Source organism: Eublepharis macularius, chromosome 3, assembly GCF_028583425.1.
Source record: "Eublepharis macularius isolate TG4126 chromosome 3, MPM_Emac_v1.0, whole genome shotgun sequence".
NCBI classification, from domain to species: Eukaryota; Metazoa; Chordata; class Lepidosauria; order Squamata; family Eublepharidae; genus Eublepharis; species Eublepharis macularius.
In genome coordinates, this window is record NC_072792.1 from 186,991,713 (window position 1) to 187,115,532 (window position 123,820).

A 123,820-nucleotide genomic window follows, 5' to 3' on the forward strand; every position below is an offset into this window, starting at 1 on the left:
TGAAGACACAACTCCACCCGCCCCCTGCCCAACACAAGCTTCCTGGCAGCAGGCTCTGAGATGCACAGGAGGGGGCAGAAGAGGCGGCACCCCCAGCTCAGCTCTCAACAGGCACCTGGGGGTGGGGGGGAAATCAAGCCAGCTGCAGAGAGTGGGACAGGAGGGGAGGCAAAGCTTATGATCACTTCCAGCCAATGATCAGTTCCTTCCCTCTTCCCCATAGTTAGGGCAGTAAACTCCAGTTCTGGGAATTCCTGGAGATTTGGGGGTGAAGCCTGGGGAGGGCAAGGTTTGGGGAGGGGAGGGACCTCGGCAGGGTATAATGCCACAAAGTCTCCTGTACAAAGCAGCCATTTCCCCCAGGAGAGATGATCTCAGCAGTCTGGAGATCAGTTGCAATTCTGGGAGATCTTCAGGCCGCCCTATCCCTGGTTGCAGAACATCGTGAGCGGGGAAGGCCCAGCCCTCCGGCTGACCAGGAACGCCCTGATGGGCTGCTGCTATGGAGGGCCCCTGGCAGTCAAGGGCAGTTGGGTCCCTGCAGGACTGGCCCACTTGCCCCACCCCGATTCCAAGCAGCTCTGCCAGCACAGCAGGGGGTCGCCTGGTTCCGCTGGCTCCAGGGCAGTTTTTATCTCCCAGTCCACACCTGACTTGAGTTCCCAGGTGCCTGCTTGGAGCCGAGGGGTGCCAGGTGCCTATATCCCCCGGGGAAACCTGGCACTCACCTCACGCCTACCAAGTGGTCAGTTTTGCATGCGTGCTTCTGGCGCTTGTGTGATGATGTCACTTCTGGGAAGTGACATCATGATGCCAGCCGTGGGAACACTCTCGCATCAGCACAGTCCCCAAACAATGCGCAGGAGCACTCCCACGGCCGGTGCCACGACGTCCCTTCCAGAAGTGACGTTGTCGAAGTGCTCACGCTGTGCGTGTTCCCAGAGTGCCGGCCAGTGGCCAGTGGCCAGTGGCCGGCACTCTCCAGTAGCCCAAAACCTCTGCTGGGAGATTGCACGCCACCGGTGGACACCTGGGATTCCTACTGGACCTAGGAACTGCAAATGGGGAACTGGGAGCCAAGTCCGTCCTTGTGCAGCACCCCAGGGTGGGAAAGAAGCTCTATTCATGTTATTAGCTTGTTGGCAGAGGAAAGCTCTTCCCACCCCCTGCCCTTCCAAGTTCCATTTTCTCTTTCTTTTCTCCTTCTTTCTGTGCCTGTGCCAAGCAACTGGAGCCCCCTTGCCCCCACCAGCTCCCTTCTCTCCTGACCAGCCTGGCTGCATGATGGGGCCTTCCAACTCCGGCTCAGCCCAGCCAAGGGGGCACGGGGGAGCAGACGCAGCAGGGACCTCTTGCGGGCAGGGCAGGGGCACACGGTACTGTGTCTTCTGCACACCAGCACCCTGCTGGACTGCCTGCCCTGCTTCTCTCCAGCCTTGGAGGAAAGTTTAACATAAAAGGTGAGGGGAGATGGCTGTGTTGGAGGCAGGAATCCTGCCCCAGTGCTGGAACTCAGAGCCTTCCAAATGAAATCAGTCAGCAGTGGGTTCAGAGCAAAGCAAGGGAAGAAGCTCTTCTGGAGGCAAGACACATACTGTTGACTTGCGGTACTCCCTGCTTCAAGATACAGCGGTGACTATGTAGGGTTTCAAAAGGGTTCAGCCTCTCCAGTATGAATGTGGCTGTCAGTGGTGAAGAAAACGGCCCCTGGAGCTTCCCTACGCAGAAGCAGTGTGCCTTGCTTATTTATTGTTGGGAACCAAGAAAGAGGGGGCAACACCACATTGCTCCACTTCTGAAATGTGCTCCCCGCCTTGAATGGGGTTCAGTTGACCCTTGCAAAAACAGCGAAGAGCCAACACTTGACGCAGCGTTGCTGCTGGAGAAGCAAGTTAATGAAGATGCAAAAAAATACTTTCTTCCAACTTAGCTTAGCCTGGAAGGTGGCTCCTTAACTTGGCCGATCTGGCCCTGTGGATCCATGCTACAGTAAGATCAAGGCTAGACTACTGTAATGCACACAACATGGGTCTGCCCTTGAAGACAACTCAGAAACTTCAGTTGTTGCAGAATGCCACAGCTTGGTTGCTGTCTGGAACTAGGCAGAGTATGCATGCCACACCCCTTCTGCATTCACTCCATTGGCTACCTTATCAGTTACCACCTTCAAGATTCTAGTTGTCACATGGTGGTGAGTGCCCTCAAGCCATAGGTGACTTATGGTGACCCCTAGTGGAGTTTTCATGGCAAGAGACTAACAGAGATGGCTTGTCATTGCCTGCCTCTGCAACCCTGGGTCTTTGTTGGAGATCTCCCATCCAATTACTAACCAAGGCCAACCCTGTTTAGCTTCTGAGATCTGACGAGGTCAGGCTCACCTGAGCTATCCAGGTACGGGCAATTGTTATATACAAAGCCCTTAATGGCCTTGAACCCACACATCTGCAGGACTTACTCTCCCCTTTTATGCTCTGCTGCATCAGCTTAGTTCATTTGAAAAAAGGGTTGCTAAAGCTTCCACCCTACAAACGGGTACGGGCAGGTGCCCAAACCAGAGTTCTCTGTTGTGGGTCACTCCTTGTGTAGTGCCCTGCTTGTGGAAGTAAGGAAGGCTTCTCCGCTTGTGACATTCTGCAAGCTGTATAAAACAGAATTCTACAAAGGGCATCTTTACAAAAAGAACACAATTGTAAAGGGAACGGTTGCTTACTGCACTGTTTTCTACTTCTGTAATTTTGTTTTTTTGCGTTGTTACACCTCCTGTCCGATACTTGTGTTTTTGCAGTCTTCCTAACTTTTGTAATTCTGGTCCTGTTCCTGCTGTTTATTGGGCATCTGGTGCTATTGGACTGCCCTGCTTTACACAATGTAATCCTTGAGTCTCAGGGAGAATGGAGACCTGGATATAAAATAAATAAGCTTCCCCACAGCAGGCTGGCTGGGCAAGAGGATCTTTCGGTCTGGCCCGAAAGCTCATACCCTGGAAATCTAGTTGATCTTTAAGGTGCTCCTGAACCTCGATTGACTCCTTACCGATGAGGGGCACGTTCTCCGAGGGGGGCATGCTCTCGGCCACCAGCAGCTGGAAGACGGTCAGAGCCAGCAGGACTGTCACACCCAGGGACACCTTCTCGCCCGAGTCCGCCGGGAGATAGAAGCCCAGCGGGGCGAGGAAGGAGATCATGATGCAGGGAAGAAGGAGGTTGAAGATGTAAAAGGAGGCCCGCCGCTGGAGCACGAGCGTGTAGGTGATGTCGGGGTACGGCTCAGAGCAGCAGCCGTAAACGATGACATTCCTCCGGGCGGGCATCCCCAGCACCTCCCACTCCACGTTCTCCACGAAGTCCGTCAGGTCGCCCGTGTCCTGCTTGTTGAGGAGGTCGATTTGGTTGCCGTTGTACGTCCAGGAGCCAAAGGTCAGGCGGCACTGCTGCCCGTCAAAGGGGAAGTAGGAGACGTCCACCTTGCAGGAGCTCTTGGTGATGGCTGGGGAGTCCCACATGATCTGCCCGTCATGGCGGATCACCACGTTGGTCTCCATGGAGCCAGAAAACTGCTCGTCTGCACTAAGAGGCAAGGAGAGGACCGGATTAGGACAGAGCAAACGGACTGCGCCAGAGAGGACACAAGAGGGCCAGGCCAGACAGTGTCCCTGGATCTCTTGGCTGCTGCAGCCTCTGAAGCCACCTTTCCTCCTCATAATATGCATAATGCACAGGGACATTGGGAAACATGGCAACTAGAAGTGGGGGGACCAGGAGCCCCTTCGAGCAGCATGGATGCGGCACTGAGAAGTGAACAGGCAGGAGGTGGAGGGAAAGGGCTGGCCAGAGTGGCTGAGTAGGCCTGATGGGATCATTGGGTCATATAACAACAACAACAACAACAACAACAACAACAACAACAACTGTATTTACATAGACTATTTCTAGACTGATTAGTATCCCACTCAGAGGTTGAACAAAGTCAGTGTTATCATTATCTCCACAATACAGCTGGAGAGCTGGGCAGAGAGGAGTGGCTTGCCCAAGGCTATCTGCTGAGCTCACAGCAGGAGCGGTATTCGAACCAGCAGTGTGCTGCTTTGCATCTCAACCACTTAACCACTATGCTACGCCAGCTCTCTACAGATGAAATGAGTTTTACTGTCCCGAACCCTTGTCTCATAACGGTATGGAAGACTGAACAAGATTGGCCTGAGGAATTTGCTTTAGTTTTCAGATCTACAAAACGTATAATTTTAGGCCATTTCCACACACCCTTAAAGGGACGGCCCACACAACAAATGCCGGCAGCTTTTCCTCATGAATCCAGATGTCTCCATTTGTAAAACGGTTGCGGGCTGTTTGGCTTCCGTTTTTTCGGCACCTTTTTTTAGGAACGCACATTCTGCGGTCCTAGAAAAGAAGGTGCCCAAAAAACAGAAGCCAAACGGCCCACATCTGTTTTGCAAAAGGAGACGTCACCAATGTTCCAGTTGTGTGCTGTCCCTTTAAGGGTGTGTGGAAACGGCCTTACTCTTTCAGCAATATTCTTACTGTTATATCCCTGAAGGAGATAATTTTGGATAGATGGCAAGATAGATGCCCAGAAAATTCTCCGAGCAAATTGAACTCATCTTACACAGCTCTGCCAGGGAGGCTCGCTGGGAGGGTGACCTTGGGCCAGTCACACACACTCCGCCTAACCAACCTCACAGGGACTGTTGTGAGGATAAAACTGAGGGGAAGAGAACTATGTAAGCTGCTTTGGATCTCCATAAGAGAGAAAGGCCAGCTATAAATGCAGGAAGTAAATAAGCAAAGGCCTTTCCCAGCCCGTCCTCACAGTGAGCTCGCTGTGCTTTCTGCTGCCAATTTACCCTTCCCGGGGGCGGCGCAAGGGTTTTCGGCACTCGTGGCTGGCCGGCCGGGCGCCCCCCCCCGCACGCATGCAAGCGCACACGTGCACCGGCCTGCGTGATGACATCACGCATGACATCATCACGGGAGCGTGCGCGCACCGCCGCCGGCTCGATCGCTGCGGCGGGTGGCTGTGACTGTGTGCAGGTGGCCTCCGAGCTCTCCCTCTCGGTTGCCTGCGCCACTGCAGACGCTTGCCTGCAGTGGCTGCGCCCGGCTGGGGGCGTGTGCAGGCAGCGGTGGCGCGGGGCGGGAGGGATAGGAGGCTGCAGCTCTGTGGCGTGCGCTCCCGCCCCCCGCCCCTCCTCCAGCGCTCCCTCCAGCACCCCGCGCCTGAGGCCACCACCTGCCTGGCCTCAATGGGTGCTCTGGCCCTGACCCTTCCAAACAGAACCCGTCAAAATATAAAAGCTTCCTCGAGAGCAGCATCTGGCAGCAACAGAGTGCAATGCATGGCCCAAGAGACATAGCCAAGGTCTCTTGCAGGGCCACAGAGGGAGCCCAGGTGTGGCCTCAATCCCCCTACAGCAGCTAAGCCCTTGCCACCTTCTTCCCACGGCTCGGTCACATCCAGGGCTTTTCTCCAGCTGGAACGCGGTGGAACGGAGTTCCAGCACCTCTTGAAAATGGTCACATGGCTGGTGGCCCCGCCCCCTGATCTCCAGACAGAGGGGAGTTGAGATTGCCCTCTGTGCTGCTGGAGATCAGGGGCCGGGGCCACCAGCCACGTGACCATTTTTGCTGAGAGCGATTTAAACTTTTAAAACTCCCCCCTTGTTCCAGCTGACCCAAAGTGACGTGTCATTGTGCGCTCCTGAGTTCCACCACCTCTTTTCCCAGAAGAAAAGCCCTGGTCACATCTCATTCATATTCAGATGGTGCTAGAGCTGGCAAGGGGTCCTGCGGCCCAGCTTCTTCCACCAGCATCCTATCTTGGGCCAACCTTTGCTACCTAAGCAAGGTCTTACTGCATCAGACCAAGGGTCATGAGGCCCATAACGCCCCTGACCTCTGGGAAGCCCCCACACAAAGTCTGAAGGCAACAATTCTCTCCTGGTCTTTATTCCCAGCATTTGGCACTCCGGTATACTGCCTCTCAGCCTGGAGGTTCCATTCGGCTTTCACAGGCCTCCCCGGATGAATTTCCCAGCCCTTTTATAAAGCCATCTAAACTCCCGGGGCAACTGGATGCCAAGCAGCACCCTGTCTGGGGAAACCCACTTGTTGTACAGGACAATGTCTGGCCTCCAGACGTAGCTGCTCGGTATCCGGATGGAGTCAATGCCGTCGTACGCCTCCTTATCCCAGGCGAGGTAGGCATCGACCCAGACCTGCCGGATCCACAGGTAAGCGGTCAAGATTTGGTTCCTCTCATCCTGGAAAATACAAGAGAGTCACTCAGAGGGGCAGCCAAGACGGACGTTGTTCTTTGCTGCTAGCTCTGGGGTGGCATGCGGCAGCCGTCACTACAGTTTCCCCTGCCCCAAACAGAAGGAAATGGCCAACTTACTAGGTGATCTCCCCTTCCTAGTACTAACCGGCACTGTTCCTGCTTAGCTTCCGAGATCTGACTAGCAGGGCCATCCAGGTCAGGGCAAGGTAACCTACAGGCAGGTAGAATTAAGGCAAAGCACCCAGAAAAGACTCAAACCTGCTACACTTCAAAAAGCCTCTACATTCTTCTTCCTGGGAATGGGTCCAAGATGGAGGATCTTGACACAGCCTGCCCGGCCTGGCCCTCACCATTTACATGCCTTGACACAGACAGCCCAAGCCAACATATTTACGGGCTGAGCCTGGACGTTCCTTTCTTGGACCAGTCATAATGTGGGGTATCGGTTCAATGCTTCCCTCCAAGCTGACCAAGCCCTTCAAATGTCTGGTTTACAGAGGTTAAGTGTGGCAATGGGAGAGGTCAGTAAACCCATTAAGGGCCACTCAACAGCTAAGTCAAGTGGAGAGACTGGGTCTAAGAGCCAAGCTACAAGTGACGCCTGACCCAGGATGGACACTTGCCAGCTTCCCTCAAGTTTTGATGGGAAATGTAGGCGTCCTGGTCTTGCAGCTGTAATGGAGAGCCAAGCTGTAAAACCAGGACGCCTACATTTCCCATCAAAACTTGAGGGAAGCTGGCAAGTGTCCATCCTGGGTCAGGCGTCACTTGTAGCTTGGCTCTCAGATGCAGTTTCCCGACTCATCAGTCACTGGTGACCTCCCCCCCCCCCCCCCGTTCCTGAAATGTTCCTTGGGATCTAATTTCCCAATTCTATCAGCTAAGCCAGCCTTGCTCTAAAAGCATATTTCTCCTTCCCCAACAAATACTACCAAGAGAGAACGTGGACTTTGCATGAAGACGGCCCCAGGTACAAGCCCCGGCAGCTTCCATTGAAAAGGGCCTCCAGGAGCAGGTGAGGGGAAAACACAGAGCCAAATGGACTGCGGGCCTGACTCAGCCTGCGTGTGTCCATAGGCTGTGCCTTCTGGCCTGGAACTTGCCCAGTGGCTGAAATACCCAGACTCAGGTGCTTGGCCCTGAGGTGCTTGAACAAGAATGAGTTGGTATGGCCCTTGAGCGGCAGTGCACCTTAATGGGAAGAGGCTCGGGCCAGGAAATACTTCGCTCAGGTCACCAGGCAGCCGAGGGTCTCTTTCTCTCCCTCCCTCTCTCAGCCAGGAGGGCGGTTAGATAATGCAATTTTATGCATGCTTTTCTGAGCTCCTTGGGGGAAAGGCAAATGGGACACTTAAATAACAATGTATTAAGCTGTGATAACGTTTTTCCTGGGAGGAATTACCTGGGGGTGGCCCGGGTGGAGAAAAACAGTTCGGTTGGTTTAATGACTATAGGCAAGAGAGAAATGCGTATCGCAAACTCATTAACTGGCCAATGGCCATGGCCGGCTCAGGCCCCTCCTGCGATAGACGGACAAAACCAGGCTGCCGTAGAGGCAGGGCTTTTTTTCAGCGGGAACGCGGTGGAACGGAGTTCCGGCACCTCTTGAAAATGGTCACGTGGCTGGTGGCCCCACCCCCAGCAGCGCGGAGGGCAATCTCAACTCCCCTCTGCCTGGAGATCAGGGGGCGGGGCCACCAGCCATGTGACCATTTTCGCCAAGGGCGATTTAAACTTTAAAAAACTCCCCCCTTGTTCCAGCTGACCCAAAGTGACATCACTGTGCGGTCCTGAGTTCCACCACTGAGCTCCACCACCTCTTTTCCCAGAATTTTATTTGCCGCATTGTTATCCCTTGTTATCCTATTGATTCTGACTCTCTATTCCCTGTCCTTTAACCAGGGCTTTTTTTCAGCGGGAACGCGGGGGAACAGAGTTCCGGCACCTCTTGAAAATGGTCACATGGCTGGTGGCCCCGCCCCCTGATCTCCAGACAGGGGGGAGTTGAGATTGCCCTCCGCGCTGCTTGATCTCACCTGTCTGGAGATCAGGGGGCGGAGCCACCAGCCATGTGACCATTTTCTCCGAAGGCAACCCACTGAGTTCCACCACCTCTTTTCCCAGAAAAAAAGTCCTGCATAGAGGAATGTTGTTATGGTTACTAAAATAATGGCGTGCTTTGAAAGCCTAAAAGGAACTATCTAAAGTACTAAAACACTTACTAGCCTTTTCAACATCCTCTCTCCCTTAATCAATGTATGATTTTTATTTTTTGTTAATTGATTTCTCACATGGGTCACTGGGGACATACATGCTAGCGGGGTTAGGGGGGGGGAGATTCAACACATTCTATACAGTTTGGTGTCGTGGTTAAGGGTGGCAGGACTCTAATCTGGAGAGCCGGGTTTGATTCCCCACTCCTGTGCTTGAAGCCAGCTGGGTGACCTTGGGGCAGTCACAGCTCTCTCAGAGCTCTCTCAGCCCCACCCACCTCACAGGGGAGTTGTTGTGGGGCATAATAACAACACACTTTGTAAACCGCTCTGAGTGGGCCTTAAGTTGTCCTGAAGGGCGGAATATAAATCAACTGTTGTTGTTGTTGTTATTCTGTGGCAGCAACTGCTGTGCTTTTGCTGCATAATGCAGAAAGCAAAGGGTCGCCAGCCTCCAGGCGGTGAGCAAAAATACAAGAGGCACTGCAAACCAAAATCCTCGGTGGTGCAACCACAACTGGAAGCAAATACTAAATCAATCATACAATCCAAATATATATATTTATAAATATGTTTCAAAGAGCAAACGTGACCTGTGTTCTTAATAAATACTTAGAAACACCACTCAGGAGAATACATTTTTTTCCCTTTTTTCTTTCTTTACTTTTAGGTGGAGCTGCTAAGATGGACGAAGGAGCCAAAGAGCCGCCCTGCCCACCAAGCGGCCAGCTATATCATCCAACTTGTTTCATGACAAGCTCTTCATTAGGGGCCAAGCATTTAGTTCCACCACAGTAAATAACATTTCCAATCACTGTCAAACTTGATCCAAACCCATTCTCTCGGCGTACCGCAAGACACAACAGGTAAGCAATCCAACCATTCTCCTGAATGGTTGGATTACTTACCTGTCGAATTGGCTTCCCTCTAGACGCCTGTCTTTGGCTTTACCATCTGGAAGAAAGACGAAACGGACATTTAAAGATAAATTCTCCAGGACTGTAACATTTAAAGGGACTGTTACATATCCTTATATGTGGCTGACACCTATATGTATTTATATTCCTGTATTATTTATTGTCTTCCAATGATGTAATCAGGTTTTTAAGGTATTTCTAAGTATTTATTAAGAGCACAGGTCACTTTTGCACTTTGAAATATATTTATAAAATAACTATATTTGGTTTGTACGATTGATTTAGTGTTAGCCTCCAAGTGGTGGCTGGAGATCTCCTGGAATTACAATTGATCTCCAGGTGACAAAGATCAGTTCCCCTGGAGAAAATGGCTGCTTTGCGGGGCGGAGTCTATGGTATTATACCTCACTGAGGCCCCTCCCCAAACCCAACTCTTTCCAGGCTCCATCCCCCAAATCTCCAGGAATTTCCCAACCTGGACCTGGCAACCGTATCCTTCCTGTCCAAGTGGCAAAGCTGGCAGCAAAGCTGTCTTGAGCACTCCCAGGTTTAGGACTATGGTAAAAACAACCCTGCAGCCCTTGTTTCGCCTCAGCGAATGAGGAATTTATACCACCAGCATTGGTATTATGTTGCTAGACATCAACGAGGAGCTCACCTCTTTTCAGCCTTTATCCTGCTCAACCCCCCTTTCTTGTTTCTCCTTAACAACTTTTTCAGGAATTCCCCATTTAACTGCAAGGATATCTTGTCCGAGGGAGGGGCGAAACCTTGCGGCACCTTCTGCCCGCTCCCTCCCCTATGCCCACCCCTGGGCATCCTCACCATGTCAATGATCTGGGAGAGGGTGACTTGGAGAGTGACGTTGAGAGCTCGGTCCGTGTCTTCCACTGGCCGCAGAGCGCTGGAATAGTTGGCAAACAAGTCTTTGAGCAGCTTGTAGGCAAACTTGCCCTGAGCCCCTGAGCAGTCTGGCAAGGACAGGAGAGAGAAAAGCAGGGTCACAGGATGGACACACACACACACCCCACCATGGAAAGAGCGGCTGGCACTTGGCTCACATTAGTACAGGGCCAGGGCCAGACTGGGGCATCAAAGTAACCTGGAACAAGCTGAGCCAGGTGGCCCCTCGGGCGGCTCCACTGGGCCCCTGGAGCATTTTCTGCGCTTGAGGGCAGGGCGGGGGTGGAATGGCACGCAGGAGCTCAAGGCCGCTTCCGTGGTGAGCAGGGGTGGTCTGTGTCCTGCATCTTAAGGCACCCCCTGGCCCCAGCTTCCCCAAATGCGAGAGGCTACGCCAGGCTGACCTTGTGCCAGTCCTGATTCACTCACGTCTGTTGTCTTACGGCACTGCCCTGGGAGACGCTCAGCTGAGACGTGTGAACGGTCACTACTGAAGAGGGGCTGTTGAGTAGAGTTAGGTGGGTTGGGAAATGCCTGCAGATTTGGGGGTGGAGCCTGGAGAAGAGAGGGGGAGGGGCCTCAGCAGGGTCCTCCCACCCTCCATTTTCTCCGGGGGGGGGGGAAGTGATCTCTGGGGCCTGGAGATCAGTTGTAATTCTGGGTATCTCCACCAGGGTCCACCAGGAGGTTGGCAACCAGGACTTTTTTCAGCTGGAATGCTGTGGAATGGAGTTCCGGCACCTCTTGAAAATGGTCACATGGCCGGTGGCCCCGCCCCCTGATCTCCAGACAGGGGGGAGTTTAGATTGCCCTCTGTGCCAAGTGGCGCAGAGGGCAATCTCAACTTCCCTCTGCCTGGAGATCAGGGGGCGGAGCCACCGGCCATGTGACCATTTTCACGGAGGGCGATTTAAACTTTAAAAAACTCCCCCCTTGTTCCAGCTGACCCGAAGTGACATCATTGTGCGGTCTTGAGTTCCACCACCTCTTTTCCCAGATGAAAAGTCCTGTTGGCAACGCTACGTGTTGAGTGAAACCAATGCTCCATGCCTGCAATTATTCTCTGGCAGGTGTTTCACATCTGTATCCAAGATGTGCTATTGATGCCACAGTCATTAGTGGGTGAAGTGGCCAGTGCGCAGGGGTAGACTGGCCATTATGGTCACAGGGACTTCTCCCACTCGGGGTGGGCCAGCACAGTAGAGAGAAGGGCAGTGCCTGGGCAAGCCCTTCATTGTGGGACAGCAGGCGGGCTCTTCCTCCCTCCCTTCCTCCTTTGGGGGGCCCAGGGCAGGGAAAGGGGTCCTTTTGCAGGGCCAGTTCTTCCTCCCAGCCTGCCCCTGCCTGTTGTGTGAAGAAAGATCCCAAAGACTCCCTGCATTGTCCTCAGTCCCCCGTCCAGCAGGTCAGCCCCGACACAGGGAGAAGAATTTGATTTGGTTGCCCAGTAAATGAGAGCAGGAGGCTGGTAGAGCTTGGCTGAAGTGCTTCTCTCTCTAATTAAGACCGCGGTGCTGTTCCTCCATAGCAACACTGCAAGATCGTTGTGCAGATGGGGCGGGAAGGCTGAGAGCACAACGTGGCCATAGAGAGTCTGTCGCAGAGGAGGAGTCTGACTGCGGGTCCCGCTGCCTACCCGCTGAATCCCCCTGGCTCTCTCTTTTATGCCCCAGTCTCCTCCTCCATGGCGGAGGGGAGCTGCACGATACGTCCTTTCCTCGGCTTGAAAGTTTAATGACGGGTGTCCCGTTTCACTGGCAGGCGTTTCTATTGACATCTTGCAAGGTTCGCTTACAGATCAAGACACACCATTTCCAATTACTAACCAGGTGCATTTCCAAAGAACGTCTACTTTGCCTTGCACGGCCGATTGAATTGCAATTTAGCTGATGGCGGTTTCTTGCCATTCCAAAATGCCAGCGCAGGGGCCGAGTTTCTCTGGAGCATGCGAAGACCTCACTGGGCTCCCTCCCCCCCCTTTTAAAAGAATGCCACCACCAGCCACAAAGGGAGATGCAGGGAGATGGGAGGAAAGGGTTCTACCAGCTTCCCAAAGTGGGAGGTCAGACAAGAAACCACAATCAACCGCTTGGGACTCGTCGGATCAAAACGGGAGACTGGAACAGCCCAGTTTGCCAGCAAAGGCCCTTCAAGCAGGCTTTGACAGGCATTTCCTTGCAGAGCTGGTCTCACCACAGGGGCAGACGGGCACAAGCAAAGACATTTGGCCAAGCTAAGCCAACTGGCCCCTGTGGTACTTGGCAGAGCCGCTCGGTTCACTCCAGTAAGCCAGTATGTGGTATCTTCTCTGCAGCCCGGGTCTCGGCCGAACGAACTCTGCCCCTCTGCCGGCACTCCAGGGGTTGCTTGGCTCAGCTTGCTCCAAGAAGCCAGAACAACTTTCCCAGTAAGCGGAAGGGCCAGGACACCCCCCCCCCACCCCCTCTGCTACTGAAGAGAATGCAAAAGGGCTTCCTACCTGGCACCCAGAAGATTAACTCCAGGAAAGTCACCGAAAGTAGGACAGAACAAGTGTAGCGACTCGGAGGCATTATCACCCTTGCCAAGATAAATCCAAGGTGGGGCGGGATCTCTTCAGAGCAACTGAAAGGAGGCTTTTGAGCTATCGGAGGACATCTCAGCCTCTGGCTTCATGTGCCATGCTAGCGAGGCAAATGCAGGCAGACTCTGAGTGCCTGACCAGGTTGCCCACAGCTGCCGAAGTCAGGAAAGCTGCTCAGCTCGTCCTTCTGCGTGCAGCAGGTCCAGCGGGTGTGTAACTCAGCCCGTCTCTTCTCTGGCAGCCACTGACGGATTTCCCTTACCTGGCCTGGGAAAACATAGCAAGCCAGCAAGCCGGAGGGAAAGGGCTGAAGAGCAGTCTGCTCAGAATTCCAGAATCCTAAAACATTTCTGTTGAGACCTTCCAAGGAAGAGCTGGAATGAGCAGTCACCCTAGTAGGCTGGATTATACCAAAATGGATGAGTGTGGGAAGCTCCAGGGAGCTGAAGCAAGGTGCAGAATAGAATAGAATATTATTTCTTACAAAATTTGTAACCCACCTTTCTGCCCCCATAAGAGCCACCAAGGCCGCTAACAAATTAAAAACATACATAATAAAATCTCATCTTAAAAACCACGAAAACCAACAAAAAATGCATCAGAAAAACAATTTAAACCAGAGCTAAATCCAGAGGAGTTAGCCGTGTTAGTCTGTAGTAGCAAAATCAAAAAGAGTCCAGTAGCACCTTTAAGACTAACCAATTTTATTATAGCATAAGCTTTCGAGAATCAAGTTCTCTTCATCAGATGCCTGATCAAAACTGGGCAGATACAGAAGAGGAGGGGGAAAGAGAGAGAAAGAGAGGAAAGAGGGGGGCATAAATCACAAGAGGACAGAATGCAATTAGCATGGAGGCTATCAAAACATTCCTTTGCTTGGAAATGTAAACATCTCCTTTTGGTGTGCAGTCAGTTTGCCGTATTAGTTTGTAGCAGTGAAGATATCCAATTCCTATGTAGTATAAGCCTTCGGTAACCACAGCTCTCCCTGCCAGCTGCATCTGACAAAGAGACCTGTGGTCCCCGAAAGCCCACACCAGGCGTCACTGGGCTCCCCCAGATCACGCCTCTATAAAGAGAATCTGTTACCTGTGATAATGTGATAACCATTCATAGTCTCTATTCAGTCCCAGCTTGACAGAGTCAAATTTGCATATGAATTCCAATTCAGCAGCCTCCCGTTGGATTTTGTTTTTGAAAGGTTTCTGTTGAACCGCAGCGACCAGAGCTAAGATACGCATACAAAAAAGCATCAGTGCGACGGGTGGGAGCAAGTTCCAGGAGTTTGCTCCCTCTCGTAGATCGCTGGGTGATCGGCGAACAAGGGGGCGAATCCCTGGGAGTTTACCCGCCACTGACGGGCACCTGGGAACCTTAGGCACCCCCAAGACAGTTGCAGCCAGCTTGGCACCTCCTCACAACTGGAACACACTTTGCCACTATGGCTGCTATTTTATACTTTAGTTGAATGGGCCGCACTCCTGGAGAGGTCCATTTTGTTCACAAGTTAGGTTGGGCACAGTTGCTCTGCTGGGTGAGCCTAAAGTCCCCCTTGTCCAACAGCCTTATAACACTTGCCCCAGGAAGCCCACCAGCCTCCAAGTGGGGAGGGGTTAGTGTTGCACTAGGATCTAGGCCTCCCCGGGGGCTGATTACCTCTTACAAAAAAGCCAAGTTCTGCCTTATCTTTGTAGCTGTGGGTCTGCTCCACCCTGTTGCCTTTATTTACAGTTCCTAGTGCCCAACTGCTTTGCCCATGGTTTTCACAGGTACGGAGCATAATGATTAGATAGGATCAGGGCTTTTTTTCAGCTGGAACGCGGTGGAACGGAGTTCTGGCACCTCTTGAAAATGGTCACGTGGCCGGTGGCCCCGCCCCCTGATCTCCAGGCAGAGGAGAGTGTAGATTTCTCCAGGGCCGAGGAGGGCAATCTACACTCCCCTCTGCCTGGAGATCAGGGGGCAGGGCCACCAGCCATGTGAACATTTTCACCAAGAGAGATTTAAAGTTTGAAAAACTCCCCGCTTGTTCCAGCTGACCCAAAGTGACGTCATTGTGCGGCCCTGCATGTGGGTAACAGGGGCACCAACTCCCACCAGGAGTTGCCCCCTGTGCTGGCAACCCACTGAGTTCCACCACCTTTCCCCCCAGAAAAAAAGCCCTGGATAGGGTTTTTATTTGACTGATTGCTGCCTTTGAAAAACCTTGTTGTCAGTAGAAAACAACAACAGACCATCTTTGAACCAGTTTCCGCTTCTTTTTTTAAAAAAGCTCAAGTACACCCAACTTTTCTAAATCTGCATCTTCATTAAAAGGTAATATTGTGCTTAGAAGGAGAATTATATGGCTGTTGCTTTAAGATTATCATAAGTACTCAGCTGAAATTTAGGAAAGATCCTTGTTCTCCATAAAACAAAAACAAACAGTGAAATAGCTTTTTTGACGTAGAAAAGAAAGGCATTCATGACTGTTTAAGAAAGAAGTTTGTGTTTCTTTGTTTACAGAGATGCGTGAATTCTTTCTGCTCTCTTACAGGGAGAGAAAGTAAACATGAATTTGTGAAAAACACCTGATTTTTTTGTAATGTGTAGTTAGGATCTCAGGTTCAAATCTCCCTTTGCCATGATTGCCAGCTGGGTGACCTTGGGCCAGTCCCACACACTCAGCCTTACCTACCTCACAGGGTTGTTCTGAGGATAAATTGGAGGAAAGGGGAACAAGGTGAGCCACTTTGGGTTTTCATTGTGAAGAAAGAAAGAAAGAAAGAAAGAAAGAAGAAGAAAGAAAGAAAGAAAGAAAGAAAGAAAGAAAGAAAGAAAGAAAGAAAGATTCCCTTGTTTGTTGACTTCAGCAATTGACATTCAGAGGTATACTGCCAGTGAACATAGAGACTCTATTTAGCCATTCTGGCTAACAAACCAATACACAACCTTGTGTCAGTCCTAGGGTGTCCATCCCTGGCAATAAGACCCGCCAAGCCCCTCACAGCAAGCAGGCAGGTGAGTTGGTTGAAGAAACTTTATTTAGAGATCTATTCAGTTCAGGTATGCACTCATAGGTAGAAGTTGGCAGAAGTGATCAATAGGACTACTGATTATAGGGGAACGTTATCCCACCCCTTTGCATTCAGGTGCGAAACCGAAAAAGTTACATGGGAACAAAGCAGTTTAGTCTAGACAAAGTACTGAGTGGAATCATTCCCTCCTGTGAAAAGATACATTTCAGTACGCAGCTGCAGCTTCGGCCCAAAGCCACTCAGAACTGAAAAAACATATTTCTTAGAGATAACAAAGAGGCCACTTGCTCCTCTAGAAATTAGTATTAGCAATCTAGACACTTTCAGATGAATTATATAAAATGCCTAAGATACAGTATTGAACTGAACTTTGGCATTATAGCAGTATGAGTTTAAGATGTAGTGTAAGATGCACAACACAATGACATGGATGCTTATATCACTCTCAGTATAAAATGTAGAATACAACAATGGCATGGATGCCTGCAGAACACAATAATGGCATATGACACAACAATGGCATGGATGCTGGCATACATGACACCCTGGGTGCTGTTTTAAGCAGTTTACACTTCATGTTTATTGTTCATGTGCCTGTGGATATATGCTTTATGCAATCTTCCTGAGGCCCCTTCTCAGGGGAATGGCACGACAGAAACATTTAAAATAAAACATTCCTTTAAAAACGCGTGGATCTGTGCTCCTTGAAATCGGCTAATCCCATCTTTAAAGCCATCTGACGTACTGGCTCCGCCACGGACGAGCTCCATACAGTGTGGTCATGATTCCCAGAGTCCGACCTCTCCTCCAGAGCTCTGAACCCATCTTTGGGATTTTGGCCTCCTGCAAATCCAAGTGATTGTATATAAATGCAGTTGTTATTTTTGTTGTTGTTATTATTACCAGATAATCAGAGCCCCTGGAACTCCCCTGCATGGGCTGAGCCAATCTCAGCTTAAGAGAGAGAGCAAAGACTTTTTCCTCAGGCAAGGAACTGCAGCTCAGAGTCAGAGCGCCGGCTTAGATAGGATTTTTATTTGGCTTTTAGTTAGGATTTGGGGTTAGGCTAAGGAAGGGAAAATGGTCTTCATGAGGCAAACAAGCACCCTGTGAAGAGCTGGTCAAATCTGACTTCTGTGTACAGGTCTTATGAACAGTTCAAGCAGCAGCCAAGGGCCTTAACAATAATCCTGTCAGTTGGGGAAATCAGTTCCAGTGAACCTGGAAGTGCTGAGGGAATCTATCGGGGAAAAAAGGAATCAAATCTCACCTCAGAGTTCGTGTTTATTAACTGGGACTCAGTTTCAACGTGAAATACCAGAGAGTCCAGTAGCACCTTTAAGACTAACCAACTTTATTGTAGCATAAGCTTTTGAGAACCACAGCTCTCTTCGTCAGATGCATCATTAGAAGAGAGCTGTGGTTCTCGAAAGCTTATGCTGCAATAGAGTTGCATTTGACGAAGAGAGCTGTGGTTCTCAAAAGCTTATCTTACTATATAATTGAGTAAGCGTGTTTCAGACAACTCACTTTATACCGTGATGCACCACCAGAGGGTGATGCCACAGAAGAAAGCCCAGGTAACTCACCATATCACGCCAGAAAACATGCCGTGCTGCGAAGCCCAGGCTGGGAACAGGAGCAGAGCAGGTGACAATGTCCTCCCCGCGCCTTAACCCGGTTGGTATTACGTGTGGAGCAGGTGGCAATGCCCACCACCACCTTAACCCAGCTGATATTAGGAGCAGAGCAGGTGGCAATGCCCACCCCCCTTCAGCCAGCTGGTATTAGGAGTGGAACAGGTGGCAATGCCTACCACCAACTTAACCCAGCTGGTATTAGCAGCGTAGCAGGTGGCAATGCCCACCCCCCACATTAACCCAGCTGATATTAGGAGTGGAGCAGGTGGCAATACCGGCCCCCCCTCAGCCAGCTGGGATCAGGAGCAAAGCAGATGGCAATGCTCACTCTCCACCTTAATCCAGCCAGTATTAGAAGTGGAGCAGGTGGCAATGCCCACCTCCCGCCTTACCACAGCCAGTAATAGGAGTGGCGCAGGAGGCAATGCCCGCCCCCCTTCAGCCAGCTGGTATTAGGAGTAGAGCAGGTGGCAATTCCTGCCCCCCAGCTTAACCCAGCTGGTATTAGGAGCGTAACGGGTGGCAATGCCCACTCCCTCCTTAACCCAGGTGAAATTAGGTGAAACTGAAGTTTCTGAGTGTGAAACAAAAAATCCACTTCCAAACGATAGCTAAAGTGCATTGAATGTGCATTATCCAATGTGTGCGGAATCAGTCTTATTTTGATTACTAGCCTGTTGTGGGAAAAAATACAATGGGCTCTAGAAAGGGGAGAGTGGGCAGGCAAGTGTTCCCACCCTCCTCCATCACTGATCTCGGCTGGTGAAGGAGGGAGGTGAACATTGCCACCTGCTCCGCACCGGATCTCAGCAACATGAAGGGGTGGTGGGCTTTGCTACCTGCTGCATTTCTGATCCCAGCTGGGTGAAGGGAAAATGGGCATTGCCGGGTTAAGGCACGAGGAGGACATTGCCACCTGCTCTGCTCCTGTTCCTGGCCTGGCCTTCCCACCATGGCATGTTTTCTGGAGTGATATGGTGAGTTACCTAGGCTTTCCTCTGCAGCATCGCCCTCTGGTGGTGCACCAGGGTATAAAATGAGTTGTCTGAAACACGCATACTCAATTATATAGTGAGAAGGTAGAGAAAGAAGTATTTTTCTCCCTTTCTCACAATACAAGAACTTGTGGGCACTCAATTAAATTGCTGAGCAGTCGGGTTAGAATGGATAAAAAGTACTTCTTCACCCAAAGAGTGATTAACGCAAGGAATTCACTGCCTCAGGAGGTGGTGGCAGCTTCAAGCATAGACAGCTTCAAGAGGGGATTGGATCAACATATGGAGCAGAGGTCTTTCAGTGGCTGTTAGCCGCAAGGTATAGATGGAACTCTCTGTCTAGGGCAGTGATGCTCTGTATTCTTGGTGTTTGGGGGGGGGAATCAGTGGGAGGGCTTCTAGTGTCCCCCACTGGCAGACCTCCTGATGACACCTGGTTTTTTGGCCACTGTGTGACAGAGTGTTGGACTGGATGGGCCATTCGCCTGATCCAACATGGCTTCTCTTATGTTCTTATGAAAGACTAAAGCATTGTGCCTTTTAATTAAGAGTTTTGCACTTCTTGTCCTGAAAAGCATATGGATCTTCATCTGCTCTTGTAGAAAATGCCAACAGTTGCCATTCAATATGTTGGGACTTTACCGCTACATTTGTTTTGCTTATCCAGTGCTGGAAGCTGAATGGCTTTCAAGGCCGCTTCGTTCTTAACAGTAAAACTACTTTCAAATTGAACAACTAAAAGTGTCCTGATGAAATCCTCAGATAGGTGCACGAATTAAGCTGTCAGTGTAATTGTGAGGATACTTTTCCTGGGAGTAAGCACCACTGAAAAGTCCTGTTTTGAATTGCTCCTTAAATAGCAAAACAAAACATTTGAGCATGGGCAGGATCTGCTGTGGAATTTTTTTTAAAAAGCTCTATGCACACCTCCCCCCCCCCCACACACACCATCACACCCTCTGCTCTTTAAAACTGCCATCATGAACAGAATTCTTTGTGGTTAATTGCCTGCTGAGTCAGGAAAAAAATGACAGAGGCCTGAGACCCAACATTTAAATTAATTCTAAGCACACACTTAGGGTGTGTGCTTAGGGTGAGGGGGGGGGGGGAAATCCAGAACTTGGCAGTAGTTTCCGGTAGCACCAAATTTAGAGATTCTCTAAAGACTTTCTTGCAAGGCAGCCCTGCCAATTCCAGGGCTCTGTTGAAAGCTGGCAAAGTCTTCCCTTCTTGAAGGGCTTTATTTCAGATTCCATGGGAAGAAATTTCAGGTGAGTAGCTATGGTGGTTTTTTTTAATACATAATTTTATTTAAAAGAAAGACTGTAAAGTAAGTGCATAATAAGGTGGGGAGCCATGTTGGCCTGGAGCAGAAGAGCAAGATTCAAGTCCAGTAGGACTTTAAAGACAAAGATTTCCAAGGCATGAGCTTTCAAAGAGTCGAGTTCCCCTCGTCAGATACAAGTAGGAATGGAGATCCCCGAGCCCTTAATCCCAGTCAGAAGGCAGGAGGGGTGTTGCAAAGGAGTCCGGATGGAGTGGTGCAATGCAAATTGTAATCAGCTTGCTAAGAGCAAGGGGAGGAACAGAGAAAATTGACATCTGTAGAGAGAGAGGAATCCTGTGTCCTTCATGGCAAGGAGGAGATTGATTAAGTCTAAGGTGCGGGGTATGCAAATATCCCCTTAAAAAGGCTGTTAGTCCACTGAACTGTTTCCCCAGGATGATGAGCGCTTTGCACCCAGCAGTTCCGGAGTTGCACGATGTTTCCGGGGCATACACGCTGAAGACAGAAAGCTTCCCAAAAGTGGCCTCTCCCTCTAGTCCAGACGAGTTCGTCCACTGTTCTCCCGTGGGGAAAAACTCTACTCAGCTGAACTCTGTGCAGCAGACTTGCGTCCCAGCAAATGGGGTATCCCTCCATTAGAGGTGGCCAGGCGTAGACAGCCTAGGAGAGAAAAACAGCTGGGCAAAGCAGCCCTCTCCTGGAAGGCCGCCCTTCACCAAAGGGAAGGGTGCGGCACGCATCCAGCCAGGAGTTCAGAAGTCGAACAGGGACACACCTGGAGGAGCAGGTGCACATGCCCTGGGAGGGAATATGTGTGTAAATATATATATGTTAGCGGCTTTAATGTTTACTGATGGGTGCAAGATAGGACAGAAGAGAAATTAAATGCAGGCCAAGAGAGGAAGCAGAGCCTGACAATAATCAGCTCCAGGCTTGCCACCAGGGGGCAGCAGTCTGGCCATATACACTTTGGCAGGTTGATTCAGCTGTAGGGTTTTTTTTTTCTTTTTCTTTTTAAGACAGGGAGGAAAAAAGAGAGAGGCGACCAGGAAAATGCTATAAACATTTTATTTTTCTTAGAAAGTATTTCCAGAAAACAGACAAGAAAATAATCTGGATCATTTATTTATAGTCTTAATAAAAACCTTTACATAAGCTTCATGCGCAACCCGCTTTGCTGACACTCAACACGCTCATCTACTCCCCCACAGCAGTCCCAGTTCATGGTGCGGGGAGGGCTGCAGCCCCCTCGCATCGGAGCTGGCGTGGCTGGCTCACTCAGATTCAGGCTTCGAGGCATACAAAACAGGACTTGGAAGGTTTTCTGCTCCTTCCCCGTTCACCCCCCTCTTGTCACAACGTCCCTTTTTCGCAGCTAATAAAACCACGCTGCAAGGAGACCCACCACCAAGAACTGGGCAGGCTGGGCCCCAGCATTTGCCAAGCTACCTGCCAGGCACCTCCCTTTAAAAATGCCACCCCCCCAAAGCCTTCTCTTGAGGGAGGAAGGAGGCCCCCCCCCCGTCTCAAAAGTAGAAGGCTCCAGCACTGCAGCTCCCTCCAAGCACCCTGAGGCCGCTTTGTCCCCCTCACCCAGAAGAGGCCTCCGTGTGCTGGCTGCGTCTCCAGCTGGGCCTGGGCGTGCTGCACTCAGAGGCAAGGCCCTCCTCCCTCCCGAGGACCAAGTGGCCCAGCCCAGCTCTGGCCGGCCCTGTAAGGCACGCGCGTGCCGGAGAAGCTCCCTCGCTGACCTCCCAGCCTCTAGGATATACTTTAAGCCCCGCCACCTCCACCTGCTGTCAAAACGTGCCCTCTGATGAAAGCTCTGCCAAAGGTGGCACCTGGCCGCCCGCCCGCCCACCGGCTTCCCTCGTCACTTCGGAGATTCTGACATGAGGCCGGACGACCGCCCAGCAGACTGCAGCGGCAGAAGAGGCTTTATTAACACTAGCGAGCACAGAGGGAGGCGAGGGGCTTGGGAACAGCCCCCCCCCCCCCACATACACACACACACCCCTGCAGATCCAGGTCTTTACGCTCCAATTCTGTGGTTCCAAGTGGGAGCCAGCTGAGAGGCAGCTTCACCGCCCCCGGGGGCCGAAAGGAGTCCTGCGCGGCCAGTGAAGGTGCTGCTGTAAAGGGGGTGCGAGTTCAGCCTTCGAAAGCAGGGCCCAGAGGAGGAGGAGGAGGAGGAGGAGGAGGAGGAGGAGGAGGAGGCTGTTCAGCGAGGATCAGTCCTTCCAGAGGCAGGCCCGCCTCACTGAACCACAGTCAATTCCCGCAGGTAGGACTGCGTGAGACCCCGGAGCTCCTCCAAGGCGTAGTCCTCAGGCATAGGGAGCTGGCCGATGTGGGGGGCAAGCAAGCGCAATGGCACTCTCTGGATGTCGGGGATGGCGTCCGAGGCAGAGTCCGGAGGGTGCTGCAGGCTCAACACCACGCGCAGGATGTTAGCGAGGCTCTTGGCCATTTCTGGGGGGGGGGGGAGAAGGAGAGAAAATTCGACAGTCAGCAACACAATACCCTACGTCTTTGTACTCCTGCCCAGGCTACCGGCAAGCTGAAGCAAATCCCTACTTATGCACAGAACTGAGGGCTGCAGTAAGGAGAGGCTTAAGCACTTCAGGGCAGGCGGGGGTTTCTGTTTGGACAGGTCCTTGGGGCAGAACTTACAGAGCTGGGCAACAATTTCAGAGACGCCTCTACTAAGGCCTGGGGGGCACAGGGACCCTCCTGTCCAGAGAGCGTTCCGGGCTGACCTTAAGAGCGCAGAGACTCCTGTTCATCTTGTTCAGCTCCAAACGGCCCACAAGGCCTACAGCCAGGCCCAGCGTCCTCCCTGGCGTGTTCCCGAAGCAAAGCAGGGCCGTGCGCTCCACCTTACCTGACTGAGCCAGTCTGTCCTTGGCGCTGCAGCACTGGACCTGCTGCACCCTCTCGCACAGGGACACCACTCTGGTGTGCAAATCCTCCAGCTCGTATCCAGAGCAATCCAGCTGCAAACAAGCCCAGGAGCGGGAAATCACCACTGCCCGGGATGAGCCTCCTCCACCTTCCCTTGGGAGTCACAGCAGCTCCATCGGAACACCCCCGTGAGCCACCAGCCTGCTACACTGATGCAGCCCCATACGTATATGTATATGTATATGTACGTACGCACGCACGCACGCACTGCTATCCCTCTCCTCCTCTCCCAGCACCTCTCTCTAGCTTCAACTTTTGAGAATGGGACAGACTTTATTGCTCAGCTGAGATGAGCAGGACAGCTTCCTCTCTCTCCTTATTCCCTTCTTTCAGGGGGGGGGGGGGAGACATTGCTTGTTCTGCCGAGGTCCCTGAAGGCTCCCCCAGCCCACTTACCCGCACACCTGCCCCACCTCTACTCCCAGGAGGAATGTGCCCGGGGTGTGTTTCTCCTCCTGAAGCTGCCGCTCAGCACAGCAATACCTGCTGAATCCTGCTAAGCATCTCGATGACTCTGATGTAGTCCAAGAAAACCAGCCCGGCAGTCTCCCAGTCCTGGATCAGTCGGCTGCGCTGCGGGGCAGACATGTCTTCCAGGAACCCCTTTAGGTAAGTGTAGTTTTCATTGATAATGGCATCTGAAAGAGACGGCACGGCTTTACTGAACTGGCACATCTGGTACAGAGCGGTCAAGCCTGTGAACAGCCACTCTTAATAAGGCAGACTCAGGTTTTAAAGGGAGCGCATGGAGATGCTGGAAGCAGCAGCAATGCCAGACAGGGGCCACCTGATGCTCTGGAACTCCCCTACCTCACCCCAGGATGAAAGATGCACGAGGGGAAGGCTATTCCAGCCTTCGAAAGGGGCCACAAGCCACAAACAAGGGGAGAGTGCAGGCGTGACACAGCCCAGGGCACGTAACCTGCACTTCTTACCTGCCGCCAAGTGCTTGACAACCAGTCTGTGACACTGGTTCCAGTGCCCGGCTCTGGACAAGTACAGGGCCTCTTTGTGCTTGTCCCGCTGCATTCTGGCCCTCACAGCCTTGGCTTCGTAGATCCACTCTGGCGGCACACACAGCCGCTCCATGAGGAAAGCCTCCTTGGCCCAGGACTCGGGCGTCTCCAGGAGCAGGCAGTGACGGTTCAAGAGCTCACGCACGGCCCTCTCGCGCGTGCTAGTGGGGGACACAGTGGGACACAAATGACACATTAGTCATAAGGTTCCATGTCTACTGGAGGCTCTGCCCACTCACATCCACACTATTCCAAATGCTGCATTAGTTGTAGTGTGTAGGGATGTGGTTCTTAGTCCTGGCTACTGAACAACGACGACATGCAATTGATACACCGCCCTTCAGGACAACTTAACACCCACTCAGAGCAGTTTACAAAGTATGCCATTATTATCCCCTCAACAAAACACCCTGTGAGGTAGGTGGGGCTGAGAGAGCTCTGAGAGAGCTGTGACTAGCCCAAGGCCATCCAGCTGGCTTCAAGTGGAGGAGTGGGGACTCAAACCTGGCTCTCCAGGCTAGAGTCCCACCGCTCTTAACCACGACACCAAACTGGCTCTCTGAGCGCCCCCCTTCCCCCCCGGAGTTCCTGGGCAGCATCTGCAAAAGGGCGCACTCAGAGTCCCCTGCGGCCCCCTGTTTCCAGCTCCCCTCTAGACACAGGGCAGTGGGCCCCAACCCAGGAGGCACGCAGGAAGCCTTGAGACTAGCCTGGCATCTCCAAGGGGCTCGGGGAACGGGGAGAGGGTGGTCCTGGACCCGAGACCTTGGAAGCTGCTCATCCAGCTAGAGGGACCATCGGGCTAAGCCCCCAGAAGGCAGCTCCCAGTGCTCAGACCGGTCCTGGCCCTTCAAGTAAGACCCTCCCTTCTTCCCCCCTCCCTGCTCCTATCAAAAGAAGGAAGTCTCAACAATTCAGTAAACATTTTTCACACTGGCAGAGCCGAGTACTCAGCATCATATGGGGACAACGCCACTCTCAAGTACGAGTGGCAGAGAAGGCCTGCTAGAAAACAGACTCCCTGCTTTAGAGAAGATGCCTGTAAGAGGGGCCGGGGGGGGGAGAAGAGCCTTATGCTCGAGCCACTGCAAAGCACTGAACTGCGCTGCAGGACGCCAGACTTACTGCGCGTGAGGCGTGTGAAGAAGTACAAAGACAGCCCATTCCCACAGCCCCTCTCGCTCCAGCTGGGCTGCATAGCTGGCGTTCAGCACGCCCTGGCACTGCTCCGACAGGTGGGTGTAATTTAAGGCACGCAGCACTTCCCACAGGTGCCAACTGAGGCGGTAGTCTAAGGGATCGGCAGTGATACTCCTAGGGTCCAGCAATTCATGGAGATCGTAACACCTGCAAAGGAAGCCACGTCAGAGCTCAGTGCGCTGGCCAGGCGTGCGGGGGGGGGGGCACAGCCTCTCAAGTGCCTGGAAGTTCCGCCCCACACAGTAAAGCAGGAGGGAAACGTTCCTTCTCTGGGGAAACTTGCAAGATTGCCCCAGCACAAGATGAAATCCATGTTATGCATTAGTCATCTGCCTTTGGTGATGATGTGGGGAAAACCACCGTGGGTGTGAATTAGGGACCGAATTGTGCCACTCGTTAAATAGAAGGCTTGCAGCATAACCTGCATTTAACCATTTGAAAAGGTTACCTGTCACTGTATAGCTTTAACAGGTGAAAGCACACGTCCTGCAGGGAGTGCTGAGAATCACCTTCCTCAGCCACGTGGCCCGAACCTTCCAGATACGGAGGCAACGGAGAACAAGCATATTTATCACACGCGGAGGAGTCCTGGGGGAACAAAACAATCAAGGAATGAAACGCAGCAGAAGGCAAGGAAGATCCTGTTGAAAAGAACGGAGATTGTATCAGCAGTCGGCAGGCACCCACAGTTGTCCCTCGGAACAACGGCTTTTACAACTTGAGACCGATAGCAAGGACTCGTGGGATACGAAACCTCCAGAGGACCAAGAGAGGGGAGGAAAGGAATGCCTCCCAGTACTTTAAAACATCCTTTACGCTTGGGGCAGAACCTTAAGATTCAATATGGCTTAAAAGCCCCACCCAGAGCACCTGGGTTCCTGGACCCCTGGGGCTTATGAGAACAACACTTTGTACTCCGTTCCACATTGGGGCTACCTGGCCAAATTAATCCTTTTTTTGACAAAGGGCAACCGGTTTGGGCCAGATTCCCTTCTTGTCATGCTAGAGCAGAGCCGTTAAAACGGCAGGACTGTCCTGTAAAAATTCTCTGATTGGTGGAAACAGTCTCTGACATCAGAGATGGAGCTTTGTTTGGGATTGGTTAGATTTTCTAGTCAATCTCACCAAGGAGGCTGGCTTAAGTTAGACTCCATTGCCCATAAACATCTGGGAGCTCTGGACTTTTCTTTGTCCCCACTCGGAGGCCCCAAGAGACCAGTGGGCTGGGGGTTAAGGACTCCTCTATTATCTTGGTATTACAAGGAACTCTGAACATGGCAGAGCAAATAGACCTGAAAACAATAATGAAGACTCCCTTGACAGAATTTGAACAGATCCTACATTCATACACGTCACAGAAAAAAGGAATGATTTCTATACTTTATACCATCTTACTAAATACGCTGAATAAAAAACAAATATCCTGTCAAACCTGTTGGGCCAAAGATTGTACCGTAGATCAATCTATAATGACGTGGAAAAAGATATGGTCCTCAGACATATTTAAATCAAATGTTATTCAAACCAGGATACAAACATTTAAGATCAACCACAGGTGGTATCTTACACCACAGAGACTCTCCCATATCTCTTCATCAGCATCCCCACTTTGTTGGAAAAAATGTGGAGACATAGGCACGTTTGCCCACTGTTGGTGGGAATGCAAATTTGTAAAAAAAATTCTGGGAAAAAGTCATTGAAACAACCAGGGAAATCACAGGGTATGAAGTGCCTCTAGACCCAAAAATTATTTTTCTAAGCCAATGGGACGAGTTTGCCATCCCAAAGATCAGGAGAGAACTAATAGCGACACTCTTTGTGGTAGCAAAGAATGCAATAGCACTAGAATGGAAAAAAGAAAGGGTACCCTCAGTTGACTCCTGGTTTGAAAAAATTTGGAATCATTTTATAGTGGAAAAAACTCACAATGACCTCATTGTAGCAGAACAGTTCCCTACGAACTCTAATTTTATGGAAAAATGGCTACCTTTCTTTGCAGAATATCCAACCCAAATCAAAAATATCTCAAGCAATAACCTAATCTGGAAACTTTATTCTGTAATTTCAAAATATGACAAACTGTACTGCCTTGATTCCTCTTTCTATATCGATGTCACCACTATACTGGAAGAGTTGTAATAACATTTGTTCCAAATGTTTATATTGTTGTTAAACTATTGTTAATAGTTTATATTGTTGACTTTTGTATATTATGTGTTCATATTCAATAAAATGAAAATTAAAAAAAAACCAAGGAACTCTGCATATGCTCTGAGGATCCTTCTACTACAAGGTAAAGTGTGCTTAGCTGAGTTAGCTCAGCATTACTGTTTTATTTGATAGACTGTGTGCTATTCCCTGGATTTTGTCTTTTGTCCACCTCCCTACCCCCTTTTGAATCCACCCACCCCTTTCTCCCTCTTCCCCCCCCTTATAATAAACCTTCTTTCTATAAAGGAGTTTTGGCTTCCTTGGTACAATCCATTTCTCTGACTCTCTTCCCTACTGGCCAGACCGTCTGGGCGCTACCTAGTTTGCTCTAAGGTAGTTCTTCAGGGTTTCCGCCCTGTTACTTGGTTATCTTGCTAGGGCTGAGCTAGAAGAGCTGCTTTCCAGCAGACCAGTCCACCTGTTCTCAAGAGGTACCTGAGTGGTGGCAAGCAGCTACCAGAGTACTTTCTAGGGGAACCTGGGTCTAAGGCTGTTCCCAGCAAGGAAAGCCACTTCCCGTCCCCTTTCCTAACCGTAACAATGCTTCCCAACGCACATCACCACCATAGGCAAGGTTCAGCCCTTAGTCCTGCAAGACATCCCCTCGCCAGCCGAGAACGTGGGAAGCCGGTCTTGCAGGCACCAGGCCTCAGAGCCAGGGCAAAGTCAGGTGAGGCTGAGACAAGCAGCCTTTGAGGCTTGCGCCGTTTCCACCAGCGATGCCCTGCCTTTCAGCTTTGCGGAATCATCTCCCCCCACCCCCCCTTCATTTCTGCCTCCTGCCTTTCTCCCCCCCAGTGGGCACCCACAGCGGCTTCCTTCGTTCTCCTCTCCTCCACTTTGTCCTCGTAACGACCTTGTCAGGTAGGTTAGGCTGCGAGTACAGGACCAGCCCAAGGCCATCCAGGGCGTTTCCTGGGTCGCCCACTCCCCAGCCCAGCACTCTCGGCTTTACATCACGCGGGCTCTCAGCATTTCCACACTTCTGAAACAACACAGAGAGCTGAGAACCAGTCTTTAACTATTAATTCTGATCCCCGAAGCACGCAAGAAACTGCATTCTAGCACTGTCTCTGAAAGTGCCTACTCCAGAGGAAGGCCAGACCGTGACAGTCCACCTGAACGCAGGTGGGCGGCTTCGTTTCCATACAAAGAGCATCCCAAGGCAGCTGCCTGGAACACCGCCGCCTTTCTGTGAAGCAGCAACAGGCAGAACAACACCGGTTCTACTGCCTGGGCTCCAGGCCGGCATTCTGACTACCTGCACAGCTGCACCTCCCGCTTACCTGGAATGCCGCTTCGTACAGACCGAGGGCCTGGGAAAGAGGTGCTGTGGAGGGAAGCAGGTACCAGAGGTGAATGCCAAGAGCACGCTTCCAGTCCAGCTGGGAACAGACGTTGATGCTCCTCTTCTCTGACAAATGCCACACCTACAGAAAGAGTACGAGAGCTGAGGCACAGCTGACTGGTACTAAGGGGGGGCGGGCGGGGGAGTCTTCCACTGGGAGGCTGCAAAAGCCCGCTCAGCGCAGTCAGATACTGCCCCAGGGGCTGAGCCCAACCAGAGTTTAGGCTACGGGTGCTGGGAAGAAACAGAAGCCTCCTAGGGGCACGAGGGAGACACACACGACAACACCACTCCCTGGTCTCGTGTCTGCCACTTACCGGCTTGCCAGCTAGCAGGGCAAATATGCGCAGCCTCTCCTCCTGGATGAAGCCGTCTGCCTGCAGCTGGTGCCAGTCCGCCAACTGCATGGCCAGGAGTTCCCGAACCTCTTGGCTGCCAACCAGCTGAGAGAGGAGCAGCGCCAGCCTGTGATCCCCTAGAACAGAAAGGCACATGGGTCGGGTTCGGCACCCTGCGGCCAAAGGGCCATCGCCTTCCTCACAGGTCGACCTGCCAACTGAGCTCAGAGGGGGCACCCTGAGGGTAGCTGGGCAGGGAGCAGAACCACAGCCGACTCTGCAGCACCAAATCTGCGGACTGCCCCAGACACACGGATTCATCCGGCCCGTTCTCTGTCTGCCTTTAGTAGTTACCAGGCGAAGACTTTACTGTTTCATTCCACTTTTGACTGAGCTACTGCCACATTACGATTGTGACCTTGTTTTCCTGAAGGTTACTTCGGCCACTCTTGTCCCGTTCTGGCCTTTGCTCCCTTATCTATCTATCAATCCATCCTATCCGTGTTCCTGATGTTAAAATTCATTTTTTATTAAAAGTTACAAGAGCTGCCAGTTTTATTTAATAGTGGTTTGTCTTAAATATATTTTGTGATACTTTAATATGTTTGCAAGCTTTGAGCCTGTAAGACAGAGCTCTTCCGCCAGGCATATGGCTAACGCTGTGGGCCTCCCTGCTGGCCACCAAGAGGTAGCCGTGCCCCTACAAAGGGTATCTACCCCCTAGCCTTTGCCATATATTTCTGGAGGTGGTTGGGTGGTGGTTGCTGGTGGAACCTGCTGCCATATGTTTTTCAAAACCTGCTGCTGTATCGCTTGTTGTGTGTGTTCTTTTTAAAAATATTTAAGATGTTTTATTGGTTTTAAAGGTATTTGTATTTTATATTATTGTATTAACTGGAATCCGCCCTGAGCCTGTGGATGCAGGGAGGGCGGAATACAAATCGAACTAACTAACTAACTAACTAAATAAAAGTGGAACATAAATATTTTCCACCCTCCACCCAGGGCAGCCCTTGTCTCAGGAGTTCCCAGAAACAGATGGCAGCTCCTGTGAAACACGCAGCCTCCTGACAAGGAGATCCCTGACCCAGTCATTCATCTCTTTCATCATCCACTCAGGGGGGTCCCAAGGGCAAAACCTTCTTGCCCAAAAGTCCTGCCTGGAGGAAGGCGACCCCTGAAGCAGGCTCAAAGAAAAAGCCCCCTCACTGCAACTTAAAGCGACTCCGCCACCCCACTGATTTCCAGGGCAAGGTGAGAAGGAACCCTCCTTACCAGACTGCTGGGCCAGCCCGCAGGCTTCACTGATCCGCTTTCCAGTAAGGTAGCTGAAGACCGCCTCGGCAGGGCTGTCGTGCTGGCTGAGAGAGACTTCATCCTCTATTCGCTCAGAAGCCGCCTGCGAGAGCCACTGGGAAAAGGCCTTCCGGCGTTCCAGAGCCACGATGTACTCGGTGGGCTCATCCAAGTGGGCCTCCAACTCCTTCAAGTGCCCCCAAAGTGCCTCGCACAAGGTCCACACCAAGCACCAATGCTTTACCACAGCTGGGAAGAGAACGTCACGTGACCAGTGAAGAGGCGCTTCCAGGGTGCCGGGGCAGACCCCCGGCCTCTGCTAGGAAGAGCCTGGCCGCTACCAGTCCTGCAAGGCTAGCATTGCCCTAGGGCCTCCCTGCCGTACGGCTGCCCACTGCTCTTGCTGGCATGAAGGCACCTTTCTGCCAGGCCCCTGCCTTTCACTCGCTCACGGCCAGCTGCAGTTTACGTAGTTTGGGCCCAACGTTCCTGACGAACAGCCAACTCCTTCTGAGCCCACCCGACCAGGGCAGTTGTCTCTGGAGGCCCTGCTTTGGGTGCTCCCTCTTGCTGAGTCTAGACAGGTGGAGACCCGGGAGAGGGGCTTCTTGGTTGTGGCACCCAGACTCTGGAGCTTCCCCGTCTGCTGCCGTCTTGCACCGGCAGGTGAAGACTTTTTTTTGTTTAGGCGGGTGTTGCCTCAGCGAGCCCTCCTTCTGGCCCTGTGTTTTAACACTTGCAAAAATTTTCATTGTTGCGTCGTTGTATGTTTTTTTAAGCTCTGGCTTTCTTTTAATGACACACCTTGGATGATTTTAGCGGTTTTATAATGGGAAGTTAGTGTGCCTGTTTAATTTGTAAGCTGCTTCGGTGGCCCTTAGGAGGGCAGAAAGGCAGGATATAAATTTTGTTAAATAAAAAAAATCTTGGGGGGGGCAACTGGCCAGAGCGCTGCCCCACTTTCCAATGGTAGGGATAAAGGGGCCTCTGGTTTATCAGATGAAGCAGGCTCTTGCCTCTATTAAAACAGGTGATGCCGCAGCCTTCTGACTGGTGAGCCAGCGTTAACAGCCAGCCAGCAGGCCCTGCTCTAAACAGCTGCAACTGCATAGCCAGTCAAGCTCTCTGGGCAATGCCTTGCTGCACACACACACACACACCCAATTCTGCCACAAGGCCAGCTCTCCCTGGAAGAGGCCGACTGAAGCTCACTGGTCTGGGTAAAGAAGGGAACCTACTGGGAAGTACCCCATGACAGGCCGTTTTGCCCCCAGCCCTCCAGAGACAGGAGCTCTTCCCGTCAGTGCTCACCTTCCGTTTCCTCTGGGTCTCCAGACGCCTCCCTGGCACATCCGGCGTATTCATGGATGGCCGTTACTCCGGGATTGGGGGTCAGTAGAGGACACGGCTCGTCCATGTGGACAGTGCTATGCTTCAGCTTGATCTCCAATGGAACGAGGTACAAGCGCTGGTCGCCATCTGCTGTCTTTCCTTCCAAACTCAACTTCTCTATGTGAACTTTGAAGGGGGACTCTGAGAGCCTGTTTAACGCACCAAGAATACAGAATGTGGGGGGTGAAAAGCTGGTCTGCTGACAGTTGTAGCAAGGGGAACTATGTAGGACCCATTTCTGCTTTTGTATGCAATTAGAAAACTCAGCCTCATGCATAGACTGGGGGAGCGGCAGTGATGTGTGCAGCGACCTGCACTTATTTTGTAGAGCTGGCAAGAATCCCTCGTTAGAATCTAAACCTGCTTCTCTCCATGCACTCCCACAGCCTTTTCCCACCCTGCAACTGTGTTCCAAGAGAGGAGGCTCAACATACAGAGGAACAGATTACAAAGGAACAGGACACCAGATAGCGGACTATAGGCAGGGACAGGGCACGCTGTTTTCCTCCCTGCCTCGTGGCAACCAGTACAAATTTTGCTCTGCATCTGCTGCATGGGCCGTCCAGGATCAGATCCCGATATCCAATCAACGGATTCCAAATCGAATGCAAGATTTAGGCCTCTCAGCCCCGGACTTACTGCTTAGGAGCAACGGGCGCTGGCAGGAACCCATACTCCATGGACACATCAGGGTTGTCTGCCAGATCGCTGGAACTGCTCAGCTGCTCTCCGCTGTGGGCAAGAGTCCAGTTGGGTCCCCAGCCAGCACGGAAGGAGCGCCCCATGAAGAGCGCCATGTCCATTAGCAGCTTTCCTTTCCCATAGGCAACAGATTTTTCCAGGGGTACCAGGCCAGGCTGCCTGCGGATACCCACTACTTTCAATGGTATGTCGGGTGCCGAGCTGGGTACTGTGAAAGCAGAAGCTAGTGGAGAAAGCGTGGGCCAGGGCGGCACAGGTGGGGCGACACTGAGCAAGGAAGTCCTTCGACTGCGGCCCTCTTGGAGGGAAGTAGCTGGAAGGAGGAAGGAGCCACTCGAGAGCCTCGACTGTAGCAGCCCGCCAACTAAAGGAGATGGAGAAGGAAAGGGGGGCTCTCATTACAGAGGCAACTTCAAAGACTCAAGAGGCACAAGAAAGATACACTCTGCGCTGCCAGGGATCATGACCGAAGGAACCAATTCGCTAGTCTTACTGGCAAATTGTTCTAGGAGCACAAGCTGACCAAGCGTTACAGATTTTATTTAATGCTAACAACCCAACGCAGAATTCTCATTGTTACAGCTGTGGAGAAACAACTGAGAGCAGGCTGGCAAGTACGAGAAAGGGCCTAAAGGTGGAGCTGGAACTTGTGGATCTGTTCCACTAACAGCAGAATGGCAAAGAGTCCAGGAGCACCTTCAAGACTAACCAGCTTTACTGTAGCATAAGCTTTCGAGAACCACAGATGCACGCATCTGATGAAGAGAGCTGTGGTTCTCGAAAGCTCATGCTACAGTAAAGCTGGTTAGTCTTGAAGGTGCTCCTGGACTCTTTGCCCTTTTGCTACTACTACAGACTAACACGGCCAACTCCTCTGCAACGAGAGCTTCTCTCCAGCACTCTTGCATCGCTGGAAGGCTTCTTGCACCAGAGGAGAACGCCACCATGAACGGAACGGATCCACAGGAATCAGACCTTGGTCTCTAGGGGGCGGGGGGGGGGGGGGAGGAGCGTGAGGAAGGTAGACTGTATGTAAAAACAAATTTTATTTATTTTATCTATAACATTTATTAGCTGCTTTTCTACCTTGCAGAGACCCAAGGCGACTTACAATATAAATAAAACAACAATCATAAAATGAATAAAAACAGTTTAAAAACGCTGTTTAGGACTGAAATAAAGGGGACTTTCCGCATTACGCAGAACTTCCACGGGTCTCCAGTTGGCATCCCTGAACTTGCATGAACAGCCACACCGTTCTTCACAACAGAACACCAAGACTTTGCACACAACGCAACCGAATAAAGCATGCAAGTTGCCTCGTTCCCGTGTTTTACATAACACAAAATTCAGCTCTGCTAGCAACCGGTACTACTTCCAGGGCAGAGCTGCAGGCATCGGGCTAGCCAGCGTTTCCCTCCCCCTCAGCCAATTCCCCCCTTTCCGTCAGCCCCCATCCCACACGGCTTTCATCCATACAGATCCCATCGTCTCCAGCACAGCCTTTCGGTGGTCTTCCCTTTTTCACTACAAGTATGCACACATCCCCTGGTTAATCAACATGACCACCTGCTGAACACGGGAGCTACCGCCACTGCAAAACCAGGTGCCTCCAGGTGCATGACGGCTCATTCCCTTTATTCAGACAACACTGAGGGATGAACGGGTGGGTCAAGCAGTCAACCACAGCGGCAGAAGCAGCCTACGTGCTTCTCTTAAGCACAAAAGCGTTAATGCTCAGGGCTATTATCTCTCTCAGGACTGCCCCAATTAAGCGCTGCAATATTTGTAGATTAAAGGAATTAGTTGCTGCAGCAGGACAGCTGGGCAAGAAATCAACTGGCAAATAGCCAGTCTAAATCAGATGAGTCCCCAACAATCCACTCCCAGCACAACTGCCATTTACTACTTCGATAAGAGCACAGACGTTAAGAATTCTCACTGTACCTGCGGGGCGGCTTCTCTGCCCTCGTGACAAAGAGGAGATTGGAAGTCTAGGAGAACAGATCGCTTGGGGGCTGTCCACGGGGGTAAGCTGCCTACCAAAACCATGGTCTAGGATCAGGTCCAAATCCTCCTCATCTACAAGCAAAGAGGCCTTCATGATCTGGAAACGAGAACAGAGCAAGTCTACCACGTTACATTCTTGCGGTCACCGACAGATCTGGAAGTAAAAAATGACTCTTAATGAACATTCTTCTTTAACCAGGTCTCCTTCCCCTTATGGTGCCCACCAGTCAAACTACGACCGGTGGGGCCCTGAGTTTAAAGTGTCCAGGCACTGGGCGGCTCAGTTAAGCCCGGCACACTTGAGAAGCGGAACATGGAAAGGATCCTGCCCATCGGCACTTCCAAGCATTTGCAAAGTCTTTCCATAGCTCAGAAGTAAAGCAAACATTTTGTTACGTTAAAGGCAGTTCTAAAGAAGTCCAACAGCTGGGGCTTTAACCTTGTAAAGTAGAGAACCACTTCATTTTGAATAGCTGTTCTGACTTGTAAAAGTTTGGGTGCAAAACGGGCATGTTTAAATTATTAGAGCCAGTTTGGTGTAGTGGTTAAGAGCGGCAGAACTCTAATCTGGAGAACTGGGTTTGATTCCCCACTCCTCCGCTTGAAGCCAGATGGGTGACCTTGGGTCAATCACAGCTCTCTTAGAGCTCTCTCAGCCCCACCCACCTCACAGGGTGATTGTTGTGGGGATAACAACACACTCTGTAAACCGCTCTAAGTGGAAGTCAAGTCGTCCTGAAGGGCAACTTCTAAAGAGTCTGATTATTATTGTTAATATTTACAAACAATGTGAACATATGTGGACAGTTTTCTGAGCATTCGTGTCGCTCCTCCCGTCCCTTCAGATACGCCGCCCTCTCCTCATCTTCCAAGCTCTGCGGAAACAGCCTCATTCTTGCCTCCTAATGGAGCAAACCTGCACCGGCCGTAAGCCTGGCTCTTGGTCCAGTCAGCGAGGAACGAAACCGACCCAGGTGCCGGTGCTGTGAGGATAAGAGGGTCCGCGAAGCGAAGCAAGCCCGCGGTCTCCTGACTGCCATCTCTCCTCCAGGCCGCCAGCAAACAAGTACAGAGAGGACACGTCGAAGCGACGAGCACCCGAGGGAAAGGGACTCACCTGCAAGGTGTGAGGATTGATCTCCAGAGAGGACGCGATGTGTGTGGAAGCCGGCACCAGCTCCTGCTCCTCCGCAAGGCTCTCCTCTGCGGAAAACTCCGGAGCTGCTTCCGTGACGTCGGCCATATCGCTGTCGAGCTCCACGGCCTTGCCTAGTTGTTCGACCTCTGGGCTCTGCTGGCATCGAAAGATGGGCGAAGACTCAGACCGAGCCAAGGGCCCCTCCCCACCTCAGGCCCACAGAGCCCTGTCTCTCCCAACTCATGTTTCGAGTTGGCCAGGCTGGCAAATCCCAAAAACCAGGAGAAGCGGCAGCGCCAACAGAGAGTCCAAGATGGGAAGAAGAAATAAAGGGGCAGCGGGAAAATGCGTTTTAGTTGTGCCTGTAGATCCCTGCGTGTTTCATACGCTGCACCTCGAAGAGGGCCACTTTGCAGATCCCCTGACGAGGCAGTGTGCAAAACATGCAGGGGTGCACAAATACAAATATTCTCTCACTGCACCTTTGTTTCCTCTCCTCTTCTTGGGCCAGCAAATAAACATTTTGGGGCTGCATGCAGAGAACGGCGTATTGTGCCGATGTCACGCAATGCCTAAACGGTATTCCAAGGAACCGCTTCACACAGGTCGTCGCCCACTTAAAACGGTTTACGTCACATCCTGAATCCCAAGGGCTCTGCCGGAATTTGTGGGGAACTGAAGGGATGCAACTGTGGCGTCGCCTGGAGAATTCAGCACAAGGCTAACCTACTGATCACGTTTTCTAGCTTTATGGAGGTAAAGGTGATACTGTTACAGAGGCCCTCACCAGCTGCTCTGGGCCTTCAGCAGGGGATTCCCCTTGTCTGCTCTCCTCCCCTTTCCATCCCACTGCCTTGGACCGTTCGCAGGGACCTCCGAAGCCCGGCTTCCCCATGGGCTTCGAGTAATGCTAGTTTAGCGAATGGTTTACATATGGACAAGAGAGAAGAGTCCTGCTCTTGTCAGCTGCCCAGGAACTGAATGCAGAAGTGAAGAGAGGAAAGGACACTCTGGCCTCCACTGCAGGGAGGTTGCTACCGCCAGGAAGAGCACCGGGGGCAAAGGGAAAACCAGTGGACTCCACAATGATCCAGCCCGCAGGGCACTTGCGTCTATCCTTCCTGCCAGAAAAAAACTCAGCTTTGACAGGGCCCCGGGAAGGATACCCTGCCATCAACCAGAGGTCCAAGGGCCATCAGGGGCAGAGGTTATTTTTATTTGTTGTAAGCCCTGGGCAGGGTTTCCATGGCTTAGACCTTTTAAATACAACTGTCAAGCACTTCCTGTGGATACTACCCCACGTCTAACCCGTGTCAAACTCAAGTCAGGAACCTACGTAGCGTAGCAAAACAGAGCAGGAGCTGTTATCCGGGAAAACTCGGACTCTCCTCTCAGGCACAAGCCCACTAGCGGACTCTGGATGCACTGCTGAGCATCGGTGTGCAAAGCCAGCGTGGGAGAAGGGCAAGAGCCCGATTTGGACTGGGAGCCTCTGGTTCAAATGTCCTAATTCTGCCACGGTCATCACTAGATGACCGTGGGCCCATCACTCTCTCTCTCTCTCTCTCAGCTGGACCTACCTCACAGGATTGTTGTGAGAATAAAACTGGGAAGGGAGAACCGTATGCACCACCTGGAGTTTCTTGGCAGGAGAGCAGGATAAAAACGTACTAAGTTATATAAACCTGCAATATGGGGGATGATAGGACGTTCTGGGGGTCTTCCATTCATAGGGTCGCCATAGGTCGGAGGCGACTTGGTGGCACATAATACACTTCCCCCCACCCCCAAGTAGGGCTGACTGTAAGGATCTCTACAACAGGGTAGGTGAAAACAACACTTTGAATGCGCTGCGCACACATCAAGCGCCATCACCATCTGGTTTCAGAAGCTCTTCTCTAATGACATCTTGCAACAGAGCCAAGTTTAAGGCCCCACTTAAATGTGATGCTGGCCGGGGCATGAGAATGCAGCCGGGGGGGGGGGGGGCGGGTTCTGCGCTCACACAGCATCGCACTTTAACTGGGCCATGCAACACACAGGCCAGGCGATTGGCACGAGAGGCAAGCACAATTCAGGGTCCCACAGGAAAGGGCCTTTTGCCTTCTCAGCATCACAGTCAAATCAAGACTGAGGGAATGGAGTAAGGGGACACATTTTTACTGACTTTTTAAAAAAAACATAATCAAAGTAGTTTTCTTTATTGGAGGGTGGGACGGGGCAGAAAAGACAAATGATCAGAGAAGCTGATCAGGTTTAGCCACAGTCCTTGCTATGAAGAGCTCGTTTTATAAGGGTGCTCATACCCATGAACTCTGGGTGGTGCGGGGCTCTCTGAACTGGGCCCCTTGCTGTCTTTTTCTCTACCTGAGAAGAGAGCACTAGCTTCCCACTCAGGGCCACTTGCTGGGGCTGCCCTGGTGGGGGTGCCGGGGCAGTTTTTAGCTTCTTTGCCTCCACTTTTGATGGGTGCTCCTCCTCCTCTTCGTCAGAATCTTGCAAGCCATATTTGGAGAAGTGGGCCACCTGGACAGGGACATAAGCCAAAGTGAGATGGTGGTGTGAACAAATTGGGGGACCAGCAGGTCAAAATGTGTTTCCTTATGTGGACAGTATTTATTTATTTATTCATTGTCCACCTTTCTCACCGAGACTCAAGGCAGATTACATAGTGTGAGATTAGTACAATCAGTACCAACAGCATTTCCGTACAGTGTCGAGGACACTCCCATAAACAACGTCATAAGATAAATAAACACAAGTTTACAAAGATTAGCAAGCATCCAATACAGAGTTGAAGAATTGCTGAAACAGAACATAAGCAATTCTAGGGCTGACATTAGACAACATGGAGCACTGGTGGTACGTACGAGTACGTATTTAAAGCGACAGATAATACGTAAGGCAACATAGTGGTGAAGTCTGTGGTCCCTAACTCACTAGTGAAGCATCTGAGACTTCATCCCTACAATACAGCCCTCCTTTCTGAATAATTCGGTTTTGCATCGTTTGCGGAAAGCCAGGGGAGTGGGGGCTCTCCTGACCTCCTCAGGCAGGCCGTTGCACAGCCATTTCCTTCACGCCGTTTACTTGAGCAACATTCCTAAAGATGATCAAAGCCATTATGCAATGTGAGCAACACAACGACTGCAGGCAAGAACAGAGAGAGGGAGAGCCACGAGGGCTGCAATATCCGGGCCTACCTTGAATACCCACGAGCCGGTCTCTGGGCGGTATTCCTTGAACTGGGCTCCCTGCTTTCGAGAGACTGCCTCCAGCCTGCCTTCGTAGTTCATCTCTGCCAGGCGCTCTGGGCTCTTGATCAAGCCGCGAGAGGTTTTATCAGTTGGCCAAACCCCGTCCAGAGTGACTTCAGCTCGCCTGTGAAAGCACGGAACAGGTGTGAGGCCTGACCTGCAAGCACTCTGGCAGGTAAACTGGGACTCGCAGGAGTGCCTCGTTTTCTACGAAGGCGAGCGGCGACATTGAAAAGTTTGCTGTACCTGTTTAGACCTTCTCCAACCGGTGGCTTCAGCTCATCATCCGGGTAGACAATAACTTCTTTCCTGCGGATGTGCACGATCTCGTCGAGATCCAGGTCAGTAAGACTAACTTCTCCTTCAAAGTAGATGGAGCCATAGCCTAGGGAAGACAACCGATACCGTGAGGCCAAGCTGCTAAAAAAAAAAAAAAAGATGCCGGAATCTCATTGGTCCAAGTGCCCCCCTGCCCTCCCATGAGGCTGACGGAAGCAGGGAGGGTCACGCTTGGAGCAATCAGAGAGGAAGCAGGTGTAAGGTGGGCACTGCCTTCCCCAAATACGGCAACGGAGAGCAGGATCAGAAGTGCACTCCATCCCCCACAATACCAATGGCTGCTGACAGTTTGAAGCAACAGCGCCTTTATGCACGAGCAGTTCTGTGAAAGGCCACAGCAAACCAGTTTGGGAGGCATTCCCTGCTACACGGCATGCACCAAACAGCCTGAGTGACGGACACTTTTGAATCTATATTAATTTCATCTGCTGACGAATGCGCTTGCGGTGAAATTCGCAGCATCCTTAATCGAAACAAAACCCAGGGTCTCAACCGAAAGCCTGCCCAAGGTCAGAGGCCCTCAAATCCTTGCAAAACCTCAGAGAGGTGCTATGCGCACATCCATCCGCTGCTCCGTAAGCTGGCAGTCACAACGGAGAAAACGGACCATCTGGAGACTCCACACCCCTTCCTTCCCAGGAGGCCGAAGGAGGTGCCGCACTGACCAAAGGCACCAGGTCACTCTGGACAGGGGAGGGGAGGTAGGCTGCAAAGGGCTTTCAGAGCTAACACTGGCAACCTGAACTGCTCCTGGGAGCAAACAAGCAACTAGAGCAATTGAAAGGAGGCTGGTGCTGCAGCATGCTGAGTGCCTGGCGTTGCTTCCTTGGCAGCAGCTCAGCTTCTCCACGCAGGACCTCGTTTCAACATTCAGGCAGAAGAGAGCTGGCCTGGACTCTGGGGAAGGGGGCAGCGAAGATGCACGCAAACACCCTCACCTTTACGGCCTATGGTGAAGTCGGTCACCACGCATTCTCCCTTGTCGTTCGTCATTTTGGCCAGCTCCTCCATCGGTGGAATCGTGTAGTAGCCCACTCGAGTTAAACAAATCCCTAAAAACAACGACAGAAGCCTGGTTGAAAATGCTCCTCTGACGAATTTCAGAAACAGAGCAAAAGCGCAACCACCGAGAAAACTCAAGAGTGCTTCTTCCCAAGATCTTGAGGGAGCAAGTTAGGATTTACAGCATGAGCGTGTGCGTGTCTGACAAGGCAAGAGGGAGTGGCAGGAGGAACCGTTTCAGTAGGAAACTGGAGCGATTTAGGCCAGATAGCAAGAAAGCACACACAAAAATCCGCAGTAAGATGGAAAGTCATTCAGACGGGCAACTGAATTGCCCGTCACAGCGAGCCTTGCAGGATTCCTGGCAGTGCCTCAATGTTAGGCATTTGGCCAATTATTTGCAGAGGCAACATGCCAGCATGAATCCGGTAAAGAATCCCTTTACTCCCGGGGGGAGGGGGAGGCGGCAATCTGCATGAAATATAAAGAACTGGGTGCAAACACGACTGCGGGAACAGACTGCGCAGACAGGTGGCCTAATGCCACGTACGGCACCTTGTTATTCCCCAGGGCGATTATCTGGAGAGTCGCGCTACTGTTTTCTGTATCAGGGGTGGCCGATCCGAGATGACCCCTTCCAGAGCAGTTCTGCAAGCCAGTCTTGAGCATGCCCAGGCAGCAGCCCAGGCAGCTGAGGCACAATGTCCACCTGAGAATTCGGACGTTCCGTTCAAGGATTGGGGGGGGGGCGGGGACGGGGGGGAGAATACAACCCTCAGATTTAGCTGAAGGGGAAAAACCAGTCTCAGGAATGTCACCAGAGGCTAGAGGGCAGTGGCAGCTTTCGCTGCAAGGGTCGGTGTGCTCCACCAAGAGGTCACGAGGCACTCTTTCGAGAGAGCAAGAACGGCACCCCCACCCACCCACCCCGCCCCCCCGCGAGGCAGGAGCCCTACCTGCCGGGTGTGCTTGGTGCATGTTCTCATTCTCCTCTTCCCGGTCATCCTGCAGGGACTCCTCAGGGAAGGAGGCGTCTTCGCTGCTGCCTTCCAGCCCATTCCGCAGGGCCGCTCGCATGTTCAGGGCCATGATGGTGTCGTCCACATGGTTCTGGTGCTTGTGTATGAGGTTCTCTGGAGTCTGCGGGATGGGCTTAGCGATGGGGTTGGTGTAGAAACTCGTCACTTCGTGATGACCCTCCTCCTCCTCCTGCTCTCCGTCTGGTCGGTGGTTCTCATCAACTGACCTGGAGAGGAAGTGGAATCTAAGAAGAGAAAAGGTCACTGAGTTTGTCCGAGGCTGTATTCATTGAGGGGCCATCACCTACATTACCAGCAGCTCTCACAAGGCAGACAAAGATCACCGGAGGCCAGCACAGATGTCTAGGCTGTAATTCTAAAGGACTGCCGTGCAAAGCAAAGAATCAGGCACTGTGCATGGTGAGGCCAAGAAGCTGTTTGGCCTCGCCTACAAAGAGGCTTCTGCCAGGGATCATAAACCAAATACCACAAACAGTTGAAGCAAAAACGGGAAAAAGCTCCGCCGGCAAGGTACCAGCTGCCTGGCCTTTAACGAACTCTTACGACCCACTTAGAAACACTTATTTAGTGTCTTTGTGAACTGCACTTAGCAGAAAAAACAAGACCGCTACCTACAACAAAAGTTCAGGTGATCTGTGGCTCCGTGGAAGAACAGCTGCCGAAGGTCCCATATACAACCCTCCCCCTCCCTTTCCAGTTCCAGCAGGGGGACCTCTGACAGCAGGGGCAGCAAAAGACCCTTCCCTGCCTGAGACCCACTGCCAGTGGAAGGAGAGAGCGCTGAGCCAGAGGGGCCAGGGGTCTGACGTAACGCAAGACAGCTTTGGTATGCTTTTGCTTTTAAATGACTGAAAAGTCTCCCTGGTTGCAGCTCCTCTGTTGTACTCTCCCAGTGGGCGGTACACTCCTCTGTGGCCCACTAAGGAGCTCAGACAGCAATCCAGTTCCCAGAGGTGGGAAGGAGAGCAGCCTCCCTGCTGGCTAAGCAGCTGCCAGGCAGCCTGGGGCACAGAGGAAGGCTGGCTGTCCTCCTCAAGGGGGCACAGAGGGTTATTCTCCTGGTGTGCTGAGGTTTCTGCTCCTGCACAGACATGCGTTCTCCTGCGAAAGAGACCCGCAGGGAGGCCAATCCAGTTGCGGCATTGCCGCGTACTCCTCTTGCAATCAACATAGTGCCGATCTGCTGTGCCAAGCAACTCCGGGAACCACAATTCCCGAGCCACAGTTTCCTTGCAAAAGTGTGCATGTTTTGGACCATATGGCCCACTAGCTGGGAAAATCTTAAAGAGAGTTGTGCTTTCCTGAAGGTACAGGATCACACCTTGAGAATACGTGCCATCACAGTTTTGCTCCTGGGAACTCACATGGGGGTGGGATGAGGGCGTGCCCTTTGCCAGAACACTCGGTTTACTCACCAGGTTCACTGCAAGAGGATTGAGATACGGCCACCCTATCGCATCCCTCAGCAATTTACCAATTAGATTACTGTAAAGTATTATGGGTGGGACTGCCCTTAAAGGAGAACTAAAGTTGGAAAGGGCCCAACGCCCTCTAGTCAAACCCTCTGGAAAATCCAAAGCTAGATAGCTGCTCAGCCTCTGCTTGAAGACCTCCAGGGGCAGAGAGCCCCCACGCAACCCCATTCCCAGACCACCTTCACCATTAGGAAGTTTCTCTTAAGCTTCAACCCTTCCACAACTCAAGAATGTTAGATCCAGCCTTGCCCTCGGCAGCATCAGGGAGCAAATCTTTGCCCTCCACCAAGAGATGGCCCTTCAGGGAGCTGAAGAAAACAATGTCCGCCCCCCCACCCCAAAGCCTTCCTTTATATAGGCTAAACATAGGCAGAACTTTGTATTTCTTTCTCTTGGATTCCATACTGTTCGTTTCAGCCCTGCTTTCCAGCCCATCCAGGTCATTTTAAATTTATTCCTGCCAGTTTGATAAGGATTCCCTCCTCCTCTTCAGCCAAGCAACTGACAGAAATGGTGAGACGTGCCGCGCCCAGGACGTGGCCCTGTGGCACTGCACTGGAGACCTCCACCACACTAATAAAGACTCTTCTTGAACACGGCAGCTGCAAATCCATCATCTGGCCCGCATTTGAAAAGCTTTCAAGCCAAAGTACCATGACTTTGTCAATTACCTTGCTAAAATCAACGTACATTACATCTACAGCATTTCTGAGACCCCAGAAACACGTGACCTGATCAAAAACATGGCAAGGCCAGTCGGACAGGGTCTATTTTCGATGAACCTATGGTGGTTTCTACTAAACACTGCATTGTTTTTGAGATGTGCATAGACTGTCCATTCTCTTTGCTCCAGTACCTTCCCTGGTACCAAAGTCAGACTGTCTGCAGTCGGCTGGATCCCCCTGGGTTTTTTTTTAAAGGTCAGGAACATCGTCCCCCCGTCTCCAGTCTTGTGGTACCTCACTGTTCCTCCAGGATTTCTTAAAGCTGAGAGTGGCTCCAAGAAAGCCTCAGCAATTTCTCTCGACACACTAGAATGCATTTCATCTGGCTGAGAAAATATGAACTCCTTTTGGGCAGCAGCTCAGTTCCCCTCGCCTCGCCTTACTAATCCTGAGTTGCAAACCTCACCACGCTCCTTCTGCTAGGGCGCACTCTGTTCTCCTCTCCGGGAAAAGATACAGCAAGAGCTGAGAAGTTTTGCCTTCTCTGCCACCTGTGAACAGTTCGCCCTCCTCCTGCATCCCCCGTCTCATTTTTACTCTTATTTATTTTTATTTATTTATGTCATTTATAGTCTGCCTTTCTCACTGGGACTCAAGGCAGAATACATAGTGTGAGATTAGTACAATCAGTATCAAGGACATTTCCATACAGTGTCAAGGACGTTTCCATAAACAATGCCATAGGGTAAATGAATACAAGTTTACAAAGACATAGCATTAGCAGGAATCCAATACAGAGCTGAAGAGATGCTGAAACAGAACATCAGCAATTCTAGGGCTGACATTAGACAACACAGAACTACCCAGTAGGGTCATACTTAAAGCAACAGGTAGTACATAGGAGCATATACTTAAAGCAAGTGATGGGACGTAAGGCAACACAGTGGTGAAGTCTGTGGTCCCTAACTCGTTAGTGAAGCATCGGAGACCCCCCCCCTCCCTACAATGCAGCCTTCCTATCTGAGTTAAAAGACTTCCTGAATAATTCAGTTTTGCATCGTTTGTGGAAAGCCAGGAGGGGGGGGGGGGCTCTCCTGACTTCCTCGGGCAGGCTGCTCTATAGGACAGGGGCTGCCATGGAGAAAGCCCGTGCATGGGCTGCTGTTGATTTTTCCCATGGGCAGGGTGGCACCTGCAGGAGACCCTGTTCAGATAAGCAAAGCTGCCGTGAAGGGACATAGGGAGGAAAGCTGTCCAGTAGGTATGCTGGACCGAGGCATGAAGAGCCCTGTATGCGATAGCCAATACTTTGAAGTGAGCACAGTAACTGATGGGTAGCCGATGGAGTGACTGCAGGATGGGGATGATGTTCATGCTCTGGCTCGCTCCTGCAAACTGCCGAGCGTAGCATTTTGCACCAACTGGAGTTAACATAGATGGGAGACCTAAGTATGGTGCATTACAATAGTCAAGTCTTGATGATGAAGATGCCCCAGAGGTTGGGCTCATTTTGACCTCTAACTTTTGGCAAGCCAGTCTGTGTATCTGCAGACGTCACCCGTGACCTGTCCCTCTTCCATTTTCTGTACATGCTCTTTCTGTTGGCATACAACCCCAGCATGACAATACTGAAGGGAGTAAGACAGGTAAGATGGCTTCGTCAACTTTTAAGGCATCCGCGCTGCTTCTGCGTTTCCGGCCCCATTTCAAGCTACCAGTTTTTATACTTAAGGATCCTCAATGGTTGGGGTTGTGACTTTCTCAGGGAGTGAGTTCCGATCCCCCTCCCTGCATACTGAGATGAAGCCATGGCTCTGAGCATCCCTTTGGGGGGCATTAATGTAGCTGAGCCATCCTTCACTGCTCTCTCTCAAAGATGGAAAAAGAAATATTTTGTCAAGCCTCCTCTTGGGAAAGAGCCTTCAGGCTGTCTCCACAGTTTCTATTCCGCACCCCCCCCCCCGCCACGCCCATTTTCATGGATTGGCCATGATCTCTTCTTGGGTTGTATCCTGTGAATCTGTGTCCTGCTACTGATGGTATTTTCCTGTGGCACAAGGATCCTTTCCTCCAGTGCAAGGAATTGTTGTTTTGATAGTGACAAACACTCGGGGATCTCCACTCCTCTATCTGCAGAAGGGAACTTTCACTCTCGAAAGTTTATACCCTGAAAAATCTTGTTGGCCTCTAAGGTGCCACTGGACTCAAATCTTGCTATTTTTTTTTTTTGTCAAAAGCCGTTTTGGTAACTCCTTAATTCTCATAAGTAGCATACCCCCATAAAAGACTCCAACCAACTGTGGATATTATTTTAAGCGGGGTGCCACTGTGCCAGTTTGCATGAGGAAAAAACTGGAAGTCAGAACAGGAGGGTTAGAATTAATTTTTCGTTATGCGGGATGGGGTATGTCATGACCGCAAAGAATTCAGCAGGATGCGAAACTCTCCTACCCAGACACAGAATTCTGGCACTTATGGCTACCCAAGTGTAGGCAGGGAAGGAGAACAGCAACTCCAAACAAGATGTCCAGTGCAGGGAGGGCGCTATGCAACACTGCCACCAATCAAGGCTTTGCTGCCCTTCAATGTGCCCTCCCTGTAATTAGCACTTAAAATTATGTGAACACAAGCGAACAGGCTTGATTTGCATCACGTATACATTAGCTGCAATAACCATAACTGCCTGTTTTTTTGCAGAGAACAGACAAGGCCAGATGAGCTGCTATGATCTCTTCAACCCCCTCACAACAGAGGATTCCAGGGTGCGTGCATTCAAGAACTGAGCGCCTGCTTTCACTGGACTCGCACGAAGCCACTGGCAAGAAGCGACACACTGCTAGAGAGCTCGTATCAGCTGGACCACAGCAGGCCATGTGCTCTTTATGCACTGCTCTAACACAGCTTGGAGAGGGGGAGCCCAGGCAGGATCATAGCTGCAGGAGCCCAGCATGACCTGACTGCTTCCCTGTACCTTCACACAACATCTGGCCTTGAAGGCTCCACCACAACACACACACACACTCGGGTATTTGCAAAATGTCCGAAACGCAGCTACTGGAGTTGCAACCACTTCTAAAAACAATTTATTTCAGGAGAAAGAACACCAAAATGATCAGGCTGCCTTGGGGTACAGACGTACCGTTCCCCGTTTTCAGGATACTCCGAAGGAGAGGCAAGGTCATCCGCTTCACCGCCGACAGGAGAAAAGAGGCTGCTGTTGTTGAGGTTCTTCAGAACTAGCTTCTTGATGCTCTTCCTGAAAGAGACCAAGCCCACAGGTATCTCTTGAGAGGCTACAGTAAGAACTCGGTCTGACCGGCCTTGGTTACCCCTTTGTTGGGTAGCCTTCCACCTGGGCAGCTACAGCAAAACCTTCACAGTTTTACAATGGCAAACTCTTGGGAAGGGCATCATGGGGTTGGAAGGGTCATCTAGTCCAACCCTCTGCACAATGCAGGGAATTCAAAACTACCTCCCCTTCCCACACCCCATTGATCCCTGCTCCATGCCCAGAAGATTGCAAAACGAACTGGCCTGGGAAAAATGGCTTCCTGACCCCCAACGTGGCGACTGGCATTACCCTGGGCGTGTAAGAAGGGGCCACGAGAACTAAGCACTGATGTGACCCATTCTGCCCTCCCTCTCATGATCTGCCCAGGTTCACAGAATCAGCATTGCTGTCAGATGGCCATCTAGCCCCTGCTTTAAAAACCTCCAAAAAAGGAGGTTTTTAAATTTACGGAAAGATTAATAAATTTATTGCAGCATAAGCTTTACTTGATAACCTACAAGATGCCACAGGACTTGTGCTTTTGCTACAATAAACTAATACATCTAACCCACGGGAATATCTAGAGAAGAAAATGGCAATTAGGACTCCCAAGCTGCAGGAGGGAGTTCAAGGAGAGTCCATCCCCCAGGAGTGACCCGGCGGGAGCTGAATATATTAAAATGACCTCCACAGAGAGGGAAGGGACCCTCTCTGTGGTCGTAGTAAACATCCCAACTGCATCCAGCAAGAGAATGGCTGCTCTCAATTAAGATCCAGACCACGAGAGGAACTTCAGCTTTGCCCCTTCTCCCTCTTCCATCCCACCCTGCTCCCAAACTCACTTGGGCATGAAAGCCCCATTGGACAGGGCTGGCTCATCATCATCCAGGCCATCAAAGAGTTGTGATTTAGAGGATCCTGTCGTCTGCAAGGCTTTCGGCCGCACTCTTGTTGCAGGTCGAGGGGTCAGCTTGTAGTGAGTGGGGGTGGTCAATGCCTTCTGGGCTGCGGGATTGGTTGGCTTCAGTCTCTGGAAAAGAAAGAGGCCCCGTAAACTGAGGGAGACGGATTCAGGCTCAGACTTCAATGCTCGCCCCATGTCAGGGATGCCTGCAGGGCCAAGTGATCTCTAAATCAAGCGGTTTTGTTAGGCTCTGCTGGGTCCTTCACATCTTCACCAGCAATCTGGACCACAAACACGGAAAGCGTACGAACGGGCCGCTGCCACAGCACCGGTGCATTTACTGTCCAGTTCTCAGGCTTTACACTGGAATTCCTACCCTGCGTCATGATGTATTTGAATGCAAACATTCTTGCTTCCAAGGGCTAGACAGACAGAGTGGCAGCTCAGCTCTTACTGGGTACAAACTACAGCTTCGGGAGCACTTGTTCATTCAGATGCTCCCCTACAGCCTCTGCAGGGGAATAGAGAACCTGTAGTTCAAAACCAGCATGAAAACGACTATCCCCACAAAGGTATGAAAGGACAGAGTCATTGGAGCACCCCTGAAGAGACCAAACCAAGCTGAAGACACTGCAGAAAAAACAGTCCCACATCTAACTAGCAAGCGCCCGACAAGCATCAACCAAGATGTCATGATTATGGTAAGGGCTGCACAGAATATGCATGTGAAATTACTGGAATGGTCTGTGGCAGTGTATCAGTACAACGTGTGAATGTGTAGTACAGAGGGTGATCTTCTAGCAGAGTACTGAGTAAACTGGGGGATGGGGGATGCAGGCAGCCTCAGGCAGGGCTAAAAAGGAAAAGGCACCTTTCATTCAAGTCCTCAGGTATACCTACTGCCTTAGGATAAGGCAGCCATTGGTCAAAACAGGTGTGTTCTCATGGAGAACAGGCTCCTGGGGCTTGCCCAGGTTATTCTAGCCAGAACTCCTGACACATCCAAGGGTCACATTCATGGAAGACGTAGCAGCACTGCCACCATCTGGCTGTCAGCAACCCAAATGCCTCTGAATTCCTCCTCTACCAAGAGCAAGAGGCACCTCGGGGGAGTAAACCAGCGAAAATGACAGGAGAAATGGGACTGAGGAAAGCTCCAAGAAGAGAACGTAAATGAGAATCAGAATTCACATGACATTCACAGGTAAAAAGCAAGAGACAAACGCTGCTGCTAGCAGGAGGGGCGGGTGTTTTAACGGAAGGCCTCCTGATCCTCACCTCTTCCTTCTTCTTGGGATCAGACATGGGGTTTCTGAAGAGAGGGGAGTCCCCAAAAGGCGAGTAAGTCAGGCTGTTGAGATGCTGCTGAAGAATGGCCTGCTGGGCCGCTGATGCGTTTGGGTCTGTCAAAGCTGCGAGCAAACGAAAGGGAAGGCGCCCTGTGGGCTCTCACGTTGGCAACAAAGACTAGTCAGTGGCTGAGACTAAAAGTCCCACAGCCCCTTCCCAGGCTACTCGCAGGAGCCTCTCGGTCAGGGCAGCTTCTCCACCCAGCTATGCTGCCGGGAACGTCAAGCGACAGAAGAGTTCTCTGACGTGCTCAATTATTTGACAATGAGACAAAAGCTCAACCACGCTCAATTCAACAACTGTATACAGGTCTGTTAGGCTGTCACCTCCATTTCCTGGTTAGTGCCCAGGGCACTGCTAGCAGTAAGGGTGAGCAGCTCCGGTGCTTATTTAATGGAACCATCTGGGGGAAATCCTATCCTTCCGTATCTTTCAAATTCTGGGCCTTTATCAGCAGTCTTTTCCTGGGCTGTACCTCATTCAAGTCTTGGAGATCTCTGCTACCGGGGCAGAGCAGCCAAGGCAGATCACTGACCAGCTAACTATCAGGGAAGCTTGCAGGCTGGGTCGCCTACGTGTCATCAAACATTAGGTACAAGACCAAGGGAAAAGCAAGTCCCTGGAAGACCGTCACACGTGTCCTGGCACACAGGACGAAAAGGCCGTTTCACGCCTGCATGCGCACAGCCTCAGCATGGTTTAAAAAGAGTTATCCTACTTCAGTACTTCCAGGAATCTCCAAGGCCTTTGTCCCTGCAACAGGACACACTGAAGCTCTGACAGGCCCTCCTGGGTGTGTGTGTGGCAGTTCCACCTGCACACGTTCATTAACTGGGGCTCCAGGCTTCAACCGAGGGAGCAAGGGAGTGGCTGAGCCTCACGCTCCCCCCACCCCTGTGGTTTCAAACACAGCGGAAAAGTCTCAACTCTGAGCAACATGCCGAAAGCCAACGCTCCCGAACTGCCTTGCTGCTGGCCACCAAGCCAGACAGAGGGCTCACCCACAGCTGTGTCTGCCGCCTTCTGGAGCGACCCAAAGTGCAAAGGTCCTCATCTAAAGAACCGCTGGAGGCCCCCCACTGATTCTCTCCAGGTGCATTTTCACATCCAAGTTCTTTCTCTTCCCATCTTCCTCCTCCTATTAAAATGGCTAACACACTTGTACCTAGTGAGAGGTTTCGAACAGCAAAGAGCAGATGGGATACATCAAAGTGCAACCTGACGCCTCTTCACTAGATTTATACAGAAAAGGGCAAAAGCCAGCATCTGGGCAAGAGAGCTGCACACACTGCTCTTGTAGGGAACTCGTGGGAAACGAGGCAAACTGAATGTCTGTGATTCACCAGGTGGTGAAGCATGCCTCCCTTACACAACCAGGACTTCCAGGGGCGGGGGTGGAGGTTTGCTGTCCCCTGAAGGCTCTGGCCAGGGCCAAACTGAAGATACTCGTGGAAGATGTTAACTCTACTATCCCCTCACGCCTCCTTGAGTCTTTGAAACAGACCTTGATGGTCCCCCAGCCCAGGACCTACTGCGCGGATGACCAGGAAGAGGCTGAGCCATAGCAGGAGCTGAACCGCACTCCAGCACGTGGTCCCTCCCCCACCCCCAAGTTCCATCTTTTGCCAGTGAGAGCCTCAACTGCAGCAGGCAACCCTAAGGGGGGGGGGGCTTGGGATTGACTTCATACTTACCCACGGCAGGCTGGGGAGCTCCAAAGCCCAGGCTGGCTGTTCCTGTATTAAATCCAGGGGCACCGAATGCTCCTGTCCCCACAGTGGCGCCTAGTTTAGGCTGGGTGCTCCCAAACAACGAAGTCTGCCCTGCACTAAGGGCTACAGGAAAGGGAGAAAGACAAGATGCGGGGTGGGGGGGTGGGGGGGGGAGAAGAACAGTTTGTAGAAAGCCATCACATTTTAAAATGATCTATACTATTAGATCTGGCCAATCAGCCACAGTTTTTAATTGTACTAAACAACGGATACTAAAAAGAGGCTCTACCCCTGCCATTTCTCATGTAAGGAAGGGATGACGTGCTGCAATTACATTTTTTTAAAAACTTAAATGGGGGGGGGGCGCTCTTTGAGGTCACTTCCAAATAACAACATAGTCAGCTACAGCATGAATAGCCTACTGCAGGCCCAAATGCAGTCAGGGACAGAAATCCCACGACGAGCACCCCAACTGGAATGAATTCTCCTTGCTACAACTATTACATGAACTGTCTCACCTGACAAGAAGCTTCACTCTCTGTATTACCTGAACTCACTATTATACAGAAAACTGCCGCTCTGCCTTTCCAAACAGAACTCGGAAGGGGGTTTTTTTTAGCAGCAGTAGGACTGGGGGGGGAGGGGGAGGGAGACCACAAGTCCGTGGGATTCTGGAAGCAGGAAAGCTGAAGCAGAGGAAAGAGAACAGAGGAGCTGGATTGTGGCACGGGGTGCAGGAGCACCTGCTTTAGTGATGGCAGGAGGAGAAAACTGCAGGGAAATTAAGGGGAAAGGTCTTGATGGGACTGCCATTCACAACGGGCCTGCGATGCACAACGGGCCCCACGGAGGATGCCCACCATTCAGGTGAACTGCCCATCCGAGCGTGAGGAGACACCCCGTTCCCAGGGGTGGCATCTTCTCATTCTTTACCTGTCCCAAATCCTGTTCCAAGTCCAGTTCCCAGAGGCCCAGCCGCAGGCTTGTTTCCAAACAGGCTATTTCCAGTGGTGCTTGCCCCAAACCCTACATGTAAAGAACAATCAGTGGGCTCCTTTGCCATTCAGCCTCTTTCCTCCCCGGGGCTGGCCAGAGAGCACAGCCTGGGTCAGCTCACGCTCACTAACCCACGCAAGCACCCCGGTCCGCCTTTTTTACAGGCACAAATGCCACCACGTCTATCCGAGAGGATTCAAAACTGTTCTGGAAGAACAGCCCCGGCCGGCATAGCACAGGCACACTTAATGAGCGCACTGTCCCCCCCGTGCAAACACAGACCCCTCTCCCCTCAAGGAAGCAGGGGCACAGCCGAGCCACAGGTGCTGCAGCAAAGGGCTGGTCCCTCCCGAAGGCCTCTCTCTCGCCTCCCTCGAAGTCTGTGGAGCTGGCCCACAAGAGAAGAAAGGAGCAGGAAATCCCCCTGGGGGTGAGGAGGGGGGCCCAGAGCTGCCCCCCCCCTTCACTCACTGCTTGGTCTGACAAGCCCACGGCTGGCCCTGGTTAGGTGGGGAAGGCCTGTGTGGCTTGAGGAGAGCCCATTAGAGCAAAACAAAGAAGCCCTGACAGACCAACACGCATATGGCTAGGCCTGCGCAAGAGAACATCCGATCCAGCACAAAGAAGAGACCTGCTGAGCAAGCGGCACACGGGTCTTAAAGGATTTCACGCCTGTCCCTAAAAGCGATGACAAACGGGGGCAAACTCAGATCTTATTACAGATGTGGAACAGAGGACTTTCCACCCACTCATCACCACAGTCACACAAAGCTCAAATCCAGATGTGAGCTGATGGCAAAACTGTGAACTGTAGCAATGGAATGGATCCAGCAGGCGGCTGTCCACGCCCCTGCCTATGCTAAGGTCCCCAAAAGAAATCTGGTAAACCTTTCCCAGAATGCCTCCTGGGAAAGTGATTCCATGGCCTCTTTTCGTTCTACGCCCGTGTCGTAGAAATTAGTGGTGGTGGTGAACACCCTCATGTCACAGCTGACTTAGGACGTCCCCTAACAGGGTTTTCACGGCAAGAGAATAACAGAGGTTGTTTCCCGTTGGCAGCCTTTGCAACCCTGGTCTTCCTTGGAGGTCTCCCATCCAATTACTAACCAAGGCCGACCCTGCTTAGCTCCTCAGATCTGATGAGACCAGGCTCATCCGGGCTGCCCAGGTCAGGGCCCTGGAAGATGACCAAAGTATATTTTAAAAAGCTGCCTTGCTGTTTGAATATTCTAAGGCAGCAAAGAACAACTCAACATGGAAAAAAGGCCAAGGCACTGTGGTGGAGATCCCCCAGCTGTCCCCAAACACCGTGTCTCGCCACACAGGATCCACATGTACATTTAGCCAACAGCACACCATGTGGCATATTCAATATATTTAAGTAAATGCACTGAAACTGGAAGAGTTATTTGGTTACCGAAAAGGCTGCCAGATGTTGTTCCAAACGAGGGTGCGCTGGTGGTGGTCGTCCCAAATCCAGCAGGCTTGTTGCTAAAAAGGGACTGAAAAGAGAAAACGTACACCACGTAGTCACACACAGTAACTGTTCACAGTCTCTCAACTGCTAATACACCAGAAATGCATCACCGTTTCCAGATCCACAAATGCAGATTCTTTCACCTTCCTGCCACAGTTTCTAAAAGCTAACGTGGGATGGGGGGAGCCTTGAGGATAAACTACCCTGAGGCAATGAGGATGGCTGAGGGGATTAAAATCAACTTCTTCACCTTCTTTCTGCTAGCAGAGCAAACTTTCTCTTGGCACGAAAGGGGAGACAATTTTGCCCAAATCCCCCTCCTTGCTGAAGCATACCTTGCCCCTACCTGTACGTTGCAGCATTTTAGTTACAAAGCTCCCCAACACCTTTTTATTGGCTTGGGGCGCTCTTGGAGAAGGAATCAGCAAGGAAAGATTTGCTGTTGTGAATGTCTTTGGGCAGGGTTTGACCCACGATATGTAAGTGTGCCAGAATGAACCACAGAGGCCATCCGGCGCTGATCTGCCACTTGGTGTTCTGGATGGAGATGGCAGGGCAGTCTTGTCCTTGCTCTCCTTGCAGAGGGAGGCGATTGCTGAGATTGAAGGTCTGATTCAAGCACACAGACAACAGGCAGCCTGGGATGTGATGGGGAGATCTATTCCTGTGTAAGTTCTAACTGCTACCACCAACAGCCTGAACCACACGTTGGTGCTACTCTTTCGCACCAGGCGAGGGTACCCAGAGAAAGAACCAGCGACGGACAGGACAGACGGTCACTGCTGTCCTAGCCAAGTTTACTGCAAAAGCTGTGCTCGTTCGTGCACTGCACCAGATAGCATTCGAGAGTATTCTACACTGTGGCTTCAGGAAGCGCTCTGCTGGGGTCACATTAATGATCCTGAACCAGCGTATTCCCTGCAATCACAGTCACCATTTTCCTACAGGCGCTGTTTCAAGTCGCAGATCGTAGATTATTGCTGAACTTCCTGAGATATCATTGGCAACCCATCTCATCCATGTAACATTACAGACCTACCAGAGCTCCGAGAAAGTAACCACATTCTGGATCAGCCACGTGCTCCGGCTGACAAAAGGCAAAATCCCCTTTTGCATTTAAGATCTCCCCTGTAGTGGCTGCCACTGCAATGCCAAGAAGCTCAACGGCCAGAGACTCACACAAGAGCCTCTTACCCTCAGAGAACCTGAGGTCACGACTGTGACTCAGTTAAAAATTAGGTATCAATAAAGTCACAGAATTTGGAGCTACGAAGCAAAACCTTAACAAATGCTTGGTTATGTGTAACTATTTCAGACGCCTACAAAATTAAGCCTGTATGATTCTCATCAGAACCATACACCAAATATTCTGCAGTACACCTTTAGGATTACACAGTCCCAAGCAGCTGTTTTCAAACCACCACCACCAGAGAAGCCCTCCCCGGGCTCATGCACGGCAGAACGCATCAGGTAGGCAGAAAGTCTGCAGCAAGCTAGGAGGGGAAACCTTCCATCACCTCCTTAAGACCTCGTTACTTCTCACCAACATACCGAGCCACCAACACCAAATCCTGTGTTGGCTTGTCCAAAGAGACCCGTCCCAGTTCCAAAGGCAGTTGCAGTATTCGTATTTGCAGTTGTTCCAAAAAGGCTTCCGGTTTGCGAGGGCTGCGTTGCTCCAAACAAGCTCTGCAAATATGAGGGGGATGTTTGAGAAAGAGATTCTACAACCTACCTTTAAAAACAGAACTAAATAGTGGCTTCTGTTATTGGATACATTGTGATATGAACACACTAGGGAACGCATTCTCTGCCAGTGGCAACTGAAAAGGACTCCAAAAGTGCAGAAAATTTAAGAACTACAAATCAAATTTAGGTTCGATTTAGAAAGGCAAGATTGGTAGGTATTAAATTAAACAGCAGCTCAAGACGGGAGGCCTAACAGCCAAGAAGCAAGCCCAGTTCCATCTTAGCCATGAAACAACGGAAAATACCAGAGAAGAGGAACATGCCAGGCTCTACCTGAAGGGCATCCATAGCTTGGCAGAAAAGCACTCCAGGGCTGCCTCCAAGCCCAAGGCAACGAGAAACTAAGAGGCCCTCACGGGGGGAGGATCACAAAACGCATCACTGCCTTTGGTGACAAAGGCCGTTTCCCAAAGCCCACCACGGCCAGGACAGCCTTCAGCTCAGCAATTCACTCCCCATATTCCTACCCAGCTGTACCTGGGTTGCACCTGAAGACAGGTAGAACTCCCTTCCAAACAGGCCGTCACAGCTTCACATGAAAGCCTACTCGGATTAACTGGATATCCAGGTCAATTCGATTTTTATCAGATGCCTCCTGCTATGTATACCCCCTTTATATTTCTCTCTTTACCTAGGAATGCATCCTGCAACATGGTGAAACTGGGCGGCCCCAAAAAAGCGACCTGTCGTTCCCAAAAGCATGCAAGTGCCGTTCTCAATAGACTGGACCGTCCAGTTGCTTTTTGCCAATGCAAAGAGCACTTCTGCTGGGGGGGGGGGGGGAATTTGCCCATCTCTCCCTTCCCAATACAGATGCCCACACCATACCCAGTGCTGATGCTGGAGGGGAACCCAGAAAAGTTACATTCAGTGACCAGAGCTCAAGGCTCATTCGATCCACCCAGTATCCTGTATCTAGCAGCAACAGGTGGCCCCAGTGTACAGATCCAAAAGTCTCACGGGAAAGCCTGAGAAAAGCCCCAGGTTTGCACAAAATGTTTAAAAGGATGTGAAAAAAAAATTACCGAGGGTTGCAGTCCCCTCCTCGTAGAGAGCTAGTGAGTGACGTCTCCACATGTGCAGATGTTGCAAGGAAAAAACAAGGATGCTAAAATGGGGGGGGGAGGGTAGGCCAACAGCTGAGGGGGAGTAATGGCAGGAGGGCGGAGAGACAGGGGAGAACGCTGGCCAGACTGGAGGGGGAGAGGCTGAAGCTGGAAGTGGTATCTGCACACACCGCGGGGGGGGGGGGGAAGAGGGTATATTATATGACTGGCAGAATCAGAGAAGGGAAGGAGGCACGAGGCAGAGATCCCCCCAGTGGGGGGGGGCGGGGGGGGGAAGCAAGGAAAGAAGGGGAAGAGAAAGCGGATAAGGAGGCAGGAGGAGGTGGAGCAGGAAGGAGGAGAAGGGCAGGGGGGAACGGCAGGCAGAGCAGGAACTAGAGGCAAGAGGAAGAGGAAGCAGACACGGGGAAGGGAATTCCACCACCTCGTGCGTCCCCGCAGGCCCCCGTTTGTGTTATTAGGGAGTTAATAAAAACACGGACACCCAAGCCCGTAACACTACACAACGGCAGGCACACAGAATGCTCTGGATGCACCTGAGGCAGCAGCATCATAGAACTAAAACTGGGGGGACAGACCTGGCCCATGCCTGGATCGGAGACTTCTGCAAGCCCCATCAAAGCTGCACTGAGCTCCCTGTGGTGGACTATACATGAGATCCGCAAAGCCACACTATCAGTCAGGCTTCCCCGTGAGGCAAGGGCTTTAGAGCTTGTTTGCCTGACAGCCTGAAACGAGAACGAACTCTGCTGGCGCCCTGCCAAGTTTGCAATAAAGGATTCTGCAGATCCGGGAGGCTTGCTATGACACAAAGCACCCATACAGCGAGGCACACACAAAGGCGTTCGATCCCTGGAATCTCTCCGCGTTGAGGGAAGCATAAATGGAGGGCTGGCCGACCGCGTGTGCTGCACTCCTAAGGAGCGGGCTGATAAAGGCACAAAGAGCTCACTGGACATTCTGGACGGCAGGGGGGCAGAACGAGGGCAGCTCTCTTGGGATGCTCTTACTAAAAAGCAGAATCAATACAGAACCGCAGTCGCCATCACCCTACCATGGTGTTTGTATTGGGCTGTCCAATGGTGCCAGTGTTCCCAAACGAAAAGCCAGTGTTCGGTGCTGTTGTCGCCTGGCCAAAGGGCTTGTTGAAAAGGCTGGTGGTTTGCTGGGTCTGCCCAAAGAGGCCCCCCGTTCCTGCTCCAAACCCTGTCGTGCCTGGAACAGAGAGGAGGTGTTTCCGTTACAAACAAACACTATTTTTACAGTTTACAGCAAATACCATCGAAGACAGAGCCAGGACACAGGATGATTTTGACAGGCTGGAAAACTGGGCTAAAACAAACAAAATGAATTTCAACAGAAATAAATGCAAAGTTTGACATTCAGGAAGGAAAAATCAAATGCGTAATTATAGGATGGGGGAGACTTGTCTTGGTGAAAAGGATCTAGGGGTCTTAGTAGACCTTACACTGAACATGAGTCAGCATGGTAGCTAAAAAGGCAAATGCGGTTTGGGGCTGTATCCACAGAAGCATCGTGTCCAGATCACGCAAAGTGATGGTATCACTCTACTCTGCTCTGGTTAGACCTCACCTGGAGTATTGTGTTCAGTTTTGGGCGCCACAATTTAAGAAGGATATAGACAAGCTGGAAGGTGTTCAGAGAAGGGCAACAAAGATGGTGAGGGGTAGGGAGACCAAATCCTCTGAGGAAAGGTTGAAGGAATGTTTAGCCTGGAGAGGAGACAACTGAGAGGTGATAGGATAACCATCTTCAAGTACTTGAAGGGCTGTCATATAGAGGAGGGCACAGAATTGTTTTTCACTGCCCCAGAAGGTTGGACCAGAAACAATGGGCTGAAATTAAACAAAAATGTTTTTGGCTAAACGTTAGGAAGAACTTCCTGACAGTGTGGTCCCTCAGTGGAACAGGCTTCCTCAGGAGGTGGTGGGCTCTCCTTCTTGGGAGGTTTTGAAGCAGAGGCTAGAAGGCCACCTGACAGCGATGTTGATTCTGTGAACCTGTGCAGATCATGAGAGGGAGGGGGCAGGAAAGGTTGCATCAGGGCTTAGTCCTCGTGGCCCCTTCTTACATGCCCAGGATAAGGCCGATCGTCACCTTGGGGTCAGGTAGCCATTTTCCCCAGGCCAGTTTGGCTAGGGATTCTGGAGGTGTTTTGCCATCTTCTGTGCATGAAGTAAGGGTCACTGGGGGTGTGGGGAGGGGAAGTATTTGTGAATTTCCTGCCTTGTGCAGGGGGTGGGCTAGATGACCCTGGAGATCCCTTCCAACCCTGTGATTCTATGATCCTAGTTTACAGGGAAAATAAGAGTGCCAGTGGCAAAGGAGCGAGGGGTGACAGTGAGTAGGTGCGGTTAAACGTACTCAGGGTTTGCCTCACTCACGGAGAACTGAGAGACAAGGACGAGGCTTCACAGGGACGATGATTTGGGGAACTGGTGGGAATGGGCACCCTGCCAGTCTACCAGGCAGGCACTCCAAGCCTCAGCAACCAGACGGGAGGATGCATGGCGTGGGATGACTCTGGGCAGCGGAGAGGAACACAGGCGCCATCCCACCAGCTGTAAGAAGCTCCTGAGACCGCTCAGCCACACTAAGGTACAGCACGGATTCAGAACTGGGCACCCCAGTGCTCCAAGCAGGGTGCTCCAAACCTCTAATGTCTGACACCCTCCTTGCTCTGCCTCTCCTAGGCACTTCTGCTAGAATAACTGTCATGTGTTTCACCTTCCCGCCCCTCTCGTACTTGTTTTCTGAAGGAGCACAGGGTGTCTGCCACTTCCACTCTCCAACTGGAAGGTCCGCTGCCTCTCGCCTTGAAAAACTGAAATTCCTTTGGGTCTTTGGAATATGTGGCTGGACAAAGTTCACAGATTTTTGGGAATCACCAGAAGCAGCGGTTGCCAAATTTTTTGAAGCTGGGCTAGCTTCATAGCTTACTCCTTATCTTTCAAGACCAACTTGTGCAACAACTCTGCACTATTTTCCTTTCTCCAACAGCTGTTCAAGTGGAGTCTTTCATTTTCCACGTTTATAAACAAACAGCATTACAGGCTCTGTTTCACGGCTGATTTAAACATCATGCAGGGGCAAACATCAGTTTGGCATCAAGGCCCCCGCAGTCTCCGGTACCTGCTCAACACATCCTGTTTTATCTCCTCTCTTCCGGTCCCGTGACCCTCAGTTGGAGAACCTACAAGGCCAGAGGACACGGTGCCGCCAACACACGCCCCAACCGTCCCATAAAGGGCGCTGCTCTGGCCGAGAGGGTTTTTCATGTAAGAAGAAGAAGCCGCTTCATTCAGCCTCTTCGTGCACTCTATGACTTCCTTGGAGAGTCTCTTTCTCCAGGGCCCCTTTCAGCAGATGGGTCATCCGTATAGAGGGGCCAACCCATCCCTCTGGTGAGTCCCTTCTCAGAATATCTTTTCTGTGTGGTTTCTGGCATAGCCCCAGAAACGCCTTCATTCCCAGCTACGGCCAAGTTTTAAGCATATGTAACTACACTTGCTCACATTCACCCCCCTCTCCCTTTTTCTCTGTGTTTTCCCTTATCTGTTTTGGACTGCAAACTGTTGAGAGGCAGGGGTCTTTCCGTTTTAGGCTCACAGGAGGCCTCACAAACACTGTTCGTATAAGAACAATAATTATGGTTATGCATGTCATTGTAGGAGACAGCATCTAAATATGTGGACAGAAATAGAGCTAGACACACTTACTGGTTCCAAAGCCCGTTTTATTCTGCCCGTACGAAAAACCAGTGTTAGTAGTGGAGGAGCCGAAGAGTCCTGTGGCGGCGCTGGACGTCGCGGTAGATGCTCCAAACAGCCCAGGAGTGGCTCCGGCTCCTACGGGGTTGGTGGGTCCTTTGCGGTTTGCTTGATAATCTTCCAAGCGGAGTTCCTAGAGAAGAGAGAGTTCTCTGGTACCATCACGATATATACGGGACACTACTGCTCCCCTCTCTGCACCAGGCAAGGTTTCGTGGGCCAACACAAAATAATCAAATGCAATCATTATCTATGCCACTGTTCTCAATCAGCAAAGAAATAGCACAGCTACACGAGTTACCTTTGCTAGAACATATTTCAAAGGAATTTTTATCCTATCTTCCCAGGGTAGTGCAAGGCAGCTTACAATCACAGTAAAATAAACCTTTGCTATAACCAGGAGATAATTAAGAAATAAATGCACTGCCCAACGCTAAAACTGCTGCCCAGATACAGCATAGAGTCCATTTTTGGATAACTGAGAGACGCATTTCCTGGTGCCAACTTGCTCCTTTTCCAAAACAAAGAGGTTTCCTGACTTTATTCCATCTCAGTGGGGCAGGAGGAGATTCAGAAGTCCAAGGAAGCATCACCCCTGGGGTCTGCAGAGTGCTCAGTGAGAAAACGCTACCCCAATCACAGGAGAATGCTTGGCTTGGCACCTCCTTCTGTAACTGCCCTCTCCCCGTGGCAGCCATTTTGAGATAGTGCTCACTTCCCTTCCTGAAAGTTCCGAAAATGCGCGCAGGCTCAACAAGGTTGCAGTCTGCAAGTTAAAGAAGCATATCCGAGTAGCCAGGCTTACAAAGTCCAGGACTAGGTAAAGGTGAAAAGAAGGCAATTCTAGCTACTCCATCAACCTCTCCCTCCCTCAGCAAGGCTGGGTCCAAAAGCACCATAAAGCTCTAAACCTTATTAAGTAACAACAGCTTTACTCTGTAGCTTAATCAATCCTTCCAACAACAAGCTTTCCCAGTCAGCCTGGAAACAAACACGCAACTTTTCCAAACATCATTTTGTTCAGCTTGTCTATAATGAAAGACAGTAACAGGCAGTCTAAGATGAGAAAGCTCTAAAACAGGTAGCAGGGAGTCTGGCGCATCCTTTGCCTTAGTTTAGAGACACCACCGACTAGAGAAGGAAGAAAGCCTTCTCTACTGATCTGGACATTCGACCCCAAAGGGGCTAATTCCTCTCAACCCTAACCCTTAACCCTAACAAATTTTCAGCACCCAGAGATCCCAAGCAAAACACTAATTCTATGTAAATCTATACAATTTTACTCCCCCGCAGATATGGGGGGTCACAGACTGTCTGCCCCCCGCAACAATTCCCTTACTTGCAGACCACTTAAGAGTGTCCACAGCCCACAACTCATACAGAAGGCTGAAGCAGGAAATGCCGTCTGGGGCAGGTTGTAGGGACCACATCACTCCAGTCCTTTTCTATCTGGACAGGCTTCCAATCTGCATCCAGCCCCAATTCAAGATGGCACTGGCCTTTAAAGTCCTGTAAGGACTGCCTGCTCCCACACAACCCTATCTGGCCATTACAGTTATTTTTAAGGGCCCTGCTTTCAGCCCCCTCTGAAACTAGATGGGTAGCAACCCAAGAGAGGGCCTTCTTCATTGTAGAACCAAAATGACAGAATTCCTTCCCCAGAGAGATTTGTGTTTCTCCATCTATCGCTGCCTTTTGCTGGTGGAAAAAGACTTTTCTGTTTCAGATGATCCAGAGGAGTTAGCCGTGTTAGTCTGTAGTAGCAAAATAGTAAAGAGTCCAGTAGCACCTTTAAGTCTAACCAACCTTACTGTAGCATAAGATTTCGAGAGCCACAGCTCTCTTTGTCAGATGCATCTGACAAAGAGAGCTGTGGCTCTCAAAAGCTTATGTTACAATAAAGTTGGTTGGTCTTACAGGTGCTACTAGACTCTTCACTGTTTCAGCTGGTGTACCTTAAATGATCCTCGTTCGTCTTTAACCGCTTTTGTAAATATGTTTTATTTTTAAAATCTGATTTTAATGTCTTTTTATTTGTTCTCAACCTTAAAAGCCAGAAAGGCGGTGTACAAACTTTAAAATAAGTATCCAAAAGTAATAACATACATAGCAAAGCCTGCAGAGAGAAAGGCATTTGATTGACTGACCTCAAGAGATTTACTTTCGTATTCCTTCATAGCCGTAATGCATTGATGTTTTGTGCTGATGTTTGTACTGACTCCAGATTTAACCATTGTGTCAGTACCGGTTGGTGGCTGCAAGAAAAAAGTGACAGGTATAAAGATTAAGGCAGAGTCTTACTTCCCCAGCTCCTGACGCAGGGAATCCTGTTAATAACATTTAATAATAACAACATTCGATTTATACACCGCCCTTCAGGACAACTTAATGCCCACTCAGAGCGGTTTACAAAGTATGTTATTATTATCCCCACAACAAAACACCCTCTGAGGTGGGTGGGGCTGAGAGAGCTCTGAGAGAGCTGTGACTAGTCCAAGGTCACCCAGCTGGCTTCAAGTTGGGGAGTGGGGAATCAAACCTGGCTCTCCAGATTAGAGTCCCGCGCTCTTAACCACTACACCAAACTGGTTAGCGGTTAGTATCACTGAATGGAGCAGCAACTGGCTGGCCAGCACTTATGCAAATGCACAGTGGACTGACAAGACTTTTAAGAAAAGCCAGCCCAGGGCAGAGCTGAGGAAGTGTAGAACACCAGTTCAGATTTCTGATCAGTTATGAAGCTTTCTGGGTGTCCAGTCCATTGAGGGGCTGTGAGCTCCTTGGGGCAAAGAGACCTCTATGTGCCGCAGGGCTATGCTTGCCTTGGTGCACACCAAATGCAGGTGCTTTCCCATCTTCTTGATATGCAGGGACATCGCGCCTTTCTCTCTGGTCTGCCCCCTTCTAGGCTAGCTGGGCTATGAAGCAGCTCTACCCCAGAGGCAGTCCCACAGTGGCTGCTCCAGCTGCTCTAGAATACGCTTAACCAGGCGCCAGAAGAGCACATCTTGGCATCTTTTGCTTCACCAACTGCTATGGAACCCTCAGAACCGCCCAGCCTTAAAGAGACCAGCGCACTCAAAAGAGATTTCCTGCAGCTTCATACGTCTCACTTCTGTCTCACACTTACGCAGAACAATTCAGGGGGAGCTCCCAAAGCGTAAATCCAAATTAGCTGGCTTTGTGTTAAAATACTGCCTCTCTCTAAAATTAAATCCATATAAGAAGTCAAAGAGTTAAATATGCAACAGCTAGAGGTGCAGAGTACCCCCTCCCTTCCGCTCCATTTAGCACAGGAAACGAAGCGGCAGCAAAATGAAACTGGATTCAGCTTGTATCTGGTATCTGAAGAAGTGAGCTGTGGCTCACAAAAGCTCATACCCTACCGCTAATTTTGTTAAAGTCTTATAGGTGCTACTGGACTCTTGCTCTTTTCCACTGGATTCAGCTTGTAAGCTGAACAGATAAACTGAGGCTTGACAAAGACATCGCACTTGTATTATCAATGTGATTTTGGCCTAGAGATATATGGGCTATAAATCAGAGATTTGGGATCAACACCGTGCAGTCATGCCAGATCACAATGCTTTTACTGGGGCACACCTCATATGGGACTCGGAAGCCTACTAGTACAAGAGTTTGATGAACAGAACGGTCTAGCACAAAGGACAGAACTGGCCTTTGAACGTAAAGTAAAAAAAAAAGTAAAGTAAAGTAATATTGGACTTGCATTGAATTTAATGGTAGTGCCAGTTGGAACAGTGGTAAAGCTAGTGGATCCAAAGAGGGAGCCAGATGTGCCCCCAAATGGGTTGGAAGTTGTGTTGGTGGTTCCAAATAAACCACCGCTGCTCGTACTTGTCCCAAAGTCTGTTAAAAAAAAAAAAAGGGAAAATGAAGTCAATATCGGAACAAAAACAGACAGAAGGTGGCTGCTGCTGTAGAGTCAGATGGTGACCACAGCTACCAGGCTGTGTTCTTTAAGAACTCAAGCTGCAGCCCAGCAACCTATCAGTACTGGTTAATATACATTTTTGCTGGTATCCACTTCCTCTCAGCAGCCCCTTCTGACCCCTTGCAAAAGTTCTCTCATGTGGACAAACAGTCACATGGTTTGGAGGGGGGACTGCAGCGAGGAGGAGGAAGGGCAAAATCCCCCCGCCCCCGTTCTGCCAGAGGTGCACTTCCAGAAGAGAGCTGATACTGCACCCTTCTCCCTTTGTTACTTCAGCCCCACCCCCAGCCAAGGTAACTATGTCCACACGCATGCTACAACCCCAGGAATCATCCTCAGGAACTCCTGGGGAGGGAAATACAGACAAAAATACAGCAGGGAAAATCCACAACAACCAAAAATAATCCCACTCTGCACTGAAGGCCTGTTTCGTCCAAGTCAGTTTGCTCTGGCGTGACAATGCAATGCCTGAAGTAGCAGCCACCAGGGCACCTGTAAGAGCTGGCAGCACTGCACCCTTCTGCCCGGTAGCAAGAGCAGCACACGAGGACGGCCACTGGAGCAACAAGGGGGACACTCTCCTGCAGGCAGGAACATTAATAAGGTAGTAGCTTGGCCCAGCCATTGTTTGGAGAGCAGCAGAAAGAATCCAACCACCTGCCGAGTTTTTTAAAATAATTATTCAAAAATCTTTGTATTCTGCTTTTCCAAAGAACTCTGGGTAGCTAACTGAACATCAAACAGGCTAACATTTTATCCCTTACGGAAATGAGTGTCTTCCCCTTGAGTCCAGATTGCTTTTATTCAACTTCTCAATTTACAGTCTATCTTTTTGTTGCTCATACTGTGACTTATTCCACCCCAGAGTTCTCTTTAATCCACTTCCACCATCACTATTTCTGGTGAAGGCATTCGGGACTAAGTCAAGCGGCACCTGCTTTTTGCTATTCCTTACCCCCACCTTTCTTATTTGGACATTTAAATGTGATTGGGGTACTCTGAACAATGAAAGTGCCCGATCAGCTCTAATCCCCACCTATTCGCCTCCCCCCTTTTCCCAAACCACAAATGAGGACACCTTAAAAAAACACGCCTGAAGTGACACCAATGTGACCCATCAAGACCTCTCATTCTGTGCTGATTTTCAATCATGCACAAATCAATCCCCGCCTGGCCCTTTCTGGTAGGGAAGAGGTCAACATTGAGCATTAGAACTCTTATACTTTCTGAGCCCCACCCTCTCCTATCCCAAGGGCAAGGGATACATCACCCCTGAGTCATTCAAGAGTAAACATATTAAAAGGTCAGAGAGCAGCCCAGATAGCTCACACCCCTCGCGTCAATCTTAATTTTCTTCGCCAACACACTTGAAGAAAGCTAAAGTCTCTGGACAGAGGCGGGTTGGAGCACTATGCACATCTGAGAAAACCTTTAGGGAGAATTTCTACCCGTACCGAATCAGCTAACGCCTCCTCCCTGCAACTCCAACCCCTAAACATTATATGCCCCATTCCCCAGAGGTAGGTCCCCCTCAATCTCATTATGAGGAGGCAGCATTCCTAATCAGCTTTACTTTGCTTGGCGTTCACAAAAAGCCATCTCGTGCTTAAATCTGCCAGCAAAGAGGATACACAGTTCTCAGGAGGCCACATGCACTCTCTGGAAAGCAGCAGTTTTAGCTGTTTGCTTAACATTTCTTATTTCCCCACTGAAAAGCTCCCACGAGGAGCAAGCCACTTTGTACTGTTGAAATCCACAAACTTTATGATGAAATCTAAAGAGCAACCTGGAAGAAAAGTCAGCTTTAAAAATTGCACATTTTGTTCAGCAATACAGTTCCTAGAGTTTGTTGGGGAATTAATTATTCAAACTCACTGCCAAACCCCACGGGTTTACTCTGTGCGAAGGCATTGTTCTGGGATGAGAAGAGTCCTCCTCCGGTGCTCGCAGTCCCAAACAAGCCACTGGAAGTCCCTGTTGACGTTCCAAACCCAAAGCCGGTGCTGGTGGAGGACGTGGCTGGCTGGCTGAACGTGCTTGAACCAAACAGCCCTCCTGAAACCAGAAACAGGCACCAGGATGAAAACACATCAGCATCATAAAGAAAGAACTCTGGAGCCAAGGTGAGAACAATATCCTGAGTTACGGTACCTGGCTTGGCCTGCGTACTCCCAAAGAGTCCTCCTGTATTATTGTTTGATCCAAAAGCGGATGTCCCAAATGCTCCTCCGCTCGTCGTGCCAAAGCCGGTATCTGTAGAGCAATCATAGGTGGTGGTTAATGAGACAGCATGGCTGGATCACAAGAGAAACTATGAACGGCTAGGAAACTCTTCCCCACCAATCAGCAGGAAATTAACTCACTGAAAGTGGAACATTTATTGAACGGCACGTAGTTCTGCAAACCAACTGTGAAGCGGCAGGCACGTGACGATTCAGAGAATGGATTACCCAACAAGCATACTGTTAGATTTTTAGTCTAATTTATGTCAAAGCCTAAGGTCAGGTCGTTGCATTTAAATGAAAAACCTCAACTGACCATTCCCAAGAGCTTCCTACAATCGTTATCAATCATACGTACTCTGTCCAAAAGTGGAAGTTGTCCCAAAGCCCCCTGTGCCGCTTCCAAAAGGCGTCCCGAACGATTTGTTAAACATTTTGAAGTTGAATTAGGTTCTCAAAACCTAGAACAAAGGAAAAGAAGTCAACTGACCACCTCTGAAAAGTATCTAGTCAGAAGTAGCACGCTCTGCAGCGACAGGTTCTCAGAGGCCAACACACAACAGCTTTCATTGATCTGGAACTTCAGCATGAGGGCCCCTGACGCCTGATTATAGGGCTGAAAACTCTTCACCTCTCTTGTCGGGAGGGTGCGGTGCGCAGGTACAGGACCCCGGTTCAAACTCCCACTTGGCCGTACATTTCACTACGTGACCTTGGGACTGTCACTCTCTCAGCCCAGCCTACACCACAGGGTTATTGCAAACACATAATGGGGAGGCAGAGAGCCATGCTTGCTGCTTAATCCTTCTGTCTCAGTAATACAGATTAGAGCACCTTATACTAAGCGATACACATGTACTCTAGTGAACTTCTGAACTCTGCACGAACTCTGGGTTTTTTTCCTCACTGTTGTATAATCAACACAGGTGTACTTACATCCTTGACAGCTAATTAAAAAGAGCGGACAGTATCTAAATTAATGTCCTCCAATCATAGAATGGACCAATGTGTAACGAGCTTTTGCCCGTGTCTGAAACTAAGCTTCTACCAGCCAAGAGAAAGATGTATCTCTCTCCGGGAGAGTTTACAGCAATTAGTTTTCAGACCTGTCAAACAGATAAGTTCTTTGAACCAGCTGTTTATCAGTACATGTATTTATATAGGGTTCAATATTGCTTTGCAACTCTTTATCAAACACACAGACACCTGACTAGAGTTTATTTCACTTTACTGAAAATACACCCTAGTTTTTTAATGAAGCAAGTAATCAAAATATAAATGGCTATTAATATGAGTCCTATAAAAACAGAACACAGAAAGGCAATAAGAAATAAGTTTACTAACATTTCTTAATAAATCCCAAGTTTAACATTGCTCAAAGTTTCTATGAAATACATAGGTAGAAATAGGTTCTCACCTAAATTCTCTCAGGAGATTCTTTCCATCAGTACCCTGCTTATTCTATCTGTGTTTGCAATTATATACCTCATCATATGCAAATATTTAAGGTCTATTCACATGATAGCACAAACAAATAATGATTGGTTTGACACTTCACTGAATATTCATAACCTCCATAGTACAGCCTTCCAATTAGTTAAAAAATTATGTCATAGTCAGAACTGCAAAAGAAAACTATAAATCTCTGACAAGTGTCAGGAAAAGTTAAGTTGGGCGATCACCATTGGTTGAATCTCTGAAAGAGGAACATTAATCTCGACAGAGTCCACTATTTTAATTAGCTGACAAAGGATGAAAGCACACCTGTTAAAATTACCTAACACATAGAAAAAATACACAGACAGTTCATACAAAGTTTAAAAGTTCATCTAGAGTATACAAGAGTTTGGCCTAGTATTGTTCAGTATTGATTATTGTCATGTGATTTTAATCTATATTGGCATAACAAATGCTCACTTAACTCTTCCTGTCATTTTTCATTGAGTTACAGTTTTATTTTGCAGGTTGGACATAACATTACTTTTTGGCTAATTAGAATGTTAGCCTAACTTCCAGTTTCTCATAATTCCATTATTGCTTCCAAAAGCTCGTTTTAATTGAGTATTAGAGCCAGAACAGACAGTAACTTGTTGAGAAATGAATTTATCCACCACCACTGAACAGTGTACAGTTAAGTTTCCACAAGCATTGACAAGGATTTTCTACACTTTTTTAAAAATCATACAACACATTCTAATGAAAAATTATAAATAAGTTTTGGGCTGGACTCAGCCACTTTTTTTGCTCAATCCTGGCAAATAAGCATCCTTGTTATAGCCCTCATTACATACAGCTTTTGTCCATACTGGTCCTATGATTCGAAACAAAGCTTTTTGGTAGTCAAACAGAATGCCCCCTAGCTTTCTCAACAGCGAACAATGAATTCAATCCAACCATTTGTGCTTACACTGAGAATTGCTGAGGCATCCTACAACATAATTGTGTTAGCGGGTTTCCAACTACTCAGTTATCCTGGTGCGCCTGTGCGAGCACCAGGATAAAAAGTGAGTGGTCAAACACGGCCTCCAGAGGGCGCCGCTGGCGGCGGACAGCCTCAGGCGAGCCTGCCCGGTCCTCTGCCGCTGGGTGATGAAGCCCACTTGGAGGGGGAGGGCAGTGCAGGAAGAGTGACGCGCCTGGTGGAGCCCAGGTGACGGGATGAAAGTGACGTCCTTTCCGCCCTGCGAGCCCCACTGGAGCCGGGGCGCGCCGTTCTTGGCTCCAGCGGGGTTTGCAGGGCGGCGGGCACGTCGCTGTCATCCAGTCGCCCCAGCTCTGCCGAGAGTGGGGTGCCCCGGCTCCAGGGGGGCTTGCAGGGGGGCGGGCATGTCACTTTGGGCCGTGTTGTGCAGCTCTCGGTGGAGCCAGGGCAACTGGACGAGAGCGATGCACCTGCCGCCCTGGCCCCGCCCCCTCGCCTGCCAGCCCTCCCCAGACCCCCCTGCCTATCTGCCAGCCCTTCCCAGATCCCCCTAACTATGTGCCAGCCCTTCCCAGATCCCTCTGCCTGCCAGCCAGCCTTTCCCAGACCCCCTGCTTCTCAGCCCTCCCCAGACCCCCTTGCCCCCCACCTGCCAGCCCTCCCCAAACCCCTCCTGCCCCCAGCCATTTCCAGACCCCCATGCCTGCTAGCCAGCCAGCCCTTCTCAGACTCCCTGCCTACCTGCCAGCCCTTCCCAGGCCCTCTGCCTACCTGCCAGCCCTTCCCAGGCCCTCCTTCCTACCTGCCAGCCCTTCCCAGCCCCCCCTGCCTACCTGCCCTTCCCAGACACCTCTGCCTACCTGCCAACCCTTCCCAGACACCTCTGCCTACCTGCCAGCCCTTCCCAGACCCCCCCTGCCTGCCAACCAGCCCTTCCCTCCTGTCTACCTGCCAGCCCTTCCCAGACCCCCCATACCTGCCAGGTCTCCCCAGACCTCTCCTGCCTCTCAGCCCTCACCAACCCCCCCTTGCCCCCCTCCCTGCCAGCCCTCCCCAATCCCCTCCTGCCTCTCAGCCCTTCTCAGATCCCTGCCTACCAGCCAGACCTTCCCAGCCCCCCCTGCCTGCCTGCCAGCACTTCCCAGCCCCCCCCAGCTTTTTAGAGCCCGTTGTATTTATTTGCACAAGAGGCTTTGTTTCTAGTGTTACATTAAAATCGCTACTGAAATTACTAGGTGCCACAATGAAATGTCTAGGTACCATGGTGATCGGGCCCCTGAGACTTTTGGTTCTCTGTGCTAATCAAATGGACAGCAAATATAGGAGGAAACTGGGAAACAATGTAGGAACATGAGGCCCATGAACTGATGTTTTTACCCCTAAACATCTAATCACCCAGATGCTTGTAGAAAGCTCTCAAGCAGATGGCCATACCTCTTATATTATCCCCCACTATTTGGTGCCCAGGCATAAGTGAGTTACTTCAACGGTAAGAAGTAAAACTTCAACAGGAAAGAAGAAACCTTAAGAATGAACAGAGCATGGTTTCCAGTTCAGAAAAACACCAGGCTAACAAAACACTCTACACCCGACAATAGCCCTGCAGAGAAGATTAGCACATCAAGTACCAATCCATATGCAAAAGAACCTCCTCAGGATACAGTGAAGCCTTCCGCCATTAGCATTCCACACCCTGGGAAACTCTTACAGGATGACTCAGCTCAACCCCACCCCTCCTGAGTAGATACAAATGACCTGCCAACATCTTTTCCACACTGTGACGCTGAGAGATCTCTGTCTTTTGGTGCTACACCTCTGAAGATGCCAGCCACAGCTGCTGGCGAAACGTCAGGAACTACAATGCCAAGACCACGGCAATACAGCCCGGAAAACCCACAACAACCATCATTACTTATGGTACTCATTCCGGAAAGAAAAATTCCTTCCCATGTATTGTCCTGATATCACTTATAAGACCCTGACCTGGATAGCCCAGGTGAGCCTGATCTCGTCAGATCTCAGAAGCTAAGCAGGGTCGGCCTTGGTTAGTAACTGGACAGGAGACCTCCAACAAAGACCAGGGCTGCAGAGGCAGGCAAGGGCAAACCACTTCTGTCTCTTGCCATGGGAACCCCACCAGGGGTCACCATAGGTCAGCTGTGACTTGAGGGCCCCCTCCACCACATCACTCATTAAGATTTACATACCCCACCACTTATTTCTCCTTCCCCCATCTTATTGTTAAAATAGAGAGAAATGTCTACCTGACCAAAGAAAATGTACGGCCTTTCTTACCAAGTCAAGAGAAAAAGCCGTACGCCTTGGTCCAGAAGGACTCGCCCCCTCCCCCCCGGTGCTTGACTCGCGCCTGTTCTACAGCTCTCGCAGCTCCCTCAGCACCAGCCGGCCTGCAGCACAAGAGCCAAGCCTGGGGGGCCCTCAGTGCTGAGCCGCCAGTAACTGTTTCTAGGCTATTCACGGGATCAAGTCGGTCACTCACTCCACAGTCCAGGGTCACCCAGCCTGGCCAACGTGCGCTCTCTCTTCCTCTACAGCTCCCCCTTTCCTGACAGGCACTGTGGTGCATCCTCCTTTTCCGGCAGGGCGGCAGAGTTTGAGGGGCAATCGCCACAGCACTGCATCAACTGCACCTGGCGGGACAAAACACCCCGCAGCTCTCTCATCAGCACCCAGCGCCTCTCCACCTTTTACGATCAGGTGGGCAGCAACCCAGGAAAGGCCCTTCTTGGCCACGGCACTGAAACCCTAGCACTCTCCTCCAAGGGGGACTGGTCTGTCCCACTGTAGTCCCAGTGTCCTCAAGCGGGTGAAGACTTCATTGTTTCACCCAGTACTCAGTGGTCCCTCCTTGTACTCTAGCTTTGGTTTCGTTTAAGTGATGTGTTCTGTTTGGTTTTAATGGCTTTTGAGACGTGTTTATTAGGTATGTTTTTATGTTAAAAGCCTTGGTGGCCCTGACAAGGGCAGAAAAGTGGGGTATACATTTTGTAAATAAATAAATGGCAGAAGTGAACCAAGGGAGGAGCTGACAGGTGCTGTCTGCCACAGCTGCTTGTCACAAGGGTGAAGCCACAACTAGGGCTGCTATTTAGTTGAACTTTTCACTTGGACTATAAGCTCTCCTGAAAACATATTACACGGTTTTCTGGATGGTAGAATAATTCTGACTGCTATTTTCTGTAATATGTCTATCTTTATTTTTCATTAAAAGGAAATCTATAGGCTAACTGTGATCCGTAACTACGAAACCAGTACTTTTCAAGTAGCAACAAAATAAAACAGGAGCCTGGTGGCACCTTAAAAACAACAATACTAGACTAAGAGCATCATCACAACTCTTTCCTAGCAGCCACATGATGACACCGACTTATGCCATCCTCTAGCCATAACATTTGTAGTAGCTTGCCACATTAGGAATTCTGTGCACACTAGTGGCTTTCCTTGATCCTCTTGGCAAGGGCTACTGCAACTGAAGCCAAAATAAGCTAGTATTTTAGATTATTACATATCAACAGCAATACACGTTTTCCAACTGTGCACAGAAAAGCTTCAAAGTCATGAGAAGAGGATTTAAACTACTTAGTTGAATGTAACTGCTAGAATTCCAAATATCTTTCAAGGTCAAGGCAGTTTCGAGTCCAGTAGCACTTAAAAGCCCAACAAAGAGTTTTCAGGGCATAAGCTTTCAAGAATCAAGCTCCCTTCATCAGGTAAGGGCAGGACAGGAGACATGAGGCTTTTTATCCCAGTGAGAAGGTAGGAGGGGTGTTGCGAAGAAGGTAAGATGTGGAGGGAAGTGCAATGTGAAATTTAATTAGCTTGATTAAAGGAAGAGAACTAAATCAGATTAGAGCAAGTCAAGGAACGGAATGATGCTTACTCCTCATAAAAGAAACTACAGAAGGCCCTTAGAAACTAACTTACAGGCATGGTATTTTTACCCACACAAACTTTTAAAGTTGTTTGGCATATGTACACAGACCAAGCAACTACTCGCTCATCACTATCTGACCAAGAAGAAGGGAGCTCTGATTCTTGAAAACTTATACTCTGAAAAACTTGTTCATCTCTAAGGTGCCACTGGACTCAAATCCTACTGTTCTACTGCAGACCAACATGGCTACCCACCTAAACTGACCAAGAAAGAACTATGCCTCCCACACATCCAGTTTTCCCAGATCTTGAAATGGAGAAAAACTGTCCCTCCAACCGCCTGATATGGAAAATCTAGAAACTTTGGGAAACTGAGAAAGCATCTTATGAAATATTTTGCCTTCTAAAAGATTACTTTGAAAGGAACGTTAAACCAATTCATACAGGCGAACCTCTTAGATTAAACTAAGAACTAAAGACTGCTTAGCAATTGTGTTTGACTGGATCAAGCAAACTTCTTATAACCTGATGCTGGAAACACACTTTTAAAATGCTGCAGAGTATCTTCAGGTTTTTGATTCGGGAATACACTCTGGGAGTCTGCCACGCACATTGCTCCTATAACGCAGTAGCAAGGACTTTATACAACACAGCCCAATTCTTCTTGCGTGCCCCTTTCCTCTCATTCTCTTATACTCTACATCAACAGACATAAACTTATAAATGCTTGAAAATGCACAGGCACAATCAAGGAACCAACTAATGTATGGGAAGGAAGCTTGCGATGTTACAAACCCAAGGCACAAAAGGGAAATGCCAGTAACAGGTCTTGCGCCTTGTTTCAGATAGTAGAAGCCTTCCATTTTATAAAATCTATGAGCCTCAAAGTGGAGAGATGCTACAGATCTTTCAGACACTGACTCTCATTACAGAAAAAAATGTGATTTACTTAAACTAGTAATTTCAGGGACAGGTTATTCCCTAGTCTGCTTGTAACAAAAGATCAATGTGGGTACACAGCAACTAATTTTATCTACATTATGAACAATTGTACATTACTTGAGTTTAATATTATTAATATTCTAATTAATAGATATTACCTCAACTTGCTTTTTAAACATAAATTGCTTCCATTTTTGTGGCTGACATTAACATAATGTTTTTAAAACAGATAAAATCTTCCCTTTCCCTCCTGTTTTTGTCAGTCTTTTCTTATTTTTTCCAAATGGCAAAATGTTGTGCTCGGGCATCTTATGTGCAGCTGCGTACACACTCATATTTAACTTTGTATAATTTAATGGGAGTCTGAATGGAAATCAAATCACATGCAGTTTTCATATGCATAACTATTTATTAGAAAGTTACTTCTTACTTTTCTTGTAACATTGTGTTTGAGGTAGTAAACACATCATACACACTATAATTTTATGTGTCAAGTTACACACCTGATGTAAGTAACGAAGTTGGTATTATTTTCTTTCACGTTTTCCAAAATGTTTAGACTTCTCCATATGACATGCACAATTTGTAACTTACACACATACTGCTCCAAAACGCAGCCAATATCACGATCCCTATGCCTCACAACACAAGATGGCCATTCTTAAAGAACTCACTGCTCTGCAAAACACACAGATATACGCAAGTCTTTCCTTCCCTCATCTTTATCAAGTTAGGAATACAAACAAATGGGACAGCTACAGTTATTAATGCACTGACATTTCCTGCTTCTATAAACTTGATGTAGGGAGGTGTCAAGAAGCTACCTGGCCAGACCCCATAATCAGAGGAACATCTTTTACCACATAGCTTCCAGATACCCAACAGTCTTTTAAAATCATTCAGCATGCCTTTCAATCCTGTTACGCATTAAGGACCCCCCACCCCCTCCCACACAGTAACATACCGTAGCAGTCTTTGGGGGTAAAGCACGGTGGCTGATTATCAGAGTGTACTTAGGAGCTCTCACGTGCAATCCCTGGTACCTCTCACTGCTTTGCTTTTATACTTCTGCAACACCATTTTCTTCATTACTGTGCTGTCTAATATTCTATGCTTTGGTTCAGATTGCTGTAGTCCTAGTCCCATTACACTGCTCATTAAACATTTCATCCTGTCAACTGCACTGACTTACACTACATAATCCACTTTGAGTCTCAGTGAGAAAGGACTATAAAGTATATAAACAAACAACAACAACAGCAGCAACAACAACTGCGCTTATATACCGCTCTTCTAGACAGATTAGTGCCCCACTCAGAGCGCTGAACAAGTCAGTGTTATTATTATCCCCACAATACAGCTGGGGAGCTGGGGCTGAGAGGAGTGGCTTCCCCAAGGCCACCTACTGAGCTCATGGCAGTAGTGGGATTTGTACCAGTAGAGTGCTGATTTGCAGCCGAACCACTTAACCACTGTGCTACAGCTAGTTTAGATGAAGTCAGACCCTTGGTCCGTTCAATGCTCTTCCTCAACCCAAGATCCTGGAGAGGTGCAGCCAGCACTGAGTTAAATGGACCAGTGAGCTGATGCACAATAAGGCACCCTCATCGATTCATTTGTATCTAGAGATGGCTCAGTGCTAGAGGACAGGCCATTCTTGGCACACAGAAGATCCCAAGTTCAGTCTCTGACTTGAACCATTATAAAAAGGGGGTCCAGAAAACATTTAAGAGATAGTCCATCCAGTGCAGCATCCTGGAGAAACCTGGGATTCCGGCACTGGTATTCAGAAAACACACACCCAGTGTTTACATATGGAACTTCCCTTTTGTTCGTATGGCCAATAGCTACGACTTCAGCACAGCGGTTAAGTTGGGCTGCAAATTAACAATCTGTTGGTTCAAACACAACTTCTTCCACGAGCTCAGCAGACGGCCTTGGGTAAGCCACTCCTCTCAGCCCAGCTCCCCAGTTGTACAGAGCAGATGACAACACTGACCTTGTTGACTGCTCTGAGAGGGACACCGATCTTTCTAGAAGACAGACTATTATGGACTTCTCCCCCATGAATTTATAATTCCCTTATAAAGTCATCTACGCCTGAGGCAATCATTACATTCACGGCCAATGAGTCCCACCATTTAGCCAGTTTGGTGTAGTGGTTAAGAGCACGGGACTCTAATCTGGAGAGCCGGGTTTGATTCCCCACTCCTCCACAAAGCCAGCTGGGTGACCTTGGGCGAGTCACAGTTCTCTTGAGCTCTCTTAGCCCCACCCACCTCACAGGGTGATTGTTGTGGGGTAGTAATAATAACACTTTGTAAACCGCTCTGAGTGGGCATTAAGTTGTCCTGAAGGGCGGTATATAAATCGAATGTTATTATTGTTATGTTATTATTAACCACTTGTTGAATAAAGTACTTCCTTTTGCCTGGCCTAAATGAACTGGCAGTTTACTTCACTTCATTATTGTAAAAATCTGCCCTGCCTTGAGACTTTGTGAGAAAAAGATAAATAAACGGGTGCTGCTAATTCATTTATTTTTTTCTATTTTTGCCACAGGCAGAATATTTCTAAAATGAATAGTCCTAGAACATCCGGACATTTCTCATAATAAAGGTGCTACAACATGTCACTTACTCAGGTTGCCCTCATCTGCATTTTTTATTATATTCATTTTCATTATTTACCTTTCTCGCTGACACTCAAGACCAATTACACAACATCAATCAGTACAGTCAATTTCAAAAATGTTTCGGTAAACAAGGCAGCTTTTTACTCAGAAGAACTGTACTGTAAGGAAGTGGTCTCAAAGAGATGCATTAAGTAAAGGGGTAAGGACTATAATAATATTGTAACAACAACATTCAATTTATACACCACCATTCAGGATAACTTAATACCCACTCAGAGTGGTTTATGAAGTATGTCATTATTATCCCCACAACAAACACCCTGTGAGGTGGGTGGGGCTGAGAGAGCTCTGAGAGAGCAGTGACTAGCCCAAGGTCACCCAGCTGGCTTCAAGCGGAGGAGTGGGGAATCAAACCCGGCTCTCCAGGTTAGAGTCCCGTGCTCTTAACCATGACACCAAACTGGCTTTACCACTATGTACTCTATCTGCTGCTGTATGATCTTACTGGAGTTTATATGTGGTTATATATGTCAGAATCGCTTATATGATGTCTCAGCATTTCTTCAACTCTGTATCAGATTCTTGCTAGTTTTAAAGCTTTGCAAATATGCACTGATATACCTACGACACTGTTTATTGAAATGTCTTTGAAACTGACTGCACTGACTCGCTCTGATTTCTACAATCAGTTTTTATTACAGTCATTGACCAGAAAACAATTCATTTACCCTCAACTGTTAAAAACTGCCACCAACACGTTGGACTAGGGAAAAGAAATTACCTATAAAGGAATAAAAACAAATAGGTATTATCAACCTATTCAGTAAAAAACATTTTTTTAAAGTGCCCAGTCATTTGCATCGCACAGGAATCCGCTTTGAGTCCCTGTGAGAAATAAAGTAAATAAACATAAGTAGATAAAATAAACGGTCCATCAATGCAGCTCCGACATAGGCTTTTTTGAAACGCAGCGGCCACAGCTATGAACGTCATTCTAAATAATAATAATAATAATAATAATAATAATAATAATAATAATAATAATAATGATAATAATAATAATGATGCCCAATTTATTGTCAACCCTTTTTCGGAGCCCGGAGTCGGCCCCAGCAGCAGCAGCAGCAGCAGCAGCGGGGAAAAGGCCTTTCCCTGCCTCCCAGCAAGGCCAGGGACGGTCCGGCCTCCCGCCCCCGAGCTCGGCCCGGGCCTCCTTCCTGGCGCGCTCGGAGCTGCGTCTTCCGCCACGGCCCTCCCAGAAGCCCCCGCGGCCCCGCCTGGCCGAGGCTCAGAGCCCGGCCAGGACACACCAGGCCGGAGCGGCGCCTCGCCTCGCCTCACCTCAGGCAGCTCCTCGGGCCGGCCGCTCCTTCGGCGGCGCGTCCACCACACTCGCCTCAGCCGCCGTCGCCTCGCGCGAGACGGGCAGAAACTGCGTCACGCACGCACACACACACGCACGTATCTGCCGTCATAATGACACGCCCGCGTTCCGCGTCCCTCATTGGCCGGTCGCCTCGCCGCGTTATCCTATTGGTCGAGAGGCAAGGACGTGCCCGCAGTTCCCGCCCATCTCTGGCGTCTTGTGACGTCAGGCGTAAGAGGCGCGATTGGCTCCAAAAACCAGACAGGGCTTGTTGCTAGGCCTGAGCGGCGACGGGAAGAAGCGAGGACGGACATCCGGGATATTCGGAAGTGCGTATCTGCGGGGCGGGGCTTTCATCCCTAGAAGGGGAGGGGCTGGGCTGCGCCGCCAATCAGGAGAGGGCTCGGTTGCTATGGCAGATGCTTGAAAAAAATAGCAGCGCCCTGGGTGGAAGGGGAGGGGGGAAACGGCTGCTTACCGGGGAGTAAGGCCTAGGAGCTCAATAGGATTCCTTGCAGAGGGCATAGAGCACAGGCTCAGGGCTGTGCTCTACGGTTGCCAACCTCGTGGCGGGGACTGGCGGCCCTCTAGAATCATCATCATGATCATTACAGTTGCTTTCTAGACTCCAGAGAGCCAGTGTTGCCTAGTGGTTAGAGCAGCCCAGGGGCGCCCAATCCCCTCTCCGCCAGGGAAGCTCGCTGGTGACCTGGCGCCAGTCGCATACTCTCAGCCTAGCAGGGTTGTTGTGAGGACAGGAGGGAGGAGCTGCCACCTTGGGTCCCCATTGGGCAGAAAGGCAGAACATACATTAAATAAATAAAAATAGACGCCCTGGAGGAAACGGCTGCTTCTGAGGGCAAACTGTAGGGCATGCAACAGATTGGGGGTGAAATCCCTCCCCTATGCAGACACTCCCTGCAAATCTCCAGGCGTTTCCCAGACCACAGCGAGAAGAACCCTGCTATGATTCCAACTAATTGGTGCTTCGGGGGATGGAGAAAGACTCCAAACAAAGAGAGCCACTATGGTTGTTGTGGGTTTTCCGGGCTGTATTGCCGTGGTCTTGGCAAGAGAGCCACGTTGGGTTTTTATTCCAACCCAGCAAAGTCCTTCTTCAGGAGGGATAAAATAAACTGGCGTCTGTGCTGCACTCCCAGGATGGGTTGGTTGTCAGCAGAACCCCCCTGGCAAAGGAAGGCCTCAGTTGTACCTGCTTCTGTTATGAGGTCCATCCCCATGAGAAAGGCAGGCTGTGAATAAAGGTCTCGGTTTTAAAGAATTTCTATATGAGGTGTTGGAAGTAATTTTTTTTACTGTATTTATAGTCTGCCTTTCTCACCAAGATTCAAAATGGATTCCAAAGTTTGTAATCAGTAACCGGAGACATTTAATAAGCACATTGTACATTAAGATGAAACATCAAATGAACAATGTGTGAGGACTCGGATTAGCAAAATCTGACTGATCAAAGCATATTAGGCATGGATACAGATGTGGATACGATGAAGAAAAATGGCGTCACAGCAGTAGACAATGAAACAACAACGGGGTTGTGCAGCCAACAGATAATGTGTCCCAACACTTTATATCATCCCAAAATAATGCAATACCGTCCAAGTCATCTCACAACTGTAGAGAGAGAAATCGGACAACGCCACAGCTCTGGAGACACAATAAAATCCAGCGCAGCAAAATGAAAGAAGATCGACAGCTGGAAATGTGCCCTACAGCAGAAGAAGGGGCCTCTCTTTGGAGGAGGGGTCAGGGCTTGAACCAGGGGCCGTCTGAAGAATCCAGCTTGGATTCTTTATTGCTTATTCTCTGCCTTGACATTCAGGCCACAATCCGGAACAACAGTTAATGCGAATGGGGAGCTGTATGCTTTTATTTTGCTCTTCCCACCTTACTTTCTCTTTTTCCATCTGCGGGAACATCGCTATCCCTCACCTCCCACCCATAGAAATGTTTTAGGAATGTTTTATTGGGGCTGGGTCGTATGGGCTGCCGCTTAGTGATGTCTTTACTGCTGAATTGTATGTTTTATGGTTTTTAAATGGAAATTTTGAAGTAGATTGAAATGTTGTCATCTGCTCTGAGCCTGCTTGCTGGGAGAGTGGATTATGTCTAATAATAATAATAATAATAATAATATATACTGCCCTTCAGGACAACTTAATGCCCACTCAGAGCGGTTTACAAAGTATGTCATTATTATCCCCCCAACAAAACACCCTGTGAGGTGGGTGGGGCTGAGAGAGCTCCGAGAGAGCTGTGACTGACCCAAGGCCACCCTGCCAGCTTCAAGCGGAGGAGTGGGGAATCAAACCCGGCTCTCCAGATTAGAGTCCTGCCGCCCTTAACCACGACACCAAACTGGGGTCTATAAGTATGTAAATAAATATCTGAACAAGTAACTTTCTACTTCGGTCGTACCGCTGCTTGCATTGTTCCCCCGGCCCTGTTAATACGTATGCCTTGCCTTCGGTTTCCGCAATCTGCTCCTACTGCATTGCGTGTCAGTGTTTCAGGGAGGCCGCCGCGTTGGTCTGCAGCAGAAGAGCGGGAGTCGGGCTCAGCGGCGCCCGGGAGATGCGCCCGATTCCCGGCGTGCGCGTCCCCCTTTCTCCAGACCCAAGGAGACTCCGCGTCCCCTACGGGGCTCTCCCGCCTCGCTGTCCCCGAGAAGGGCGCGATCCGAAGCAGAGTCACGCCGGTCTAAGCCCCCGGAAATCCATCCGGAGCGACTCTGCTTCGGATGGCGCTGGAAAGCGCGGGCGACGGGGCCGGCCTCTCCCGGGCTGCTGCCTGCTGGGCGGCGGGATCGCGCCGGCGGGGAGGCTGTGCCACCCGCCCGGACGCAGCCCCGGCGGGGCGGGCGGGGGAGCTCCCGGGGCGCGGCTGGCGCGGGCCCGTCGGCGCGTTCCTGGGCGGTGCGTGCGCGGGGAGCCGCCGCCGGAGGGCGGGCGGGCGAGCGGGAGGCGGGCAGGGGCGGCGGCGAGGCGAGGCGAGGCGGGGAGGCGGCGGCGGCGGCGGCGGGTGAGTGGGGCCGGCGCGGGCCGCCTTGGAGGGGCGGAGAAGGGCTGGCCGGCGGGGGCCGCCTCGGCTCTGGCGCCTTCCTTCCCGGGAGCGCGCAGCAGAGCGGGGGCGCGGATGGCTGGCGGGGCGGGGGCGGGGGCGACTCTCCCGGGAGCCTCGCGGCGCGGCGCCCCCAGCCCTCCCCTGCCCGCGAGGCGGCGGCCAGAGGGGGCGAGGGGGGGGGGGTCCCTCGGCTGCCTGGCAGCGCGTTGCCCCGGCTGGCAGCTGGGTGGGGGGGCGTCCGCCCAAAGAGCCCCCCCCCACACACGCGACCCCTGCCGGTTAGTGCCGGAGCCCCTCCTCGCCCGGAGGCAGCGCAAGGGCTACAGTCGCATGGAGCGTTGCCAACAGGCCTGGAGAGAGCCCCCTGGCAGTTGGCAACAGGTGTGGATATGGGCGGCCGGGGCCTTTCAGGGCACTGGGGAGGGGGGGGCGTGAATCTGGACCGGGCTTTTTTCCTCCAGGCCGCTGACCCCCCTCCTTAGAGGGGAGCCAGTTTCGGTCCGGTGGCCCCTTCATAAGCCAACGGGAGTTCCAGGGTAGGAGCTGTCGAGAGTCCGAGCGCCGGGGAGCCTTGAGGCTGGGAAGCGTGGACCTTGGACACCTTGTAAGGGGCTCCTGGACCCGAATCTCGCTCTTCTGCTGCAGACCACACGGCTGCCCCCTGGACCTGCCTGCTCAGAGGGGGAGCAGGAGATGTTGGCAAGCAGGCCGGGCACAAACGGAGCATCCCAGACGGGCTGTGCAAGAGTTCGAGTCTCGGGGGGTCTGCCGTCCACAAGGCCTGCTGGAGCTGGCAGGATGCAGTGGCAGAGAAGGGTGCCGGGACATGCAGGCAGCTGGCGTAGCCCAACCTGCTCTCTGCAAGGCCCCCATCCTCGCTGTGCGACGCACAACTGTGTTGTGGTTTTAAGCCTTGTTGCTTCTGTGATGCAGTCTCGAATATGCGCCCCACAAGGGGCCATTCTGGCTGCTCTTGAAGTAAAGGAAATCAGTTCACGCTGACAGCCAAAGCGGTGATGCAGTTAGGGTGTGTGCCCAGGACTGGGGAGAGCTGTGTTTGAATCCCCCCTCGGCCTCGAAGCTCACTGGGGCTCAGTCAGAAGACATTTAGTCAAGACGGACGATTATCAGGGCACGCAAGACCAACAACTTTGGCTCCTTCGTTTAGCCAGGACGCGACGTGTGGGCACCTTGGTCGGCGGAGGGCATACTCTCTTTCGGGCAACTGGGAATCTAAGCCACGTTTGACTCCTAGCTTTGGGAAAGAAGCCCTCCTTGCTCAGATCTCGTCACTAAGTGGAGTTAGTTGTCGACTGAGTGGCAGCTCATAACCCTGGCAGTTCACCAGGTTCACACCTGCCGCCGACCAACCGAATTGCATTTCTATGTCCGGATTGGAGAGAAGTGACCTTGGTCACAAGACAAGCTCTCAGTCTTGCTTGACAAAGGGAGCCGTGGCCTGGGTTCCTGGGAGAAAAGGCAGGAGAGCAATCTGGTCAAGAAAGAGCAACGGGCTGGGCCCGGCTGAAGAACGTGAGCCACGTCCCAACCATATGCCTGGTGCAGTGGATCCAGGCAGGGATTGGCACATTCCGTCGCCAGAGCCTCACGTGTTGCCGGCCGCTCCTTGTTTGAACCTGCCTGGTTATGCAAAGAGCAAGTGCCTTTTAAAGAAAACACAGACAACGCCTGCTGGGTTCTTGCTGTCTAAAGCAAGACAGGGAAGGTATGTGCAGACACAGGCTGAGTCCAGCTTTGCCTTACGCTTCGATTGCCAGCAACAGGGTAACTAAACAGAAGAGTTCCAGGAGGCCAGCCGGGTTGGTTTGCACTAGAAGAGCAAGATTTGGGTCCGGTGGCACTTTCTAGACCCGCTTGATTCCCAGGGTGTGAGCTTTCAAGGTCTGACGGAGCTCCGACTCTGAAAAGCTCTCACCCCGGGATTCCTGTTGGTTTCTAGAGTACAACGGGACTCCGATCTTGCTAGTCAAACAAGGAGACGGTTGATTATCTGTCCTGTTCCTTCCTCTGCCGGTCCCCATTCCCAGTTGCAGCCTGCCTTCCGGTTTTTGAAAGAGCAGCAAGTATATTTTCAATGGGTATATAATGGAGAAGCCAATACAACTATATTTGGAAAATTGAAAAAAATGTGCTCGTGGCTAAAAATTTAATTTGTAGTTATAGGATGGTCACCTTGCGGGGGGGAGGGTTACAAAAGGGGTAAAAGATGTATCATAGAACTGTGACTGTATTGAAATGTAATAATAAGTGATGCATCAATTAAAAAAAAACCAAAAAAAAAAAAAAGAGCAGCAAGTATTCTTTATTGAACGAAGTGTGTGTTACTTACTTTTAAAAAAATATCTCCTCTCTCTCTCTTTTTTTTTGGAAGTTGAAAAACTGCTTCAGACAGGAAGAAGGAAGTGACCTCACGATGTCCTAAGGAGCGTGGAGTAAGGCTGGGCTGCCGACAAGAAGAACAGCTTTCTTCTGAGCGTTCCCCTAAGAGAAGGTTGCATGTCTGAACATAACGCAGTGAGTGTGCCTCAACAACAGACTCGTTTGTTTGGAAGTCCCATTCATTGCAATGCTTTCCTACACTTCTGTCTAGATTTGCTGCCCTACCAGCCCTGGGTCCCTTCCTTCGTGCTTTTGAAGGCTGTGTTACAGGTTTCCCGGTCCCTCGCTTGGCCTGTTGCTCCCTGTAACGAGTCAGTTCCCGTGTCTAAAACCAAGTTTCAACTTGCCAAGAGAAAGATGGATCTCTCTCCGGGGAAGCCGAAAGCAGTTAGTCTTTAGACCTGTCAAACAGATAAGTTCTTTGAACCAGCTGTTTATCAGTACATTTATTTATATAGGGTTCAATATTGCTTTGCAACTCCCCATCAAACACACACACACCAATCTAGAGTTTATTTCACTTTATTGAAAATACACCCTAGTTTTTTAATGAAGCAAGCAATCAAAATATAAATGGCTATTAATATGAATCCTATAACAACAGAACATAGAAAGGCAATAAGAAATAAGTTCACTAACATTTCTCAATAAATCCTAAGTTTACATTGCTCAAAGTTTCTATGAAATACATAGGTAGAAATGGTTTCTCACCTAGATTCTCCCAAGAGATCTCTTCCATCAGTACCCTGCTTATTCTTTCTGTGTTTGCAATTATATACCTCATCATATGTAAATATTTAGGGTCTATTCACATGATAGCACAAACAAATATTGATTGGTTTGACACTTCACTGAATATTCATAATTTCATAGTACAGCCTTCCAATTAGTTAAAAAATTATATCATAGTCAGAACTGCAAAAGAAAACTATAAATCTCTAACAAGTGTCAAGAGTAGTTAAGTTGGGCGATCACCATTGGTTGAATCTCTGATAGAGGAACATCAATCTCGGTAGAGTCCACTATTTTAATTAATTGTCAAAGGATGAAAGCACACCTGCTGAATTACCTTACACATAGAAAGAATACCCTGAAAGTTCATGCAAAGTTTAAAAGTTCATCTAGAGAGTACAGAAGCTAGGCCTAGTATTGTTCAGTATTGATTATGGACATATGATCTTAATCTATATTGGCATAACATCCCCTAGCTAGCTGATAGAATAGAATTCTTCAGGAGACCCTCAAAATGGATACAGGGCTATGTACTGAGGTCTAGTACCTGCCCTACCACGGTCAGGCTGTCAGCTGTAGTGAGGTGAAAGATTGACGTGCCGGAGGGGGCCTGAAATACCTGAAAGCTTAGGGGCTCGGCCATGGGTTCATACAGTGCTTAGTTCTTGTGGCCCTTTCTTACACTCCCAGGGTAATTTGCCGATCACCGCTTTGGGGTCAGGAAGCAATTTCCCCCAGGCCAGTTCAGCCAGTGAGTCAGTGAAGCTGTTTTGCCAGCTTCTGGGCCTGGAGCAGGGGTCTCGGGAGAAGTGGGGAGGGGAGATGGTTGTGAATTTCCTGCATTGTGCGGGGGGTTGGACTAGATGACCCCGGGGAGGGGGTCCCTTCCGACCCTGTGATTCTGTGGTGGAGATGGTGGTAGTATTCGGTGAACTGGTGAGTTTGGGGCTCAGGCCAGATGGCTGTGCAGACAGAAATGACCAAAGACAGGAATTCAGGCTGGGTGTCATTCAGGGCAGGCCAGACTGAAAGAACGGTCTGAACCTGGGTGAGTTCTGGGGAACGGCGTTCGGAGCAGGACACAGTCAAGGCGATGTGGCCAAAACCTGTTGACTGCAATTGCTGTGGGGTCCTCATATGCTTAAGACTCTAAACTATTGTATGGGGGAAAGGAAGGAAAACTTCAGTGTAAACCAGTGGAGGGCGGGGGGGGGGGGGAAGCTCCCAGGTAGACCAGTGGAGAGGGAGGGATGCTCTGTCTTCCTCACTTGTTGCTATAAAGTAAGGAGGGCCGAAGCAAGTAGCCCTTGTTGAGAAGAGGCTCAAGGTAGAGGAGGAGCAAGATAAGGTCTGGAAGCACTTTAGAGTCCAGCTGCGTTTCCAGGGTGTAAGCTTTAGAGAGTCAAAGCTCCCTTCATCAGGTACAAAGGAGCTTAGAAGCTCCTACCTGGAAATCTTGTAGGTCTTTAAGGTAGTGCTGGGCCCAAGTCTTGCATTTCTACTACAGGCCAACACGGCTGCCCACCTGACGTTACCTTGCTGAGAAGCAGGAGCCCTTCCTTTCTCCGGCCAGCCGGCACGTTCTCCCACGCCTGCCTTTGTCTGCGACTGCCTGCCTGTCGTTCTCGGGGATTTCTCCTGCGTGTGCCCCCAAACGCTTGGCACTGTTCATAAGACATCTGGCACATCTGGCAACACGTGGACTGCCAGCAGTTGCTTCCTGCTTTCTTGGGCAGGGGTTACTGGGAGGGGAGCTGGAACCAACAAACCAGATCTGTCCGGGGAGGTTAGGAGCCTGAGATGCCGCTGCCGCTGCTGCCTGAATTCCAGGCTGCGTAGTAACTCGAGACAGCGTGGCTGAGGTTACGTGGTCAAGGGAGGGTATACTCCGCCCAACCCTAACCAAGCCTCCCCCCCTGCCCCTGCCTGAAGCTCAGTTCTGCACTCGGTTGTCCAGGGAAGCAGAGGGCTGGGTGAAGACTGTGGGGCATCCCTCTCACATCCTCTTCCTTTGCTACGGCCCCTGCCCCTGTTGCCAGCGCTTGGCAGTGCCACCGAACACCAGTTTCTTTTGTGCTGCTGTGTCCAGATAGGGCAGAATCTTATAACGCGACACGGTGGGCGAGGTGACAGGTTGGAGGAGGTGATGGGAGGTTTTTCTTTTTAGTTCTGTGTTTCCCAATCTGTGGATCACAGAGCCTCTGAAAGTGGGTCACAGGGCAGCCATCCCTAATGGTGGCTGCTGCCCTCGGCACCCTCCCCTTTCTCTCCTTTTCTTCCCTTCCGGCTTCTCACATCCTTGCCTTCGCTTTCCGCTTCGCGACAATAATGAGGAGGAGGAAAGCTGACTGGCAGGTAGTAACTTTACAATAGTAGGTGGAAGAAGCCGGGGAGAGGTTGGAGAGTGGGTGGGAGCAGTTCAGCGCCTGGAAGAGGGAGAGCGGGAGAGAAGGGGCGGGGGGTGCCAATGCAGGCTGTGTCTTGGCACTGCTCTTCCAACAGCCCAGCCTCTTACCTCAGTGCCCTCTGCCTGGTGTGGGAGACGTATTATTATTATTTATTACATTTCTAACTGGCCCTTCCCGCAAGTGGGCTCAGGGCGAGGTACAACAGATTATAAAAATATAATACAAATATTAAAACCATAAAACAACAGTAACGCGTTGAGCTGACCTCTGACATCTTCCCACATCTCCTGAACACGCCCCCCCCCCCCCGGCCAGACGGGGATGGGTCACTCACCATATGAACAAGGCCATATTAACCCACGGCCAGGCCCCTAGGCTTCCCGGCATTTCGGGCCCCCTCCAGCACTCCGATCTTTCACCCCACTGCAGCTGACAGCCTGAGCCTGGTACAGTAGGTACTGGACCCCAGTACATAGCCCTAGATCCGACTGTTCGGGCTGGTCCCCACGGCCCGTGGGAACGTTCGAGCACACGCACCCACCTTTTATTACTCTTGCCTGAGTATTGGAATAGAGATGTGGACAAAAAAGGAACTGATAAGCAATATGGCATTAAAGTAATGTATGCAAATATATATAGTATACTTTTGAGAGTATATATATATGGATAAATATATACGTACATGTAGTGCTACGGCGCAGAGTGCAAAGTGCCTTTAACCGTTGGAGTCCAGGGCGCAGGTAGCAGCGCCTGAGCAAAAAAATTGATGGGCTTCAGCCGACTCAGTCTTACCAATAATACGGCCCTGCATATGAAGTAAATTTGGACTTCATTCATGCATTCGTGGCCCACATTTCTCACTTGAGATCCTAGACGGATGACAAGAGTGTGAGTGAAAATACTTGAGTCACGCTATCAGAAAGGTTGTGAGCAACTGTTTTAGTTGATGAAAACGGGGGTAGGCAGGGAGGGGGGCAAAGAAGAGCTGCACGTAGCATTTGAATCTTGGTCAGCCAAAAGCCCTCTTTGATTTCTGGCTAAGCAGATAAACCTCTGGCGCACTTTTGGCCCTTTCTCCGCAGCCACGTGCGGAAGAGGGCGAGCTCCCCGTTCTCCCCGGTTCATGTTAAACTTCAGGGGAGGTGCTGTCTTTCCCCACATGCAGGTTCCACAGCATGTTGCTTCAGGTGCCGCTGCCTTTGGACCGAGATGGGACGCTCTTCCGGCTCCGTTTCACCACCCTGGCTGTCGGGACGGTGTGCTGCCCGCTCTTTGGGTTCCTCTTCTGCGTGATTTGGTCTCTGTTCTTCCATTTTCATGAAGCCACAGCCACCCACTGCGGCGTAAGTCAGCTTTAAGCGTTTCCCCAGACATGTCTCTCCTCCTTGCCTTATCTCAAAAGTCATAGCAGCTTACCAGCCCGTCAGTAACTTCAGCAAACCCTTAGAATCTCAGCCATCGATACAAAGCTTGTTAAAAATGGATCCTAACCCCCAGATTGTCACCAGTAACCACTGAATTAGTTTTGCCACGGAGGTGGAACCCCACAAGGCGCCGTGCCAGCGGCAGAGTGCTAGGAAATGCCGCCTGGGAGCGTTCTGCTTGCAGGCGCCGCCCCCAAAGCTACGTGGAGGTCGCAGGGCACGGGCAGGAGAGGCCCGCCCCAGCACGGGTGGCGCGCTGCGAGAAGGGTTTCTGTTTCTTCGGCAGGTCTCCAACTACCTCCCTTCCATCAGCGCCGCAATCGGTGGGGAAACCCCTGAGCGCTACATGTGGCGCTTCTGCATCGGGATGCACTCGGCCCCCCGCTTCCTTGTGGCCGTTGTCTACTGGAACCACTACCGTGGCTGCCACTGCCTGCGCCCCAGCTACCCGCGTCTGTGCAACGCAGCCTTCGCACTGAACCTGCTGGAGAACGTCGCCCTCCTCCTCCTGACCTACGTTTCCTCCTCTGAAAACTACAGTAAGTTCCTCCCTGGACAGGACCCCCGTCAGTGGCGGGTGCGGTGGGCCCTTCTCCTGTCCTCCTTGCAGCTTTCCTCTTTCCTTTTGACAGTTGGGGAGCGTTGCTGAAGCAGCTTGGCTTTATGAGAGGCCGGGGGAGTGGTCAGACCCTGCCCTCAGAGGCCTGGCATGGGCTTGGCGACTGCCAGCTGGCTGGCCCCGGCTCCTGCCATGTCTCCCACCTGTTTCTCCACTGCCCACCGGTTCAGCTTCCGCCAGCTCAACTTCTCTGCTCTCTTGAGTTCCCCATGGCTTGAGCAGGAGGGCGTCTTGGTGGGCGGCCTCCGTGACCCTTTGCTGATTCTGGAGGGGGCGGCTGCCCCAGTCCCTCCTTACAGCTGCGGCTTCCTTGCTCTATGCTGAGATGGCTCGTTCTTGTCTCGCTGCAGTGATTCACGAAAACGCCTTCATCATCTTCATTGCTGCGGCCCTCAGTCACATGTTCTTGACCTGTGTTTTGTGGCGAATGACGAAGAAACACACAGTAAGTCCGGAGGTACGATATCGTTCCTTTTCTAATGGTTTGCTTGGGCGGTGATTGGCCCGGGGGCTTGGCCAGTGGCCTTGTCCGTTGGCTGTTGGGGTTCTGTGCTTTTGAAGCCCATGTTGCGCAGAGGTCAGCAAAGGGCTTATTTATTTCCTGCCTACCTTTTCCACTGAGACTCAAGGAAGATTACGTGTTGTCACACTGGAGGAATCAGATTTGCTACGCTTGTTTTCTGCACGTTACTCCCTTAATTTTGTCTTTGTTGGTAATACAAAGCCAGGTGCTCTTATTTTTGGTGTGTGTAGAGTGCCCTGACCCCCCCCCCCTCCCCAAGTGGTCTTCATAGCCAAGCAGGGGTTAGAACCCAGGCTTCCTCCGTCCACTCCTGCCTCTGTGCCACGTTGTGCCTCCTCGAACCTTTGTGCTGTTCCTCACATCTTATGCTTGCTCTCATGTCAGTCCAGTGAAGCGCACGGCGACCATTCCCATTTTACGTACTGAGGCGGAACGGCAAATAGTCCAAATAGACAGCACTGACCGACTCTTGCCTGCACAGTGCTGCAGTCTTACAGGGCAATCCTAAGAACAGTTTTCTGGAAGTCAGCTGTTGAGCAGACGGGCTTAGGATGGCACTGGCAGTTCTCCATGGCTACCCAGGAGGTCTGGGGGGAGGGAGAGACAGCCCAGCCCTCCTCTCTTTTTTTTCTGGTGCGTCGTTTCCGAATGCAGAAGGGCCGGATGAGGTTTGGGGCCTCTTTGGATGACCCTTCTCTGCTGTCGAATTGGGGAGGGCTGGTTAGTTATTGCGCCCATGCCAGGGCAGAGCATTGGCGTCTAAGCAAGGGTTTTCCTTGGCCAGCTTTCATTCTGACCCTTGGGGTGGCATATCAGGAGAAAGCGAGAGCGGCCCGTTCTAACCTGCACACGTTGTCAGAAGAGGCTGTCTGGGCGTCGCAAGCCGTTTGGGGCTCAGGTGCAGTGTTCCTGCTTAGCACCAGAGGGCAGGACACGTTTGACCGTGGCTCCTACTCTTTTTGCAAGAGGATCCGGTTTTGAAACCTAGGAGAGTTTCTTGGCCGCCCCGGTCAGTTGTTTTTGGTGCTGAAGGGGCTGAATCTATAACAGGAGGCTCACAGGGACTTGGTCTTCTCTGGAAGTCACACCTGCTGCCCCCAAAACTCAGCCCTCTCATCCCAGGTGTGTGAGCTTTTGCACGTGCTCCGAGGCACTTGGACTAACCAGCCAGTCTTGGTTGGCCAGTAGTGCAGCATCTGTGGGGGGTGCCACAGGGTCCCTTTGATAGGAGAAGCTTCGTCCGGGGGCCTTTGGATTAGGACGCCTGCATGCTGTTGCTTTGCGTGTATGCAAGTGAGGGGGGGGATCGTGCGTGGGCAGGGTAGCTTGGAGGCAAGGGGGCAGAAGCAGCCAGGGGTCTGTGGGGAGATCGGGTGGGCCAGGCAGGGAGTGGAGTGGAGTGGAGTGGAGGGAGGGGCTGCAGTCTCCCTGGGGAGGGGCCCCAGAGGCCGAAGGGGACTTTTCCCACCCCCACCCTCCTGAAAGTGAGGGGGTGTGCCGAAGCGGCTGCCGCTTCCTGTGAGAGCTCTTTACGTAAGAGTGTGGCTGCTGAGGCTGCCTCTCTGCCTGCCTCCCGCCCGCCCGGGCAGTTCCGCTGCTGATGTGGAACTGAAGGGTGGGGCTTCCCGATGACACCTGCCGTGGAGTTTGGGCCGAGCCCTGAGTGTGTGTTGGTGGGGGAGGGGAGGGGCACAGGCCCAAAGGGCAGGGCAGGGCAGGGCAGGGCAGGGGTGGGGGGCAGCAGGGAGGGGGGGGCCAGAGGAGGTTCAGCTGCAGAAGGTGGCTGGGGGTGGGGGCCGGGGGGGGGCGGGGGGGGGGGGAGAAAGGCAGGCCTAGACCGGAGGAGAGGCAGCAGAAGAGCTGCATGGTGCAGAAAGACATGCTGGAAGCGAGGCCTAGGAGGCCGAGATGGACTTCAAGCGGGCACGGAGAGACAGCGCGAGTTTAGTAGTTAGAGCACTGGAGTAGGGTCTGGGAGGGCTGTGTTCGAATCCCTACTCTGCCATGAACAAAGGACACCGGGTGACCTGGCGCCCCTCTTTCTCCCTCTACCTAGCCAACTCCATAAGGTTGTTGGCAGGATAGAATGAGGCAGGGAAAAGCTTGGATGCTTCCCTGCGCTGCTTGGAGCGAAGGGTGGGCTCACAAGATACTAAAAAACAGCCGCAGAAGAGGCTACTGTGAGGGTCATGATCCAGGGCAAGGCTAGGGTTCGCACCCAGCTTTTAGGAGCTGTTGGCCGGCTGTCCCCCTTAGACATGGGAGAGCTTTTAATATATTCCATCCCACCCCTCTTTCTCTGCCCCCGGGAGCACAGGGCAGCAGCCTGGCTTCTTCCTTCCCTGTATTATCTTCACAACAGCCCTGTGAGGTAGGCTGAGCTGGCCCACAGCCCCCCCCCCCAGGGAGCTCCATGGCTGAGCAGGGATCCCCCCCCCCCCCCCGGCCGCAAGCTCTTTTGCTCTCCTCCCCCTGAAGCCGCTCCTGCTCTTCATGCCTCTGCCCACCCCCACCCAGCCTGGGGAGTCTTGCATTTATTTGTCCAGGAGGAAAGCCCTGGAAGCGGCTGCTGGGACGGGGACCTCCTTGCTGTGGTTTGGAGTTTTCTGCCCCTTTCAGCAGCTTTTTCGGGAGGGGGGAGGAGAAGCTTCCCCTTGCAGTGGGTGTCAGCCCCTCCTCCCTCCAGAACGTTTACGAGGGGGGCTCTTGGAGGCTTTCCGGGGGGGGGGGAGAAGGAAGCATTGCCCCACCCCCTGCCGTAGCTGGGTGGGGGTGTGGGGAGGACAACCCCTCGGTTCTCCCCTCCTTCCTGACCTGCCCGCCATGCCGTGCCCCCCCCCAATTCTTTTGCGGCTGGTGCGTTCCATTGCCCTCAATTACGCTGAGTCAGGAAACCCACCAAAGCGATGACTCGTGCTTTTCCAGCCCTTGCTGGGGCTGGCGGCTCTCGAGGGGGAACCAGCAGGCCTCCTCCACAGTCAGCAGCCTGCGTGGGTGTGTGTGTGTGCGTGGGGGGGGAGGCCCTTTTTAGTGAAATTCCACTAGTGACAGCACTTCTTTGAGTGACGTGTGGCTTGGATTGCAGGCCTGAAGGCGGACGCTTGGGGCGGGGCTAGCAAGAGCCTGCCCCCCCACCCTAAGCCATGCAGGTCCCATGGAGGCACCAGCCCTCCCTCTCCTCTGTTTTCTCTGCTCATCTTAACGAAAAGGGGCTTTTCTTTCCATGGCTGGCAAAGGGCTGCGTTCTGGCAAGAACCAGTTTTCCTTTTGGCAGCAAAAGCAGTCCGGGTTCCGCTGAAATCCATCTTTGACCTTTGGATCTCCCACAAATACTGATCATTGATCCAGAGGAGTTAGCCGGGTTAGTCTGTAGTTGCAAAATAGTAAAGAGTCCAGTAGCACCTTTAAGACTAACCAACTTTATTGTAGCAGAAGCTTTCGAGAGCCACAGCTCTCTTCGTCAGTTGCATCAGCTTTCGAGAACCACAGCTCTCTTCGGACTCCTAGCAATGCTTGGCAGCTTTTCCCCCAGCAGCACTCAGGTGTTTGCGCCATCACCGTGTGAGAAGCCCATCGTCTGCTACCAAAGGGCTGGCAAATGCCGCTCTTGCCTTGGGAGGGAAGGGGGTGCACAGACACAACGGGCTCCACTTGCCGCTGGGTCAGTCCTCTAGCTGGCAGACCCTGGTGGATGGGGCCCTTTCCCTCCCCGACACTGGGGCTCGAGGAGGAAGTCTCTCGACTGGTGGCACGCTTGCTCAGAGCCCAGGGAGGAGGCCCTCCCCCTCTGTGCTGCTTTCCCCCGGCTGGGAGCCGTTCCTGGCAGTTCCTCTGCAGCCGTAGTTTCCTGCTCCTGGGCGGGCAGGGGAGGCGGGGAGGGGCTTCCCAACTGCGAGTGTTTTAAATGCTGGCCCTGAGCTGGCAGCCTCGAGTGCGAGATGGAGCTTAGGGCAGACACGAGTTCTAATTCTGGCTGGGTTAATTTGGGCAAGGTGAGGGTCTCTGCACCCAAGGCGCTTTCTGGGCGGAGCTGCTTTAAGGAGGGCCGTGCTGGTGGCCCTTGAGAAAGGGCAGGGATGAAATCAGAATGAACAAAACATTTGACCGGCTAGTTCTTGTAAAGGATAAGATGCCTGAGCGGGAAGCAGAATGGAAATGCTATTTTTTAAAAAAGGAAAAGAATCCCGGCAACTCTGCTGGGTCTTTCTTCTTTTCCTTCCACCCAGCAACGCACCCCTGATTTGGGAGGCCAGCGGTTGAAAGGGCTGCGGCCAGGTGGGCCGGGGGGGGGCGCCCTTGGGAGCCCTCGGGCTTGATTGCTTGCACGGTGCTATTTCTTCGGGGCCTGACCTGCCGGCTGGCTTGGAGAGTGCCGAGTCCTTTTGCCCTGCTCAGAGTCCATGCCACCTATGGTTGCCAGTTCCTGGAGGTTTGGGGGCAGAGCCCTGGGGGAGATGGAGCTTGAGGAGGGGGGGACCTCGATGGAGATGAGATGCAATAGAGGCCACCCTCCGGAGCGGCTGTTTTCGCAGATCTGGAGGTCAGTTGGAATTCTGGCAGAAGTCCAAGCCCCACTCGGAGGCTGGCAGACTTCCTGCCGCCTCCCAGCTCCCCTGTGCCTCCCCTGAGCATGTGAGGTGTGTTCTTCTGTCCGTGCTCCCTCAGGGTGAGCTCTGGCCCAGGCAAAACTCCAGGGAGAGCCGGGCGGAACCGGCCTTCTGGCTGCCGGGGTGGGCCGTGCGTGGCAAGATCAGGGAGCTGGCCCTGGCAGGGGGGTGACCTCACCGCTCCCCCTCCCCTCTTGCAGGAGCGCAAGTCCTACAAGTGGAAGCTGTGGCTCTTCCTCTTCAACCTGCTCGCCTTCCTGGTGGCCGTGTGCTTCTACTTCCGACACAACTGGTACTGTGAGCCTGGAGGTAAGAGGCACGGGGCAGTTCCGTTCCAGCTGGGAGTGCTCCCTGGGTGTGCTTAGAGATGCTTTCAGCAGCCCGGAAGGCAGGCCCGTGTTCCTGCCCCTTATTCTCTCTTAAATGATTTGGGGGGCAGGAGCTTCCCGCTAGGGGGTGGGGAGCCATCACCATTTTCAGGCTTATTTCCACAACCAGAAGCCATGACTTTACGAAGAGATCTGGCTGGCTTTTGAGCCCAGGGGTGTCTGACGGCGGCCCCTGCGGTGCCAAGGGCAGGTAGCCCGGTAACAAGCCCTGTCAGGGGAAGGAAGCAGGCCCGGGCTTGCCTCCTCCTGGCTGGTTTTAACCTGGGCTGTGTTCAGGGGATATGAAGGCGGCACATCCTATGGAGCATAGCCAGCAAAACCCGGAGCCGTGTTCCTCGCCTGCCCCCAAGAAATCCAAGTTGCTAGTCCTTATGGCAAATGGCATATCCTGCGCTTGGTTAACTTCTGGAGGGGCCAGCAGCTGCAGAAGATGCAAAGAGCTTTGCTCGTGCTCAGAGCTGTCAGTGCGCAGCCGTGGAGGCCCTGAGCCTCCAGACTGTCCGCTGTTGTGTGATGGGCGTTGGGTTCGACCTGCCGAGGTTCGCCTTTCATAGGGAAAAATTCTGCAGTCCTTGGGGATGATGGGAGAAGGTTCAAAAGACCAAGTCCAGTGTCTGCGGAACTGTATGAAGGACAGGAGTGGGGGGGCCTCCCCCGGGTAAATTATCTGAACGGAGCATGTATGGAGCTCATGTCATCTATTCAGGTGGCGGGATTATGGTGGCTGGCGCAGAGTTCGGACTTGTTCTAGCACTGAGCCTCCGTCTCCTTTGTTCCTTCACCCTCTGCATCTTCCCTTTCCCAGTTTACACAATCTTCGCCTTGCTGGAGTACCTGGTGGTCCTTTCCAACATGGCATTCCACATGACGGCCTGGTGGGACTTTGGCAACAAGGAGCTGGTGGTCAGTTCCCAACCAGAGGACAAGCGCTTCTAGCAGAGGCCTCGCCCTGGTTCCCCGCTCACCGACGGACCTGATGGAAGTCCCCTGAGAGGAGCCCCAGCCTGCAGCAAGCAGCTGATCTTCCAGAGGGGCGCCGGTGCACCCCTCAGATGGAGGCGTGTGGCAGAGGCTGCAAAGGTTCCTACCCAGAAAAGGGCACAGGGCCGTGGCCCACTGCGTCTGGCTACCCACCAAATGGCATGCCGAGCCCAGCTGCTCTTTGGACCGTTGGGACACTTCGAATGGAACAAGAAGAGAGAAGAGCCCGGCCTGCCTGCTGCTGCTGCTGCTTACCCAGGATGGGAGAACTCGCAGGGGGGGGGGGAGTATTGCTGCTCCCCCCAACCCCGATGCGCCTGTAGAACAGGAGATTCCTTGCTGGCCAGCTCAGGCCAGGGACGTTTGTGGCTGCACTGACCTGGGGCTTGGCAGTAGCGGTCGGTGGTTGCAGCTGCTCAGCCGGGGTGTGTGTGTGTGAGGCTTGTCTCCCTGGCCTTGGGAAACTGCAGCCCGACCTCCTTCCACCCAGAGTGTTCCGCCCTTTCTCCCTTTCCCTCTGGCCAGCTTTCTTCTTTTTCCAGTCTGTTGCCCAACTGGGGGGCAGAGTGCCAAACCAAAGGAGCCCTTTGTAAAGATTTGGGAGGGAGGGGCTGCTTGAAGGAAAGCAGCTGCACCCCCCCCCCCCCAGACTTCTGCACTGACTTTGTGTGTGGAGACATCTGCGCTACAGAGGGGGGCGAGTTCAAAACACCGTTTGCTCCCTGGTCTGTCCCCCTGCGACTCTGGGAAGGATCCCAGACAGTGGGAGAGGGACCGATCGTTTTATACAGTTTACTTTGAGTGTTTTAAAGATTGCCGTGAGCCCTGCCGGATGGGGCATTAGCCTCTCACGCGCTGAGCCTCGGGTGGTTGGGGCTAGGCAGGGGGTGGGGGAGAGGCAGGCCTACACCCACAGGCACAACTGGGGTGCGTGCAACAGGAGGCCGAATCGAGGGCAGTAGCGACCGTGACCCTTTGGATCCACTCCGTGGCATTCACGCATGCCCTTGGCCAAGGCCGCTGGCTCCCAGCCCAGGCCTCTCCCTTGTTCCTGAAGCAAAGGAGCATGAAACCCTTGGCTGGGCTGGAGAGGCGCTCCCTTGCCGGCATCCCCCAAGGCCCATCTGGTGTTGGCCTCACTGGCAGGAGAGCTGGTAGGATCAGACTCCTGTCCCAGCAAACTCCTGTAAGGGTCTCAGGGTCTCTTGGTGGGAAAGCCAGGTGGAGAGCTGGGTCCAAGGCGAGGGGGGGAGGGAAGCAGGAATGCCTGTTTTGGGAGACCTGTGGGTGAGCCCTGGGGTCTGGCGCTCCTGCGGAGAGTCAGGCGCCTTGCCTTGCACTGAAATCTTTTCCGTGGCTTGCTTTTGCATCCCAGCCAGACCTTTTGGGCCGCACTGAGTTGCTCCGTTTAAAGAGCCCCGCTCCTCTCCCACCCTCCCCATCCCGCTCCCAGTTGCTTCCTGGTGCACGCATCCCCGCGGCGTCTGCCCGGTGTGCCCTTTGGTGTGCTGCTCTGTGGAGGTGTGTGTGTGAGAGAAACTGTATGGCCAGATGTATATTTTCATTGTGTTTTCTCCCCCAAGTTGAAATAAAGCACTGAGTATTTTTCATCAGTCCCCTGGGCGCTCTGCCTCAATCCGCCCCCAGGGCTGCTTGCCTGCTTCTACAGCCACCTTGCTGGATCGGACCAGTGGAGCCCCCGGCTGGCCCCGCCTGACCCGAGTCGAGGCCCCTGCCCAAGCCAGAGCAGGGCTTGCTTGCTCGGCCTCTGGCCCTTGGCCTGGAGCATGCCTCCTGCACCACCATGACCCCCCCCCCCCACTGAGGGAGGGGTGGGGAGATCTCAAGGGCTGAGGAGCCCCTGCTTGGAAGCCTTTCGCTGATGGGGGGGGCGGAGGCACCCCGCTTTGGGGCAGCTCCAACAGATGCCATTTGGGTGCCGGGTATTCTGCGGCTGCAAAAAGGAGAGAGGACCCCCACTCGGAGCGAACGATCCAGAGGTTGAAAACACACCAGTAGGAGAAATACAAATAAGCAGAAATAAATATGGAAAGTCAAATCAATGTGTAATAGTTGTAACGGAGCAAATCCCTCCTACAAATCAAAACGTCACAATACAACGAACCAAGTAATGAAGCGGAGTCTTTATATTCCTGCTGTTAACAAGTGGACTGTGCGTGAGGACGCCGGGCTGGACTGTTGAGCCTGATGGTGCCGTGAATTATTAACTCTCTGACTTTTTAGTAAGATGGTTTTAGAATATTTATTAAGTATTTATTATGTGATCAACTCAGCTGTTTATAGTATTTATGATACTTGTTATATTTATTTGTAAATTAATGTTTCCCCAGTCTGGTGGAAGTTACCTTTGCCCCGGAAGAGAGAGCTCCCACAGAACATGGGATTCAAGCCGGCGCTGTATGTCGGGCGACGCGGGTCCGCTGCTTGCCGTGCCGCCTCCACCGGCTCCACCTGCGATTAATTAACAAAGAAATATGAACATTTACACTTGTTCTATACTTACCTTTATATATTGCTCTGGAAGCTTACCTGAGGGATTTCTTCCTGAATGCTGTGTTGCTGCACCTTTCCAGTTTGTAACACCTGTTGGACGCATTCCTGTTCAGGATTGATTTTCATTACTTGGTTCGTTGTATTGTGACTTTTGGATTTGTAGGAGGGATTTGCTCCGTTACAACCATTACACGTTGATTTGACTTTCTGTATTTATTTCTGCCTATTTGTATTTCTCCTACTGGTGTGTTTTCACCCCTGTATCGTCAGGTATTCTGTGGCGGCAGATGAGAGCAGGAAACTTTTTCTCTACGGCTGCGGAGGCTGCTCGCTCCCAGGTATGACTCAGCCCGGTGGGGCTCTTTGAAGTTTTCTGCAGAGCAGCTCGGAAAGTTAAGCCTGCTCCCTTTGAGCCCTGCCCCGTGCACGTGCAAGGGGGAGGCAGTCAGGCAGCCTTCCGTTCTGGACTCGACCATCCGAGTGGAGGAGAGGATCAGCCCCTCCAGAGCAGGGGGCGAAGGCACACGTGCACTTCCTTTGGCCTGAAGCGGTGCAGAGGTGCCACGAGGGTATGAGACGCATTCATAGAGGATTGGCCATGATGGCTCAGCGGAGCTTCCATGTGTTCAGTGGCAGCGTCCCTATTGGTTGCTGCTGGAGAAAGTAACAGAGGGAGACTTGGGGCCTCTTTGTGGGACCCCCCCCCCATTTCTCATCTCCTTCCGTGAGATCATAGAGAATCATAGGGTTGAAAGGGACCTCCAAGGTCATCTAGTCCAACCTCCTGCACAATGCAGGAAATTCACAACTACCCCCCCCCCTTACACCCCAGTGACCCCTGCTCCAAAGACCTCCAGGATCCCTAGCCAAACTGGCCTGGGGAAAATTGCTACCTGGCCCCAAAGTGGCGATCGGCCTTACCCTGGGCATCCTAAAAGATTTGGCTGAAGACCCACCCGGGAATGGAACAGCCCCCGTCCTAGGTGGACATAGGTGAGAAGGGGAAAGGCTTTGTACCCCCCAGCGCAAGGCAAACCTCCTTGGCCCAAACGAGGGCTTTGGAATAAATTATGCCAATTAAGCCCATGTTCTTAATGTTGCTTTGTGCTAATTTAGAGGGAGTGAGGGCACCTGCCCGTCTAGGGCAGGGCTGGCTACAGAGCTTGAACCCCTGAAGAGCCTTTGGCAGTCTCGGCGGGAAGGGCAGGGGGATGTTTTTTTCCCCTAAGGCTGCTTCCCAAGGGCATTTCAGTAGGAAAGGCCAGAGGAAGAATCCCACCCCCCCCACCCCTCCAAGCAAGGATTCCCTGCAGGATCTTGGAATCCCGTCCCGAGAATGCCTGGAGCCTTGCCTAGACGGGCTTCTCAGATTTTGCCTGTATGTTTCCAGCTTCCCTCCACAGCCACCTCCATGTGAACTGGGAACAGAAGAATTAAAAATGATCTCGGGCTGTGAGGTGGGGTTGTTGTGAGACATGGTTGTGGTTATGCAGGATACACACTTGGCCCTGGATGAGAGAAGCCATGGAGGATGCAGGGGTGGTGGTGGTGGAGAAGGGGCTGCAGCCCTCCCTGCCCCTTTCCGAGAGGGACCAGCCCTCCGGCCCATGTGCCGGCGCAGTCATGAATGCGCCTCTTGTCCAGCTCCGGACAGCCCACCCCAAGGCTGGAGCACCGTTTGGGGTTCCATAGCAAAGGGATGATGTCGTTTGGGCAGAAGAATTTACTGGCACCGTCGGAGGGAGCGAGAGGGATGCTTGCTCGGTTGCTGTGCATAGCAGCCTCGCCTCAGACGCTGGCCTCTGGGGGCTGCCCAGGACGTTCCCACACTAAAGGTCAGATGGAGCCTCTTGTATTGGCAGAAATGCAAATGGGGAGGGGCAGTTTTGTGTGCAGTGTTGTGGGGGGGGGGGAAGACTCCTGCGTGCTCGTCTAGTTCACATCTTACTTCCCTGCATATGCAAAGGCAGAGGCCAGCAATGGCAAACCGACTCTTACTCGTCTCTTGCCATGAAAACCCCACCAGGGGTCGCCATCAGTCAGCTATGACTTGAGGGCACTCTGCTACTGCTGCATACAAAAAAGGGACACTGACGGGGCTTCTCCTGGTCTCTGCGCTGCGAAGGGGTAAATGTTGCAGCTACTGTGTGTGTTTGGGTCCCTGTCTCTGGGTGCCAGAAGTTTTGGCAGCTACTCTTAAGGTGGAATATTGTGGCTGCGTTGCTTTCACAGAAGGAAGGACTTGGAACAGGTTAACTTAATAAATAAATAACATAATCAATAACAAGGTCAGTGTTAACCTCTCCACAATGGGTGGAGAGGACCGGCTGACCCAAAGCCGCCTGCGGAGCTCATGGCTTTGGTGGGAGTCGAACTAGCAGTGCGCTGATTGGGAGCCAAGCCACTTAACCGCTTTTAGGCAGAGCAGAAGTGAGATGCGGCACATTTCTGGTAAACGGGCCGTGGTGCGAGTCCAGTGTGGCCGAAGTTCTGGGTGCCCCGGGAGGAACCGGCAAGGTCTGTCTTGTTCAGCGGCATCTGTGCTGCTTGCCAGAAGCCTGCAGGATGCTGATGTGCTGGGCATCGAAATGCGGCGCACACTGCCTTGTGACATGGAGGCTCCATCTTTAGTTGTTATGTTTAGCAGCCATTAATGGCTTTTGGAGGTTGCGTTTGGTCTGCCTTCCAGGAGTCTGCGGACTGTAGTTTGTAGTTTGTGTTGCCTGGCACGGCCCCCCTCTGGAATAATTTGTTTTCCATTTGTTCAATCCTTTCCCCAAGGCTCCAATAAACCCTTCTTAGGGCTAGTTGCTGAACTTGTGGCAGTGAGTTCCATAGATTAAATGTTTAGGCTGTGGGGTTGAGTTGGGGATGCTGCAAGCTCTCCTGGCCCCCTCGGGTCTTTGGCCTGCTAACTGCAAGGTCTCTGGGAAAGGCTATCGAGACGACATGAATAATGAAGAGAGAACGCCGAGGGGTGGGGGGGGGGAGCGCTCTCCTCCCTCCCACATTTTCCAGCACCCTTTTTCCTCTTCCACCTGATGGCCTCCGTATATTCCTGAGGCCCAGGCTGGCCTTTTACTTGCCTTTCTCCTACAAAGGCCTTCTTTGAGGGGCACATGAGAGTCTTACCACTGAGTTCTACCCCTCTGGAAACATGTAACTCTGGACATATTTGTGAGACAACCTACAATTTAATAAACCACAGTGGTCATTTTTTGGCCTGTTGATGGCACGAAAAACCAGCCTCAAGGTTTTCTCTTTTAAGTGATCCAGAGTAGTTAGCCATGTTAGTCTGTAGTTGCAAAATAGTAAAGAATTCAGTAGCACCTTTAAGATTAACCAACTTTATTATAGCATAAGCTTTTGAGAACCACAGCTCTCTTTGTCAGATGCATCTGACGAAGAGAGCTGTGGTTCTCGAAAGCTGATACATCTGACAAAGAGAGCTGCGGTTCCTGAAAGCTGATGCATCTGATGAAGAGAACTGTGGTTCTCGAAAGCTGATGCATCTGACGAAGAGAGCTGTGGTTCTCGAAAGCTGATGCATCTGATGAAGAGAACTGTGGTTCTCGAAAGCTGATACATCTGACGAAGAGAGCTGTGGTTCTCGAAAGCTGATGCATCTGACAAAGAGAGCTGTAGTTCTCAAAAGCTTATGCTACAATAAAGTTGGGTAGTCTTAAAGGTGCTACTGGATTCTTTACTCTTTTATGTGAGTGCAGCAATGCCCCAGAATTGAAAAGCTCAGTAAAGAAACTTCTGCCTGTCTGGTCAGTCTTAGCAGGGCGGCAAAGTTGGTCTGAACTATGCCTCTGCGTACTCCTCTCTGTGCTTCCTGCCCCCCCTCCAGATGTGCATTCTCCTTCCATGCCACTCACTCTGCTGTGTGTCACGCTTTCTCCACCCCCACCGTGTCATTAGAATTGAGGAATTGGACAGGAACCCTCGGAGGAAATAGGAGTTTTCCGCCTGGCTTCTTTGGCTGGATATTAAACAAACCGAGCTGGAAGCATGCGGCTTCTTGCGTAGCCCTGGTGGGGGTCCTCGGGTCTTGGCTGCTTCTGAGGGCAAACTGTAGGGCATGCAACAGACTGGGGGTGAAATCTCTCCCCTATAACACACACTCCCTGCAAATCTCCAGGCGTTTCCCAGACCACAGCCAGAAGAAACCTGCTATGATTCCAACTAATTGGTGCATCTGGGGATGGAGAAAGATTCCAAACAAAGAGAGCCACTATGGTTGTTGTGGGTTTTCCGGGCTGTATTGCCGTGGTCTTGGCAAGAGAGCCACGTTGGGTTTTTATTCCAACCCAGCAAAGTCCTTCTTCAGGAGGGATAAAATAAACTGGCGTCTGTGCTGCACTCCCAGGATGGGTTGGTTGTCAGCAGAACCCCCCTGGCAAAGGAAGGCCTCAGTTGTACCTGCTTCTTTTATGAAGTGCGTCCCCATGAGAAAGGCAGGCTGTGAATAAAGGTCTCGGTTTTAAAGAATTTCTATATGAGGTGTTGGAAGTAATTTTTTTTACTGTATTTATAGTCTGCCTTTCTCACCAAGATTCAAAATGGATTGCGCAGTTTGTAATCAGTAACCGGAGACATTTAATAAGCACATTGTACATTAAGATGAAACATCAAATGGGCAATGTGTGAGGACTCGGATTAGCAAAATCTGACTGATCAAAGCATATTAGGCATGGATACAGATGTGGATACGATGAAGAAAAATGGCGTCACAGCAGTAGACAATGAAACAACAACGGGGTTGTGCAGCCAACAGATAATGTGTCCCAACACATTATATCATCCCAAAATAATGCAATACTGTCCCAAGTCATCTCACAACTGTAGAGAGAGAAATCGGACAACACCACAGCTCTGGAGACACAATAAAATCCAGCGCAGCAAAATGAAAGAAGATCGACAGCTGGAAATGTGCCCTACAGCAGAAGAAGGGGCCTCTCTTTGGAGGAGGGGTCAGGGCTTGAACCAGGGGCCGTCTGAAGAATCCAGCTTGGATTCTTTATTGCTTATTCTCTGCCTTGACATTCAGGCCACAATCCGGAACAACAGTTAATGCGGATGGGGAGTTGTGTGCTTTTATTTTGCTCTTCCCACCTTACTTTCTCTTTTTCCATCTGCGGGAACATCGCTATCCCTCACCTCCCACCCATAGAAATGTTTTAGGAATGTTTTATTGGGGCTGGGTCGCTTAGTGATGTCTTTACTGCTGAATTGTATGTTTTATGGTTTTTAAATGGAAATTTTGAAGTAGATTGAAATGTTGTCATCCCCTCTGAGCCTGCTTGCTGGGAGAGTGGACTATGTCTAATAATAATAATATATATACGCCCTTCAGGACAACTTAATGCCCACTCAGAGCGGTTTACAAAGTATGTCATTACTATCCCCACAAGAAAACACCCTGTGAGGTGGGTGGGACTGAGAGAGCTCCGAGAGAGCTGTGACTGACCCAAGGCCACCCTGCCAGCTTCAAGCGGAGGAGTGGGGAATCAAACCCGGCTCTCCAGATTAGAGTCCTGCCACCCTTAACCACGACACCAAACTGGGGTCTGTACGTATGTAAATAAATACATGAGCAAGCCACTTTCTACTTCGGTCGCGCCGCTGCTTGCGTTGTTCCACCGGCCCTGCTAATATTCAGGCCTTGCTTTCGGGTTCCGCGGTCTGGTCCTGCTCCTCTGCCGGTCAGTGTTTCAGGCAGGCCGCCGCGTCGGTCTGCAGCAGAAGAGCGGGAGTTGGGCTCAGCGGCGCCTCGGAGAGCGGCCCGATCTCCGGCGGGCGAGTTCCCCTTCTCCGGGCACAAGGAGGCTCCGCGTCCCCCCGGGGCTCTCCCCGCCTCGCTGTACCCGAGGAGGGCGCGCTGACCCTCGACCGGCGCGATCCGACGCAGAGTCGCGCTGCTCGGAGCCCCCTGCAAGCCACCTGGGGCGACTCTGCTTCGGATGGCGCTGGAAAGCGCGGGCGACGTGCCCGGCCTCTCCCGGGCTGCTGCCTGCTGGGCGGCGGGATCGCGCCGGCCGGGAGGCTGAGCGACCCCCCCGGACGCAGCCCCGGCGGGGCGGGCGGGGGGCTCCCGGGGCGCAGCGAGGCGCGGGCCCGTCGGCGCGTTCCTGGGCGGGGCGTGCGCGGGGAGCCGCCTCCGGAGGGAGGGAGGGAGGCGGGCAGGGGCCGAGGCGGGGCGGCTGCGCTGGCGGCGGCGGCGGATGAGTGGGGCCGGCGGGGGCCGCCTCGGCTCTGGCGCCTGCCTTCCCGGGAGCGCGCAGCGGGGCGGGGGCGACTCTCCCGGGAGCCTCGCGGCGCGGCGCCCCCGGCCCTCCCCTGCCCGCGAGGCGGCGGCCAGAGGGGGCGAGGGGGGGGGTCCCTCGGCTGCCTGGCAGCGCGTTGCCCCGGCTGGCAGCTTGGGTTGGGGGGCGTCCGCCCAAAGAGCCCCCCCCCCCACACGCGCCCCCTGCCGGGCAGTGCCGGGGCCCCTCCTCGCCCGGAGGCAGCGCAAGGGCTACAGTCGCATGGAGCGTTGCCAACAGGCCTGGAGAGAGCCCCCTGGCAGTTGGCAACAGGTGTGGAAATGGGCGGCCGGGGCCTTTCAGGGCACTGGGGAGGGGGGGGGCGTGAATCTGGACCGGGCTTTTTTCCTCCAGGCCGCTGACCCCCCTCCTTAGAGGGGAGCCAGTTTCGGTCCGGTGGCCCCTTCATAAGCCAACGGGAGTTCCAGGGTAGGAGCTGTCGAGAGTCCGAGCGCCGGGGAGCCTTGAGGCTGGGAAGCGTGGACCTTGGACACCTTGTAAGGGGCTCCTGGACCCGAATCTCGCTCTTCTGCTGCAGACCACACGGCTGCCCGCCTGGACCTGCCTCCCCAGAGGGGGAGCAGGAGATGTTGGCAAGCAGGCCGGGCACATCCGGAGCATCCCAGACGGGCTGTGCAAGAGTTCGAATCTCGGGGGTCTGCCGTCCACAAGGCCTGCTGGAGGTAGCAGGATGCAGTGGCAGAGAAGGGTGCCAGGACATGCAGGCAGCTGGCGCAGCCCAACCTGCTCTCTGCAAGGCCCCCATCCTCGCTGTGCGACGCACAACTGTGTTGTGGTTTTAAGCCTTGTTGCTTCTGTGATGCAGTCTCGAATATGCGCCCCACAAGGGGCCATTCTGGCTGCTCTTAAAGTAAAGGAAATCAGTTCACGCTGACAGCCAAAGCGGTGATGCAGTTAGGGTGTGGGCCCAGGACTGGGGAGAGCCGTGTTTGAATCCCCCCTCGGCCTCGAAGCTCACTGGGGCTCAGTCAGAAGACATTTAGTCAAGACGGATGATTATCAGGGCACGCAAGACCAACAACTTCGGCTCCTTCGTTTAGCCAGGACGCAACGTGTGGGCACCTCGGTCCGCGGAGTGCATACTCTCTTTCTGGCAACTGGGAATCTAAGCCATGTTTGACTCCTAGCTTTGGGAAAGAAGCCCTCCTTGCTCAGATCTCGTCACTAAGTGGAGTTAGTTGTCGACTGAGTGGCAGCTCATAATAACCCTGGCAGTTCACCAGGTTCACACCTGCCGCCGACCAACCGAATTGCATTTCTATGTCCGGATTGGAGAGAAGTGACCTTGGTCACAAGACAAGCTCTCAGTCTTGCTTGACAAAGGGAGCCGTGGCCTGGGTTCCTGGGAGAAAAGGCAGGAGAGCAATCTGGTCAAGAAAGAGCAACGGGCTGAGCCTGGCTGAAGAACGTGAGCCCGCACCACGTCCCAGCCATATGCCCGGTGCAGTGGATCCAGGCAGGGATTGGCACATTCCGTCGCCAGAGCCTCACGTGTTGCCAGCCGCTCCTTGTTCGAACCTGCCTGGTTATGCAAACAGCAAGTGCCTTTTAAAGAAGACACAGACAACGCCTGCTGGGTTCTTGCTGTCTAAAGCAAGACAGGGAAGGTATGTGCAGACACAGGCTGAGTCCAGCTTTGCTTTATGCTTCGATTGCCAGCAACAGGGTAAACTAAACCGTAGAGTTCCAGGAGGGCAGCCGGGTTGGTCTGCAGTAGAAGAGCAAGATTCGGGTCCCGTGGCACTTTCTAGACCTGCTTGATTCCCAGGGTGTGAGCTTTCGAGGTCTGACGGAGCTCCGACTCTGAAAAGCTCTCACCCTGGGATTCCTGTTGGTTTCTAGAGTACAACGGGACTCCGATCTTGCTAATCAAACAAGGCGACGGTTGATTATCTGGCCTGTTCCTTCCTCTGCCGGTCCCCATTCCCAGTTGCAGCCTGCCTTCCGGTTTTTGAAAGAGCAGCAAGTATTCTTTATTGAACGAAGTGTGTGTTACTTACTTTTAAAAAAATATCTCTCCTCTCTCTCTCTTTTTTTTTGGAAGTTGAAAAACTGCTTCAGACAGGAAGAAGGAAGCGACCTCACGATGTCCTAAGGAGCGTGGAGTAAGGCTGGGCTGCCGACAAGAAGAACAGCTTTCTTCTGAGCGTTCCCCTAAGAGAAGGTTGCATGTCTGAACATAACGCAGTGAGTGTGCCTCAACAACAGACTCGTTTGTTTGGAAGTCCCATTCATTGCAATGCTTTCCTACACTTCTGCTCTTTAGTAGGAGTATTTCTGTCTAGATTTGCTGCCCTACCAGCCCTGGGTCCCTTCCTTCGTGCTTTTGAAGGCTGTGTTACAGGTTTCCCGGTCCCTCGCTTGGCCTGTTGCTCCCTGTAACGAGTCAGTTCCCGTGTCTAAAACTAAGTTTCAACCTGCCAAGAGAAAGATGGATCTCTCTCCGGGGAAGCCGAAAGCAGTTAGTCTTTAGACCTGTCAAACAGATAAGTTCTTTGAACCAGCTGTTTATCAGTACATTTATTTATATAGGGTTCAATATTGCTTTGCAACTCCCCATCAAACACACACACACCAATCTAGAGTTTATTTCACTTTATTGAAAATACACCCTAGTTTTTTAATGAAGCAAGCAATCAAAATATAAATGGCTATTAATATGAATCCTATAACAACAGAACATAGAAAGGCAATAAGAAATAAGTTCACTAACATTTCTCAATAAATCCTAAGTTTACATTGCTCAAAGTTTCTATGAAATACATAGGTAGAAATGGTTTCTCACCTAGATTCTCCCAAGAGATCTCTTCCATCAGTACCCTGCTTATTCTTTCTGTGTTTGCAATTATATACCTCATCATATGTAAATATTTAGGGTCTATTCACATGATAGCACAAACAAATATTGATTGGTTTGACACTTCACTGAATATTCATAATTTCATAGTACAGCCTTCCAATTAGTTAAAAAATTATATCATAGTCAGAACTGCAAAAGAAAACTATAAATCTCTAACAAGTGTCAAGAGTAGTTAAGTTGGGCGATCACCATTGGTTGAATCTCTGATAGAGGAACATCAATCTCGGTAGAGTCCACTATTTTAATTAATTGTCAAAGGATGAAAGCACACCTGCTGAATTACCTTACACATAGAAAGAATACCCTGAAAGTTCATGCAAAGTTTAAAAGTTCATCTAGAGAGTACAGAAGCTAGGCCTAGTATTGTTCAGTATTGATTATGGACATATGATCTTAATCTATATTGGCATAACATCCCCTAGCTAGCTGATAGAATAGAATTCTTCAGGAGACCCTCGAAATGGATACAGGGCTATGTACTGAGGTCTAGTACCTGCCCTACCACGGTCAGGCTGTCAGCTGTAGTGGGGTGAAAGATTGACGTGCCGGAGGGGGCCTGAAATACCTGAAAGCTTAGGGGCTCGGCCATGGGTTCATACAGTGCTTAGTTCTTGTGGCCCTTTCTTACACTCCCAGGGTAATTTGCCGATCACCGCTTTGGGGTCAGGAAGCAATTTCCCCCAGGCCAGTTCAGCCAGTGAGTCAGTGAAGCTGTTTTGCCAGCTTCTGGGCCTGGAGCAGGGGTCTCGGGAGAAGTGGGGAGGGGAGATGGTTGTGAATTTCCTGCATTGTGCGGGGGGTTGGACTAGATGACCCCGGGGAGGGGGTCCCTTCCGACCCTGTGATTCTGTGGTGGAGATGGTGGTAGTATTCGGTGAACTGGTGAGTTTGGGGCTCAGGCCAGATGGCCGTTCAGACAGAAATGACCAAAGACAGGAATTCAGGCTGGGTGTCATTCAGGGCAGGCCAGACTGAAAGAACGGTCTGAACCTGGGTGAGTTCTGGGGAACGGCGTTCGGAGGAGGACACAGTCAAGGCGATGTGGCCAAAACCTGTTGACTGCAATTGCTGTGGGGTCCTCATATGCTTAAGACTCTAAACTATTGTATGGGGGAAAGGAAGGAAAACTTCAGCGTAAACCAGTGGAGGGAGTGGGGGAAAGCTCCCGGGTAGACCAGTTGAGCGGGAGGGATGCTCTGTCTTCCTCACTTGTTGCTCTAAAGCAAGGAGGGCCAAAGCAAGTAGCCCTTGTTGAGAAGAGGCTCAAGGTAGAGGCGGAGCAAGATAAGGTCTAGTAGCACTTTAGAGTCCAACTGCGTTTCCAGGGTGTAAGCATTAGAGAGTCGAAGCTCCCTTCGTCAGGTACAAAGAGCTTTGACTCAGAAGCTCCTACCTGGAAATCTTGTAGGTCTTTAAGGTAGTGCTGGGCCCAAGTCGTGCATTTCTACTACAGACCAACACGGCTGCCCACCTGAAGTTACCTTGCTGAGAAGCAGGAGCCCTTCCCTTTTCCTGCCAGCCAGCACGTTCTCCCACGCATGCCTTTGTCAGCGACTGCCTGCCTGTCGTTCTCGAGGATTTCTCCTGCGTGTGCCCCCAAACGCTTGGCACTGTTCATAAGACGTCTGGCACATCTGGCAACACGTGGACTGCCAGCAGTTGCTTCTTGCTTTCTTGGGCAGGGGTTACTGGGAGGGGAGCTGGAACCAACAAACCAGATCTGTCCGGGGAGGTTAGGAGCCTGGTGTCTGGGGTCTGCGTCCCAGCCCCCAGACTTGCCAGAAGGGAGCAGTGGGAGGCAACCAGGAGGCAGTGGCCCTACCACCCCAGCCAGCAACCAGGTCCAGAACCTGCCCACTCCAGGGGGAAGGGGCGAAAGGCCAAAGCCTCAGAGGGCTGGAGGGAGCAGGGAGAGACCAGCCAGTCCCACCCTCCAGGGGGAAGAGAGGGGGCTAAGCAGGCCAGAGGAAAGGGGCCAAGGCAGGGGAAATGGGACCCAGCAGCAGCCCAAACAGAGCCCTTACCAGCCAAGGATGAGAAGCAGCCACTACAGCCCAGAGCCACACACTGGCTAGAGGACAGCAGCCTGGCTCAGGAGTGGCTAGGAGCCAAGCCCCTCCAGGTGGAGCTGCCACAGGCATTCTGGGGGAGGAGATGGGCAGCCCCACCCAGCAGCAATGAGCAGACAGCCCAGAGGCTGGCCAGGGCAATTCCTCGCAAGCAAGGCCAGGCATGCTCAGCAGTTCAAAGGCCTACTGGGGCAGCTCCTCGCGAGCAAGGCCAGGCAAGCTCAGCAGTTCAAAGGCCTACTGGGGCAGCTCCTCATGAGCAAGGCCAGGCATGCTCAGCAGTTCAAAGGCCTACTGGGGCAGCTCCTCGTGAGCCAGGCCGGGCATGCTCAGCAGTTCAAAGGCCTACTGGGGCAGCTCCTCATGAGCAAGGCCAGGCAAGCTCAGCAGTTCAAAGGCCTACTGGGGCAGCTCCTCATGAGCAAGGCCAGGCAAGCTCAGCAGTTCAAAGGCCTACTGGGGCAGCTCCTCGCGAGCAAGGCCAGGCAAGCTCAGCAGTTCAAAGGCCTACTGGGGCAGCTCCTCATGAGCAAGGCCAGGCAAGCTCAGCAGTTCAAAGGCCTACTGGGGCAGCTCCTCGTGAGCAAGGCCAGGCATGCTCAGCAGTTCAAAGGCCTACTGGGGCAGCTCCTCGCGAGCAAGGCCAGGCAAGCTCAGCAGTTCAAAGGCCTACTGGGGCAGCTCCTCATGAGCAAGGCCAGGCAAGCTCAGCAGTTCAAAGGCCTACTGGGGCAGCTCCTCGTGAGCCAGGCCAGGCAAGCTCAGCAGTTCAAAGGCCTACTGGGGCAGCTCCTCATGAGCAAGGCCAGGCATGCTCAGCAGTTCAAAGGCCTACTGGGGCAGCTCCTCGTGAGCCAGGCCAGGCATGCTCAGCAGTTCAAAGGCCTACTGGGGCAGCTCCTCATGAGCAAGGCCAGGCATGCTCAGCAGTTCAAAGGCCTACTGGGGCAGCTCCTCGTGAGCCAGGCCAGGCATGCTCAGCAGTTCAAAGGCCTACTGGGGCAGCTCCTCATGAGCAAGGCCAGGCAAGCTCAGCAGTTCAAAGGCCTACTGGGGCAGCTCCTCATGAGCAAGGCCAGGCATGCTCAGCAGTTCAAAGGCCTACTGGGGCAGCTCCTCATGAGCAAGGCCAGGCAAGCTCAGCAGTTCAAAGGCCTACTGGGGCAGCTCCTCATGAGCAAGGCCAGGCAAGCTCAGCAGTTCAAAGGCCTACTGGGGCAGCTCCTCATGAGCAAGGCCAGGCAAGCTCAGCAGTTCAAAGGCCTACTGGGGCAGCTCCTCGTGAGCAAGGCCAGGCAAGCTCAGCAGTTCAAAGGCCTACTGGGGCAGCTCCTCATGAGCAAGGCCAGGCAAGCTCAGCAGTTCAAAGGCCTACTGGAGCAGCTCCTCGTGAGCCAGGCCAGGCAAGCTCAGCAGTTCAAAGGCCTACTGGGGCAGCTCCTCGCGAGCAAGGCCAGGCAAGCTCAGCAGTTCAAAGGCCTACTGGGGCAGCTCCTCATGAGCAAGGCCAGGCAAGCTCAGCAGTTCAAAGGCCTACTGGGGCAGCTCCTCATGAGCAAGGCCAGGCAAGCTCAGCAGTTCAAAGGCCTACTGGGGCAGCTCCTCATGAGCAAGGCCAGGCAAGCTCAGCAGTTCAAAGGCCTACTGGGGCAGCTCCTCATGAGCAAGGCCAGGCAAGCTCAGCAGTTCAAAGGCCTACTGGGGCAGCTCCTCGTGAGCAAGGCCAGGCATGCTCAGCAGTTCAAAGGCCTACTGGGGCAGCTCCTCGTGAGCAAGGCCAGGCAAGCTCAGCAGTTCAAAGGCCTACTGGGGCAGCTCCTCATGAGCAAGGCCAGGCAAGCTCAGCAGTTCAAAGGCCTACTGGGGCAGCTCCTCATGAGCAAGGCCAGGCAAGCTCAGCAGTTCAAAGGCCTACTGGGGCAGCTCCTCGTGAGCCAGGCCAGGCAAGCTCAGCAGTTCAAAGGCCTACTGGGGCAGCTCCTCATGAGCAAGGCCAGGCAAGCTCAGCAGTTCAAAGGCCTACTGGGGCAGCTCCTCATGAGCAAGGCCAGGCAAGCTCAGCAGTTCAAAGGCCTACTGGGGCAGCTCCTCGTGAGCCAGGCCAGGCAAGCTCAGCAGTTCAAAGGCCTACTGGGGCAGCTCCTCGCGAGCAAGGCCAGGCAAGCTCAGCAGTTCAAAGGCCTACTGGGGCAGCTCCTCGCGAGCAAGGCCAGGCAAGCTCAGCAGTTCAAAGGCCTACTGGGGCAGCTCCTCGCGAGCAAGGCCAAGGAGACCTCAGCTGGGGAGGGCTCGCATTCAACCCCACCCTGCCAGCAAGGCAAGGAAGCCAAGAAGGGATTAGTGGTAGGAGGGAAACACCTGAGGGAAGGCACAGCTGGGCCAAGTCAGGAGAGGGAACAAGCCTGGAAGGAGGGCGGGGCGGAGGAAGGAAACCCTATAAGGTGGCTAGGAAGAGCTCTGAGGTGGTGGGTGTGAGTAAGGAGTGATGGCGTGAGAGCAGAGTAGTGCAAGAGCAAAGGCAAGGAGGAGAGTGGATGAAGGAGGAGGAGGTGGCAGAGGCCAAAGAGGGTGAGTGGCACAGGTTGAGCAGGCCAGCGAGTGGATTGAGAGGGAGTCTGGGTGATGTATACTGCCCCTCCTTCCACAGAGCAGGGTCCTGCAGAATCCCTGCCCCCCCCCCCTTTGATGTCAGGAGCAGACCGTCCAGTGTCCCAGTGCCCCACCCAGCGGTGGCCGCTGCAAGCCCTGACACCTGAGATGCCGCTGCCGCTGCTGCCTGAATTCCAGGCTGCGTAGTAGCTCGAGACAGCATGGCTGAGGTTGTGTGGTCAAGGGAGGCTATACTCCGCCCAACCCTAACCAAGCCTCCCCCCCTGCCCCTGCCTGAAGCTCAGTTCTGCACTCGGTTGTCCAGGGATGCAGAGGGCTGGGTGAAGACTGTGGGGCATCCCTCTCACATCCTCTTCCTTTGCTACGGCCCCTGCCCCTGTTGCCAGCGCTTGGCAGTGCCACCGAACACCAGTTTCTTTCATGCTGCTGTGTCCAGATAGGGCAGAATCTTATAACGAGACACGGTGGGCGAGGTGACAGGTTGGAGGAGGTGATGGGACGATTTTCTTTTCAGTTCAATGTTTCCCAATCTGTGGATCACGGAGCCTCTGAAAGCGGGTCACAGGGCAGCCATCCCTAATGGTGGCTGCTGCCCTTGGCACCCTCCCCTTTCTCTCCTTCCCTTCCGGCTTCTCACATCCTTGCCTTCGCTTTCCCCTTTGCGACAATAATGAGGAGGAGGAAAGCTGTCTGGCAGGTAGTAACTTTACAATAGTAGGTGGAAGAAGCCGGGGAGAGGTTGGAGAGTGGGTGGGAGCAGTTCAGCGCCTGGAAGAGGGAGAGCAGGAGAGAAGGGGCGGGGGGTGCCAATGCAGGCTGTGTCTTGGCACTGCTCTTCCAACAGCCCAGCCTCTTACCTCAGTGCCCTCTGCCTGGTGTGGGAGATGTATTATTAGTATTATTATTTATTACATTTCTAACTCGCCGTTCCCACAAGCGGGCTCAGGGCGAGGTACAACAGATTATAAAAATATAATACAAATATTAAAACCATAAAACAACAGTACTGCGTTGAGCCGCTTGCCACCCACCTCTTTGCTGACATCTTCCCACATCGCCTCAACACCCCCGCCCCCCCCCCGGCCACTTCTTAGTCTTTTAGGCCAGATGGGGATGGGTCACTCACCATATGAACAAGGCCATATTAACCCACGGCCAGGCCCCTAGGCTTTCCGGCATTTCGGGCCCCCTCCAGCACTTTGATCTTTCATCCCACTGCAGCTGACAGCCTGAGCCTGGTATGGTAGGTACTGGACCCCAGTACATAGCCCTAGATCCAACTGTTTGGGCTGGTCCCAATGGCCCGTGGGAATGTTCGAGCACATGCACCCACCTTTTATTACTCTTGCCTGAGTATTGGAATAGAGATGTGGACAAAAAAGGAACTGATAAGGAATATGGCATTAAAGTAATGTATGCAAATATACATAGTATACTTTTGAGAGTATATATATGGATAAATATATACGTACATGTAGTGCTACGGCGCAGAGTGCAAAGTGCCTTTAACCGTTGGAGTCCAGGGCGCAGGTAGCAGCGCCTGAGCAAAAAAATTGATGGGCTTCAGCCGAGTCAGTCTTACGAATAATACGGCCCTGCATATGAAGTCAATTTGGACTTCCTTCATTCATGCATTCGTGGCCCACCTTTCTCACTTGAGATCCTAGACGGATTACAACAGTGTGAGTGAAAATACATGAGTCACGCTATCAAAAAGGTTGTGAGCGACTCTTTTAGTTGATGAAAATGGGGGTAGGCAGGGAGGGGGGCAAAGAAGAGCTGCACGTAGCGTTTAAATCTTGGTCAGCCAAAAGCCCTCTTTGATTTCTGGCTAAGCAGATAAACCTCTGGTGCACTTTTGGCCCTTTCTCCGCAGCCACGTGTGGAAGAAGGCGAGCTCCCCGCTCTCCCCGGTTCATGTTAAACTTCAGGGGAGGTGCTGTCTTTCCCCATGTGCAGGTTCCACGGCATGTTGCTTCAGGTGCCGCTGCCTTTGGATCGAGATGGGACGCTCTTCCGGCTCCGTTTCACCACCCTGGCTGTCGGGACGGTGTGCTGCCCGCTCTTTGGGTTCCTCTTCTGCGTGATTTGGTCTCTGTTCTTCCATTTTCATGAAGCCACAGCCACCTACTGCGGCGTAAGTCAGCTTTAAGCGTTTTCCCAGACATGTCTTTCCTCCTTGCCTTATCTCAAAAGTCATAGCAGCTTACCGGCCCGTCAGTAACTTCAACAAACCCTTAGAATCTCAGCCATCGATACAAAGCTTGTTAAAAATGGATCCTAACCCCAAGATTGTCACCAGTAACCACCGAATTAGTTTTGCCACGGAGGTGAAACCCCACAAGGCGCCGTGCCAGCGGCAGAGCGCTAGGAAATGCCGCCTGGGAGCGTTCTGCTTGCAGGCGCCGCCCCCAAATCTACGTGGAGGTCGCAGGGCACGGGCAGGAGAGGCCCGCCCCGGCACGGGTGGCGCGCTGCGAGAAGGGTTTCTGTTTCTTCGGCAGGTCTCCAACTACCTCCCTTCCATCAGCGCCGCAATCGGTGTGGAAACCCCTGAGCGCTACATGTGGCGCTTCTGCATCGGGATGCACTCGGCCCCCCGCTTCCTTGTGGCCGTTGTCTACTGGAACCACTACCGTGGCTGCCACTGCCTGCGCCCCAGCTACCCGCGGCTGTGCAATGCAGCCTTCGCACTGAACCTGCTGGAGAACGTCGCCCTCCTCCTCCTGTCCTACGTTTCCTTCTCTGAAAACTACAGTAAGTTCCTCCCTGGACAGGACCCCCGTCAGTGGCTGGTGCGGTGGGCCCTTCTCCTGCCCTCCTTGCAGCTTTCCTCTTTCCTTTTGACAGTTGGGGAGCGTTGCTGAAGCAGCTTGGCTTTATGAGAGGCCGGGGGAGCGGTCAGACCCTGCCCTCAGAGGCCTGGCATGGGCTTGGCGACTGCCAGCTGGCTGGCCCCGGCTCCTGCCATGTCTCCCACCTGTTTCCCCACTGCCCACTGGTTCAGCTTCCGCCAGCTCAACTTCTCTGCTCTCTTGCGTTCCCCATGGCTTGAGCAGGAGGGCGTCTTGGTGGGCGGCCTCCGTGACCCATTGCTGATTCTGGAGGGGGCGGCTGCCCCAGTCCCTCCTTACAGCCGCGGCTTCCTTGCTCCGTGCTGAGACGGCTCGTTCTTATCTCGCTGCAGTGATTCACGGAAACGCCTTCATCATCTTCGTTGCGGCGGCCCTCAGTCACATGTTCTTGACCTGTGTTTTGTGGCGAATGACGAAGAAACACACAGTAAGTCCGGAGGTACGATATCGTTCCTTTTCTGATGGCTTGCTTGGGCGGTGATTGGCCAGTGGCCTTGTCCGTTGGCTGTTGGGGTTCTGTGCTTTTGAAGCCCATGTTGGGCAGAGGTCAGCAAAGGGCTTATTTATTTCCTGCCTACCTTTTCCACTGAGACTCAAGGAAGGTTACGTGGCGTCACATTGGAGGAATCAGATTTGCCACGCTTGTTTTCTGCACACCACTCCCTTAATTCTGTCTTTGTTGGCTCTTATTTTTGGTGTGTGTAGAGTGCCCTGACCCCCCCCCCCTCCCCAAGTGGTCTTCATAGCCAAGCAGGGGTTAGAACCCAGGCTTCCTCCATCCACTCCTGCCTCTGTGCCACGTTGTGCCTCCTCGAACCTTTGTGCTGTTCCTCACATCTTATGCTTGCTCTCATGTCAGTCCAGTGAAGCGCACGGCGACCATTCCCATTTTACGTACTGAGGCGGAACGGCAAATAGTCCAAATAGACAGCACTGACCGACACCTGCCTGCACAGTGCTGCAGTCTTACAGGGCAATCCTAAGAACAGTTTTCTGGAAGTCAGCTGTTGAACAGGCGTGCTTAGGATGGCACTGCCAGTTCTCCATGGCTACCCAGGGGGTCTGGGGGGAGGGAGAGACAGCCCAGCCCTCCTCTCTTTTTTTCTGGTGCGTTCCTGAATGCAGAAGGGCCGGATGAGGTTTGGGGCCTCTTTGGACGACCCTTCTGTGCGGTCGGATTGGGGAGGGCTGGTTAGTTATTGCGCCCATGCCAGGGCTGAGCATTGGCGCCTAAGCAAGGGTTTTCCTTGGCCAGCTTTCATTCTGACCCTTGGGGTGGCATATCAGGAGAAAGCGAGAGCGGCCCGTTCTAACCTGCACACGTTGTCAGAAGAGGCTGTCTGGGCGTCGCAAGCCGTTTGGGGCTCAGGTGCAGTGTTCCTGCTTAGCACCAGAGGGCAGGACACGTTTGACCGTGGCTCCTACTCTTTTTGCAAGAGGATCCGGTTTTGAAACCTAGGAGAGTTTCTTGGCCGCCCCGGTCAGTTGTTTTTGGTGCTGAAGGGGCTGAATCTATAACAGGAGGCTCACAGGGACTTGGTCTTCTCTGGAAGTCACACCTGCTGCCCCCAAAACTCAGCCCTCTCATCCCAGGTGTGTGAGCTTTTGCACGTGCTCCGAGGCACTTGGACTAACCAGCCAGTCTTGGTTGGCCAGTAGTGCAGCATCTGTGGGGGGTGCCACAGGGTCCCTTTGATAGGAGAAGCTTCGTCCGGGGGCCTTTGGATTAGGACGCCTGCATGCTGTCGCTTTGTGTGTATGCAAGTGAGGGGGGGATTGTGCGTGGGCAGGGTAGCTTGGAGGCAAGGGGGCAGAAGAAGCCAGGGGTCTGTGGGGAGATCAGGTGGGCCAGGCAGGGAGTGGAGTGGAGTGGAGGGAGGGGCTGCAGTCTCCCTGGGGAGGGGCCCCAGAGGCCGAAGGGGACTTTTCCCACCCCCACCCTCCTGAAAGTGAGGGGGTGTGCCGAGGCGGCTGCCGCTTCCTGTGAGAGCTCTTTACGTAAGAGTGTGGCTGCTGCGGCTGCCTCTGCCTGCCTCCCGCCCGGGCAGTTCCGCTGTTGATGTGGAACTGAAGGGTGGGGCTTCCCGACGACACCTGCCCTGGAGTTTGGGCCGAGCCCTGACAGTGTGTTGGTGGGGGAGGGGAGGGGCACAGGCCCAAAGGGCAGGGCAGGGCAGGGCAGGGCAGGGGTGGGGGGCAGCAGGGAGGGGGGGGCCAGAGGAGGTTCAGCTGCAGAAGGTGGCTGGGGGTGGGGGCCGGGGGGGCGGGGGGGGAAGAAAGGCAGGCCTAGACCGGAGGAGAGGCAGCAGAAGAGCTGCATGGCGCAGAAAGACATGCCGGAAGCGAGGCCTAGGAGGCTGAGATGGACTTCAAGCGGGCACGGAGAGACAGCGCGAGTTTAGTAGTTAGAGCACTGGAGTAGGGTCTGGGAGGGCTGTGTTCGAATCCCTACTCTGCCATGAACAAAGGACTCCGGGTGACCTGGCGCCCCTCTTTCTCCCTCTACCTAGCCAACTCCATAAGGTTGTTGGCAGGATAGAATGAGGCAGGGAAAAGCTTGGATGCTTCCCTGCGCTGCTTGGAGCGAAGGGTGGGCTCACAAGATACTAAAAAACAGCCGCAGAAGAGGCTACCGTGAGGGTCATGATCCAGGGCAAGGGTAGGGTTCGCACCCAGCTTTTAGGAGCTGTTGGCCGGCTGTCCCCCTTAGACATGGGAGAGCTTTTAATATATTCCATCCCACCCCTCTTTCTCTGCCCCCGGGAGCACAGGGCAGCAGCCTGGCTTCTTCCTTCCCTGTATTATCTTCACAACAGCCCTGTGAGGTAGGCTGAGCTGGCCCACAGCCCCCCCCAGGGAGCTCCAGGGCTGAGCAGGGATCCCCCCCCCCACCGGCCGCAAGCTCTTTTGCTCTCCTCCCCCTGAAGCCGCTCCTGCTCTTCATGCCTCTGCCCACCCCCACCCAGCCTCTTGGAGGCTTTCCGGGGGGCAGAAGGAAGCATTGCCCCACCCCCTGCCGTAGCTGGGGGGGGGTGTGGGGGGGGACAACCCCTCGGTTCTCCCCTCCTTCCTGACCTGCCCACCATGCCGCCACCCCCCATTCTTTTGCGGCTGGTGCGTTCCATTGCCCTCAATGACGCTGAGTCAGGAAACCCACCAAAGCGATGACTCGTGCTTTTCCAGCCCTTGCTGGGGCTGGCGGCTCTCGAGGGGGAACCAGCAGGCCTCCTCCACAGTCAGCAGCGTGCATGTGTGTGCGTGGGGGGGGAGGCCCTTTTTAGTGAAATTCCACTAGTGACAGCACTTCTTTGAGTGACGTGTGGCTTGGATTGCAGGCCTGAAGGCGGACGCTTGGGGCGGGGCTAGCAAGAGCCTGCCCCCCCACCCCAAGCCATGCAGGTCCCATGGAGGCACCAGCCCTCCCTCTCCTCTGTTTTCTCTGCTCATCTTAATGAAAAGGGGCTTTTCTTTCCATGGCTGGCAAAGGGCTGCGTTCTGGCAAGAACCAGTTTTCCTTTTGGCAGCAAAAGCAGTCCGGGTTCCGCTGAAATCCATCTTTGACCTCTGGATCTCCCACAAATACTGATCATTGATCCAGAGGAGTTAGCCGGGTTAGTCTGTAGTTGCAAAATAGTAAAGAGTCCAGTAGCACCTCTAAGACTAACCAACTTTATTGTAGCAGAAGCTTTCGAGAGCCACAGCTCTCTTCGTCAGTTGCATCAGCTTTCGAGAACCACAGCTCTCTTCGGACTCCTAGCAATGCTTGGCAGCTTTTCCCCCAGCAGCACTCAGGTGTTTGCGCCATCACCGTGTGAGAAGCCCATCGTCTGCTACCAAAGGGGTGGCAAATGCCGCTCTTGCCTTGGGAGGGAAGGGGGTGCACAGACACAACGGGCTCCACTTGCCGCTGGGGCAGTCCTCTAGCTGGCAGACCCTGGTGGATGGGGCCCTTTCCCTCCCCGATACTGGGGCTCCAGGAGGAAGCCCCTGGACAAGCGGCGTGCTTGCTCAGAGCCCAGGGAGGAGGCCCTCCCCCTCTGTGCTGCTTTCCCCCAGCTGGGAGCCGTTCCTGGCAGTTCCTCTGCAGCCGTAGTTTCCTGCTCCTGGGCGGGCAGGGGAGGCGGGGAGGGGCTTCCCACGTGCGAGTGTTTTAAATGCTGGCCCTGAGCTGGCAGCCTCGAGTGCGAGATGGAGCTTAGGGCAGACACGAGTTCTAATTCTGGCTGGGTTAATTTGGGCAAGGTGAGGGTCTCTGCGCCCAAGGTGCTTTCTGGGCAGAGCTGCTTTAAGGAGGGCCGTGCTGGTGGCCCTTGAGAAAGGGCAGGGATGAAATCAGAATGAACAAAACATTTGGCCTCCTGGTTCTTGCCTGAGCGGGAAGCAGAACGGAAATGCTAATTTTAAAAAAAGGAAAAGAATCCCGGCAACTCTGCTGGGTCTTTCTGCTTTTCCTTCCACCCAGCAACGCACCCCTGATTTGGGAGGCCAGCGGTTGAAAGGGCTGCGGCCAGGTGGGCCGGGGGGGGGGGCGCCCTTGGGAGCCCTCGGGCTTGGTTGCTTGCACGGTGCTATTTCTTCAGGGCCTGACCTGCCAGCTGGCTTGGAGAGTGCCGAGTCCTTTTGCCCTGCTCAGAGTCCATGCCACCTATGGTTGCCAGTTCCTGGAGGTTTGGGGGCAGAGCCCTGGGGGAGATGGAGCTTGAGGAGGGGGGGACCTCGATGGAGATGAGATGCCATAGAGGCCACCCTCCGGAGCGGCTGTTTTCGCAGATCTGGAGGTCAGTTGGAATTCTGGCAGAAGTCCAAGCCCCACTCGGAAGCTGGCAGACTTCCTGCCGCCTCCCAGCTCCCCTGTGCCTCCCCTGAGCATGTGAGGTGTGTTCTTCTGTCCGTGCTCCCTCAGGGTGAGCTCTGGCCCAGGCAAAACTCCAGGGAGAGCCGGGCGGAACCGGCCTTCTGGCTGCCGGGGTGGGCCGTGCGTGGCAAGATCAGGGAGCTGGCCCTGGCAGGGGGGTGACCTCACCGCTCCCCCTCCCCTCTTGCAGGAGCACAAGTCCTACAAGTGGAAGCTGTGGCTCTTCCTCTTCAACCTGCTCGCCTTCCTGGTGGCCGTGTGCTTCTACTTCCGACACATCTGGTACTGTGAGCCTGGAGGTAAGAGGCACGGGGCAGTTCCGTTCCAGCTGGGAGTGCTCCCTGGGTGTGCTTAGAGATGCTTTCAGCAGCCCGGAAGGCAGGCCCGTGTTCCTGCCCCTTATTCTCTCTTAAATGATTTGGGGGGCAGGAGCTTCCCGCTAGGGGGTGGGGAGCCATCACCATTTTCAGGCTTATTTCCACAACCAGAAGCCATGACTTTAGAAAGAGATTTGGCTGGCTTTGGAGCCCACGGATGTCTGTTGGTGGCCCCTGTGGTGCCAAGGGCAGGTAGCCCGGTAACAAGCCCTGTCAGGGGAAGGAAGCAGGGCCGGGCTTGCCTCCTCCTGGCTGGTTTTAACCTGGGCTGTGTTCAGGGGATATGAAGGCGGCACATCCTATGGAGCATAGCCAGCAAAACACGGAGCCGTGTTCCTCGCCTGCCCCCAAGAAATCCAAGTTGCTAGTCCTTATGGCAAATGGCATATCCTGCGCTTGGTTAACTTCTGGAGGGGCCAGCAGCTGCAGAAGATGCAAAGAGCTTTGCTCGTGCTCAGAGCTGTCAGTGTGCAGCCGTGGAGGCCCTGAGCCTCCAGACTGTCCGCTGTTGTGTACTTGGCGTTGGGTTCGACCTGCCGAGGTTCGCCTTTCATAGGGAAAAAGTCTGCAGTCCTTGGGGATGATGGGAGAAGGTTCAAAAGACCAAGTCCAGTGTCTGCGGAACTGTATGAAGGACAGGAGTGGGGGGGCCTCCCCCGGGTAAATTATCTGAACGGAGCATGTATGGAGCTCATGTCATCTATTCAGGTGGCGGGATTACGGTGGCTGGCGCAGAGTTCGGACTTGTTCTAGCACTGAGCCTCCGTCTCCTCCTTTATGCTTTGTTCCTTCACCCTCTGCATCTTCCCTTCCCCAGTTTACACAATCTTCGCCTTGCTGGAGTACCTGGTAGTCCTTTCCAACATGGCATTCCACATGACGGCCTGGTGGGACTTTGGCAACAAGGAGCTGGTGGTCAGTTCCCAACCAGAGGACAAGCGCTTCTAGCAGAGTCCTCGCCCTGGTTCCCCGCTGACCGACGGACCTGATGGAAGTCCCCTGAGAGGAGCCCCAGCCTGCAGCAAGCAGCTGATCTTCCAGAGGGGCGCCGGTGCACCCCACAGATGGAGGCGTGTGGCAGAGGCTGCAAAGGTTCCTACCCAGAAAAGGGCACAGGGCCGTGGCCCACTGCGTCTGGCTACCCACCAAATGTCATGCCGAGCCCAGCTGCTCTTTGGACCGTTGGGACACTTCGAATGGAACAAGAAGAGAGAAGAGCCCGGCCTGCCTGCTGCTGCTGCTGCTGCTTACCCAGGATGGGAGAACTCGCAGGGGGGGGGAGTATTGCTGCTCCCCGCAACCCCGATGCGCCTGTAGAACAGGAGATTCCTTGCTGGTCAGCTCAGGCCAGGGACGTTTGTGGCTGCACTGACCTGGGGCTTGGCAGTAGCGGTCGGTGGTTGCAGCTGCTCAGCCGGGGTGTGTGAGGCTTGTCTCCCTGGCCTTGGGCAACTGCAGCCCGACCTCCTTCCACCCAGAGTGTTCCGCCCTTTCTCCCTTTCCCTCTGGCCAGCTTTCTTCTTTTTCCAGTCTGTTGCCCAACTGGGGGGCAGAGTGCCAAACCAAAGGAGCCCTTTGTAAAGATTTGGGAGGGAGGGGCTGCTTGATGGAAAGCAGCTGCACCCCCCCCCCCCGACTTCTGCACTGACTTTGTGTGTGGAGACATCTGCGCTGCAGAGGGGGCCGAGTTCAAAACACCGTTTGCTCCCTGGTCTGTCCCCCTGCGACTCTGGGAAGGATCCCAGACAGTGGGAGGGACCGATCGTTTTATACAGTTTACTTTGAGTGTTTTAAAGATTGCCGTGAGCCCTGCCGGATGGGGCATTAGCCTCTCACGCGCTGAGCCTCGGGTGGTTGGGGCTAGGCAGGGGGTGGGGGAGAGGCAGGCCTACACCCACAGGCACAACTGGGGTGCGTGCAACAGGAGGCCGAATCGAGGGCAGTAGCGACCGTGACCCTTTGGATCCACTCCGTGGCATTCACGCATGCCCTTGGCCAAGGCCGCTGGCTCCCAGCCCAGGCCTCTCCCTTGTTCCTGAAGCAAAGGAGCATGAAACCCTTGGCTGGGCTGGAGAGGCGCTCCCTTGCCGGCATCCCCCAAGGCCCATCTGGTGTTGGCCTCACGTGAAGGAGAGCTGGTAGGATCAGACTCCTGTCCCAGCAAACTCCTGTAAGGGTCTCAGGGTCTCTTGGTGGGAAAGCCAGGTGGAGAGCTGGGTCCAAGGCGAGGGGGGGAGGGAAGCAGGAATGCCAGTTTTGGGAGATCTGTGGGTGAGCCCTGGGGTCTGGCGCTCCTGCGGAGAGTCAGGCGCCTTGCCTTGCACTGAAATCTTTTCCGTGGCTTGCTTTTGCATCCCAGCCAGACCTTTTGGACCGCACTGAGACGCTCCGTTTACAGAGCCCCGCTCCTCTCCCACCCTCCCCATCCCGCTCCCAGTTGCTTCCTGGTGCACGCATCCCCGCGGCGTCTGCCCGGTGTGCCCTTTGGTGTGCTGCTCTGTGGAGGTGTGTGTGTGAGAGAAACTGTATGGCCAGATGTATATTTTCATTGTGTTTTCTCCCCCAAGTTGAAATAAAGCACTGAGTATTTTTCATCAGTCCCCTGGGCGCTCTGCCTCAATCCGCCCCCAGGGTTGCTTGCCTGCTTCTACAGCCACCTTGCTGGATTGGACCAGTGGAGCCCCCGGCTGGCCCCGCCTGACCCGGGTCGAGGGCCCTGCCCAAGCCAGAGCAGGGCTTGCTTGCTCGGCCTCTGGCCCTTGGCCTGGAGCATGCCTCCTGCACCACCATGACCCCCCCCCCACTGAGGGAGGGGTGGGGAGATCTCAAGGGCTGAGGAGCCCCTGCTTGGAAGCCTTTCGCTGATGGGGGGGGTGGAGGCACCCCGCTTTGGGGCAGCTCCAACAGATGCCATTTGGGTGCCGGGTATTCTGCGGCTGCAAAAAGGAGAGAGGACCCCCACTCGGAGCGAATGATCCAGAGGTTGAAAACACACCAGTAGGAGAAATACAAATAAGCAGAAATAAATATGGAAAGTCAAATCAATGTGTAATAGTTGTAACGGAGCAAATCAAAACGTCACAATACAACGAACCAAGTAATGAAGCGGAGTCTTTATATTCCTGCTGTTAACAAGTGGACTGTGCGTGAGGACGCCAAGTTGGACTGTTGAGCCTGATTGTGCCGTAAATTATTAACTCTCTGACTTTTTAGTAAGATGGTTTTAGAATATTTATTAAGTATTTATTATGTGATCAACTCAGCTGTTTATAGTATTTATGATACTTGTTATATTTATTTGTAAATTAATGTTTTCCCCAGTCTGGTGGAAGTTACCTTTGCCCCGGAAGAGAGAGCTCCCACAGAACATGGGATTCAAGCCGGCGCTGTATGTCGGGCGACGCGGGTCCGCTGCTTGCCGTGCCGCCTTCACCGGCTCCACCTGCGATTAATTAACAAAGAAATATGAACATTTACACTTGTTCTATACTTACCTTTATATATTGCTCTGGAAGCTTACCTGAGGGATTTCTTCCTGAATGCTGTGTTGCTGCACCTTTCCAGTTTGTAACACCTGTTGGACGCATTCCTGTTCAGGATTGATTTTCATTACTTGGTTCGTTGTATTGTGCCGTTTTGATTTGTAGGAGGGATTTGCTCCGTTACAACCATTACACGTTGATTTGACTTTCTGTATTTATTTCTGCCTATTTGTATTTCTCCTACTGGTGTGTTTTCACCCCTGTATCGTCAGGTATTCTGTGGCGGCAGATGAGAGCAAGAAACCTTTTCTCTACGGCTGTGGAGGCTGCTCGCTCCCAGGTATGACTCAGCCCGGTGGGGCTCTTTGAAGTTTTCTGCAGAGCAGCTCGGAAAGTTAAGCCTGCTCCCTTTGAGCCCTGCCCCGTGCACGTGCAAGGGGGCGGCAGTTAGAGCCAAGCTACCAGTGACGCCTGACCCAGGTTGGACACTTGTCAGCTTCCCTCAAGTTTTGATGGGAAATGTAGGCGTCCTGGTTTTACAGCTTGGCTCTCCATTACAGCTGCAAGACCAGGATGCCTACATTTCCCATCAAAACTTGAGGGAAGCCGACTAGTGTCCAACCTGTGTCAGGCGTCACTGGTGGCTTGGCTCTCAGGCAGCCTTCCTTTCTGGACTCAGCCATCCGAGTAGAGGAGAGGATCAGCCCCTCCAGAGCAGGGGGCGAAGGCACACGTGCACTTCCTTTGGCCTGAAGCGGTGCAGAGGTGCCACGAGGGTATGAGACGCATTCATAGAGGATTGGCCGTGATGGCTCAGCGGAGCTTCCATGTGTTCAGTGGCAGCGGGCCTACTGGTTGCTGCTGGAGAAAGTAACAGAGGGAGACTTGGGGCCTCTTTGTGGGACCCCCCCCCATTTCTCATCTCCTTCCGTGAGATCATAGAGAATCATAGGGTTGAAAGGGACCTCCAAGGTCATCTAGTCCAACCTCCTGCACAATGCAGGAAATTCACAACTACCCCCCCTTACACCCCAGTGACCCCTGCTCCAAAGACCTCCAGGATCCCTAGCCAAACTGGCCTGGGGGAAATTGCTACCTGGCCCCAAGGTGGCGATCGGCCTTACCCTGGGCATCCTAAGAGATGTGGCTGAAGACCCACCCGGGAATGGAACAGCCCCCGTCCTAGGTGGACATAGGTGAGAAGGGGAAAGGCTTTGTACACCCCCCCCAAGCGCAAGGCAAGCCTCCTTGACCCAAATGAGGGCTTTGGAATAAATTGTGCCAATTAAGCCCGTGTTCTTAATGTTGCTTTGTGCTAATTTAGAGGGAGTGAGGGCACCTGTCCGCCTACGGCAGGGCTGGCTACAGAGCTTGAACCCCTGAAGAGCCTCTGGCAGTCTTGGCGGGATGGGGGGGGGCATGTTTTTTCCCCTGAGGCTGCTTCCCAAGGGCATTTCAGTAGGAAAGGCCAGAGGAAGAACCCCCCCCCTCCAAGCAAGGATTCCCTGCAGGATCTTGGAATCCCGTCCCGAGAATGCCTGGAGCCTTGCCTAGACGGGCTTCTCAGATTTTGCCTGTATGTTTCCAGCTTCCCTCCACAGCCACCTCCATGTGAACTGGGAACAAAAGAATTAAAAATGATCTCGGGCTGTGAGGTGGGGTTGTTGTGAGACATGGTTGTGGTTATGCAGGATACACACTTGGCCCTGGATGAGAGAAGCCATGGAGG

At 52.2% G+C, this 123,820-nt stretch overlaps 3 protein-coding genes across 15 annotated transcripts; 2 read left to right on the plus strand and 1 right to left on the minus strand.

Annotated features, from left to right (window-relative positions):
• Positions 1-20,884: 20,884 nt before the first annotated feature.
• NUP98 (nucleoporin 98 and 96 precursor) lies at positions 20,885-77,035 on the minus strand. 4 transcript variants are annotated; one of them, XM_054973389.1, is made up of 33 exons: positions 76,952-77,035; positions 66,076-66,178; positions 65,647-65,748; positions 65,371-65,550; positions 63,271-63,410; positions 61,688-61,795; positions 59,490-59,673; positions 56,804-56,964; positions 54,485-54,622; positions 52,874-52,958; positions 51,394-51,486; positions 50,443-50,583; positions 48,677-48,810; positions 47,337-47,524; positions 46,363-46,479; positions 41,000-41,307; positions 39,980-40,093; positions 38,949-39,087; positions 38,649-38,826; positions 37,813-37,971; positions 35,425-35,598; positions 34,245-34,404; positions 32,235-32,661; positions 31,515-31,744; positions 30,183-30,452; positions 28,887-29,044; positions 28,508-28,651; positions 25,459-25,598; positions 24,936-25,157; positions 23,730-23,971; positions 23,278-23,432; positions 22,715-22,826; positions 20,885-22,302 (listed from the first exon to the last, which is right to left on the minus strand). In XM_054973389.1, the coding sequence occupies exons 2-33, from the start codon at positions 66,149-66,151 to the stop codon at positions 22,088-22,090; spliced, it is 5,394 nt and encodes a 1,797-aa protein (XP_054829364.1). In that variant the 5' UTR covers positions 66,152-66,178; positions 76,952-77,035; the 3' UTR covers positions 20,885-22,087. The 4 variants fall into 4 exon arrangements, with proteins under 4 accessions (XP_054829364.1, XP_054829362.1, XP_054829363.1 ...); XM_054973387.1 differs by having other exon boundaries at positions 35,425-35,601; XM_054973388.1 differs by lacking the exon at positions 76,952-77,035 and adding an exon at positions 76,339-76,397 and having other exon boundaries at positions 35,425-35,601.
• A 2,952-nt stretch (positions 77,036-79,987) lies between these two features.
• On the plus strand, positions 79,988-95,735 carry PGAP2 (post-GPI attachment to proteins 2). 5 transcript variants are annotated; one of them, XM_054974159.1, is made up of 7 exons: positions 79,988-80,015; positions 82,450-82,592; positions 86,763-86,940; positions 87,308-87,560; positions 87,991-88,097; positions 92,971-93,079; positions 93,965-95,735. In XM_054974159.1, the coding sequence occupies exons 3-7, from the start codon at positions 86,773-86,775 to the stop codon at positions 94,093-94,095; spliced, it is 768 nt and encodes a 255-aa protein (XP_054830134.1). In that variant the 5' UTR covers positions 79,988-80,015; positions 82,450-82,592; positions 86,763-86,772; the 3' UTR covers positions 94,096-95,735. The 5 variants fall into 5 exon arrangements, with proteins under 5 accessions (XP_054830134.1, XP_054830130.1, XP_054830135.1 ...); XM_054974155.1 differs by lacking the exon at positions 79,988-80,015 and adding an exon at positions 80,280-81,842; XM_054974160.1 differs by lacking the exon at positions 79,988-80,015 and adding an exon at positions 80,280-81,842 and having other exon boundaries at positions 87,991-88,085.
• Positions 95,736-102,897: 7,162 nt separating this feature from the next.
• Positions 102,898-121,206, plus strand: LOC129325846 (post-GPI attachment to proteins factor 2-like). Of its 6 annotated transcripts, none has more exons than XM_054973788.1 (7): positions 102,898-103,235; positions 105,028-105,170; positions 112,482-112,659; positions 113,027-113,279; positions 113,710-113,816; positions 118,423-118,531; positions 119,427-121,206. In XM_054973788.1, the coding sequence occupies exons 3-7, from the start codon at positions 112,492-112,494 to the stop codon at positions 119,555-119,557; spliced, it is 768 nt and encodes a 255-aa protein (XP_054829763.1). In that variant the 5' UTR covers positions 102,898-103,235; positions 105,028-105,170; positions 112,482-112,491; the 3' UTR covers positions 119,558-121,206. The 6 variants fall into 6 exon arrangements, with proteins under 6 accessions (XP_054829763.1, XP_054829765.1, XP_054829764.1 ...); XM_054973790.1 differs by lacking the exon at positions 102,898-103,235 and adding an exon at positions 103,261-104,590 and having other exon boundaries at positions 113,710-113,804; XM_054973789.1 differs by lacking the exon at positions 102,898-103,235 and adding an exon at positions 103,262-104,649.
• Positions 121,207-123,820: the final 2,614 nt, after the last annotated feature.

Excerpts from the sequence above, each read along its gene's own strand:
- NUP98 (XM_054973387.1), bottom strand. The coding sequence starts at position 66,151 with ATGTTTAACAAATCGTTCGGGACGCCTTTTGGAAGCGGCACAGGGGGC. Across the intron at positions 41,308-46,362 it reads TATCCTGAAAACGGGGAACG|ATTCCACTTCCTCTCCAGGT; the intron begins GTACGTCTGTAC and ends TTCTCTTCTTAG. Across the intron at positions 30,453-31,514 it reads AGACCCAGAGGAAACGGAAG|CTGTGGTAAAGCATTGGTGC; the intron begins GTGAGCACTGAC and ends TTCTCTTCCCAG.
- PGAP2 (XM_054974159.1), top strand. The coding sequence starts at position 86,773 with ATGTTGCTTCAGGTGCCGCTGCCTTTGGACCGAGATGGGACGCTCTTC. Across the intron at positions 88,098-92,970 it reads AACACACAGTAAGTCCGGAG|GAGCGCAAGTCCTACAAGTG; the intron begins GTACGATATCGT and ends CCCCTCTTGCAG. Across the intron at positions 93,080-93,964 it reads CTGGTACTGTGAGCCTGGAG|TTTACACAATCTTCGCCTTG; the intron begins GTAAGAGGCACG and ends TCCCTTTCCCAG.
- LOC129325846 (XM_054973784.1), top strand. The coding sequence starts at position 112,796 with ATGGATCCTAACCCCAAGATTGTCACCAGTAACCACCGAATTAGTTTT. Across the intron at positions 113,280-113,709 it reads TTCCTTCTCTGAAAACTACA|TGATTCACGGAAACGCCTTC; the intron begins GTAAGTTCCTCC and ends ATCTCGCTGCAG. Across the intron at positions 113,817-118,422 it reads AACACACAGTAAGTCCGGAG|GAGCACAAGTCCTACAAGTG; the intron begins GTACGATATCGT and ends CCCCTCTTGCAG.